Here is a 144179-nt window from a genome sequence, read left to right on the forward strand (position 1 = left end):
AGCCAAGAGAAGGAAAGACAATAAATAAAAATATTTTTGTATGATCTATTTATCTTTAAAAAAAGACAATAAAAAAAAGGCAACAAATAAACTAAAAAACAAACAATGGGCTTTTAAAAATAGATGCAGTAAAGGGGAGATTTGATAATAAACGAATCAAGTTTCTCCAGACAAACAGAACCAACATATGTACTTAAAGATTGTTATAAAGAATTAAATCATATGACCATGGAGGCTTGCAAATCCAAACTTTACTGGGCAGGCGGCAAACTGGAAATATGTAAAAGAATAATGTTGAAATCATTAATCTGAATTTCCCAGTGGAAGGTAGCTGGCTGTCTGGAAATTTTAGCAAGAGCCTGTCTTTAAGTTGAGGCAGAAATTCTTCTGACCTAGGAAGCCCTTAGGCCTTGCTTTTAAGAACTCCACTGATTGGATGAGATTATCCACATTGCTTGGGGCAATTTCCTCTGCTGACTGTAGATTAAATCAACTGATTGTCGATACAAATCTCATCTACGAAATACCTTCAATGTAATTAGTAGTCATTATTTGACCAAATGATTAGACACAATAACATAGATAAGTTGACACATGAAATTAACCATCACAGTTAACTTTTACACTAAAGAAATATATTTCAGAAAGAAAAAATGCAGTCATCTTAATAAACTGATCAATGGGCCCTTCTACAGTTTTCACCTCCCTTACCCAAATTCAAGTTCATTCTAGAGGAATGACATGAAATTCAGATGAGGCTTCACCTAATCCTGTATAGCAGATTATATCTGTGACATACTAGTTACCAAATAAGATCCTGATAAGCTTTTTTTTGTTCAAGAAGCCCAAGTATTCATCTTCCTACTGTTCTGAATTATCTGGAATAGTTAAATAATATGGAGCTTCCATATCAGTATTTATTTAAAAATCATATCTTGAGTTTTAAGTTTGAAAGCCTTGTTTCTGAAGGTACTGAGAAATAAGCATAGAGTTGCTTGAAAAATACAGAACATCTAGTTAGTTACATTTGAATTTCAGATAAACAACTAATGATTTTCAGTATAAATATGATCATGCAATATTTGGGCATACTTATCTTTAAAATTTAAGATATATTTAGCGGATTTGAATCTCTGGACTGACAATGTGATAGCCAGGTCCTGAGCCTCAACAGACTCCAGCACCTACAATATGATTTATTGGACTTATCACACTCAGCTAAGATGGAGTTGAAGAAGGACAACCACCACACCATGGAGCCTAGAGTGATTACAACTGAAAGTGGGAGGATTGCATCCAACATCCATGTGGAATCTGAGCCTCCTCTTGACATAGAGGTGCAATGGACACAACCAATCCAATGTCCACATAGAAGAGGTGGCATTGGATTGGGAAAAGTGGACATGGTGGCTGATGGGTATGGGGAAAGGCAGGAAGAGATGAGAGGTGGAGGCGTCTTTGGGACATGGAGCTGCCCTGGATGGTGCTTCAGAGACAATCACCGGACATTGTAAATCCTCACAGGGCCCACTGGATGGAATGGAGGAGAGTATGGGCCATGATGTGGACCATTGACTATGAGGTGCAGAGGTGACCAAAGATGTACTTACCAAATCCAATGGATGTGTCATGATGATGGGAACGAGTGTTGCTGGGGGGGGGGGGGAGAGGTGGGGTGGGGGGGTGGGGTTGAATGGGACCTCACATATATATTTTTAATGTAATATTATTACAAAATCAATAAAAAAAATGTAAAAAAAAAAAAAAGAAATAAGACAATGCAAAAAAAAAAAAAAAGTATTTGTTTATCTGAAATTAAAATTTAACTGGGCTGCCAGTATCTTTATTTACTAAAGCTTCAACCCTATTTTGGTATGAGCTGGGAGCTTTTAGAAAAGCAGAATTTCAGGTCCTATTCTAACTATGGTGATTAAGAACCTGAAATTCAGGAAGAAACCCAGGTGATTCATATGCACATTAAAGTTTGAGAAGCAATAAAACGTGCCTTCAGAACACTTAAATTAAATCTCATATTTCCATGTTTCATGTGAGAAGAGTTGAATGGTATTAATAACTAGGATTAGTTTATGTGAAATTATTGGTACTTTGCTAATATAACTGGCAATCAAATGGATAATTTGTTGAAAGCTTCCAAAAAATCTACATTCTTGTCCAACCTCTTATACTAATAAGCACTGTGACTACCTATACAAACCATGATGATCATTTTGATTCTTGATTGGCTACTTTATAGCTACCAATTGTATTCTACTAAACTGCTACCATTCTCTGTGGTAGTTAGAGTGATAATATAATAGCAATCAACCTTTACTAAACACTATTATGTATCATAAACTGTGCTTAATGTTTATATACATTGTCATTTTCAATTTTACTGTAACAATGCAAATGAAAATATAAATGCCTTTTTTTTTATGGTTAAGAAAACTTAGGCTCAGACAGAATAGATCCCATAGGTAGGAAACAAATGGCAAGATTAGAACAAAATCAATTTCTTGAGGGCTCCTTCCACAACAGCAAACTGCCTAGACTACACTCCAGTGATTCTGGTCCTTAATTACTCCTTCCTTTCCTGCTTGTTAATTTTATTGCTTTCTTTCAATTAAAGGAAAGTTGGATCAAACTGTTTCTCTTCTTTAACTGCAGTCTTTGCAAAGAGTCAGTGTTGAGTTTTTGAGGATTAAACTATTTTGTCAGACAGATGTGTTACAATTAAAATCAGCTTGCATATCTCCGTCAAAAGAAACAAAGTCACCAGCATAACCAAAGCTGGAGATTATCAAGGAGAAACTGCTCCATTTGGGAGATCTCAAACCAGGGGAGTCCAATTGAGAGCCTCAATAGCCATCTGGTCACAGCTGCTTATAAAGGCATTTAGGGAATTTACAAGTCTGGGCTGGGAGAAGGAAGAAACTACAATGACTAGCTGACTTTAAAGTTCTTTATTACATGGGAGGGGGGTCGTATACAAAACGGGGAGCAAAATGCTTGTCCATTCTGATAAGCTATCTCTACTAGACCAAACGGGCTTAACATCAAGTGTTCTTTAACTGCAATTGTATGAGGTATATTCCAGTTTCTTGGAAAGCTCTTGAGGTCAGTTGTTTTTACCTTCTGGAAAATCCTTTTTGGAAAACATAAGATTTTAATGACATCAATGAAAAAATAAATTTCATCTGATAGAAGTGACCCATTAGCACGAATGGCAATTTATTTTCATAGAAGAAATTTTCTAGTATAATTTCCTAATTTTAGTAATACCTTTTGCTTCCATTTGAGCAAAAACCTGTATATGTATTGATATTCCCCAATGCAGAGCTTGGAGAGAGTTTTGATATCCTTCCCTTGAATCACTGATTTGCTTTAACTCTATTTGCAATAACTCCATGTCAGAGCCTTAGCAGATACCTCCAATATATATCTAAGTTATGTTCATCACATGTGTGTTGGATGCTGTGGCAGTCTGAGATTATTTTGTGAATCTCAAAAAGAGAAAGCTTGTTTGTAAACTAATCTGTTACTCTGGGTGTGATACCCTTTGATTGTATTAAATTCAGCTGAGGGAACTTTAATTAGATTATTTGTTAAGATTAGAGCTTTCTGATTCAAGTATGTCAGTACTCACTCAAGAAGACACAAGGAAGAGAGAGACCTTTTTTACATCTTTGATCTTGCCATGTGACAGAAAGGAGAAAACTCAAACAGCTAAAGTCCCTGGGAGAGAGGGACCATTTTGCATGATAGTTTACAGTTGACCTTGGGAAGAGAGTTGAGATTGATATAGAAGCCCTAAGCACTGATATCAGGAAGGAGAGCCTCAAGAGGAAGAGGAAGCCCACAGGGGAAGCCAGAGACCAGCCAGAGATCAACGATCATCTTGCTCCTACTCAGGGCAACTAACATTGGTGAGAAAGCAACATTGAGTTGGACTTTTTACAACCTTGTGACTATAAGCTTTTACCCCAAATAAATACCCTTTATAAAAGCCAACAGATTTTCTGGCACTTTGCATCAGCAGCCCTTTGGCTGACTAATACAGATGCATTCAAGCAACTTTTCTTTCTGTCTTTTTCCAAGACATATAAACAGATACTCCTGCTTAGCCATCAGCTGCACCTGCCTTCTCCCCTTCCAACCTGTAAGTTCTACTCCATCCAGTTAAAACCAACATGTAACTGCGGAGGGGGAGGGACAAAATGAGATCATATGTAAATGTGGAGCTTTTGAGAAAATAAATAAATAAAAGTTATGGAAGTGAGACTTCAGATATACTGAACTATAGGATACATTTTAAGACAGAGATGATTCCCGTATTACCTCTTGCCCGCAATCCAATCTTTCTTCACATTGCATGATATCACTAATCTTAAAAATAACCAGATAGAGATTCACTTGAGTTAGCACAGCTCCATTTAAATACGGGGATCGTACTACCAGTCTGCTGAGACAGACCTGGTTTAGCCTGTCTTGGCATTGTTACTAACAGTGTTCCTTCTCTCCAAAAAAATTGTTCCATTTTGCACAGATTATTATACATTATCTCTCAGGAATGAAAGTACCATTATACATTTGTTCATTCCCACTGTCTTTCTATTAACTCTTAGTTGATATTAACTGCACCAAAAAATTGGAGTATTTGTGGGGTAGCTGTTGAACAAGCAATAGATTTTTGCTAACTAGACCTAGAGGAAATGCCATAATGAGAATTTGGAGAACTAGAGCAATTGAACATGTATTTAAAAGAGGAGTTAGGTTAAAAAGGATATTGGAGATAAAATGTGTTTTTAATATAGGATTGGTTTCATACAAAAGAACATGGAAGATGTTTTCTTTCCTTTCTCCCTTCCCTTCCGTTATGCTCTTCTCTTTTATCACCACTTTCTTTTTCTCACATTCTTTTTTTTCTCCTCCTATTCTTTTTCTCTTCTTTCCTTTTTTAACTCATGCTTCTATAGTCTGCAAACCTAGAATTCAGATCCATTCCATATTTAAGGACTTGTGACATTTTGAAGTTCTTTTATGAATGTCAAAAAGAGAAAGATTGTTTTTGAACTAATCCATTCCTGTGGGTGCAAAACTCTTCTGATTGGACTACATCAAGAGTGAGGCATGACTCAGACTGAGTCTCCACCCTCTTGCTGGGTTTGATATAAACAGAGACACACAGAGAAAAAGAAGCTGCCACTTTGATCCTGACTTATGAGAGAGTAGACTATAGGAAAACAGAGATGCCCTGAGGTCTGAGAGAGGTCCCAGAGTCTGGAATCAGCAACACACAGAGGCACAGAGAGAGGCTCCCTTGGGGCTGAGCGCACAGAGCAGCTCAAGAGATGAACCATCTGCGTGATAACTCACAGCTGAACTCGGGAAGAAAGCAAACCAGCCAAGACTGAGAGAGGAGGTGCAGTAAGAGATAAGCCCTATACGTGGTTGCTCAGAGCTGAGCCCTGGGAGATGGTAGAATCTGGAAGGGAAGAAAGAAGTCCTGGCAAAGATAAGTGTCCATCTTGCCTCACCACATGGCAGGACCTTGAGAAAGCAATCTCTGCTGATTCCTTGATTTGGGCATTTGGCCTCAGAACTGTAAGATTTTACCCTAAATTAAATCCCCATTGTAAAACCCAACCCCTTTCTGGTACTTTGCATAGGCAGTCCTTTGGCAAACTAAGACAGGGCTAATAGTTCAACCACTCAATGAAATTTTATGAGCTTTCCTGAGAAGAGAACCAAAATGAGTAACAATGCTTCCATGAGACAACTTTTCTAAGTTCTATAGACTAAACTTCAAATGAATCTTTTATATCATATTATCTTTAAGTGACCTACTGCCTATGCTAGCTTAATACTATTTGTACATGGGATTAGGAAGAAAGGAGAAGAATGCCAGCATCACTGAGGTGACCTGGGAATGTGGCTGCAAGGGTGCCTTTTTCACCATGATATTGGTATGCTAATAAAAACATCTAATATCCTGATCAGATACTTTCTTTTTCCTGGAGAGAGAGAATGCCCCCAAAATCTTTTCTCAATCTGTCTTTATGTTAATGTATTTCCAGATTCATTAGGCAAAGATGGTATTGACAATTTTTTTTTTTTTTTTTTTTTTGAGGTACCAGGGTTGAGGATTGAATCCAGGACCTCATATATGGGAAGCTGTTGCTCACCTACTGAGCCACATTGGCTCTCCTGAGTTGGTTTTTTTATTTGTTTGCTTGCATTTTTAGGAAGCACTGGGGACCAAACTTGGGACGTCCCATATGGGAAGCAGGCACTCAACAGCCTGAGCCACATCCACTCCCAGTATTGACAAATTTAACAACTGTCTGAGAGTTGAGGCATGTGTTTATAAAGAAGACAGATAAATGTACTTAATACCCCTTACTAGATGAAACTCTACAATGACAGACATTATGTAGGTTTTGCTTTTCTCTTTAGACAACACTTAGCATTGTGCATAGCACATAGTAGATGCTGAATAAATATTTGTCAAATGAATAAATGCTTATTTTCAAAGAATAATAGGGGAGGTAGAAATCTATTGCTAAAAATAATCCTAATCAAGCCATTTTAAAAAATCAGGATACTAAATAGGACAGACCGTGGCACTCTTTCTCTGCTCGTTTTCTCTCAAATCATATAAAATGTTAGTACTTACATCTAAATATTTTTGTTAGTGTAATTTTTTGTATTTGTTTTGCTTGATAGTTTTTCATCCATTTTACTCTGCATATTTCTTTTCTGTTTTCAAATTTTGAGTATATATTGACTTTAAAATAAAATATGAATTATATAATATTCGGTCTAGCATTTATTATTATAGGACAAGCATCTGTGTTATGCAAATGCAGTAATAATATTTAATATGAATATAGTACCTATGTTTATAGCTCTAAAAATTGAAAGCAAACAATCAGAATGGCTTAATTTAGGTCTATAATTTGTGTTTAAAATTTACTAGTTTGTTGCGGTTAGAATTACATTTAGTTGTGAACCAAGCAAAAAATACAAAAATAGTACCCTAAGCAAAGTAAAAGTTTACTCCTTCTCTATCACAGAAAAGAAGTAAAGAGATAAGCAATCAATGGCAATTTTTAGAGAAAAAGGCTTCTTATATCTGATTGCTCCATTTATAAGGTCTTTTAAGAGTCCTATGGGTCTGCTAAAGTTTCAGGCATAAAATTCTAAACAGCAAAATGGAAGAAAATTAAAAAGAAATTATCCCTTCTCTTTTAAGGAATCTTCCGGTACTATCTTACAACATTTTCACATGTCTTACTGGCTAGCATGTACTTCTATGGTCACAGCTATCTGAAAGCGATTCTCTGAAATATTTAGCTTAGATACAATTTACTCAGCTAGGAAATAGGGTTTTGATTTTCTGAGAAAGAGAATATTTAGCAGTTTCTTTCTTGTAGAGAGAAATCAAAGTAGTAAAAGCTGCAGTCTTTTCTCTTATAGAGAATCTCAGATTTATTGTTTTAAAAAGGAACTAATACAAAATTCAACCAGGAAACACAAGAACTAAACATTGTGAAAGAGAAGGTAAGGCACATCGGAATTCATGAAAGGAAAAGCAACCTGATGAGAAACAGAGTAAGCACAACACAGGCATAGAATAAACATTCAATGAGTGAGTGAATTAATAATTGAGTTAATAAATAAATGAACACTCCATTTTTTTTTTCAATTGAGAACAGCTCAAAATCACACAATTAGTAATTATCATTCCACTTCAGAACCTAGGGTTCGTGGCTTGTATATGGAAGAACTTTTGGGATTTGTGTAATAATATATGTATAGAATGATGGAATGAGCAATGACACAACTTGAATTAACTACATTCTTTTTGAAGCTTTTACTCCTATCTTTCTCAAGAAGGGACTAAGAAACTAAGATGGAATGTTCCCAATATCTTAGGGATGTTGTGATCCCTTCATTAAAAGAAATGTCCCAATTGCACAAAACCCTCCCTTTGCTAAATACAATATTTCCAAAGCATAGTAGGAGTTTTAATTTGCTAAAGGCTGCCAAGGCAATATACCAGGTCTTAGTCTGAGAAAAATACCCAAATTAAGGCATCAAGCAAACTTTCTCCCCAAAGATCAGCTATTGGCAATCCTGGGCTCCTGCCATATGACAGGGCACAGTGGAGGCATCTGCTGGTCTCTGCCTTCTCCTCCAGGCTTCATTGTTTTCAGCTTCTTGCTCTTGTGGCATTCTCTCTGCTCCTGTGGCTTTCTCTGTTCCAGGTTCCATTGATTTCAGCTTCTGGCTTCTGGAGCTTTCTCTCTAAGCTTTTGGGGGTTCCTCTGTGTGTCTGCAGCCTTTTTTCTTTGTATATTCAATCCCACTTATAAAGGAATCCAGTAAGAGGATTCAGACCCACCCTGGGCTATACCTTACTGATGCAATCTCATCAAATGGCCCTTAAATGAAATAATCTATTCAAAGAGTCCCCCCTAAATAGATGCACACATACAGGACTAGATTAATTTAAGAACACAATTTTCTGGAATCCACAAAAGACTGAAATTACCATAATAGGTATTGTACCTCTAGAGAAAAGACCAACCTCCTACCATGCAGGAAGATAATAATGAAAAAATAACATGAAACACAAGACTCATTAATCTTTGTGATGATTACCTAGGGTGGTAACTATAAGCATAGATTATAAAATACATGCCATGTGAAATATAATTATCCATATACATATATACACACCTACCTATCTACCTACATACATACCTCAGAAGTGGAATTAGGATTTACATACATACATACATACCTCAGAAGTAGAATTAGGACTTGAAAGCCTCTTTGTCTCTCACTATTCATTCTTTCAGGAAGGAAAGAAGACAGTAGGTATTTCAAAGGGTGGAAAGCAGATGCAGGGGTTCCAAAACTGAAGGCTGCATCTTGTGATTTTATTTTTTTAAATGTCTGCAATTGCTTATGAATTCCTTGAGGTAACCATCATGCTACTTTATGTTTATAACATTATTCTTTATGGATGACTGATGATTACCATTAATTGAAGTAATAAGCACTGATTTTTCCTAAGCTTTGAATGATTTAATGGAAACATTTTATTTCAAGTATTAAGAACAAAATTGCTTTTGCAGGAAGGTGAAAATTAGAGGTGCTAAAACAATCTACTTGGGATTGCTTGCTGGAAGGCAAGCTTTACAGGTAGAAATTTATTTGCTATAGTTAGGGTCCTATGTTAGTCCCACCAGTGTTTGAGAATGAATTTCTTATTTCATTCTCAATATATGGCACTGAACATATGAAGGAAAAATGCTAACATGATGGCAAACAAGTGAAGAATTGAATTCTTGATCACTTGAGCTTAAATTGCAGAGCCTCTTTCAGAAACTTGAATTTATAGAGATAAAGTGGCTCTTCCAAGACAAGGCTGGGTAAGAGCTGCACCATTTCTCATTCTCTGCCCCCTTTTAAGAATGTGAAGGGCCAAATCTATTTAACTTAAGAAGGCACTGAGAATGTAACCAAGGTCATCACTGGAAGCACTGGGTCTGCATTTCATAGAAGCAGGTATTTAATTGAACTGGAGACACATGACCCTCTCTTCCTTTGTGTTTTAATTCCTGAATCCTGTCTTTGTTTTATCTTCATTCTGCTTTAACATTTTTCCTTATGCCTTTAGTGGATTTCATATAATCTAGGAACCAGTATAGAGCAGGCTTAGGCCTAGAATGTCATCACACAAAATAAGAGATATATCATGAAAAATTAAAATTATGGGACCAATTGAGTATTCAATTTTTTTAAACCACCTCAGTATTTAAGACTTTCTTTTGACAACAGCCCTATTCTAATCTACCTCTTCTGCTGCACCATCCTCATCCCCACTGCCCTCTGCACCTCTATTCAAATTATTATATTCTCATTTATATTTTCACCTGTTATGAAAAATCATTAAAATGCTTCAAATCCTTTGTGAAACAAGTTATAAAATACATCTATTCTTATAATATTCCTTAAGGACAAGACCATTTTTTCTTCATATATTTTCTTTAATAAGCCATCTAAATAGACTCTGATCAATAGAAGTCTAGATATCCTTGTAATAGATTGAATTATGCATCCCAATTTAGATATGTTCTTGATCTTAATCTGCGTTTCTGTGGGTGCAAATTCATTGTAAATAGGTCCTCTTGAAAATGTTAATTTTATTTAAATTATGGTTTAACTGAATGAGGGTTGATCCTTAATCTGGATTACTGGAGACTTTATAAAGGGTCAGAAGTCAATGGAAACAGCAAGAGCAGAAGAAAGAAGAGGACATTTTAATGTGACAGGAAATCCAAGGAATCCTAAGGCTTGCCAACAGTCAGTACCAGAATATTATATCAGAAAGGCTATATAGAGTCTTTGAGGAGAAAGCAAGACTTTCCAATATCTTGATGCTATACTTCTGGCCTCTGAAACTGAGCCAATTAAATGTTTGTTGTTTAAACCAATTTATTATGTTAGAGTTGTGATAGCACCTGAGGCAAACTAAGACAGCTTGTATAATAAATCTCTTCAAACCCTTCATCTTTATATACCCAAATATAAACATAGATGCTATTATAAAATTATTATATATAAAAAAAGATACATATTTTTAATAATATAGCATAAATCCCTTAGATTGTCAGGCACACAGTTGCATTGGTCAAATAATTTAAACAGCTCTCAATAAATAATGACAGATTAAATGTCAATGTAGCAAATTGGTAAATTATTACCCTATTTCTTTGCTCATTTTGGAATAAATTTGCTCATTTTACACAACTGAAAGTATTCATTGGAGAAATGTAATGTAGTTTAAAATTTATTTAATGTGCCACTCGTATATTTTTAAAGTTTGTAATTTGAATCCTGCTTTCCTTTTTTTTTTTAATTTATCTGCCCCCCTCCCTTGCAGCTTGCTTGCTGTCTGCACTCTGTGTCCATTCACTGTGTGTTCTTCTGCTTGTCTGCTTGTCTCCCTTTGTTGAGTCATCTTGCTGCGCCAGCACTCCATGGCCATAGGCCATCAGCTCTCCATGTGTGTGGGCCGTCAGTTCTCCACAGGTGTGGGCCAGCTTGCTTCACAAGAAGGCCCTGGGATATGGACTCAGGGCCTCCCATATGGTAGACAGGAGCCCAATCAATTGAGTCACAGCCACTTACCCCTCTTCCCTTTTTTAAAAGAAAATGTGTATATCCATGGAAATAAATGCATGTACCCTAAATATACCTTTCCTTCTTCCCGACTGAGAATATTTTGTTAAAAAGAAAATAAAATGAAATAGGAAAACATTGGGAATACAAATTATGTCCACTTGCGGTATTAATAAAAACCTTATTTAGTTACCTGGATTTTTAAAAATAATAATGTTCTTCCATGTTTCCCCTATCTGGACAAAGTAATGAGATAAAAACATTAAAATGATTTATAATAGAAAACTAAATCTGGAGGGGAAATCAAAGTAATGAAAAATTTATAGAGAAAGCAAAAATGATGTAACCTATTATCAAATAATTATGAAAGATTGTGATCTCTAGGTATCTGAGTAGAAAACAAGGAATATTCAAGCTATATGTTCATGCTCTGTTTCATAATGATACACCTTATACTTAAAATCATTATGAAGTATGGTTTAACCATAGTTCAATAGCAGTAGTTATCACTTACATATGACTTATCTTAGATTGTCCATTTTTCTGGAAGGATGCATAGTGATTCCTACCTCTCCCTTTTGTAGGTAGTACACATATTTATTCCCAGAATAAAGCATTGACATAGGGTTCTATCTAATCTGAAGAAAATGATGTGAAAATATATGAATCATTCTTTTTGTGTAAATTATAAATAACAATGGAGGCTAAAATTAAGCACTTGCTAAGTGTCATTTACTATATAAAAACAGCATTTGTTAGATTCTCATAAAAATTTAAAATTTTTGTTAATTGGGTACTATTATTTTATTATTATACATATGATAAACTAGCCATTAGATAGGATAAATAACTCTTCCAAAGCAAACAGTTTTAACGGGGGAACCTAGTATGGTCTCCATATTTGTTGCTGGTTGTACGCCAACTAGGGCTCTGTGCAGAAGGGACTGGAGACTCAATCCCACCCACATTCCTATTGCTAAGCTGTGTAACGAAGGGGACACAACCACTCAGCTGATGATATATTTTCCTAACTTGCACAATGACATTAAATGTACCAACAGTAGTTCTGGAACCCAGGAATGGACACTGATCTGTGTAATCCCAGAATTGTTACTATATATGCATTGATGCCATAACAAATATAACATGATATTCCAACTATTTGTGAATATGTAAAAAGTCAGATTATTAAGTGATTTCTTTAGTAAACTAACTTGAATTACACCATATAAGAGGAAAAAAAAGTAGGAAAGTTAAAAGAGAATCATGTGGAATGTTCCTCATAAGACAGTAAACTTTGTCTATAATTTTTTAAAAAACTTGAAAAGAATTTAAGAGAAATTGTGGGTTTATAGAACAATCATGCATAAAATATAGGATTCCTATATGCTAGCTACTCTATTAACAACCTGCATTCGTGTGGTACATTTGATACAATTGATGAACACACATTTTTATAATTGTACTATTACTATTGTTTAACTTAGGTTTCACTATTTTTGTTGTACAGTTCTGTAGATTTTTTCTTATTCTATTCTATTCTATTTCTTATTCTTTTTCTAGTACCTTATATACAACCTAATATTTCCCCTTTTAACCACATTCAAATACATAATTCAGTATTATTAATTGCATTCATAATGTGCTATCATCACCACATTCATTACCAAAATTTTCTATTGCTCCAAACAGAAACTATGTATGTTTTAAGCCTTAGTTCCCTATTTCCTACATATGTCTGGTATATTGTTAGTCCATATTCTAGATTTTGATTTTATGAGTTTCCTTATTCTGATTATTTGATGTCAGTGAGATAATATATTTGTTCTTTTGTGTTTGGTTTATTTCATTCAACATGATGTCTTTAAGGATCATCCATATTGTTGCAAATTTCAGATATTTACTCCTTTTTTTATTTATCCATTCACTGGCTGATGGACACTTGGGTTGCTTCCATATTTTTGAAATTGTGAATGATGCCACTATGAACATCAGAGTGCAATTATCTGTTGGGTATATACCACAAAGTTGGATTACCAAGTCATATGGTAGTTCTGTACTTAGCTTTCTGAGGAATTGCCAAACTATCTTCCATAGCAGCTGCACCATTTTACACTCCAGTGAAAATTTCTAATTCTCCACATCCTCTTTGACACTTGAAAATTTTTGTATTGTTTAATAATCATTCTAGTGGGTATGAAATGGTATCTCATTGTGGTTTGGTTGGCATTTACCTAACAGCGAATGATGCTGAGCATCTTTTTATGTGCTCTTTTGCCATTTGGATATCTTCTTTGGAGAAATGTCTATTTCAGTCTTTTGTCCATTTTTTAATGTTTGTCTTTTTGTTGTTTATTTGAAGGATTTCCTTCTATATTTTTTATATCAATCCCTTATTGTATATGTGGTCTCAAAATATTTTATCCCATTGCATAGGTGTCATTTTACTTTCAAAATAAAGTCCTTTGAGGTACATAAGTTTTTGTTTTTTACGAGTTCTGTGCAGAATGCACATTTAGAAAGCAGGACAAAATGCTTTCATCCTCCTGAGCTAAACACATCTCCCTGAGTAATCATTGCTTATTATTGGAATTTACAATAATGACAGCAACTGAAGAGCTGAAATCCATTTAGGCAATTAGACATTATATTAAAGCAACATTCTGAAATACAGCTTCCATTCTGATGCCACTGCAAGTGCTCTTAAAAATAAGATTTTCATAGCAATGGCAATTATAAAAGACTGCATATTATACTCTCTTAAATAAGCAATAAAGAGTTTTGGTTTCATTAGCATTTCTGGGTGGTGACAGTTGACAATCAAAATAATATACATCCTATCACTATTATCATCTGTCCCCACAGATAGCTCTTTCTACAGAGTATATTAGTCTTGGAAGACTCATGAGTTGACTTTCTGAGGACAAAAGTTGGGAAGCATTTTCAGTAATACAAAATCACTATGTCTGCTTAAAAATTTCATAAAAATTGAAAACAATTTCATAAAAATTCAATTCCATAAAAATTTAAAAACAAGGGAAATCTTTCATTTATGATAAAGTTTTACATTAATTATTAATGATATTCTTCTATGTATCAACTAGCAAAATTTGTGGAAGTCATAACTTTAAACAATATCTGTAGCAGTTTGACAAAGCAATGACTTCCAAAAATAGATATTGGATTATGTTTGTAAACTGGTCTGAACCTGGGCATGATTTAGTTATGATTAGGGATTTGATTGGGCCACATCATTAGGGTATTGAATCCCCACCCACCAACGGGTAGGTAAAAGGCATGGCAAAGGACAGAGTTCAGGGTTTTGGATGTTGAAGTTTAATGTTGAAGCCTTAAGCTGGAGCCCCAGGAGAGAAAGTGAAGCAAGCCCAGGAAGAGAGGAACCCTGAGCCCAGGAAGAAGCAAGCCCTGGAAGAGAGGAACCCAGGAAGCCTGAATCCTCACAGATATCAGCAGCCATCTTGCTCCAATATGTGAAAATAGACTTTGGTGAGGGAAGTAACTTATGCTTTAGGCTGGGTATCTGTAAGCTCCTACCCCAAATAAATACCCTTTATAAAAATCAACCAATTTCTGGTATTTTGCATCAGTACTCCTTTGGTTGACTAATACAATACTCTATAACTTACATATTATTATTTAATCAAGTTGAATATTCAGAGGGTATAGGAACTTAAAATGGAGAGAATCTATTTTTGTAGGTGCTTATATCACCCTTGTAATAATAACAAATTTCCCTAATTCTTTGAGTTGGATATCTAAAACAATCTGATCATTAATAATGTAAGAAGACATCTACTCTTCTACCTGGGAATTATCATTAAAATATGTATTTTATTAATAATGGTGTGTCCTGGAGAACATTATTATGTATAATTAATTACTGCATTTGTAAAATTAGATAACAAAACTATTCAATGTTGTTTTATTCTTCAAAACTAGTACCTCTGAGTATCCAAAATGAATAATATTCAGTAACATATATACTAAAATGGGTTCTCTCTCTTCAGAACTTAATTTATTTTTTATTTTATATCAAAGTGATTTTTTAAGGAAGAAACATTTATTTAAATCATAAGATTCCCTTGGATGGTAAAGGAAAATTGTTTTAACTCTCATTCAGTACAGATTGCTATCAACTATTTATTTATTTAGAGTGCCTATTTATTTGTAACGAAATTCATTGAAAACCTGGTTCATTTTTAAAAGCTTTGTTCAAATAAAAGCTTTCACAATCAGGCTTAAAACTCCAAACTCATGTTCTCTGTGGACACTTATTAGGTATTTGTGAGAAGATTGTGAATCTGTCTTTGTTCTTTTTTTAAGGAAGCTTTATTTCAACTTCGAAAAATAAAAAAGCAGACAAAAGTCAGTTTAACAAATTATGGGAGGATCTCTCTAAAAAGTTCTGTCCAGGCATATTTTTTTCATTTAATCCTAACTCAATTGTTAATACAAACTCAATTGTTTCTCCTGTGTTTGGAAAGATACACATAAAGGAACACTGATTCATTAAATGGCATGACCAAGGTCTCCCTGCTAATGAAAAAAATGCTTAATCATATTCATATCTTATAAAACTAAACCCCATATTCTTTTTTTACCTTTAGCTAATATAGTACCTTCTTTGCCATTGCTACAGAAATATTACATTACTGTTAACTAGAGTCTATAAATTACATTAGCTATACTTTCCCATGTATCACCACCATGTATTTAACATCTTGTATTTGTATTATTAATCACAATCTTCATCTACCACCAAAATCATGATGTTATATAAAGATTATCCTCTAGATGTCTTTCAATTAACTTTAACCTCCCTAGACTATCCCTTTCAGCCACAATCATATTTATAAATCTGCAGTGTTTGTTATATTCATTATAATATGCTACCATCAATTCCATTGTGGCCACAAAAAAACCAACATTGTAGGATCTTAGGATACAGCACTAAATAATATAAATAAGGTCCTAGTACTTATATCCTAGAAAGGAGAAACAGAATAAAGTAATAAATCAGGCTATTCAGGTAATGACTAAATGCTAAGAAGAAACATGCTAGATACTGATAGAGGAGAGAACATTTAAATGATGACCTTGATAACAAGAAGGGGCTAGCTCTATAAAATCTCTGGAATGAATATTGCAGGAAGCAGGTACTCAAAGGGAAAAAAAAAAATGAGAGGAATTTTAAAGGGATAAAATTTAAAAACATTGGCTAAGGTCAGATCAAATCTTTATAGTTCAGATTACAAGGTATTTGAATATTACTCTAAGTGTTATTGAAAATCTGTCAACAGTTTTAAACAGGAAATCATATGATATATTTTGAAATTTTGAAAGATTATTTTAGCATCTAGGGGAAAATGGAAGGAAATGGATTGTAAATGAGAATAGTAAGAAGCAGGCTGAAGATGATGACTTTGGTTAGGTATTAATAGGAGTTCTGGTATATTTATGGAATAACAAAATAAGGGTAGGAATAATGGGAATACTATTGTATTAGGAAGAAGAAACAATAGGGTTGTTTGGAATAGGTATGGTATGTAAAGTAGGGAAATTAAGTTTCACTTGTAGATGTTTACCATTACAACTGTGTGAAGAATGCTGCCATTTTCCAAACAGGATGATGAAAGAGACACAGTATGGTGGAACAAATGAAACAAAATTTTTATTTTGCCTTTGATAAACATGAAAGAACCATAGATATTAAAATAGTAAATAGCCATTTAGTTATGAGAGTCTTCAGTCCAATAGAATGGTTAAGGCTAAAGTTCTAAATCTAGAGACATTAGCAAATAGATTTTGCTCAAAGACAAATGACTTTTTTTACTTCCAGTGATAGCATAAACAGTAAAAAAGAAGAGGACCACTTTACCCAACCTGAGAGAATACCTGCCCTATGTTAATATTAAAAGGGAAAAGGAGGTGTAGAAACAAATGGAGGAGAAAAGCAGGAGGCTAAAACAGACAACTGAAAGACTGATAAAGAGTGGTTGAGATGTGGCAGGGCAATGAGAGCATGATATCAAAAAAGCTAACTGAAGAAATTATTTTTCAAAGGGTGAAGGGGTTATCTAGGTTAAACTCTGCTGACAGAATTAGGGAGAGGTTGATAAAAGAGAGAAAATTAGATTTTTTAGATTAAAATTAATTCATAAAATTGACAAAGGTGATTTCAGTGATAAGTTAAGAGTGGAAGACCAATTCCAACAAATCAAAAGAGAGTAGAAGGGAAGAGGATGTGGCTCTTGCCTACACATGGGAGGTCATGGCTTTGGATCCCATTGCCTCCTAAAGAAGTACAATGGACAGGTGTGGCAAACAGACACAACAAGAGACACAACAAAAGTAGGGTGCAGAAGTCCTGATGCCTCCTAAAGGAGACAGTGAGCTGATGCAAAAAGATAATGCAACAAGAGACATGGGGAGGAAAAAAGAATGAGAGACACAACAAAGCAGGGAGCAGAGATGACTCACATGATTAGGATTCCCTCACACATCAGAGGTCCTGGATTCAGCCCCCAGTGCCTCCTAAAGAAACAAGGAAAATGAGCAGACACAGCAACACAATAAGTGGAATACAACAAGGGGAGGGGGAGATATAAATAAAATAAATCTTAAAAAAAAAGAGATTGGGAACAAGAGCCCATAATCAACTCTTGAAAAGGCCTTGTTACTGGGACTCCAGTTTCATCCAGAGTCTATCAGAACCTCAGAAATTCTTCACTGATTTTCAGTCTCACACTGATTGATGCTAGAGAAGAAAAAACTTTTCGTCAGGAAATATAGAAGGAATTTCAAATGGACCTTGCTAGTTATTTTTTTCTGAAATGAACAGTATAGCAGTTTGACATGGTTCATGAATTCCCCAAAAAAAATAGGTATTGGATTATGTTTATAAACTAGTCTGTACCTGGGTGTGATTAAATTATGATTAGGGCTTTGATTGGACCATGTCAGTAGGGTATTGAGTCCCTCCCCCTTAGTGGGTGGGGACTCATAGGTAAAAAACACAGCAAAGGACAGAACTGGAGTTTTGGTGTTCGAGTTTTGATATGGTAGTTTTGAGATGAAACCCCAGGAAGTAAGCACACAGAGGTGCATAGTTGTGAGCAAAGAGAAAAAACCCCAGGGTATTAGTCAGCCAAAGGAGTGTTGATGCAAAATACCAGAAATTGGTTGGTTTTTATAAGGGTGTTTATTTGGGGTAGTTGTTTACAGATACCAGGCCATAAAGCATAGGTTCCTTCCCTCACCAAAGTCTAATTTTCATGTGTTGGAGCAAGATGGCTGCCAACATCTGTGAGGGTTCAGGATTCTTGCATTACTGCCTTCCTCAGGCTTCTTCTCTTTTCTCTGTGAGCTTACTTCTCAGAGCTCCAGGTTAAAGCTTCAGCATCAAACTCCAACACTAAAACTCCAACATCAAAAAACCCTCAGCTCTGTCCTTTGCCATGCCTTTTATCTGTGAGTTCCCACCCATGAAAGGGTGGGGACTCAACACCCTGCTGGAACAAGAGGTTTACATAATTACTTAATCAAATAAACCTATGAATCCAATATACTCTTAAATGCCCAGAGGAAAAGGTCAGTTTACAAACATAATCCAATTTTTCCTTTTGGATTCATCAATAATATCAAATTGCTAAATCCAGGAAGAGAAACAAACCATTCACCTAATAATCTAAAGCTGGCCTTGTGGAGATAGCAGAGGAGATGAACCCAGAGGGAAGCAAGGCCCAGGAAGAGAGGAACCCAGGAAGCCTGAACTCTCACACATGCCTGTAGCCATCTTGCTCTAACATGTGACAATAGACTGGTGAGGGAAGTAACTTATGCTTTTGGCCTGGTAACTGTGGGTTTCTGCCCCAAATAAATACTCTTTTTAAAAACCAGGTGATTTTTGGTATTTTGCATCAGTACTCCTTTGGCTGACTAATATAGAATTTGATATCAAGGAGTGGGGAAGTACTTTTGCAATTACCAAAATGCAGGAATGGTTTTATAAATGAGTAAGAGGTGTTACTTTGAGAAATTGTGAGATGCTTGATTGAAAAGACCTAGATTGCTTTGAAGAGACTGTTGATAGCAATATGGATGCTAAAGAGACTATTTATGATGCCTTAGAAGTAAATGATGAAACTATTATTGGAAAGTAGAGGAAAGGTGATTCATGTTTTAAAGTTGCAGAGAAGTTAGCAAGATTAATTCCCTGTGTTTTATGGAAAACAGAATTTGAAAATAGCAAGCCTGGGCATTTAGCTGAAGAACTTTCCAAAGTAAACTTGGAGAATGTGGCTTGGCTTCTCCTTGCAGCTTATAGAAAAATGTTAAACAAGAGAGAGATGCGGAGGACTGAACTGTTGCACACAAAGAAAACAGAAACTGAAACTGATTCTGAAAATCCCAAGCTCCTGGACATCAAGCTCCTGGATGATAGTGCCCCACTTGAGACTTAACTAAACTTAGAACTTGTAAATCAGGATGAAGATACAGTTCTCTCAGAAAGACTTGTAGAAAGTCTTACCATCTGATGGTTTGGACCCCTGCTTCTTATATGCTAAACCAATAAGCTTTGTGAGAGAGCTGTATGAACAAAACCATTGTCAGTTTGGATTAGAAGGGACATGAAGATTGAAGAAGAAACAGCCTTAAGAGGAAAACCATGGAATCTGAGATATAGAATTAAGATATTACTTTGTGCCAAGAGAGGAACCCCACCCATGTGTACAGAGAGAGTGAGTTTGCCCCAGCAATTGAAGAAGGTAGATGTTCCCACCCAATATCTGGGGAAAGGTTTGCTGCCCCAGGGTACAGAGAGAGTAGAGAACATTCCTCAAAGATTAGGGAGGTTGAGGTCAATGCCCCATAGGTTTGAGAGGGTTGAGCCTGTATGCCAAAGTCTAGGGAGGATGTTGTCTTCACTTCACTGTACTAGGGGGGTTAAGATTTTAATGAAAAGATTGAGTAAATTGTGTCAATCACCCCAATGCTCTTATAGGCTTATGTCTAGACCTTGGTTGACACCCAGATGCTTGAAGAGGGTGGAACCAAGAAAATGGCCATTGGTCAAGCCTATGGAAAGGGTGGGTCCCCATGTGGCCCCAGGAAGAATAAACTCTTGTCATTAGAGAGACTCTCAGACTTTATAATGGAATGGAGGATGCCCTGCAGGGTTAATGAACTTTTCTGAACCTATAACTCTTGTTTCCCTCCCAATTTCTCCTTATTGTAATGAAAATGTTTACCGTTTGTCTATTCGTGTGTTGGAAGGAGATAAATTGTTTTGTAAGTTTCAGAGGTCAAAACAGATGGGATTTTGCCCCAAGACAAACTGAATTTCTTTAAACTAATTGTGATGTGATTTTATACTTAGTATTGTACTGATTTAAGTTTTAAAAAAAATATATTGTAATGTCTTTTTGGAATTCAGAAGGTGGAGTGTGGCTGCTTGATATGGCTCATGAATTCCAAAAATAGATATTTGACTGTGTTTGTAAACTGGTCTGAACCTGGGCCTAAGTACATTATGATTAGGGTTTTGACTGGGCCCTCTCAGCAGGATATTGAGTTCATGCTGACATGCAGGTGGGAACTCATAGGTAAAACATGGCAAAGGACAGAGTTGGAGTTTTGATGTTGTAGTTTTCATGCTGGAGTTTTGATCTGAAGTCCCAGGAAGTAAGCACACAGAGGAGCTTCGTCGTGAGGAAAGAGAAAAAACCCCAGGAAGAGAAACAAACCATTCACCTGACAGTCTACAGCTGGCCTTGTGGAGATAGCAAAGGAGCTGGGCTTGGAAAGAAGGAAGCCCTGGGAAGAGGGGAATTCAGAAAGCCTGATCCCTCACAGTTGTAAACAGCCATCTTGCTCCAATATGTGACAATAGACTTTGGTGAGGGAAGTAACTATGCTTTATGGCCTGGTAACTGTGTGCTTCTACCCCAAATAAATACTCTTTATAAAATCCAACCAATTTCTGATATTTTGTATCAGCACCCCTTTGGCTGACTAATACAGACTGAATGGGTTTTATGGCACCATGGTTTCACATGAATTTTTGACATTCAGTAAATTGTCCTGCATAATATCATTTTCTTTGCAAGGCTGTCAGGGTGCTCCTGGGATAGTAAATTGTTCAAAGTTCTAGCTCTTGATAGAGTTCCTGTGACCTGAACAGTCCCAGTATAAGGAAGGACTCCTCACTTTCAACTCTAGGACATGGAATAAATTTGAATCAGAAGAGTATGGGGATCAAGGTTGCTCAGTAATTACAGCCCAAAGTAGCAAATGGAAAAGGCAGCAGGAAAAGAAGCAAAATTCAAGTCTAAAGTAAAGGCTGTGGAACTGAAATTAATCAGATAGACAGAAGACAGAGTCTGGAGAGATTTCTGGGGGCACAGATATTCAGAGAATGAGAGGGAAACTTTTATGATTGTCTATGTATCTACCATAGATAAGAGAAGACAAATGTAAGGACTAAATTAGTTCAGACAAAAGAAGCAGAAACAGGGATGCTAGCTCATGTATAGTACATAGATACTAGATGAACTAAATAGTCTAACTGAAAAAATATTGGATAAATATCATTCTACTAAGTTGACAAATCAGACCAAAATCAGGAGCACACTTCACAACATGACAAATAAACACAAGAAAAGATGCCCAACATCATTAGTCATTAGGATAATACAAATGAAAATGACAATGAATGGCTAAAATTATAAAAATCTTAACAAATGTTGGTGATGATATGGAGCAAAGGGAACTCTCATAAACTGCTAGTAAAAATGTGAATTGATATAACCCACTCCTAGGTAGGTTTTCTTTATCATAAGATAAAGAAAAGCTTAAGTCTATACAAGCATTTGTACCCAAATGTTCTTATCAGCTGTACTTGTAATAGCCCAAAGCTAGAAATAATGCAAATATTCATCAACACGTAAATGGGTGACCAAATAGCAGGATAAGCATGTAATGGATTTAGATTCAGTAATAAAACAGAATGAACTATGCAACAACATGAAATGATTCTCCAAAGCATTATGCTGAGTAAAAACAGTCAGACAAAAAAGTGTTCATACTTACATGAAATTCTAGAATATGCAAACCAATCTATAGTGACAAAGAATAGGCTAGTGGTTGTCTGAGAATGGTACAGAGGGTGGAATGGATTGAAAAGATAAATAAGGAACCTTTGGGAGTGATGGAAATGTTCCTTTTTTTATTGTGGTGATGGTGTCAGGGGTATGTTCATGTGACAGAATACATCAAATTGTATACTTTAAAATTGTGCAGTTTATTGTACTTCAATTATACCTCAATAAAATTGAATAAAATGAATACACAAAAGGAAGGCACTGGGTGAGCACAAAGATGAATTTGAAAGCATACATAGAAATATGGTAGATCTTATGGAAATGCAAATCACAATAAATGAAATTTAAAATACATTGGAAGCATATGACAGTAGATTTGAAGAGGCAGAAGGAAGGATCAGTAAGCTTGAACAAAGGGCCTCTGAAAGATGAACATACAGAAGAGAAGATAAGGAAAAGAATGGAAAAAATTGAACAGGGTCTCAGGGAACTAAATCATGGCAAGAGATCTGCAAACATGTGTGCCATGGGTGTCCTGGAGGGGAAGAGAAAGGAAAAGAGGCAGAAGGAATATTTGAGGAAATAATGGTAGAAATTTCCCTACCCTACTGAAGGACAGAGATGTCCATGTCCGAGAAGTACGGTGTACTCCCATCCAAATAAGTCTGAATAGACCTACACTGAGACACATACTAATATAGCCTGTACGTGAATTCAAAATGATCTAATTCTGTATCCAAGTGTGCCTAGTTTCTAGAAAGCCAATTAAGTAATATAGGCCCTATAGGCTTTAAATATTCAGAAAGGATGTAGACTGAATGTGTATTCAAATTTACATCCAGATGGAATGTGGACTATATGTTAATTCAAGCTTACCTGAGGGTAAGTGATATGTTAATTTAAGCTTACCTGGAATATGGAGGATATGTTAATTCAAAATCTATCTGGTACTCAAGCAAACACTTAAACTCTAAGAAAGTAAAAAAGAAAAATCCTTTTTTCATAAAAGCACCATTTGACTCCCCGCTCCTATATCCTCTGTATAAAAGGGACCCAGAAATCCTATTCAGGGATCAACTTTTTTGGACAGGAGTCCCCAGACCCAACCAGTCATAATAAATTTTTCCTTCTCAAATATTCCTGAGTCCTGGCCTTCAATACACAATAAAGGAATCTCTCTGCTTCCACAATATTTCTAATCAGAATGTGAAATGCCAAAGATAAAGAGACACTCCTCAGAGCAGCAAGAGTAAAGAGATTCATCACCTACAAGGTATCAAATATCTAACTATAAAATCTAGAACCATAAAACTTCCAGGAGAAAATGTAGGGAAACATCTTCAAGACCAGGCAGTAAGTGGAAGTTTCTTAAACTTACACTAAAAACATGAGACATGAAAGAGTAAAAAGGATAAATGGTACCTCCTCAAACTTTTGTGCTCCAAACAACTTTGTCAATTTGAAAAGTCATGCCACTCACAGGGAGAAATTTTTTAGAAACCAGATACCCTATAAGGGTTTGAGTTCCATGCTTTATAAAGACAGCATATATCTGAACAATAAAAGAGCAAACAATCCAATTTAAAAATGTATAAAAGACTGAAATAGACATTTCTTCAAAGAAGAAATACAAATGGCCAAAAAACACATGAAAAAATGTTCACTATCATTAGCTATTAAGGAAATGCAAATCAAAACTAGAACGAGATATCATCTCACATGATACAGAATAGCCATTATTTAAAAAACAATAACAAAAAAGTGCTGGAGAGGATGTGGCAAAATAGGAACTCTCACTGTTGCTGGAATGTGGAATGGTGCAGCCTCTGTGAAGACAGGTTGATTGTTCCTCAGGAAGCTACACATAGCTGTATGATTCAGCAATCCCTTTACTAGGGCTATATCCAGAAGAACTGAAAACAATGGTGCAAATAGACATTTGCACACCAATGTCCATAATGGTGCTATTCATAATTGCCAAAAGATGGAAACAACCCAAGTGTACATAAACTGATGAATGGATAAATAAAATGTGGTATATACATATGATGGAATACTATGCTGCTCTAAGAAGAAATGAAATTGGGACACATTTGACAACATGGATGAATCTTGAAGGCATTATGGTAAGGAAAATAAGCCAGACACGAAAGGACCAATTTTGTATAGTCTCACTAATATGAACCAAATATGAACAATAAACAAATGGAGTTAAAACATAGACTCTAGGTTACTAGGAAATAGGATAAGTGCTGAGAAGGGTTACCAATGCTTAATTATGTAGAATATTTAATTAGCTTGACTGTAAAAGTATGGAAATAGAGCTGGTGGTAACACGTTATAGGGAGTATAACTGACATGGCTGGTTTACAAATGGTATTGTGACTGAAAGGGGGTAGTCTAGGAATGTAAATGTCAACTAAAAGACAGCTAGAGAATAACCTAGGGACTGGATAACATAGTGAACCCCTAGGTGTATGAGGATTGTGTCTAATAGTACAAATACAAGAATGTTCTTCTATGAATTAGAACAAATGCACTTCACTACTACAAGAGATAAGAATATGGTGATGTATGGTAAAAATACTATTAATGTAATTTACAGACTATAATTAACAGCAACGTTGTAATATCCTTGCATCAATGTAAAAAAAGTACTATATAAATGCTAAGGATCAATAATAAGATGGTCTGGGAATTTTTCTTTTGGACTAAGGAAAATGTTCAAAAATTTACTGAGGTGATGACTGTACACTTCTGTGCTAAAAGTGAGCTCCACTGAGTGTACACTTTGGATAGATCATGTAAGGCATGGGACTGTATAACACAGTGAACCTTGTGGTAGAAAAAGGAGTATGGTTTACAGCAGTGAGAGTATTCTCCGATAAACTCTAAAAGGTAGACAATACTAATACATGTTGTTAATAGTAGGGGACATACGAAAAGAAATACTAAATGTGTACTTTAGACCATAGTTAAAGGTAATAGTCTGTAACAGATGTTCCACAGCAATGTAAGGTGTTGGTGGAGGGATGTTATATAGGAATTCTGCACATTATGCATGATTGTTTTGCAAGCTTACAACTTCTTTAATTAAAAAAGTATATATTTGAAGAAGTCAAGCCACTTCATTTTCTCTTAACTATTTTTCTCAGTTAAGTTAAAATCCAATAGGCCAGAATTACTATCTCCATTCCACAGAAAGTCAGACTTTTCTGAACCATTAATAGCTGGGATGTCATGAAAAGAGGTGGCTAGTAGTTAAAATACTGGCTTGGGGTATACCCTGTATTAAACAGTTAAAGCCTAAGAATTCTCATTATCTTCAGCAAGCTTATGAGTTTGGTGGCTGTCTTATAGGGAGCTGACTTATAAAGGCCTTGTCACTTATTTAACAAAGCAATCAACCTTTTTGAAAACAGTATTTTATGTTTAAAAAAAGAAAACAAAATATGATATTAGAAACACCAACCTAGATGATCTCCGAGTTTTCATCCATTCTTTACATAAGCTGCTGGAAGTAATTAAAATGAAAAAAAAATCTGGATTTTGGGAGGGTAAAGGGAGCTGAAGCAGATGGCATGGTGGGAGGTAAATGGCATTGCACTTCTGTATCATCACTGACCACAATGGTCATAAGTTAGAGCCCAAAATGACAATGAAAGGAGCACATGAAGAAAACTTCTCAGGATAAGAAGTCCTCAGAAACCAATGGTCAAGTTAAAGTTCTTTCAAAGACTGATAAGGAGCTAGGATTAAATAAGTATACATCAAAACCTGAAATTAAAGCAAGGTTGTCCTTAGCCTGGAGACATTTTATGTTCTTCCTACAGGAGGAATCAGCAACTGGGTACCTGGAATGTCAGTGGCAAAGGTAAGAGGTTCCAGGTATTATTATATTATATTAATCCAGGTTTCTCAACTACCCTATTTACCTTACCCTTGTCAGTTTATAAACCCCAAAATAATGTATAAAGAAAGTTCTCTAAACAGAAAGGACACAAAAAAGGGAGGAAGATGGGCTCATCAGGAAGAACATAGTAAGAAAAATTATATGTATATACTTTTAGTCTTTGCTTCTCCTCTTTAGTTTTCTGGTTATGTTTGAAAGTGAAATCAAAATTTATGACGGTGTCTGATGTAGTTCAAGGTCAAGGTGTATGTAGAGGAAACATATAAGAGAATTATTTTATAAACAACATAAGGTAATGGGATATAAAAATTCTATACTTTATGTGAACTGGTAAAATGACAATACTAGTAGATAAATTAAGTATGTATATTGTAAAACTTTGAGCAATCAATAAAAATAGCTGTAAAATGCACACATTTTAAAACACCATGGGGAAGTGGATGGAACTCTAGAGGATGAGTGCCTGCTTCCCACATGGGAGGTCTTGGGTTTGATCTGTGGGGCATCCTGAAAACAAACAATGAGCAAACAAATGGGAGAAAAAACCATTTCAGTGGAGCAGATGTAGCTCTGTGGTTGAGTGCTGGTTTTTCACCTCTGAGGTCCTGTGTTCAATCCCCACCTATGGTACCTCAAAAACAACAACAACAACAAACAAACAAACAAAAACACTATGGTAAGAATGATCATATAAACACAAAATTTAAAATACAGTACTATTTATAGTCAATAAAAAAGAAATACTGAGATATAAATCTAATAATACACGTAACATGAACAGGATTTATATGGTAAAAACTACACATATCTGAATATAATCATGGATGATCTAAATAAATGAAGAGCTATACCATGTTAGGAGATTGGAGGATTCTACATAGTAAAGATGTCAACTTTCCCCAAATTGACATATAGGTTTAATGAAATTTCTATCAAAATCTCAACAGGATTTTTGTAAATTTGGACAAATTATTCTAAAATTTGTATGAAAAGGCAAAGAGGGAAGTGGCTGTGGCTCAAGCAGTTGGGCTCCTGTTTACTATGTGGGAGGCCCTGGATTTGCATCCCGGGGAATCCTTATGAAGGTAGGCTCGCCTGCATGCTGCAGACACTGGCCCCTAAGCTCTGCAGAGAGCTGACTCAGCAAAGTGTCGCAACAAAAAGGGAAACAAATAAAAAAAAAACACAGAAGAGTGCACAGAGTGCACAGTGAATGGATACAGAGAGCAGACAACAAGCAAGCCACGGGGGGTGGGGATAAATAAAAAAATAAATACAGACACACGGAAGAATGCACAGAGAATGGACACAGAGAGCAGACAGCAAGCAAACCACGGGGGGTGGGGTGGGGCGGATAAAAAAGAAAGACAAACTAAAATAGATGAAACAATTTTGAAAAAGAAGAATAAAGAGAAAGGAATCAGTCTACCCAATTTCACAACTTATGATATAGCTACAGTAATCAAGTCTATATGATTTTAGGAGAGGACAGACATGTAGATAATGGAACAGAACAGAGAACCCCAAAAATATGTCAACTTGTTTTTGAACAAAGATGCAAAAGCAATTCCAGGGTGAGGATTGGGGACGACATGATATGCTTTTTGAAATGGCACTGGAGCATTTGGACATCCATACACAAAAGAACACAAACAAACAAAAAAACAAAACCTGAACCATGAAAATAGTCTCACTTCTTATATAAAAATTAACCAAAATGGATCAGAGACTTAAATGTAAAATTATAAAACTTCTAGGAAAAATTCAGAGAAAATCTTTAGAATCTGTGAGTTGGCAAGGAGTTCTTGGATTTAAAATACAAAGTATGATCCATGAAAGGAGAAACAGTAATGAACTAGATTTCATCAAAAATAATTCTTTTGCTCTGTGAAAGACTCTGTCAAGAGGATGAAAAGACAAGAGTACAGAGCGGAAGCAAATATTTGCAGACCTCCCATTCAATAAAAGATTAGGGTGTAGAATATATAAACACTCTAAAAACTCAACAAAAACAAAACAAAAATCCAATTAAAATGATAAAATACACGAAGAGTCATTTTACTGCAGAGGATATACAGATGGCAAATAAACACATGTAAAGATGCCCATCATCTTTAGCTATTAGAAAAATGCAAATTAAAACCACAATAAGGTATCTCTACCAAATGTTTATCAGAATGTCCAAAATAAAAAGTAGTTACAACACCAAGTGCTTTCAAGGATGGAGAGAAACAATATCACTCACAGATCATAGATTGTGCTGGGAATGTAAAATGAAACCATCACTCTGGAAAAGTTTGGCAATTTACAAAACTAAACAGTACCTATCATTTGACCCAGCAATTGCACTCTTGTGCACTTATCCCTGAAAAATGAAGACTTATGCTCACATATAAACCTGTACACACATTTGTAACACCTTTATTGTACAGCCAAAATTCAGAATCAGTCCAGCTGTCCTTCAGCAGCTAAATAGTTGAACAAACTGCAGTATATCCACATTTTGAACTACTGTTCAGCAATTAAAATGAAAGAACTATTGATATACCCTTTAACTTGGATAAATCTCCAGGGAATTGTGCTGATTATTGTTGGTGAATATACAGTTGAAAGAAATAATGCATTGACCTTTTATCCAGTTTTCCCCAACAATAACATATTGCCAAACTGTATGGAAATGTATAAAGTCAATCACCACAACATGTTTCCCTTTTATAACTATATCTACTTACTTCCCATTCCCACTCTCTCCTCAACACTTGGTGACCATTAATCTGTTCTCCGTATCTATAAATTTTGTCATTTCAGGGATAAATGGACTCGCACACAATGTGACCTTCTGCAATTGGCTTTTTCCACTCAACATAATAAAGTCCTAAATATATAATATATGCTTTTGAAAATAAATTTTCAACTTAATATTATTTTCAGGAAACAGCAAAGTTTGATGACTTATAGATAAAAGGATGTTTATATCAGTATTTTGTAAAATACTAAAATATAATTAGAGGATCAATTAATTATATAGTATTAAATGGCTAATATTTACTGACTATATGTCTTATGTGGTATTCCTCATAATACTTCTGTCTTGTAAATGTTATTATTTTGCCTATTTTATGAGGAGGAACTAACGGTTAGAAAATGAGCAATTTGTCCAGGGTTTTATATAAATAGCTAAAATGCTTGGCTCAAAAATTAATTATCTCATACTTTTCCAAAACAGTGCAGAGCAAACATAATAGCAATATTAAATAAAAAGTATACCATCATGTGTTATATGTAATATGAAACTATTATAAATACAACATTCTTTTTGGCTACCCTCAAATATATCAATCTACCTCTCTACCTATGTTTCCATCCTTCTGTCTATCTGGCAATACTTCAAAATATTAAGCACCCCTCCCTTCTCCTGTGTGCTGAAGTGAGATTTATGATAATCATCATTTCCCTTTCAACATGTTTACTCATGGCCTGGTCCCTTATAATTTAAGTAAAACATAAAAATCTGTTCCCATTTGTAGAAAAGTGATGTAACAGTAGAATATATCACAGAGAATAAGCTGTACAGAGAATGAAAAATAAATTTACTATAATACTGTTTGCACGTAATCTTTAAATAGGAAATATATAGTTGTAGTAGTTTGGTAGTATTTATGTATTCCAAAAATACATATTGGATTATGTTTATAAACTGGTCTGTTCCTCTGGGTGTATTAGATTGTATTAACTTCAGAGGTTTCCCTTTTATTTGATTAAATTATGATTAGGGCTTTGATTAGGCCATGTCAGGGCCCAAGGGGGCACGGACTCACAGAGAAGGAGAACACAGAATTTGCAGATTTTTGATGCTGGAGCCCTGAGGAAGTAAACATGAAGGAGAAGAACGCAGAGGAATAGAGACAGCTCCATAGAGAGCAGAGGCACTGGGAACAGAGAGAGCCTGATAGTCTACAGTTGATCTTGTGAAAAGAACAGAGCAGCTGAGCAGGAAGAGAAATGAGCCCTGGGAGAGGGAAGAGACTTATCCCAGCCTAGAGCTGATATTGGAAGAAGCTGGGACTATGGAGCCTTAAGAGGAAGAGGAAGGCTGGACCCTTGCAAAACATCAGCAGCCATCTTGCTCCAACCATGGAAACAGACTTTGGTGAGGGAAGTAACTTACACTTTATGGCCTGGTAACTGTAAGCTTCTACCCAAATAAATACCTTTTATAAAAGCCAACATATTTCTTGGATTTTGCATCAGCACCCCTTTGGCTGACTAATACAACATTTATATGCACACATATCTACTTGTGCCATTTATGAAACCAAAATGACAAATTAGATATTATGTAATGTGGAGAGTCAATTTATGTGGCGATTTATACTTCATAAAACTGAAAACACCTCTATTTTTCCTTTTTACATATATCATTAACTTGAGAGAGTTTGTTATCACAAAAGAGTAATATTATATGGATGAAAGTGTTGTGCTTTCCTCCTTGCACAGTATTTTCTCAAAATATATTTGCTTTGGAGTTAAGAGAATTTTTTAGTTTAATAGTATCAGCACACATCTCTATGCAAAATGAGCCAACGCTGTTCTCTTAAACATCTAAACTTATTTTCTGTTTTCTCAAATTTCATAATCCCATGCCTACATTTACATTTTCATATCCAGAATTAATATAGAGAGATAATTATTCATTCAAGTTAGTGCATATCCAGGATCTAGGCTCTAGCCAGATTTAACATTGACAAACTGCTATTCAGGCTGGGGTGGGGAAAGAAGAAAGCCAAGTCTACAAAAAATAAGAGAAAAACTAAAAAAGACTATGCCATATGGAAGAAAACATAGATTATATGTTATTTATTCAGACCTCTATTCTCAATTGTCTTTTTATCAAATTAAATCACTAGAAAACTTTCTAACTGGACTGTTTAGCTGACTGACCCTTGACTCTTCAACTAGGTAAAATATCTATTTCTATCCCAGCTATTATAAACATTTGATTTAAGTAAACAACTATAAGAAAAATTTCTACATCTTTTATAAAATCATTATGGAGCATTTCTTCTACTTCATTCTTCTGTGATTCTTGTTTTGGGGGTCTTTGTGTGCCAGTCAACTGTTGTCACAAATATAGGACATAACAAACATCCTGAATCTCAGTGGCATTTATCAATAAATATTTATCATGTTCACAGATCTGAGGGCTCACTCAACTTTCTTTGTTCTATATTTCCCATTTTTGTGAGACTATTAGGTTTGTGAGCAAGTAGGGGCCAGGCAGAAACACATGATGCCTTTTATAGCTTAGACTCAGAAATTACTTACTTAAGCCTAAGTTAAACATGGCCAAGCCCAAAATCAATGAAGTTGGAAAATATACACTGCCTATACTGGCAAGAACTGCAAAGTCACCTGGAAAAAAGTAAAAAGTGAAGAACCGGGAAAAATAATGTACTATACCACACCATGTATGATGGACTATTTTTAAATTGTGTGTCCTGACTGTGATGGCTTCTCCTGAAAAAGAAGAATACAAGTCCATACATTGTCTCTGAATTGCAATTTCAAGCCATGTCTTTCTTGTTTTATTTAGTTTTATTAGATTATAAAAATTACATGATATATTGAATTTTCCTTTTTGCTGTCACTTCTGGAAAACTTAGAGGTTAATTTAATACTATCATCATTAGATAATACCACTTCTTTTCAATTTCCATTTTGATAATCATTAGTAGTTCAGAGAGCCAGATACTGGTAGTTTGCCATATCACTTAATGAAAATACTTTATTTTCCCTGATCTTTATTTGGGTCAGTAGAGAGCTTTATTTATACTGTCCTCACTCAGGAACCCAGAGTTTTTATCTTCTGGATATTCACCAATTGCACTGACAGAGGAACAAAATGGAACATACAACACATCAGCTCTTAAAGCCGTCAGAAACATGTTATCCTACCATGTACCTATAAGAAGGGGAAACCTAAATGTGGGTAAACAACTTTAATGACTAATAAAAAGTATAATTATTTTATTAATGAAAAGATCAAAGTAAAATGCTACCCAATAATAACATGAGTGTTATGGGGAAGATTTGGCTGTGTGGAGTTCCCATGCTCTCATGTTGTTCAGAGAAGTACAGAGATATTGAAAATATTATATTTAATTAACTCAAGTTGAAAATTATAATTTTTGAGTAGCCAAAATGAGTGATATTGTCTCAATTTTAAAGTCATAGAGGAGAATATTTGGAATTGAAAACCTAAGTCAATCCATTAGAAGGCAGAAAAAGACAAAATAGAAATAATAATATGGTAAAAAAGAAGCATAAAATAATGTGATAGAAATCTTTCCTTATGGATTTGTCAAAAAAGTAAATCTCACCAGATAAAATCTTTTTTTTAGTTTAATTGATTTGGAGAAGCAATGTCATTTTCAAGAATTCACTATTAAAGCATAACAACCAGAAAGATAGAATGTAAAGAGACAGAAAGAACATAACTTAAACATTTAACATCTATCAGTTATCTTTTATATTGCTTAGATTTGTAAGCAAAATCTTCTTGGAAAAAACTGATTTTCTTTGCCTTAGAATGTCAGATAATTAATATATTTAGTTTACCCAAGTCTTGCAACTTTCTTGAAAAGTACATATTTTAGAAAAGGAGAAATTTGACTTGAAGCTATCAAGAAACTTGCCCAAGATATATAAGTATGCGACAAAATTAGTTTTCAAATTTAGTTTTTACTTTTTTTTTTTTTTTAACTCCTGTGATTCCAAAGTCCAAGAATGTCCAATTGTGGCATGGGAAGAATATTAGTGAAATATCAATGACACAAATATGAAGCCAAATAGGAGTCTCTACTAACTTCTGGAGATGATCTGAGGATGAGAAAGAGGCATCAAGCCAATGTCTATTCCAGGCATATGGATAGAAGAGTTTAAATGGTTGCTGTGGCAAATAAGCAGTTGGGGGGGGGGGGTCTGGATAATTGTGTGTACATTAATAAAAAAACATGAAATAATACTTTTTAAAACACAATATTGCTCAAATTTTCCAATCTTGTGAGTGAGAATCTCGAGAACATTGGTAGATATATGATGATATATACTTTAGATGGATACATAGTTATACAGGTGATAGAGATTTGAACAGATGCTTCTCCAAAGAAGAAACACAAATGGCTAAAAAGCACATGAAAAGATGGTCAAAATCACTAGCTATTAGGGAAATGCAAATCAAAACTACAATGAGATACCATCTTACTCCCATAAGACCAGCGGCTATCAAAAATCAGAAGACTACAAGTGTTGGAGAGGATGTGGAGGAATGGAAACACTCATCAACTGCTGGTGGAAATGTAGAAGGATCCAGCCATTCCGAAGGACAGTTTGGCAGTTTCTCAAAAAACTAGCTATATATTTGCCATATGACCCAGCAATTCCACTGCTGAGTATATACCCAGAAAAACTGAAAACAAGGACAAAAACCAATATATGCACACCAATGTTCATAGCAGCACTATTCACTATTGCCAAAAGTTGGAATCAACCCAAATGTCCATCAACGGATGAATGGATAAGCAAAATGTGGTATATACATACCGTGGAATACTACTCTGCTATAAGAAGGAACACAAACACATGGGATAACATGGATTAATCTTGAGGACCTTATGTTGAGTGAAGCAAGCCAGGCACTGAAGAACAAATACTACATGACCTCAAACAAACCAAGCTGTCTCAGAGAATTGGAGATTGGATGATAGGCTTACAGGAAATTGGGGGGCAGGGGGGAGTGGAAGGTTGTGAGCAGACACCTAAATTGGTGAAATCTATGATAAAGTGGAAGTAAGAATTTGTACAGGGAAGGGATAAGATGGAGGCATAAGGATACCTTTGGGTGGGGCTTTGCAGGTTAGAGGAGGGATAGGGTTGGGAGGATGGGTCAGATGGCCCAAAGAATTGGGGGTAGGGCTGGGGGAAACAGTTGAACATGGGAGATTGTCAGGTATGATGTTGAAAGTATAATATTGAGAAAACTCTAGAAAATATTATAAGGAAAGATTACCTGTTTAAGGTGCTTAACGGGGGCATTTGGCACAGGGGCAGTCTTCTAGGTAGTGAGTGCTCATATTGTCATAGTGTGCTATATCATTGGGTGTAGACCCAGACAATGAGTGGGTAGGTGTACCAACATCAATGGGAGACCTGGTATTCTGAAATAGAGGGAATTGTTTCTCTCAAGAGAATTGGTGGCTCCCAATGGGGGAGGACAGCCTAATATGTCAAGCCCTTAGCATTGTTGCAAGTATCATGAATCTGTTCCTTCAAACAGTGAAGATTGATTGTCACTGTGGGCTCTGAGGGGAGGAGGGGAGAGGAATAGAATAGATGAAGCAGGATAGCTAGGGGGTAATGGAAATGTTCCACAAGATTGTGCAATGATGGATAAAGGACATGTTAAATTGCACCAAAAATGTGTAAAAGTCTATAGGCTAAAATATAAACCATAAGGTAAAACATAAGGTAACTAAAAATTTTAAAAATTGTACAGTCTAAAATATAAACCGTAATGTACCCCAAAATGGAACCATGTTTGATAGCTATGTGTCAATATCTGTACATCAGCTGCAGCAAATATACCATGAACATGTAAAAAGATCATTGCTGGGGAAGGGGGAAAAGGGTTTGATGTTGGATATATGGGCGTCCCTTATATTGTATATGTGACTTTACTGTGATCTAAATCTTTTTTGAAGACAAAATTAAAAATTAGAAAAGAAAAGAGAGAAAGGATATAGACAGGGAGGAAGAAATGAAAGAAATTGCCTTGCCACTGTACATACAGAGCAACGCCTATTACAGTGATGAAAGGCAAAATGTCAAAAGCAAAGTTTTATGGTATTTTTCATTTTTTAATACCCCAATTTATTTTTACTTTAGTTTTTCTAAATTACTATGTATTCTGTTTCTTATCTTTAAACCTACTACTAATATGTCATTTCCCTATAAATCGAATTTGGCAATATTTTAGGCTTCATTTGTGAAGAAGTTTTGGTCCACAGAGGGATTCAACAATGGCAGGGGAGGAATGCTGGTGTGGGGTGTTTTTGATGGGGAACACATGGTTGGGAGTGAGTTCTCCTGGGAATGTATATAGGGTACATAAAAATGTTTGCATATATGTTGGGTATTTTCATAGTAGTTACAGTTACAAATGACAACTGAGGGAGTGCTGAGATCCTAGCCAGGGGAGCTCAGTCATATTCACCAATGGAACAGCAGTAATCCCCCAAGTATAAGGGCAAAGACCAGTGAAGAAGGGTAGTCCAGTGATGAACCCTTGATACTGATGACTTTGCTTATGAGCCTGTGTGCCTGAAATATGAACTAGGCCTAGAGCTGCAGGGTGCCTAAGATTTATCTCCTGAGAGCCTCCAAGTTGCTCAAATGTGGCCACTCCCTAAGCCAAATTCAGCACATAAACACATTACCTTCCCCCCACCATGGGACTTGACTCCCAGGGATGAGCCTCCCTCATGTAGAGGGATTACTACCAATCACTAACTAGTGATGCAACTAGAAAAAGACCTTGAATAAAAGGGGGAAATGGTAAAGACATATAAGTATATATGGCTAAGAATATTCAAAAAAGAGTCAGCAGGCCATCAGAGGGGTCATGCTTACACATGCCTCAGCAGGATCCCAGAGACAGCCAAAGTAGATACAACCCCAGGTACTGGTGCTCCTGAGGACACACAGGTTCTATGATCATGGCAGTTGCCTCTGGAGTTCAGTGCCTTGTCAGTGGACCCTACTTTAGAATTTGTGTTCCTGAGTGTCATGGAGTTGGACTCAGATATGACCTTTCTACACATGCCTCTTCTGTCACTTTTACTGAATCTATGGTTGGTGCTGGGGTTGGTATATACCCAGGAGACTTCAATATCTGGACTAGCCATGTGACAGCTGAGTTCTGAGCCTCAGCAGAGAAGCAGTTCCTACTCTCTGGTTTGTTGGACTTGCACAGGTCAGTTAACAGGGAGGTGAGGATGGTCAACCACCACACCACACCTGGGAACTGCGAGTGCCTACATCTCCAAGCAGGAGAATTGTATCCATCAACAAAGTGGGATCTAAGTCCCCTCTTGATATAGAGGTGGAGTGAACATCACCAACCAAGGTTCCCTAGATGGAGGAATAAAATATGGATTAGAGTGAACTTACTGGTATTCCACTATAGAACTACTGTAACTAGTAATGGAAGAAATTGTAGCATTGATCTGGAGAAAGTGGCCACGGCAGTTGCCAAGGGCAGGGAGAGGGAAGAAGAGATGAGATGTGGGGGAATTTTTGGGACTTGGAGTTGTCCTAAATGACATTGCAGGGACAGATGATAGACATTATATAACCTGTCATAACCCACTAAAGGTACTGGGGAGAGTATAAACTACAATGTAAACTATGATTCATGTGGTGCAGCAGTGCTCCAAAGTGTATTCACCAAATGCAATGAATGTGCCACAATGATGAAAGAGGTTGTTGATGTGGGTGGAGTGGGGATATGGGGTGTGGGGTATGTGGAAACCTCTTATATTTTTTAATGTAACATTTTTTGTGATCTATGTAACTTAAAAAATAGACAATTTCATAAAAAATTTTTAAAAAAGAAAAAATAAGTAGGTTGATAAGTGGGTAGATAGGTGATCAATAGTGATAGATAAAATGTAGGTAGGTAAGTAGTGTTATAGACTAGCGATATCGACCAGACTCAGATTCTGAATAAAGTTCCAATTGAGAGCTTTATTAGCCACATGGCAACTGCCTCATCCTACGCAGAGGGGAGAGCAACCCCGAGTCACAGGGGGAGTTTGCTTATATAGGTTTTTAGGTTCAGGGCAGGGGGCAATAGCTCAGCAAGCAAGCATGTACAGAAGCAGATGTTTGTAGTTAATCAAGGGCTGGGAATTCTATCAGGGGAGATAAGCCGTTGGGGAGTTTTTGTTATTTATAAGGGTCTGAATCAGGTTGGTCTAGGGGCTGATGATACTTTCTACAGGAGGAGGCCTTGAGATAAAGTTTTACAGTCCGGCAAGCTTGTTACAGAAGCGAGATATATGCAGTTAGGGGGCTGTGGAATTTTCTTCTCGGGTGGGGGTGGTCGCAGGCTCCTACTTCTCCACATTCCCTACTTCTCTTTTGGGGAGATTCAAACCTTTGAATTTGAGTACTCTCCAGTGTCCTGCATAGGCAAGCTTTGGTATGGGGTGTTCAGGATTAAGAGCTTAATGGTTTGCACTCTTTCTTGGATAAATTGAACTAAATGATTGATTATGAGTGGGCCACAGGTTAACAGCAATAACAGGAGGAGTAAGGGTCCCGAAAGGGCAGTAATCAGGGTTGTAAGCCATGGGGACCAATTAAATAAACTTTCATACCAATTTTTTGGTGGCTGACTGAGCCTATTCTCATTTTTTTAATCATTTCCAGACGAAGTTTAAGCTTTCTTTAATGATGCCGGAGTGGTTAGCATAAAAGCAAAAAGTTTCTCCTAAAACTAAACAGAGGCCTTCTTGTTTGACGAATAGTAAGTCCAGTCCCCGCCAGTTCTGGAGGACTACCTTGGCTAAGGAATTGAGTGCCTTTTTTAAATGTGTAATTTAATATTCAAGGTTCTTGAGGTTCTGGGTAACTAGGGCTGACAATTGGCTGACATCAGAATGACATTTTACAAGAGCTGCTGATCTTACTGCGGTTGACCCAGCAATGTTCAGCTCACTTAGAAGGGGAACTAGGATTGGGGCCCTCTTGTACCAGTGGTGCTTAAGACTCAATGTTTCAAGATATTCTCTTTCAGTTTTTTCAGAGAGGTAATGCATGAGCCACTATGCCTCAGTTTTTAACATTTCCCCCTTTCTGTTTTAGTTGAGGTGACCGTGCCTGTCTTAGGTTGCCCTCCTTTGAGAGTCTTACCTGTCATTGGCTACTGGCCAAGCTCTTTGACTTGGGAAAGTTATTGAAGTGCTTTTGCCAGCACCAGATCACTTACATATCCCATGGCTGTTATTCTTTGCAATTTTCTCCGAAAACACTGACAGAACAAACACGATCAGCCCTATTTTCAAAGCTGACAGGAAACACCATGACCTCCACTAATCAACTGGGTTAAACCCTGCAATATGTGAAATCATATCTGAGAAAATATTTTTACCATTGGCTACATGAATTTGATTTTGAGACTTTTTTTATATTTTCCTTTGTAATTCCACCATTTCCAGAGAGATACTACTTTCATGGCCTAACAAATGATTCCCAACTCTTTCTATACTATATCTGATGAATTACATGCAGAGTTATACAGAAAATTTCATTCCAATTACACTTCAATCTTTTTAACAAGTTTAAACTATACAATTGATCTTCAATATGCAAAACAGCCAATTTTAATTTATTAACTCAATTATTTAACTATTTATCAATGTGATCTTGGCTATGCCATAAATTACTAGCATTTTATGCTAATCATGCCATGTATTGTTGAGTCTGTATTTTAACGGTAACATTACTATAGCAGTAGCAGCAGCTGTAATGATTCTAATCAGTCTCAAAATGCTTATAATAAGCAGTCCAATAAAGCATTTAATCTGTTTTAAGAATTTTTGTACCATATGTAGCAATAACCGACTTTCAGGAGATGACTGCCAAACCTGCATCATTTTCACAGGTATCCAGATGCCTTTTCTTCTTCTGGTTATCATTATTGTTTCTCCATCCTGCAACACACTTTCTGGTAGACATGTATACAAGGCACTATTTTCATAAAACAATGAGTTATTCTTAATAGTTACTTTATGAGTCATGAAAACACATGGATCTTTAACACAGGCTTTAAAATGATATGTTTAAGGGTTAAATACCATCCCGTTTTATTTATATTTCTTAGCCATTCATACGGATGGGCAATTCCAAGAAATATTTTCCACAAACTCTACTGCAGGTTATGATTATGAGTGCTGTTAGTTCAAGGGGCCAGTATTTACTTTTCTTTGCAATGTTAGCAGTTCCTGCTACAATAGCATAAGGAGAGAGTACACAGGCCTAAAGCCACAGGCAGACACAAGCTGCAAGCTCACAGTTCCAGAATCTGCAAAGCCAATGTGATGATGCATGGCAGCAAGTGCCACAGGTTATCTGAGGGCTCATTCTTCTCAAGAGCAGGAGGGACTCTACGTTAGTTATTGGCATTGGCGAGTAACAGGCAGCTAGAACTGCCAGGCTAGGAACCACAAGGTTCGGTACTCACGATGCCTGTTTTTTTCAGTGGAGCCTCCCTGCTTTTTTCCAGGTTTCAGCGGTAGGGCCCTGGATTTTTACAAAGGCATCTGCGTTAACAGTTTTAAAAGGGATGTTAGTGGGGTGGGTAGGGACATGACAGACAGTTACCTGTTATTACTAGCAGGCATCACGGATGTTCCTTCATAGATTTTAGGGTGATTTACAACAGTTTACTCTTCTGTTTTGCTTTCAGTACCTGCAATCCACCCCTGGATAGGGATGGCAGTTTTCAGAGTGACCAGACACTATTGGGTTAAATCTTTCATTTTTAGAAGGACCTCTTATGCTGCACATAATTGCTTTTTTTTATATTGTACCTTTGGCTTTTTTCTAGAATTGTGATTAAAACCCAAGGGGTACTTGTTTAGAATTTTGCCTTTGCCACAAACTCCACTCAAACCAAATATTGGTGCTTTCTACATTTAATTTATAGGCTGTTAATGTCCACAATTTACTTTATTTTTATCATTTAAAGCAGCTTGCTGGAGGCTTTCCCACTTTTATGAAGGATTTTTTCCAATTAATAAACACAACGGCTTCAATATTTGAGCTAAATGAGGGATGAAAGATTTTTAGTATTTTAATAATATTACAAATTTTATTAACATGAGAAAACATTGTACTTTATCAATTACAGCAGAAAGTACAGTTTTATTTTACTCAACTAAACAACACTTAAGAATTTGATAGAGCAGCAGGGACTTTGCAGCTTGTTCTAATTGTTTGCATAGTTCAGGCTCTTAAGATAAGATACTACTGTCTTTGATGTTTCCTTTAATTTTGAAAAAAGTATTACTGGTTAACATTATCAGTAGGGTTTTAGCCACAGATTTTTTCTACACAGCCAGATTATTACTACCATGCCAGGAGAGATGGTTGGGCTTTGCACATAGACCCGAAAAGCACTGCGAATATTCATTGTTGGGTTTTTCACAGATAGAAGAATGCAGGCTGGCTTGGCCTGTCCAAGAAGACATGAAAGAAAGTTTTAGCAAGCTTTAAAATAAAGTGATAGTGATACAGCTGGACATTAACATTTTTGCAACAAACTAGCAATATTTGGACTGCTGCATACTACAGTGTTGTTATTTTAATTTATGATAAGAGGTTGTTTCTGTGACACATACTGTTTTATAATAATTAAAACTATAATTAACCACATTGTACTTCTGTTTAATATTATGTTGAAATATTGGTAAATTTATATACTCTTAAGTATTCATTTGAACTTTTTACTCATACAACTTTAACAGAGGGTTAAGGAAAAAAAACCTGTTAATTTTATAACACTTTTAAACACTTTCCATTCAATTTATAACATATTAAATGAACTCAACTATTACTTTAATTTTTCTTTTAAGGTAAAAGAACAAATCTCTTGCAATTAGTTTGAAATAAAAAGCTACTTTTCAGGATTTGATTTTGAGAAAGTAGGTTTGAACATTATGTTCCTTTAAAAGAGATAAGACCTTTTCTTCTTCAAACACTGAGGAAATGATGAGGTTAAAGCACAAGAAGTTATTTTGATAAAACAGATTTTCTTTGTATACTGATTATTCAGAAAACTATTACCAAAACAGACTAATGACTTGAGAGATTTTGAGAAAGAACAAAATTTCCAACCTTGCATCAGTATACTACCTGATACCAAACCTTTCAAAACTTTACGGACAGACCCACCAAATCTCACTCAACCTTATTGACAAAAATTTCCCCTTCACAAACTTACACTTTCTGCATTAACCCAGGCTTCGTCCCACACTCTACTGTTCCTAATAATCAATCATTTTATCTCAGGACAAGATCTTCTCCTGTTTCCTTAACAATAAAAACACATTCCATACATCTCACATACATAAGTTACCAGGTAAACTTCTTATAACATATAATTACCATCAACATTAAACTTTTTTTCACTTTAAACTTAGTAATATGCAATACCAGAAACAGTCTCCCAGAAACAAGTTGGCAGGGGAGGCTGGCTGCTAACAAACCCTCCTGTTATAAAATTACCTTTTATTATTATTATCAATTCAGTTTTTGTTTAATAGTGACTTTCTGGATTTAGTGATTTAAACATTTTAATTTAAACAATGCTTCATTAAACTTCTTATAATTATTTATAACTATATAGACTATAATTATACTACATTTCTTGTAGAATTTGAGAGATGTTCAATTATTTGCATATAGAAAGGCCAGGACTCAGGAACGATTTTGAGAAGGAAAAATGGTTTTTTGACAGCTGGCCGGACTCGGGTGCTTTCTGTTTCAAACCCGAGCCCCCAACAAGATTTTTAAGTTCTTTTTATACAGTGTGGGGAGTCAAATGGTGCTTTTAATCAAAGAAAAATACTTTCTTTGTTAGTTACATCTTTGTCTGAGTACCAGGTAGGCTTTGAATTAACATATCACTCACACTTCAGGTGAGCTTGAATTAGCATCTTGCCCACATTCCATCTGGATGCAACTTTGAATACACATTCAGTCTTACATCTTTTCTGAACATTCAGAGCCCATATTACTAAACTGGATTTCTAGAGACTAGGCACACTTGGATATAGAATTAGATGATTTTGAATTTATGCACAGGCTTTATTATATTTTTTATTCGAGGCCAAGTCCAAGTTCCCTTAAGTTTTGGCATTACCACCATCAGAGTTTCCCTGGACTGACTGGTATGTATACAGTTTGCATTGCTAAATTGCCTCCTGGGACTTATGTTTTAATATAAGTGCTTATTTAATATTTGGCCATTTGAACAAACATTGACATTTGACATTGAACAAACAGATAAATACAAAACAATTACAACACATTAGCAGAAACATACAGTTTACAATTGACTCATAATTCTTCACAAATTACACAGAACAGAAATATAAAAAGACAAACAATTAAGACAGATGAAGAGACAAACCAGACAACCTGAACTGGAGTCAAGAACGACGTCTCGCTCTGACCAGTGGGTGGGATCTATTTGCTGCGTCGAGCAGATCCACTTCCCCACAATTCACAGACTCTGCAGAGGTTTCCCAGAAAACAGACTCACCTAGGGATGTCCCATTTGCTGATCCTGGGCCCAGGAACTCCTGACGCTCTCCAGATAGAATTTAGGTGGAATCAATTTCCAGGGCCTGGCGGCGTCCGGGACGGAGGAACGTCTCTCCGAGGCCTTCTCCTAGACTGTGGGTCTGTCCACATGAGTCTGAGGAGATCAACCCCGCTGGAGTGGGGGATCTTGTTGATCTATCTTGCTGGGGCCTCCCTGTTATAGACTAGCAATATCGACCAGACTCAGACTCTGAATAAAGCTCCAATTGAGAGCTTTATTAGCTGCGCAGAGACTGCCTCGTCCTACACAGAGGGGAAAGCAGCCCCGGGTCGAGGGGGGAGTTTGCTTATATAGGCCTTTAGGTTCAGGGTGGGGGCAATAGCTCAGCAAGCAAGCAGGTACAGAAGCAGATGTTTGCGGGTGGTTAATCAACCGCTGGGAATTCTATCAGGGGAGATAAGCCATTGGGGAGTTTTTGTTATTTATAAGGGTCTGAGTCAGGTTGGTCTAGGGGCTGATGACACTTTCTACAGGAGGAGGCCTTGAGATAAGGTTTTACAGTCCAGCAAGCTTGTTACAGAAGCGAGATATATGCGGTTAGGGGGCTGTGGAATTTTCTTCTTGGGTGGGGGTGGTCGCAGGCTCCTACTTCTCCACAGTAGATATATAGAGATAGGCAGAAATATGGACTAAAATATCTAAATGTATTAGATAGGTGGTCAAAGCAGACAACACAGGTAAAATAACAGTTAAATAACTGTTGAAAATGAGGGAGAAAGTCAGGAGAATATGCAGGAGATTCCTTCTGGAAGAAGGAATCAGTGAGAACAAAGGCCTCAAGACAGGGAGTGCTTAGGCATTTTTTTGGAAAAGTTAGAAGGCCAGATTGCTTGGAGCAAAGAGAATAAGGGAGAAAAGTATGAAATGGTCTGAAAGGAAGACAGGACCAAAATCAGAATGTAGATTTTATTCCAAGTGTAACAGAAATGTCAAAAGAAACAATTATTACATATAAGTTTCAGCATTAAAAAAGTTTATTGAGAGGGAAGCAACTGTGGCTCAACCAGGTGGGTGCCCACCTGCCACATAGGAGGTACAAGGTTGAGGTACGAGGGCCTCCTAAAGAAGACGAGCAAATGCAAGGAGCTAGCCGCTGTGCCTGCCAGAGTAAGCAGATACCTAAATGGGCAGATGCCACAAGCCAGCAGGAACTGCAGCCTGCAGGGAGTGGATGTAACTCAAGCCACTGGGTACTTGTATCCCATGTGGGAGGTCCCAGCTTGGGGTCCTGGACAAAGATGAGCAAACAATGAGGAGACAAGAGAACCTCCTGGGAGAGAGAGGTGGTACTGATAAATAAATTTTAAAAAAATCTTTAAACTAAACAAAAAGGTTTATTGAGAGAGAAAAATTGTTCACAAGCATAGAGATCTCAAACTGAAAATTAAGTGTCTCCCTAGCTATCTGGTCATAGCTCTTTATCAAGGCATTTAGGGAATTTCCAAGTGGGGGTTAAAATGACTACATAAAATGACTACATAAAAATGACTACTATAGAAAGTTTTTAGAAAGCAAAAAGCAGTTTTACATTGATTAGTATGGTATGCTTGTTCATTCTGATAAGGTATCTCTATTGACAGAAACTGGCTTACCACAAGGTTGCTTAACTGCAGTTCTGTAGGAAGCAGTCATTTTCTCAGAAAACCCCTGTGGCCAATTGTTTTTGTCTTATTGAAAATCCGTTTTAGAAAGGGGCTGCTCCTAGCAGTGCCCAATGTACACAGCCATTTTATTTTACTTAACAGATATATGTGAGGATTCTGAACAAAAGGGTGATGCTATCTGACTCAGATTTTTATAAAGATCCCTCCAGTTTCTTTGTGGACAATAAAATGAATGAGAGCAAGAAAGGAAACAGGGAGACAAGTTAGGAGTCTATTGGAGTTTCAAGGCAAAAGATATAATGATGGTATGGAAGTACAGTAGGACAATTGTGGGTGGTGAAAAATAGTCAGATTATCAATATATTTTGAAAATAGAGCTGATTACAAAATTTATTCCCATATTCATATCATGTGCATAGCCACATTGACCATCTCTGGGGAACTAATAGTTTACCATGGCCCTGACTTATCAGACTTATCTAATCTTGTGTTGATACTCCTCCATGCATTTTTTTTTTAAATGACACCAGGCAGTATATGCCAAATAATAACTTTAATGGAATGAAAGAGCTATCAGAAAGAAATAAGAATAAAACTTTCCTAAAATTCTGTCTTGACAAAGGAGAGCAGAATAAGAAGATTGAACCTGGAGCAAAATCACATAAAGGTGGTGACAGCTGCCTCCTGGGTCCTGTATTGGGGATTTTCCTGGCTCTCCTGGGTGAGCAGATGAGTTGTTGGTAGTAGAATTTGATGGGTCTGTGATCAATGCTTGTTCAAAGGGACTAGTGAGAAATACAAATCAACAGTCATCTCAATAGGGTTTTATTGGAGAGAGAATATGTTAAGTTGGGGTAGAAGCCCCTGGAGAAGCCACACTTGTCAGTATGGTAATAAATATTTTCACATGTATCGAAGGATATCTGTAAATTGGTGAAAGGCACTTCCAATTGGTATCATCCTAGAATCCTAAAAGTTAAGTGGTGAGTGTCATCTTAGAGGTCATTTTATCTCCTAAAAAAGAAAACAAAGACAGTGAAAGAAGAAAGTATTGCCATTCATCTCAGCTGATTGGGTGCCGAGCCCATAGAATTGGCATTTCCTTTGAATAGTCAATTTGGTTGCATAAAGATTTAACCAGGCAGTAGTTAAGGACAATAAAGTAGTTGAGGACAGTAAATCATTGGAACTAGTTCCATTTATAATATCATGGCAAATAACTGGTCTGGTATTCCTAGCTTTGACCAGAACAAAGTTGATCCCTCCATTTTCAAAAGTTTATGAAACTATGGACCAGATTTTTCTCATCTTATTTGTTCTCTAAACAACATTAGATTTGTTTTATCATGATTTTGAAAGGAATAGATCAAGAAATCCACAGCAAAAAATTTCCCAGCAAATTAATATTCAACATTGACTAATGACTGGGAATAGAAGGTAGATAACTGAGTAGCATATTATACCTAGTCAAATTTCTTATAAATCAATCATGATAGATGAAAGAAAGAAATTATATCTGAGTCAACTAACGAATCACTTCTCCATCAGGACCAAGATACTTATTACCACAGGAAATTGCAAAGGGGATATTTTTCAAGTATTTTTTGTGTAATTTCCTTTGTCATTTCCAGTTTACCTTGGTTAGTCAGAGTTGTATAGTTTTAAGATGTTTCACATCTCAGGAATCTCCACGTGGGCATTTAATATATATTTTTCCTTACCTCATATTTGTTGTATGATAATTGCTCTGGTTTAAATGCTCACAAATGTATTAATGTTGAACTTGTGCTCTGAGTAAATTTCTATATTTAGCAAATAAAAATTTAGGAGCATCAATTATATTTGAATTTTAGATAAACCACTGATAAGGTTTTAATATACATATGTCCCATGTATTGCATGAAAGATACTTATTCTAAAAGAAGAAATGTTGTTTACATGAAATTTAAATTTAATTAGGCTTTATGCATTTTATTTGATAGTCATAGCTCTGAGGCAAAGTAATTGTGAGGAATCTCTTCTTAAAAATAAGACAAACAATAGCCATGTGTAACTAAGGGGTAGTATGGTGACAGAAAAGAAGACCTTGGTGGCCATCAGTTACCTGGGTCATTTATGGAGGAAGAATGGATAAGGACAATGACTAGACTGTATTTTTCTTATGGGGATCTGCATGTTAACTTCTCTCTATATACATATATTTTTAATATATTTTTAATTTTTTAAAAAGATACTTAGATTACAAAAAATGTTACACACAAAAAATATATGGGATTCTCATTTGCCCCACTCACCACACCTCCCAACCTTCCCCACATTAACAACTTCTTTCATTAGTGTGGTATATTCATTGCAATTGATGAACACATTTGGAGCATTGCCTCTAAGCATAGATTATAGTTTACATTGTAGTTTACACTCTCTCCCACTCAATTCTGTAGGTTTTGGTGTGATAAGGTAGAAGTGAGTAGCTCCTATATTATTTTTTATTGTCTTATAAATCTTCACTTGTTTAAATTTGAAGTAACTCTTTGCTCCTGCGCAAAATAAAATTACTTCACAGTTAAATTAAATTTAAATAAGAAAGTAGTTTATAAGCAAATTATTTCATAACAGTCCAATGTAAATTAAGTCACTCAATATTTTTGTAATTTCAACAATGGAAATTACAAATTGATATTATCAACATTAATTCATAATAATAGCTATTAGTAATCATTTCACCATGTCAAGATCTATACTAGTTTATATGTATTGTATATATCATTTAGTACTCATTAAAAACACTTTACGGAATTAAATCTATTCTACACATTAAGGTAATGAGTTCTGGAGGAATTAAGTATTTTTTCCTAGATCTCAGAGTTAGCAAGTGTGGAGCTAGAATTCAATGTGAGTATTATCTTGTCCCTAACATCCAACTTGATTCCTCTAAGTTAAGTTCCACTGAAGTTGAATACAGAAGGGCAAATGCAAATGCTTAGAAGTGCCTTTGAAAGGTGTTCTTTTTTTAAAACTGAATGTCTATTAATTATTCAAAAATTTTAATTGGGCTGTTAACAAGAAAAAAATTACTTTCCTAAAAATTTCCTTTTAACTTGTTTTTATGAAGGAGACTGCATTTTCATTTTGTGTTTATATTAAACTCATTTGTCTCCTTTGGTCTGTGTTCACTCTCAGATCTTCCTCCTTAAATTTTCCTCCTGGGGAAAATAATCATTTGGATTCTTTTGCAACTTCTTATCATATCCAAGACATTGTCCTTACTATGAATGAGTCTTCAAATTAAGTAAGACTGACTCCAGTGTATGAAATAAGAAATGTGTTGATATTTCCCCAAAGGGCATAGTAATCAATTACCTGTCTGAGTGGCTGTTAAGAGGAAGGGGTGACTATTATCAGACTTATCCCTAATCTTCACAAGTTGTCCATTAGTTCTTAATATTTAACCCTCATAATTTCATTTGTTTTAAAACATCTAGGGAGAAAAAATAACTTTGGTAACCTATCATTTTGAGAGCATATGATTTTACACTTCTGAAGCATGCACAATTTGAAATATGGATTTCATTTGTGAGAGAAGTGGGAGTGCATTTGATATCAGCTAAGGAGAAAAGAGTAGAAAACAATTAAATGTAGGTTCTGAGAAGGCAAAACTAAGTCAAACAACTACACGATGATATTCTCAGCTAGTTCTGCTGGCCATTGTTCTGCAGAATTCATACAGGATCTGATAGATCACATGGTTCCTTCGATGCTGAGGGAAAGAGAAAGATAGCCTTTCCTATGATATTATCAGATCTCCTATTACAATGAAAATCGTGAAAGGTTTTATTTGTACAGAAATCTGGAAGCTCCAATCTTATTTTGCTTATCTTCATTCTGTTAAAACTGCACTAAAAGTCTTCAACTAAAACATTATTGCTGACTATAGTGAATGAGAAAGAACAATGGATATTTAAAACTAAAACGTTATGAGCTTATGTTCATGTTCTGTCACTTACTATTAATATGACATTGAGCAGACACAGCCTCTCTGAACATCTTTTTTTATATCTGTTAAAATGATGTAATTATACTGACAACAAAAATTTATTGATACAGTGAGAGTGTATTCATGCAGTCACGAAGTGTTGTCTTGGTGAGTGAAGTCCCACAGAATAACTGATGAAATATTGGATTCTCATCCTGGGATGTCTTGCTACATTCTCTCATAGATGGAAAGACTCTCTGGAGTACATGGGCAGTGCCTAGCAAAGGAGGGCGGGCCAAATGCCAGACCCTTGATAGTGATGCTTGTACTTACAAACCTTGTTCTTGTGAAATCAAAACATGGCTTGGTAATATATATTGCCTAATAGTTACCTACTGAAAGTCTCCTTGATGCTCAAATGTGGCCTCTCTAAGCCAAACTCAGCATATAAACTCACAACCTTCCTCCCAATGTGGAACATTATCCCCAGGAGGAGTCTCCCAGGCACCAAGACATTATGCTTAGCGCCAACTAATGACACGTTTGAAAAAAAACTTAGAAAAAAGGAGAAATATTAAATGCAAATTAGTTTTTATGGCTAAGGGATTTCCAAGTGAGTCAGGAGGTCATTGCAAAGGTTATGCTTATGCACATCTCAGGAGCATCTCACTGAAGGCCACAGTAAACAATGCCTCAGATAAGGGTGCTCCTGGAGCTGTAGAGGCATCTAGACACTATATGCAAGGCAGATAACCTTAGGAAATTGGCGCCCTCTCAGTGGGCCTTCCCTTGGAATATATGATAACCCAACTCCCAATATATCAGAGTTAGACTTACTTATAATTTTCCTGCACATGGTTCTTCTGGCCCTTTTATTTGAACCTATAATTAGCAATATAACCATTAAATGTATGTCCCAGAAACTTAAATCTTCCAGCTGTTCATATGCTGGGTGAGCCCTAAATTTTAGCAGTTGCAGCCAAGACCTACTCTCCAGTTCATTGGACTCATCCAGGACAAATAATGAAAGGATGGTGATGGACAACGCCCATACTAAGAAACAGAAAGTATCTACAACTGCAACCAAGACAATTCCTTCCATCTGCCCCTTGGGATCTAAAGCCCCTCTTAAGATCAGAAGCAGAGTGGGCATCATCACTCAAAAATCCTCAAGAGAGAGGAACAAACAAACATAAGGGAGGAATGCAATTATAGGCTTAAGTAGTCTTATTATTATTATAGTAATGGAAAAATTATAACATTGATATAAAGACAGTAGTTACCAGAGGTTCTGAGGGGAGAGAGAAGGAAGAAAAAAAATTATTGATGTAATGCATATAAATATTGGCATCATTATGTCCATTTTTTTCCTCCTTGTATTTCCAATTTCTTGTAAACATAATTTATATCAAACATTATAGATAACTTTAGGTTAAATCCTATGTCTTTTTAAACTTCTGAATACTTAGATCCTCATTGGTAATGGACCAAAAGAAGGGTCTCGTTTTGTTTAGTTTTTAACATTATCACTAATTGATCTTGTGGCTTAGGTTTTCTGTAGTATGAGTTTCCTGAAATCAAGAGTTTTATTATCAACAAATCGACACTGAAATTAGAGACTCATTTATTCTTGACTCAGTCTTATTGTATAGTAACAATTACATTCCTATTTTGAATAAAGAAGGTAAAAATTTGGAGAAATTAATGTTTTCTAAGTCATACAGCCAGTAAGTACTGATGGAAGAATGTGAAAAGGACATCTATTTACAATGCCCATGCTGTTAACTGATAAATTACAGTGCTGTTAGTCATGCTGCTTAATAAATGTATTAATATTAAAATGATGTTGCAGGGACAGATGCTGGACATTATATATCCTGCCATAACCCACTAAATGTACTGGGGGAGAATGTAAACTACAATGTAAACTATAATCCATGCAGTGTAGCAGTGCTCCACAATGCATTCACCAAATGCAATGAGTGTGCCACAATGATGAAAGAGGTTGTTGATGTGGGAGGACTGGGGGAGTTGGGGATGGGGTACATGGAAACCTCTTATATTTTTTAATGTAACATTTTTTTTTGATCTATGTACCTTAAAAAAAGACAAAATAATAATTTAAAAAGTAAAATAGTGGATTAAATCAACTAAGGTATATTACAGAATGGCATATTTCACAAGAATAAAAATAAATAACAACAATAAAAATATTTAATTGATCATTACTAAGTAATGTGATGACCTACTGAAAGTTTGTTAGACAAATATTCAGATTTGGCAAGAATGGAAGACACCAGAAATGTATGAAAGAAAAGTTTATTAGTTCTCACAGGTCCTAGAACAGAGAGCAGTGGCAAGATTTGCAGGGTCACACAGGGAAACCCATTAGGAGCATAGGCTCAAACAACCAGGTGGTGAGCAAGAAGTTCAGAGTGGACCCGGGCATGATGCCTTTATAGTGTTATAAGGGTTGCACAATAGCAGCTGGTCAAGCAAGATTAGGGATTGGAAGTTTGTATTTGACTGTCATGGGGATGCCAACCTAGGTAGGACATAGGGAGAAGAGAGAAAAGCTATTTGTCTTATATGAACAGGTGTCAGAGATTAGCGTTTAAGATTCTGTGGTATCATAGAGTGCAAAGCCCCTTATTTAATTACTGACCTTAGAGATTCTGAGGTATCAATGTGGTGTGAAAAAAAAAAACATATATTAATTTAATTCACTACAGATGACCTACCAGAATTTGAAAACTCCACTCTTAGATTACTGAAAGTTCAAGAATATACAAGCATATCACATCACCTTGTACTGCTTTTATTTCAAGCTTATTGAACACATGGATGATATATTTAGAGGAAGTTTCTTGAGGCCTCCTTCCCCTCTCTGCCTCCCCCACAGCATACCCCCAAAATATCCTTTCATTTTAAAAAATTGGAACATCAATTTTTGAAGTAGCAACATTTCACTTATGTAGTAGCTGCCTTCTCTCAATCTTAATCCTCCAGATCATGACTGAAAATAAGATACTATTGAATAATGATTATGATCCATCATATGAATTTTCATAGTTTTAGCTTTATTACTATTAATTTTTTTACTATATTTAAGTTTGATAAAAGCTGCTGGGAGCCACATACCAGAAATGAGTTGGTTTTTATCATGAGAATTTATTAGGTTAAAAGCTTACATTTCTGAGGCTGTGAAAATGTGCAAATCAAGGCATCATCAGATGCTGTCTCACCAAAGATTGGTGGTTGGCAATCCCAGACTCCTGTCAAATTGGGAGACACAATGGCAGTTCTGCCTGTCCCTGGTCTCTGCCTTCCCCTCCAGGCTTACTTTCTCCCGGAGCTCAATTGTGGGTGATGAGGTATATGGTGCATCTCTCCCCTCTCCTCCAGGTCTCTCTCTAAACCTCTCAGGGACCTTTTTCCATGCCTCTGTGCACCACAGGTTCCAGCCTCTGGGACTTCTCCGTCAGCCTCTTGGGGTTTCTCTGGACCTGCTGCTTTTTACTGTGTGCCTCTGCTTTCAGTCCTCTGTTTATAAAGGATTCCAGCAAGAGGACCGAGACTCACCCTGAGTCACACCTTACTGAAGTAACACATCAAGCTCCCCCAACTAAAGTCAATTTAATCAAAGGGACCCACACTCACAGAGTAGATAGGCTTTAAGGAGATGATCTTTTCTGAGATTCACAAAAATCTTCAACTGTCACAGACAGAGAGCCTGAAAGTCAGTATTATGCAGTTATTTGCTCTTTGGCTGAAGAACATACTTCAAAGCCAATATGTGAAGTGAAGGGCCATGATTTTTAAGTGAGCTCAAATACTGTACAAATCCATAGATCAGAATATTTCTTGCATTATTTTATATACAGAAATTATGCTATATAAATCCTTTTTTGGATTTAATGTGATTTGCAGAGAGGAAACATATATTAAGATTAGTAAAGTTATTAAGATGCAACCTTGAGAATATTAATGGCCAACTATAATGTATTTTCCATTGAAAAACTTTTAATAAAATAGTTGATATTTTTAAAGTTAATTTTCCATACATGAAATACTTTCTTATTTAGGGAATGACTTTTAGTAAATGGAGTCTATCTTTACATAGATGTTTATGCATAGCATTATTATAAGTACATTACCAGTTTTTTTTTTTTACATTTATCCATAAGTGTGTTTTAGGAAAGTCCCTCCATGAATCTAAAATTTGGAGGCAGAGGAAAACCCAGCCACTTGAAATAAGTATATTCACAATAAAAGCAAAATTAGAATAAAAAGATTCCTCCTTTCCTAGAAGTATTTTGAAGGATGTTTGTGGAAGCTACAAGAAATCTAGTGCACCAGATGTATTCATTTCCTATTGTTAAATGTATAACTTCCCTTGACAGCTGCTACAAATGATTCTAGGCAGCTAATAATGGAAATGACTTAACTCAGTATGCAAATCCTCATGACAGCCAGCCATTTTAACTGTTCATATCATATTCTAACAGCCCCTTGGGTTGAACATGACAGAAAAACCTACTGCAAGAAGATTCAATTTGAACTAAATACCATACAAACAGAATTTCCCACAAGAATATCAGTCTTCCAGCTTGGTGACAGTACTGAAACATATCTTTGAGAAGAAATTGATTGGCTTCCCCAAATACTGCAGCAGCCCTTGCTGATCTCTTCCTTTTCTGAACAATAACATTTTCTGATATCTTACAATGTATATTTGTCATTGTGGTTTTTGTTTTTTTAGCTGTTTCTTACTCAAGTGTCAGTGCTATGGTGTTAAATGAACTAAGAAATGTTACCGTGTGTGTCTGTGTGTGTGTGTGTGTGTGTATGAGTGTCTGTTAGATGGGGCTACCTTGGGGTTGTGAAGTTTCCCAGTTCTCACTGAAAATGTCTTTCTATAACTTCAGGCCTGTGATACAGGAAGAGACTTCAAGGCAAGGGAGTTAGAACACCTAGATTCTAAGTCATGCTAAAATTGGCCTTTGGGAGGTAACAGCCTCCTCCTCCTCTGCCCTGCCCCCTCCTTTATCCAGACCTCTCTTCACTAACTGGGTCTTTGGTTTTTAGATATAAAATTAATTTTTTGAACCAGATGCAATAAGGGCCCATCTTAGATCAGACATCATATGGGTTACACTAATAAACAGCTACCTTAGAGGGAAGGACAGCATCCTATGTTTCCTTGATGTTTTCTCCAGTACTAAATTATCTTCTAAACATATGCTTTGGGAGTATAATTCATACTGTTGATCTGTAGTTCTGGCAACATTGAGGATAAATAGACAAAGGGAGTAAAAGTCTATGTGTTTTTATTATATTGCATCTCCTACAAAGTAGGCTGTATGCTCTCAATTTTCCATGTTGTGACTTGAAACAGGAGCAAATAGTTAACAAGGAAAGTTGCTCATAGATACAAATATATTTTTCTCGATCTTAAGATAAGTTAATGAATTCTAGGTTCCAACAAAGCTGGGGGTTCACTTTTCTATGTCTCTGGAAGCTTATCCTGCTCTATTTGTCCTGGAAAGTACTTTGCACATAAAAAGTTATTCAATAAGTTTCTGATATTTCAGTTGCTTGCTTAACAATGTTAGTAATATTAACAAAGCAAGATAACAAAATCATACTTAAATTTGGGAAGGTTGTAATATCCTCCATTAAAGGATTATTTAAATGTGTTGTATATAGGCTTAATATAAGTATAAATGAAACAAAATTGATCTTATCACTTGTTAATTCAGTTGGTGTCCTCTATTCTTTCATCATACTATACAGCTAAACATGATACTTGTAAATATGAACTCAACTTAATAAAAAAGAAAGCAGGAGTTTTAAATCACAGCAAAGTTTATGTTAACTATAAAACAGAACTACCAACTTCCATGTATATTGTTGAAGAACCGACTTCATATCATTCCAACCTGTTAACAGAACAAAATATTTTGCACAATTGGAACAAGTACATTGGCCTACATGCTTAACATAATGTAGGATACAGGAATATATAAACAATTTTCTAAACCAAAATGTAAGTTTCTACACTCAATAAAAATTATATATAGAATGGTCTAGTCTAGAATAATTGCAATCATATTTAAAATAACTTAAATGCATAGAATAGCAATTATACAGAATCCAAAATTAGAAGTCTCATATGAACAGACTTTTTATCAAATAATAGGATTTATCTTTATAATTATTGCTCAGAGGGCTGCAAGATCTTGAAGGGCACTAAAAAATGAAAAGGGTAAAATAGATTTGGTTTCATTCCCACATTAAGTGAATTTCATTGAATGCTAAAGTTTGGGTAACTAGAAAACATGGTTTATATTTCATCAGTATACATTTAATAATTGCTTTCTATGCACAAAGCAAAGTACAAATTGTTCTAAGAGATACACATATAAATAATATAATTTCCTCTTTGAGTTGATTGTCACTATAATGACCAAGTGCACAAGTTTTTCTCAACCTTTCAAAAATAAAATTAGTGGGTTGAACAATGATAAATCTTTAAGTGATCTTCCTAAAACAAAGCTCTAAAAATGTCTCAAGTAGATAAAAATCTTAAAAGAAATAAGCATTCTCAATGGTACCTATTGCTTTCTGAATTAACTGCAGACTTCTGCATTTGATGTTAAAGGCACTTCATACCATAACCTCAACCTATTTACTTTCCTACCATTATGTGTCAAGACTTCTCTGTAGTAATGAATTTGGCCCTATCCAAATAAATATGACCCTTGTCCCTGGCTCCTGGGAGATAACCTCTAAACACTTGGAATTTCTGTAGTGATAGGGGTGTCTTTGTTACTCATGTTGAACCCTCTCAGAACACACATTCTTGTTCATGCTGTTTTAGTTTGCTAAAAGCTGACAAAGCAATATGCCAGAAATGGGTTGGCTTTTACAGTGTGAATTTATTAAATCATAAGCTTACAGTTCTGAGGCCATGAAAGTGTCTAAATTAGAGCATCATAAGGAGATGCTTTCTCCCCAAGCTGCATCTGTGGGAGATCAGGCACATGCAGTATCTACCAGTCTCTGCCTTCTCGTCTGGGCTCCATTGCTTTCAGGTTCTGTCTGCTGTTTCTGTGGTTTTCCCTCTCTTGGAGTTCCATTGATTTCACCTTCTTGCTCTTGTGGCTTTTTTTCTCAGTTTCTGTGGGTTTCTTTCTGAGATCCTGGTTCTTTTCTGAATTCATCTGGTTTATAAAGGACTACGGTAAGAGGATCAAGACCCATCCTAGGCTACACCTTACTGAAATAATCTAATCAAATGGTTCTAAATTGAATCTCATAGAAAAGTTCCCACCTACAATACGTTCATACCCAGAGGAATGGATTAATTTAAGAACATCATTTTCTAGGGTCCTCAAAAGCCTCAAACTACCATGCTACCAGATAGATATTGGTACTCTTGAGTACCTAAAGTTTAGGTAGCTTTCCAGTTTGGCAATATTCCACATATATTGTCACACGTGGATACTAGTTGGGGAAGAAGTGGTAATGCACCCTGAAGACATTGGAAGCTTCACATTTGGAACCCTTCTATATTGTGTCTTGTTCATGTCTTCCTTTGGTCAGTTCTAATTTTTATCCTTCCCCTGTAATAAACCATACCCATTATATACATGAGAACAATAGCTTTCATTTGGTTCTGTCAGTCTTTTTTAGCAAATTATTGAAACTGATGGTATGGGAAATCCACCAAATTGCTGTTAGTTTTAAAAGCAAAGGTTGTCTTCTGTGGATCCTTTACTTTAGCTTTATAGTTGGATTTTCACTTTTTATAGATGGGGCCTGATGTCTTGGACAGATTTGGAAGACTGAAGGACTGTGTCCTTATCATAGTTTTGATAACTCTGGCTAATATCCTTATTTTACCATTAAAAAGTTAGAGTTTTTAAAAATAGTTTTCTGAATATAATCTCTGCTTTAAAAACTAAGTGCCTTTGTTTATCTCTTTCCCTTTCTCTGGAATGGCCCTGCTCTTCAGTTATAATCCTATTCATTTTTCAAAGTTCATACCCATGCTCACCACACTCATGAAAATTTTTCTTATCTCCCTGCTAGTCTCTTCTCAGAATCATGATGGTGCTTTGATTCTCTCTCTTAAGATAAATATTTTTGATTTTTCAATGTAATAACAAGTAAAAAGTATGACATAAATATCAGTTTCTCTTTCTTTTCTATTTTCTTTTCTTAAGGCTTCATATGTTTGATAGTACCCTATTTCAAGGACTCAATCTAGTGAGAGAAACAGACCAGTAAAATCAATGTTTACAAGAGAGTGGAATAAGAACTATGACTGACAGAATAAAGGGAGTAAGAGCAGGAAGAAATAAGTCAAACCAAAGACCAAGAAATCCATCTTAGATGATTAAATTGGAATTTGAAGAAAGAATAGAAATTATTAAAGAAAGGTGTACTGGTGAAAGGGCATTCCAGATTATTGAACAATATGTGCAAAGGAACAGAGCCATGAAAAAATATAAAGCCTTCCTATACCAACAAGTATTGAGGTACAAGTGGAATTGTAATGGAATAGCATAATATGAGTCTAGAGGGAAAGGAGAGAAATCATTGTTTTAGATTTGAACATAATTCTAAAATCTTTGGCTAATTCAGATAAATGGCTCAGAAAAACCCATCCTGGCAGCTATAAGGGACATAAATTTAGAAGTACTAATTTGGAGGCAAGACAATTCATTGCCATTGAGGAAATCTAGACACAAAATACCAAGAACCTGTTTAGGCATGGAAGTAGAGTGAGTGGACAGGTGTAGGTCTTCTTAATGAGGTGAAGAATAGTGAAAAAAGTAGGATGAATCCCACATTTCTGGCTTTGAAATCCAAGTTGCACTTTTTGTGAGAAAGTGAAGAGATAAGGGTAAGATGATAAAAGATGATGTTTCCAGATTAAGGCAGCGTGAATATGGGGGAACGGCATCCTGTGGGACATTCAAGTTGGGATGTAAGTAGTTGGATACACAGATCTGAGACTGGATTGAGGCCTGCATGGTGGTTCCCAAGTAAGGTACCTGTGAGGCCTGAAATACAGCCTGTGCTCCTAGCATTGGGTCTGTTGTAGAATTTAAGAGAAGTTCAATTATTTGAGTATAGAGAGGCCAGGACTCAGGAATGATTTTGAGAAGGAAAAATGGTTTATTGACGGCCGGCCGGACTCTGGAACTTCTGTTTGAATCCTGAGCACCGAACAAGATTTTCAAACGTCTTTTATACAGAGAGGAAAGGCCAAATGGTCCCTTTGTTTCAGTTCTCAATAGGCTTCAATGAGCATATATCTCTTCCACATCTTAGGTAAGCTTTTAGCATGGACTCCAGATATTCTAGATAAGCTTTTAGCATATTTACTTTTACATTTCCCCTAAATACTTAAAGTTTATAGCCCTTGCATTGTTAAACTGTTTCCTGGGACTGGAGCCGCTGCCACCGTCCCTAAGGGCAGGACTGCAGCCTCTTACCGTTCCACACCCACAAGTCAAACAACTTAGTTATCTCTGAAGAGACAAAGAGCCTTCCACCCATAGCCCACATCATTCCCCCCCTTTTGCCAAAGTTTAACTTGCTAAGCTTTGGCATAATTATTGTTGGAGCTATGAGGTGGATGGCTGTTTGTTGTCTTGATTGATTATTTATCAGTCTTTAGTACAGCATCCAGGACTGTTTTTAGAAGTTTAGAACTTTTCATTCTGGACAGCAGAATCTTGGGCAGGGGTCTCCTGCAGTTATTCTGCTGCCACTGGCACTCACGTGGATTTCCAGTCAGGTTCCAGATCCATCTATTACTTTTATTTTACTCTTAAAGAGTTTACACCTTTAATTTAAAAGGGGTGCTGAAGGGAGACGATCTCTTTTCTGTAACTGCTTCCTGCTGGCCATGGGCTGTAGTCATTGCCTAATAAGGTGTAAAACGCTTTAATTTATTCTAACTGGAGAAAGATGGATCTGGCATTCTGTACGAAGTTGGATGAAGTTTTCATATGGTTAATAAGATGTTCACTCTGAAAGAAACAAACTTAATTAAAAATTTGGAATACCCATTTTTAAAAGAGGACACATTGGATTACAGAGGTAGACAAGGTTAGATGCCTATAAAGATGGCACTCCTTAAAAGCTGGTGGGAACAGCATATATATTCTTTTTTTAAGTTATCCATCTTTAGAGATAAATTGCAACAGACACTTAGCTTTGTCTGAAGACACATTCCAAGCTGTTCAATGATTGACACTCATTCGCTCTGTCAGATGCTCCTGGTGAACTGGCACTCCTTGGGCAACTGGCTTCACTCAGGATTAGAACACTAATTTGGAAATACTCTTAGTTTTTACCTGTGGGAGTGATCAGAACTACAGAATAAAGATTTTTACACCTTGGTTTTTATTGTACAATTTCTAGCAATTTTGACTTGTTCAATAGGTGACTCACCATCAGCAAGCAAGCCTCACTTTTGCTACACAGCAGAGTACAGCAGAATATAGACTGAGACTGGCTGAGACTGCCACCTTATTCTATAGACATATTATTAACTGTTTAGAAAATGATTTTACCAGGAATTTAACATGTCTAATATACTTCTGCACTTGATCCAAAATAGAAAAGATAACATTACAATTATTAGGCATATATTTAGTACAGGATAAAAGTACAGCACTTAATATTAACTAATGTATTACTTAATGCATAAGGATTCAGAGTTGCAATTATTAGTTTTGAGTTTCAGGTTTGTAATACCTTACATGTTATCTCTCCATGAGAGCAGGCCATAATGCCAATTGTGTTTAAGTTTTACTTACAGTATCCTGGTATCATGGCTCCACTTAGCATGTTCTTCAACGCAGTGAGCAAGTTGCAGCATCCTTCATCTTAGAAAGATTTTCCAGTATTCCACTAGCCTGGTGCATAGTGCTCTCTGGCACTATGGAACAGTGCCAGTCTGGAGGCGATATCCATTGTACACTTGGCTGTACCGAGTCATTATTGGCTGCAGGAGCTTGAAACTGCAATATAGTTTCCACCGACTTCAAGAGCAGAACCAGAGACTGATATAGCACATATTTTAATTGAGGGGTCAGTGACCAGCCTAGCCAATAACTCACATGGAGAGGCCACCTGTAATGTATTCAAGGCCTGGTTTGGATGCACAAGAGTTTGACAATGTTAAAATTCATTCCTTGTTTTTATATATATTTTAAACAACTTAATGCAACACATATATCAAATGACTGTTTACTTACACAATTTTACTATGAAGATAACAGTAGGTACTTTACTTTAGTAATAGAGGGAAAATATTATTTTTCATTGTTAGAATGAAAACAGAATATTTCCAATAGAATCAAGACAACTTTTTATTACCATTTCCTTAAATGTGTACTTTGCAGTGGCCTTCAGACAGGTTTATTATCATGAAGTTATTTCTGCTACCAATACCAATCTAAGTTTTTTTAGTTAACAATGACTTCTACAACTAGAACTATTTAAACATTTTCAGTTTGGAAGATGTTTTACAAACTCTTTATAATTGACTATAACCACATTGACTAGCCACCTTATGTTTAAATAAACTTGCTAAATTACAATTACCAATGAAAGAAATTCACTCTTTATTTAAGAGAGCATATCTACAATCTTTTTCCTTCAGCCTAATTTCACTAATGTGAACTTACAATTTTCATTACTCTAAAGATTTCATACATAATGTTAATTTAGTTTATAAATTAACTATGGGAGATTACACTCAAGTTAAATAAAATTGAAACCATAATAGTTTATGCAAGGAATGTTCTCTTTTTCCCTTACAGGAAGCTAAAAACTTATTTTCTTTAAGTTATGAAAATTATTAATTTAAAAGCATACTGACTACCAGGTTTTAAAACACATGCATACTGACTACCAGGTTTTAAAACACATGCATACTGACTACCAGGTTTTAAAACACATGCATACTGACTACCAGGTTTTAAAACACATTACACAATTACTTAGTTTTTTAAATCATAACCCAGGAAAGATCTTTCCATAGTTTTTATGGAGATTCCTTTACTTACTGAAATTTGTTAATAGAGCCACTAATTACCTTTATTTTGTTGGAAAGAAATCTTCTGGAAGAAAATAAGGCTCACCAGATTGTGGAGAAGAAAATAATTTATTCTCAATCTTGCAAGAAGGGGTGCAGAGCCAGGTATGGCTGGTGCCACGAACAAAGAAAAATGACACAATTTATACCCCTAAGCCTAGCATCAAGCTCTTCCTCTGTTTTTCCATTGATTGGATACTTAAGAAGTTACAGCTTATCTGAGATTTAACTTTCCCACGCAAAAGTTTGATTTAACTGCTTCTTCTATCACATTCCAACCATTTTAGTTTTTACCTGCTCCCCTTTGTCAAATAAAGAATAGAATTTAGTGCTGAAATGGCATTGACTTAGTCCTTCTTGGGCATCCTTCCACTGCCCACAGGACTGGCCTAAACTGTTTCCCTCCACTGCTGTCCAACCTGGGAGTGGGAGACTGAGGCAGCAGGCTACCAGGTTACATCAACATTTTTCTTATGAGAAAATTAACCTAATCTTTGTTTTATTTTTTTTTTTTCGCATTTTATGGCTGACAAAGGTTTAAACTGGGAAATTACCAGGCAAACTGATTCTTAATTCCCTAGCCTAGTAGATAGGTTTAATCTGCCACACCTAGTCTTGCCTTAAAAGCTCTTGCAAAGAGGAGGCCCTTTCCCAATTGTTTCCATAATCAGATTTCTATGACTTTTTCATCCTGCTTAGTTTAATTTGGGCTTTAAGAATATTTATAAATATAACTGCATATTTAATTTTTAACAATTTGAATAGACCTCTTTTAAGAATTTTTATTTGTTAATTTGATATTATCCTGATGTATGAAGACATACATTGAGCATTTTTTTAAAATGAGCAGATACAAAGAGTTAGACACAAACACAACTCATTGATATTACTTATAATTTGCATTATTTTATATACTGTTTAGCTTAATTAATTAGGGGTCCAGAAATACATATTACTTATATAACTGCATATTTAAACTCAACAATTTGAGCAAATAGGCAGATATAAATAGTTTGAGACAAAAACATAACTTTAATTACTTTAAACTTCTAATCTTTACAAAACAAGTGTGACTGCAAACATTTCAAAGACTCTTGAAACTCTTCTTAATTTGCACTATGACCATGCAGTTTACCACAAGAATTTTCCTTCTTACTTAATGGACTGTAATAACCAAAATGTTCTCAATGCCTTAGCACCATTTTGTTTTAGAACTTTATATTTTACCTTGAAATTAGCAGAATTTTGGATAAGCAACAAGATTAATTTTATATATATTTACTGAGGCTATTTGAAGCCTCAGGGAGACAGAATGCTTTCTCTCATGAATTGCCACTCTTAGGAACACTGACCGTCAAGGCAGGAGACTTCTCCCCCTCCACCCCCCTTTTTGATTTTGGAGATAATAAAACTCCAGTGGTCATTTAACCTTATTCCATCAGGCAGCCATTTATTTAGGTTACACTTGAATTCATGAGAGAAAGGCTTACTAATACCAGGAGAGGAGACAGTGATGTCCCAGCTCTTCTCAATTATGAAATAACCATAGGCAAAGGCAAAGGGTGAGGTTAGGCTTGAAGTAACCATAAACAAAAGAAAGGTTAGTTTAGAATTTACACTTAAATAATAGTTTCAGGCTAAATTCACCCAGCTATAATTTCAGTTATTGTCTTTCCACTGTTTTATAATATAAATGCATTTATAAATGATTTTAACTCTTAGTTACAGTTTTTATTAATTTTTTTAAAACCTATTAATTTTATAACACCTTTAAATACCTTTCATTCGACTTATAACATATTAAATTAACTTAACTATTACTTTAATTTTTCCTTTAAAGTAAAAGAATAAATCTCTTGCAGTTAGTTTGAAATAAAAAGCTACTTTTCAGGATTTGATTTCTAGAACATAAATGTTCTTTTAAAAGGGGTAAGACTCTTTTTTAAACACTGAGGAAATGATGAGGTTAAAGCACAAGAAGCTATTTTGTAAAGATTTTCTTTGTATATTGATCTTACTCAATTTTAATCATAAAATTTTCCTTCCACAAACCTTCTACACTTTCAGTATTCATTCAGGTACTGTCCCACACTCTACTCTTTCCAATAATCAATCATTTTATCTTAGGACAAAATCATCTTCTGTTTCTTTAACAATAAAAACACACTCCATATATCCCACATACTAAGTTACCAGGCAAACTTCTTACAACATATAATTACCATTAATACTAAACAAGCTTGTTAAAATAATGAACTTTTCTTCACTTTAAATACTTAGTAGCATGTAATACCAGAAACAGTTTTTTTGGAAGCAAGTTGGCAGGGGAGATTGGCTGCCGAATAAGATTGTTATAAAATTGCCTTTTATTATTATTATTATCAATTCAGTTTTGTTAAATAATGACTTCCTGCAATTAGACATTTAAATACCTTAATTTAAACAATGCTTTGTAAAACTTTTATAATTATTTATACCCTTAAGACAAATTTTACCTTCACAGAACACATTCTCTTACTTAAAGTTACTACAATACCTTCTAAGAACCTGGGCAGAAAGCAAAGGTATTTTGGCTTTGACACCCTAAGGAGGGAACATTACTGCATTTATTCTGATTCTGCTTTTCACCCCTTTCACTTCCCCCACTTCCAGGCAGTCGGGTGCACAACAAACAGGAATGCGGGTTATGAATAGAAGGGTGGACTCACTGGAAAGGGGCAAGCCACTCCCCCCTTTCCAGCTTTCAGCCAAAATGAGCAGACAGAACCTACTCAAATTTGGCAACTCTCCCAGGAACCCAGCCACCCTGACTGGGACATTCCCAACAAACTTGGGTGCTTGGTGCGGACACAGATGGCCTCCAAGCCCCGGCAAAGGGCCAGGCCAGAGACAAGACAGCAGAGCATGCACAAACATCTAGACTCTGCAAACATCCAGACTCCTCAGCTTTTGCCCCAGAATCATTTCACCCCCTTGCCAATGGCAAGGGAGGGCTCCAGCTCAGCTGTAATTCTACTTTACATAAAGACACAACTCCAACACTAGCATTGAGCTGACACAGACAGAAGCACAAAGGTCACTAATCGCACCCACAAGTTTATATATTTATTTTCACCATGGCTGCCCCCACAGCCATCACAAACCTCAGAACACTTAACATTTGGTATAAAGTGAATTCATTCATAATTTAGCACCATAACAAAAGATTTCAGCTAGACTTTTCCACTGTTTAAACTTTACACCCAGACCAAGCTCCACCAGAAAAGCCGATCCATTTTCCTGTAACCAAGTTTTGTTTTCCTTAATCTAGACCAATTTCCAGGACATTAGGACTTGAACCTATAAATAGCCCTTCCTATTAAAATCGAGACTCCACTCCTTTAGTGGATATAAGACCAGTACCAGATTCTAACATGCAGTTAGACAAACCCAAAACACCAGGGCTTTTCCCCGGTTTTTCTCCTTTTCCCAAGCCTAGAGAGAACGGCTTCCCCCCAGCCTTCTGGGGCTACTAGGGTTCTCTCGGGAGTTGATCAGCCTCCCCTTCCTAGCAATTAAAGCTAGGGCCTTCCAGACTGTGCTCACCCAGGGAGTCTTACCTTCTTCCAAGTTCGGAGTTCTTTTTCGTTCCCAGAATCTTTGTCTTCAGACCTTCCATTGCCCTCAATTTTTGTCAGGAAGATTCTGGTGGAGCCCACATCTTTTCTGGATTAAATTTAATCCAGGGGTGCCCAGATTTGGGGTTCACCTGAGTCCTCCCAGCTTCCTCGGGGATTTGGAAGGGGCAGCAAAATGCTAACGTCTCTGGCCTTCCTTTGTTGTCCCATCTGGGTCGCCAAAAATGTTGTAGAATTTGAGAGAAGTTCAATTATTTGAGTATAGAGAGGCCAGGACTCAGGAGTGATTTTGAGAAGGAAAAATGGTTTATTGACAGCCAGCCTCACTTGGGAACTTCTGTTTGAATCCTGATCCCCGAACAAGATTTTCAAATGTTTTTTATACAGAGAGGAAAGGCCAAATGGTCCCTTTGTTTCAGTTCTCAATAGGCTTCAATTAGCATATATATCTTCCACATCTTAGGTAAGCTTTTAGCATGGACTCCAGATATTTAGATAAGCTTTTAGCATATTTACTTTTTGCATTTCCCCTAAATACTTAAAGTTTATAGCCCTTGCATTGTTAAACTATTTTCTGGGACTGGAGCCTGTTGTCATTGTCCCTAAGGGCAGGACTGCAGCCTCTTACCGTTCTACACCCACAGCCTTCAGCTTAGGTTATCTCTGAAGAGACAAAGAGCCTTCCACCCATAGCCCACATCACTAACAATACATGTATATATTTTTTCAAGTATGGATAAATATTTTTTTTCAAAAATAAATGAATGGGTATAAGAAAATGTAGAGATCCTAGAATTGCATGAGTCAATTTCTGAGCAATTGATATAATCTAACATCTTTATTTTTATGTGTAAAAGTCATGTTCATGTATTTATATTTGTTCATAGATGGGAACATATCCTTCTTCCAATTTCCTCTTATAGTATTAAATTAATCAGATAATTCACTATTCATTTTTCTGTCATCAGGAAAATATAGTATAGTTTCAATTATTGGAAATCTTTAAAAAACTCATGAGTAAAGTTCACAAAAATATTCTACTTTTTTAATTTAAATTAAAAGAAAAAATAATTGACTATTTTCCTAGGGCACTTTTAATGAGTAACTATGTTCTCATTAAACATATAACTTACATTGCCTCAATATTTGCTATCAAGCTTAGGTAACAGATAGTGGTCCTAAATATACTGCATTATAAATAATTTGATTGATCTGGAAATGTATTTATCTATTCAAAACTTGACTTTAAATATTCTGGAGTGAAAATAGCAGTTTTTATTTGTTTTTCACAATAAAATTTTCAGAAATCGCTCTAATTGCTCCATCTTTTACAGATTAAATGTTATAGCTATTTATTTCTTTTTACTAGATTTGAAATTTCTAAATATTTTGGTATACAATAACACTTAAAAGGATAGAGTGGCTTAGTTGGTCAGACAGTAAGAAATCCAAAATAAATGATTCATTGTCTGTGGCATATTCAATATAAATGTAGCTCATTGTGCCTTGATGACTTGAGGCATACTTTGACAAGAACACACAAAAGATCAGAATAATAATTAAGTAGCTCAATGCTACTAGGACAACCCCATCTCCATACATATTCTGACTGGATCTTATCTATATACACACATAATCTGATTTATTGAATCAATTCATTTTAATTTTTTTTATTAAAGAAGTTGTAAGTTTACAGAAAAATCATGCAGAAATACAGAGTTCCTGTATACCCCCCTCATATATAGTTTACCCTGTTACTAACACTTAGCATTAGAGTGGTACCCTCATTGCAATTAATGAAACCAAATTATAATAATATACTATTAACTTTAGTCCATAGTTTACATTAGTTTCACTGTTAATGTTGTACATGCTGTGATTTTTTTGTTATTCTAGCAACACACATACATAACACAAAATTTTCCACTTTTAACCACATTTTAATATCTAATTCAGTGGTATTAATTAAATTCACAATGTTTTATACCACTAACTCCAACAATTACCAAAACTTTTCCATCACTGCAAACAAAAACTCTGTACTAATTGAGCATTAACTGCACATTCTCCACCTCCTGTCTAGTAACCTAATGCAAACATTTGGTTCTATGAATGTGTGTATCCTGAGGGAGGTGGTACAATATTTGTCCTTTTGTGTCTGGCTTATTTTACTCAGCATGATGTCTTCAAAGGTCATCTATGTTGTCACGTCTCTCAGAACTCTGTTCCTTTTTATAACTGAATAATATTCCCAGTGTGTTCATATACCACCTTTTGTTTAACCATTCATTGGTGTTGATGGACCCTTGGGTTGCTTCCATCTTTGAGCAATTGTGAATAATGCCACTATGAACATCAATGTGCAAGTATCTACTCAAGTCTCTACTTTCAATTCTTTGGGGTATTTACCTAGAAGTGGATTGCTGGGTCATATGTTAATATATACTTAACTTACTGAGGAACTGCCAAACTGCCTTCCACAGTGGTTGCACCATTTTATATTCACTAACAATGAATGGGTGTTGCTGTTTGTCTACATCCTCTCCACCACTTGTAATTTTCTGTTTTTTTAATAGTAGCCATACTAGTGTGAAATAGTACCTCACTGTGGTTTGATTTACATTTCCTTAATCACTAATGATGTTTCATGTGCTTTTTGACTTTTGCTTATCTTCTTTGGAGAAATGTCTGTTCAAGTCTTTTGACCATTTTAAAATAAGATTATCTGTCTTATTGCTGAGTTGTAGGTTTCCTTTACATATTCTGTATATTAAACCCTTACTGGTTATGTGGTGTCTTAGTTTGCCACAGGACTGATAATGCAAAGTACCAGAAATGGGTTGGCTTTTGAAGGGTGTGTATTTGTAGTAAAAGCTTAAAGTTCTGAGGCCATGAAATAGCCAAAATCAAAGCATCATCAGAGATGTTTTCTCACCAAAGTCAGCTACTGGTGATCCTGGTGTCCTGCCACATAGTGAAACAAAATGGCAGCCGATCTTTATGGAGGCCCCTACTTTCCCCTCCAGAATCTACTGTTTCACAGAGCTCAGCTGTTGACAACCAGGCATAAGGCTTGTCTCTTTCCTGGTTTCCACTCTCAGTCTTGTCTGCTTTGCTTTCTTCCCAATTTCAGGTGTAGGATATCTTGCATATAGCTCATCTCTTCAGCCTTGAGCTTTTCTGTAGGCCCAGCCTCTTGGGGTTTTCATGCTTCAGCTTCACCTACTAGTGATTCTTTAGTCCTTTCTCTCACATGGCTGGTCAAAATTGCAGCTTCCTTTCTCTATGTCTTTCTCTCTCTCCCTGTGACATATTTTTAAAAGTACCAATAAGAAGGCAGAGACCCAACCTGAGTTACACATGACTAATGTAGTCCAGTCAAAAGGGCCCCACACCCACAAGAATGAACCCACAAGTTCAAAAACATAATTTTTTGGGGGGATTGAAGAAATTCAAACTGTCTCATGTGGTTTCAAAATAACTTCTCCCATTATATATGTTGTCATTTTACTTTCATTATAAAGTCCTTTCATTATAAATTTTAATTTTTATGAGATCTCATTTATCTTTTTATTTTTGTAGCTTGTGCTCAGATATAAAGTCTAAGAAACTCTTTGTGACAGTATGAAGTTCTTCTATGAATCTCCCAAAGAACGAACCCATTCCTGTGGGTGTGAGACCCTTTTGAGTGGACTACATCATTTAGGCATGACTCAAGTTGAGTCTCCACTCTTTTGCTGGGTCTGATATGAATAGAGACAGAGAGAGAGAGAAAGAGAGGAAAAGGAAGCCACAAAATTGATCCTGCAATGTGAGAGAAAGGACTCCAGTTTCACCCACAGCTGAGCTGTATGTAGAAAAGCCCCTGGGAGGCTCAAAGACCTGAGGCCCAGTAAGAGATGAGCCATATACCTGATAGCTTGCAGCTGAACTCTGGGAAGAAAGCTTTGTAGTTGAAACTGATAGAGGAGGTCAGGAAAGAGACAAACCCTATTATTGGTTACCTGCAGCTGAGTTCTAGGAGATGGTAGATCCTGGAGGGGAAGGCAAGGGCCTCCACAAAGATTGGTGGACATCTTCTTTCACCATGTGGCAAGAAAGCAGGATCAATAGTATCTGACTTTGGTGAGAAAGCACCTCTGATCGTGTCTTGGTTTGTTGGCCATTTCACAGCCTAGAACTATAAGCTTTTACCCAAGTAAATCCCATTTATAAAATATAACCCATTTCTACTTTGCCTCAGCAGCCCTTTGGCAAACTAAAACACCATTGCCTAACACAAGATGCTTCCCTGTGTCTTCTTCTAGGACTATTATAGTTCTAATTATTATAATTAGGTCTTTGATATATTTTGAGTTGATTTTTTGTATTTAGTATGAGGTAGGGATCTACCTTCAATCTTTTGTTTATGGACCAACACTATTTGTTGAAGAGCACCAGTTTTCCTAGCATCATTTGTTGCAGAGATTATTCTTTCCCAATAGAGGGGATATGGCACCATTGTAAAAACTCAACTGGCAATTGATGTGAGGGTTGATTTCTAAACTATAAATTCAATTCCTTTGATCTATATACCCATCCTTGTGCCAATACCATGCTGTTTTGATATCTGTGGCTTTGTAAAAAGTTTTAAGATGAGAAAGTATGACTCTTCTAACTTTGTTCGTTTTCAAGATGGCCTTGGCTATTCAGGGCCCCTTACCTATCCATATAAATTTGATGATTGGCTTTTTCCATTTCTGCAAAAAGTCTGTTGGAATTTTGATGGGAATTGTGTTGAATCTGTAAATCACCTTGTGTGGAATTGACATCTTAACAATATTTAGTCTCTCATCCATAAAATATGTAATGTTCTTTCATTTATTTAAGTTTCTTATTTCTTTTAGGAATGTTTTGTAGTTTCTATTACAAGTCCTTTACAACCTTGGTTAATTTATTCCTAAATATTTGGTTCTTTTATTGCTATTATAAATATAATTTTTTCTTGATTTCTTCCTGACTGTCCATTACAAATATATAGATGCACTACTGATATTGGGGTTTTGATCCTGTGCACTGCCACATTACTGAATATATTTATTGGTTCTAGTAGCTTTGCTGTGGATTTTTCAGAATTTTCTATATATAGGATCTTCTCATCTGCAGGTATGGAAAATTTCACTTCTTTTCCAATTTGAATGATTTTGTATCTTTTCATTCCTTTATTGTTCTTACTAAAACTTCTAGGATGATGTTGAATAACAGTGGTGTCAATATGCCTCCTTGTCTTGTTCCTGATCTTAGAAGGAAAACTTTCCATCTTTCATCATTGAGCTTGATGTTAGATATGGGTTTTTCCTGTATACATTTTATCATGTAGAGAAAGTTTCTTTCTATTCCTAGTTTTCTAAGTTTTTTTTTTTTTTATCAATAAGGGGTGCAGGATTTTGTCTAATGCCTTTCTGTATCAACTAATAGAGTTAAGTGGTTTTTTTTTGTTTATTAATATGGTGTATTGTATCAATTGATTTTCTTATGTAGCATCATACTTGCATACCTGGGATAAATCCCACTTGATTATTATATATAATTGTTTTAATGTGCTTGTATTAGTCTACCAAAGGGGTGTCAATTCAAAGTACCAAAAATCTGTTGGCTTTATAAAGGGTATTTATTTAGGTTAAAGCTTACAATGTAAAGACTAAAGAGTTCAACTCAAACTTGCTTTCTCACCAAAGTCACTTGCCACATGTTGAAGAAGATAGCAGCTGATCTTTGCCTGGTATCTCCATCTTGCACTTCCTTCTCCTCTTGAGGTTCCTTGAGCCTAGCTTCATCCGAATCTGAGCTGTAGGCTGGCATAAGGCTTGCCTTTCATGGCTTCCTATATCAGGCTTGACTCTCTTCCCAAGGTCAGCTGCAAGCTATCAGGCAAATGGCTCATCTCTCTTCCTGTGTGTCTTCTTCAGTGAGTGTCCTTTTATATTGGCTCACTAGGGGGCAGAGACTCAAACTGAGACACACCTTACTGAGGTGGTCAAATCAAAGCCCTAATCTTAACAGGTAATTTAATCAAAGGCCACTCATCTGAATCCAATATAATCAAAAGGGTGTCACACCCTGAATAATAGTTCACAAACATAATCTTTCTCTTTTTAGAATTCATAAAATAATCTCAAACTGCCACAGTGCTGTTGGATTAAATATTTTAGTATTTTTTTTTTTTAGTATATTTGCATCTATACTCATAAGGGATATTGGTCTGTAATTTTTTCTTGTGTTTTCTTTATCTGGCTTTGGTAAAAAGGTGATGTTGGCCTTGTAAAATGAAATAGATAGTGCTCTCTCCTATTCAATTTATTGCAAGTGTTTGAGCAGGATTTGTGTTTATTCATCTTTTAAAGTTTAATAAAATTGCCATGAAGCCATCTGGTCCTGGACTTTTCTTTGTTAGGAGGTGTTTGATTACTTATTCATTGTCTTTACTAGTGTTGGTTTGCTAAGATCTTCTATTTCTCCTTACTTCAGTTTAGGTAGTTTGTATGTTTCTGAGAATTGGACCATTTCATCTAGATTATCCAATTCGTTGGCATACAGCTAATCACTGTATCCTCTTATATTCCTTTTTTGTTTCTTTTGGGTCAGCAATAATGTCCCCTTTTCATTTCTGATTTTATTTGTATCCTCTTTCCTTTTTCCTTTGTAGTCTAGCTAGATGTTTGTCAATTTTATAGATCTTTTCAAAGGAACAACTTTTTATTTTGTTGATTTTATTTTTATTACTCATTTCTTTTATCTCCAATCAATTCCTTTTTATTTTATTCCCTGTACTCATTTTGGGTTTTGTTTACTCCTCTTTTTCTAGATCCTCCAGTTTTGAAATTAGACCTCTATTTTAATACAATTCTTTTTTAATACAAATTTCTTTCCCAGCACTACCTTTTCTGTATTCCATAAATTTTGGTACATAGTGTTTTCATTTTCATTTGCTTCATGTTATTTTCTAATTTCCTTTGTGATTGCTTCTTTGGTTGATTAAGTGCTACTCTCCACATATTTGTGAAATTTCCATTTCTCCCTGTTATTGATTTCTAGGTTCATTTCATTTTGATTGGAGAAGGCATATTAATGATTCCAATATATTTTAATTTATTGAGAAATTTTTTGTGGCCTAACATATGATGTATTCTGGAGAGTGGCCCATGTACACTCAATAGAATGTGTGTTCTGCTGCTGTTGGGTGAAGGGTTCTATATATGTCTGTTAGGTCTACTTGGTTTATAGTATCAAGTCTTCTATTTCTTTATTGATCATCTGTGTGGATGTTCTATCCATTATTGAAAGTTGTATATTGATATCTCCAACTATTAATATATAAAATGTCTAAATTTCCCTTCAAATCTTTTAAAATCTGCTTGATATATTTTGAGGCATTAGGTGTATCATGCTTATAATTGTTATAGCTTCTTTTTGAATTGACCCCTTTAATATTATTTAGTGATGTTTTTGTTCCTCATAAAAGTTTTTGACTTAATGTCTATTTTATCTGATATTAGTAAAGCTACCCCAGCTCTCTTTTGATTATTAATTTCATGGTATATTTATTTGAATCCTTTCACTGTTAATTTACTTATGTCTATGAATTTAAAGTGAGTGTCAGGAAGCAGACTTGGTCCAGTGGTTAGGGCATCCATCTACCACATGGGAGGTCCACGGTTCAAACCCCCGGTCTCCTTGACCCATATGGAGCTGGCCCATGTGCAGTGCTGATGCATGCAAGGAGTGCTGTGCCATGCAGGGGTGTCCCCCACATAGGGGAGCCCCACACACAAGGAGGGCACCCCATAAGGAGAGCCACCCTGTACAACAGAAAGTGCAGGCTGCCTAAGAATGGTGCTACCCATGCAGAGAGCAGACACAACAAGATGATGCAACAAAAAGAAAAACACAGATTCCCATGCTGCTGATAACAACAGAAGTGGACAAAGAAAAAGATGCAGCAAATAGACACAGAGAACAGACAACCAAGGTGGGGGATTGGGGGGGAAGGGGAGGAAAATAAATAAATAAATCTTAAAAAAATAAAGTGAGTTTCTTTTAAACAGCATATAGTTAGGTCATTTTTAAAATCAATTCTGCCAGTCTCTGCCTACTGACTGGGAAATATAATCTATTTACATTTAAAGTACCTATTTATAATGCAGGAGTCTTTTCTGCAATTTTGCTATTTTGACTTTTAAAATCCTCAATTCTTCTGTTAATTCCTACTTTAATATTATTTGATTTTTTTTGTATTGCACCATTTTGAGACCTTTCTCATTTCTTTCTGTATATATACATTTTTTAATTTATTGAAGTATATCACTCATACACAAACAATAAGTGTATAGTAATAGTTGTGAACTTACAAAACATACATATATAACATCATACAGGAATCTCACACCTCATCCTACTACCAACACCCTGTATTGTTAAACATTTTAATCAATGGTTAAAGAGCATTGTCAAAATATTACTACTAATCAAAGTATTTCCCCCAACTTGCACTATTAGTAACTATCTTTATATCATTTATATATGACTAGACATAAACAATAAGTGTAAAGTAAAAGTTGTGAAGTTACAAAGCAAACATGGATAATATCATGGAGGGGTTCCATACATCAACCCTCCACCAACACATGGCATTGTCCTGAGATGTTTGTTACAAATTCTGACATAATGTTATCAAAATATTACTACTAATTATAGTCCTTATCTTATGTTTGGTGTATTTTTCCCCCAACCCATCCTAATATATTTTAAATATATTTTTGTGACAGAAGTAGTAAACTTATAAAACAATCATTCATATGTGCAGAATTAAACAAATCCCCTCTATCAACACACCACACTGTGGTGGAATATTTGTTACAGATAAGAAAATATCATCTGATTTTTACCACATAGATAGTGTACATGTGGCATGCATTTTCCATACTGCCCCATTATCAACACAGTTTGTCTGGCATAGATGCAAGAATATTATATTACTGCTAAGCACAGTCCATAGGTGACTCCAGTTGTATTTTCCCTATGTTTCTCCACATTCCCATGACCCTAAAATAGTGACATATATTTGCTCTAGCTAACAAAGGATAAACTTGCAATCTGTACCATCCATCGCAATTCTCATCCACCTCTTAGTTTACCATGCTATTCAGTTCCTAGATTATTCTCTAGCAGTCTGTCAATTGGCATTTATATCCCTAGACTGCCATTTTTGGTCACATACCCATTCATAAACTAGCTGTTACTATGTGTTAACATCAATTCTATACATTTTCACACTTTTACAGTAAAGCTAATTAAAACTGCTACATACATTAAACATCAGTAGTCCATCTCAGACCTTCTCTTATCTCCTTTAAGAATCCTCAACCTACCCCAGGTCTTGAAGATATTTTCTGACAATTTCTTCTAGAAGGTTTATGATTCTTGCTTTTATTTTTAAGTTTTTGATCTGGTTGAGTTAATTTTTGGATAAGGTGTGAGATAGGGGTCCTCTTTCCTTCTTTTGGGTGGATATTGAGTTCTTCCATCAGCATTTGTTGAATGGACTATTCTGCCCAAGCTGTATGTTTCTGACAAGCTAGTCAAAAATCACTTGATCATACTTGTTAGGGTCTGTTTTCTAAATCATCATTTTGGTTCTCTTGATCTATGTGTCTGTCTTTATGCCAGCACCATGCTGTTTTTACCACTATATCTAGGTAATATGATTTCAAGTCTGGAGATGAGAATTTACTTTTCCTTTTAAAATGTTTCTGGCCATTCAGGACCCCTTACCCTTCCAAGTAAATTTGATAATCATGTTTTCAATTTTTAACAATGTTGGTGGACTTTTTATTGGGATTGCATTGAGTCTGTATATCAATTTGAGTAGAATGACATCTTAATGATATTTAGTCTTCCAAACATAAGCATGGAATGTTCTTCCAGTTATTTAGGCCTTTTTTGAATTGTTTTAACATTGAGTTGCAGTTTTCTGAATACAAGTGCTTTAAATCATTGTTAGTTTATTCCTATTTGAATTTTATCTGTCATATTTTCACCACTCTTTTAACACTTTGTTACTTTTATTGATTCAATCTTCATTTCTAGACTCTCTTCAAGGCCTCTCTCTCCTGTATTTTTTTTTCAGTGTCTAGCACACCCTTTAGTATTTCCTGAAAATCTTGTCTCTTGCTTAGAAATTCTCTGTTTGTTCAATTGTGAATATTCTAAATTCACCCTCATTTTTGAAAGATAATCATAATGGATATAAATTTCTTGGTTGGAAGTTTTTCTCTTGTAGTGTCTTAAATATATATATTACTGTCTTCTTGCCTCCATGGTTTCTGGTGAGAAACCAGCACTAATCTTATTGGGTATCCATATTAGTCAGTCAAAGGGGTGCTGATGCAAAATACCAGAAATTGGTTGGTTTTTATGAAGGGTGTTTATTTGGCATAGAAGCTTACAGATACTAGGCCATAAAGCCTAAGTTATTTCCCCCACCAAAGTCTATTTTCACATGTTGGAGCAAGGCAGCTGCCAATTTCTATATCTGCAAGTGTTCAGGCTTCCTCTGTTCCTCCCTTCCTGGGGCTTGCTACTCTTTCCTCTGTGTGCTTACTTCCTGGGTCTCCAGCTTAAGGCTTCAGCATCAAACTCCAACATCAAAAACCCTTAACTCTGTCCTTTACCATGCTTTATATCTGCAAGTCTCAACCCACCAAGGGATGGGCACTCAACACCCTACTGACACAAGAGGTTTACATAATTACTTAATCAAGTAAAAACTATGGATCTAATATAATTTAATATGCCCAGAGGAAAAGATCACTTTACAAAATTAATCCAATATTTCTTTTGGGAATTCATTAATTATGTCAAACTATTACAGTATCCCTTATATGATATGCATTGCTTTTCTCTTGCTGTTCTCAGAATTCTCTCTTTGTCTTTGGCATTTGATAATTCTCATTAGTATGTGTCTCAGAGTTGGTGTATTTGGATTTTTTTGGATGTGATTACATTGTGCTTCTTGGATATGGATATCTATATCTTTCAGTAAAGTTGGGAAATTTTCTACATTATTTCTTCAAATATTCCTTCTGCCCCTTTTCCCTTCTTTTCTTCTTCTGGGACATCCATGACATGTATGTATGTTTGCACATCTTTTGCTGTCATTTAGTTCCCTAGACCTTGTTCAATTTTTTCCATTCTTTTCTTCATCTGTTCTTTTGTATGTTCACTTTGAGAAGCCATTTCTTCAAACTCACTAATCCTTTCTTCTGCTTTCTCAAATCTGCTATTATATGATTCCAATGATTTTTAAATTTCATTGATTGCACCTTTCATTCCCATAAGTCTATTATTTTTCTATGTATGCTTTCAAATTCTTCTTTGTGCTCATCTAATGTCTCCTTAATATTCTTATTCTCTTTAGCCATCTCATTGAGTTTATTAAGGATACTTGCTTGGACATCTACGATTAGTTGTCAACTCCTTTATGTCATCTGGAGGTTTTTCTTGTTCCTTTTACTGGGCCATATCTTTCTGTTTCTTGGTGTGAATTGTAATTTTTTTTTTGTTGGTGTCTTGGCTCTTGGCTTACTAGAGTATTTATTCTGAGTGCTGTTTTTCTCTTTAGTTTATGGCTTCCTGCCCTTTCTCCCTTGCTGGTTGTGCAGTAGGAACCAAGGATGTAGTTATTGCTATAACCTATGGAGGCTCAAGCTGCCCTCATTACCCAAGGAACCAATGAAGTTCCTCCCAACTTTCTCCTTTGCCAGGGGTATGGACAGAATCACAGCTGTGTGAAATAATCCAAGGTGTGCAGGCCTAGACTCTAGTTGCCCAGAGAGACTGATGAACTTCATGTCCCTTTCTCCCCTGCCTGAGGCAGGGATGGAGCTGCATATGTGGGTAGCAAACTATGCAGTGTGGGTCCAAGATGTCTGTGGTTGCCCCAATAGATTTCCAATTATTCACTCTTTGCAAGCCAAATGTATCTGCTGTTTCTTAGATAGGCTGGTGCAGGGCCTGCAAGCGTCCTCCCTGCCAGAATTGGGGCTGATGCTTAGGCTAGGCTCCAGGCTGATCTGGGTGAAAGAAACCAGTTCCTACTGTCACTGTGATTTTCCATCAGCCTGGCTTCCCCTTATGCTGGGGGCAGAGTCAAAATGTTGGCCACTGGCCTCTTTCTCATCTGGACAGGTTCAAACTTTAGCTGTTCTTAGGGTTATACTCTAGCCATCCAAATCCACCAATCAGTAGCTGAAATCAGAGTTCAACCGTCTCCTTCTCCCCGATTTTTGGGAAATGGAACTTCAAATTCCAGACACAAAACAGCTCCTGGGGCTGCTTGCGCTGCCAATGTAGGATAATCACTGACTTCCAAGGCTCGGCTGGTAATTAGTGACTGCCACAGCTTCCTCCAGCTTCCTCCTTGCCAGAATGGGGCTGAGGTTTAGGCTAGAGCTACAATCTGGCATGGATGGAAAGAAGATGCTCCCAACCAGCACTGTGATCTTCAGTCCACCCTGCTTTCCCTCATGCCAGGTGTGGAGTTAAGATGGTGGCCACCAGCCTCTTTCTGACTTGGACAGTCTCAAAGCTTTACTCTTCTTATGATTATACTTTAGCCCACTGAATTTACTCATCAGCTGCCGAAGTTGTGCCTAAACCATCTCTTTCTCCCCCATTCTTGGGAAGTGGAGCTTTCAATTCCAGCCACAGAACAGCTCTCAAGGTGACTTGTGCCTCCAGTGGATGATGGGCACCTGCATCTGTGGTGTGGAGCACTCTACTTATGAACCTTCTCTGCAGATGGGCAGTCTCCACCTTCCATTCCTCCAAGGATATTCCTGGATGCTCTTCTGGTCTCCTAGAGCCCCCAAACTGGTGCTTCAACCCTGGGTGTTTACTAAGTGCCCTGTAGCAGAAGCTCACTCTAGGAGATCCTTCCTCCACTGCCATCTTGCTGGTTCTCTGTATACATTTTTCATATATTGCCTTTGTGGTTACTATGGAGTTATTAGTTAACATCTTAAATATTGAAAATCAAACAGCTTTTTTAAAAACCTATGAAAGTCTTAATTTCTCCCTTACTTTTATGAAAGAAAGTCTTACAAGTTATAAAATCCTTGGTTTGCAATTATTTCCTTTCAATGCTTTAAATATTTTATATCACTGCCTTCTTAACTTGATGGTTTCTGATCAGCATTTGGTACTTCATGATATGGGATTCCCTTGTACATAACTCACTGTTTTGTTTTTGTGGGTTTTTTTTTTTCTCCTTTTGGAACTCTCTTCTTATCTTTGTCATTGGACAGTTTGATTACTATGTGTCTGGGTGTGTTTCTTTTTGAGTTTATCCAGTTTGGGATTCAGTGGCCTTCTTGAATATGTATATTCATTTCTTTCATTAAATTTAGGAAATTTTCTCCATTATTTCTTTGAAATTCCTTCTGGTTCTTTCTATTTTTTCCCTTTCTGAGTCTCCCATTATGCATACATTTGCATAATTGATTGTAGCCCACAGGTCACTCTTTTTTTTCCTCTCTGCTCCCCAGCCTGAATCATTTCAAGTCTTATCTTTGACAATACTGATTCTTTCTTTTGTCACCTTGAATCTGCTATTGAGACCCTCTAGGGAATTTTTCCTTTTTATTATTTTGTATTTCAACTTCAGTATTTCTGTTTTGTTTCTTTTGAGAATCTCAAAAACATTCCCTTATTGCTCATTCATTGTTACTTCACATCATTTAGTTCTTTCTCCATGTTTTTATTATCTCCTTGAGAATATTTACAATTTTTTTAGAAGCCTTTGTTCAATAAATCTAAAATATGGTCCTCTTTGTTGATAGTTTCTGGATTTTATCTTGTTCATTTAGATAGGCCATCATTTCCTGTTCCTGTTTGTCTTATAATCTTTTGTTGTACATTGTACATTTAATATTTTATATTGTTAATGCTGGGATTTAATTCTTTTTTATCATATGGATAATATATTTTAGTATTTTTTGGAACATGACAGGTCACTGAAATGCAAGCTTTGTTAAGCCAGTGACTGGCCTGTGAGAAAGTTGTTTTATTTTTTAAATCATAAACTTTATTTTAAGAAAATTTTAGATTACAGAAAAGTTGCATCAAAAATATAGAGGATTCCCATATAATCCACCCCTCCTCCTCTCACATTTTCCCCTATTAATAACATCTTACATTAGTGGTACATGTGTTACAATTGATGAACAAATATTGAAGCACTGCTACTTGCCAAAGTCTATAGTTTACATTATCATTTACAATTTGCACCATATAATTGTTTAGGTTGTGACAAAATGTATAATGGCCTGTAACCATCATTGCAATATCATGCAGAACAATTCCAATGCCTTAAACATACCCTATGTTCCACCTATTCTTCCTTCCCTGCCCCACACAATAACCACTGTTAATCACTCTTTAAATTGATGTTACAAGTTATTCTGTTCATACAATAATAATGTCTACTTTGGTCCATGTTTGCACTCCCTCCTTATGTTTGTTCATTCCTCAATCTTGATGTCTAATTTGCTTCAGTTTGAGAGGAGGCTTAGATTTATAGAGCAGATGGAAGGAACTGTTTTGCTTGCAGTTGTAGATACTCTTTGTTTTTGGGGATGAGGGTTGCCCTTCATCATGTTTTTTTTTTTTCTTGTCCATGGTGAGTCCCATGAACTTGAGAGTAAGTATTTGCTGCAACTCTCCTGAGATTCAAGGTTCAACTGGAATATGAACAGCTGAAAGATTTAAGTATTTCTCATACTCTTCAAGCTGTCTGCTAGCAACTCCTCTTCCCTCAGGAAAACTCTGTGAGGGTAAGCCCAAAACAGGTTCATTAATCAGTCCCTTAGACTTCCACCTGATGGGCTGTCACTGACACACTTGCACTGTGTGCACAGGAGCCAATCTGCTCCTTATAGAATAAGATCCACATTGGGAGCACAAGATGGCTCTACCCTACATTGTTGAAAATATGGAGGAGGGGACAAGTGTAATAGGAGATTTTTCTATAGCTTTTGGAGCTGTGTTTTGACTCAGCACTTGCCCAGCTAATGAAACCCTTTAAATGTGTTTTGTCATTTTGAAGAAGGCTACGATTTGTATGATTCCTCTGCCACCTTTGCTCAAGGTTCCATGTGCCAATAAATTAAGGTGATCTTTTGTAATTATCAAAAAAAATTTTTGTGCTACTTTGGCATCCATCTTACTTTGGCTAAGCCACTTGCCTCGATAGTGAATTCTGCCCTAGTAAATAAGCAATTTTCCAGACCTGGGATATAAAGTCCCTGAGAACCCAAACACACATCTGCAGCCCCACCCTCATAACTCACTCACCTCACAGAAAATCCATATTTGTTCCCAAATAATAAACTAATCATTCCTACCACCTTCAAACCTCTGGTCCCTTTCCCTTTTTGTGTGTTTGCTTTAAACAAGTGAATCCTTGACTTACATGAGAAATCTACTAACCTCTACCCCTGGACCACAATGAAGGCACAAATTGACTGGTCCTTCTTGTCCTGCTTGTGTGTTTTCTGACTTTTAGTTGAGCCACCTGGGCCAATCTTGCTTTCCAATGATGCTTCATGGCACACCTTTCTCTGTGGGACTTATGAAATACAAACTATCTTTTCTCATGCATTATGGCCTTGGTTTACCATTGTGTCACACCTGGCCTGTACCCAGACCCAAATTTAAAATGCAACTTAACTAATTCAGAACACAATCCTTTAATTAATCAACAGCTACAATATAAGGATAAATATGGTGACTCAAAGCTGGCTTGGAACTTCAAGTTTGATCAACATAGTCTTAGCAATTTACTATTCCTTCATAACTATTTCTATCTTCCCTTTACTTTCTGTACACATATACACAAATATATACAAATATATATTTATATATATAGACAAATATATATTTTTATATATATACATATATATAAATAAATATAAATATATATCTCAAAAAATGTAACAAAGTTTTCTTTTAAAATAATAATTAATTCAAGGAATGGCCTGAGGGTTTTGAGGAAGCAAACTGTTAAAATAAATATGAAATTTTTTATCACTTGAGAAAATATTATGATAAAATCCCTATATCAAATTGAGGGCAAGTACACTGATAACAAGAGTTAGGTTGTCAAGCTGCAGATAAGTGGGCATAGCAATTAATTTGGGTTGTTGTAACTGAGAAAATGTGAAAAGGATGCACATTATATTGGTAAATCATCTGTCTTTGTCTGCTAGGGCTGCCACAACAAAGTACCACAAACTGGGTGGCTTAAAACAACAGACATTTACTCATTCTCAGTTCTGGAAGCTGAAAGTCTAAAATTAAGATATCAGCAGAGTCATGATTCCTTTGATGTATATCAGAAGGAATCTGTTCTGTGACTCTCTCTTTATTTCTGGCAATGACTTGCCAACAATCCATGGCAGTCTCTGCTTTAGTCACCACATGGCATTATACCCTCTGTGAGTATTCAAATTTCCTCTTATAAGGATACCAGTCACATTGGATTAAGGCATACCTAACTTCAGTATGACCTCACTTCAACTTGCCTAACTTCAACTGTAATGACCCAATTTCCAAATAAACTTTCATTCTGAAGTATTGGTGATTACAACTTCAACATATATATTTTCGTGACACAATTCAACTCATAATGACATCTATTTAAAGAAAGAATATCATATAAATGAACAATTCATTATATTTAGCAAATGGGTTTGAACAATTATTTCTCTTATTTAAGCTCTTTATTATATAACCATAAGAGACAAGGTATTTACCATGGAAGCAAAGAACAGAAATGGGCTTCAACCAATCTCTTATTTAATCTTTTCCAAAAGAGAGAATCAAGATATACTGTAAGGAAATTTAAGGGTGGCATTTCCTTTTGCCAAATCCTAGGTATTGCTATAAAAATGCTTACTTTGGGGGAATTATTCCTAAGAACTTTAATTAATTTGATCAATTCAAAAAGACTGTAGATGTTCCCTATAGACTTAAGAGGTGGAGAAATCAGCAGTGTAAGTTCCTCACAGTAAAAAAAAAAGAATTCATGAGGTGGTAACCTAGTATAATGAAAATCCAACCAAACAAGGAATAAACAAACAAAACCAACACAACTTCGATAGTACAGGCCCACCTCAAATACTCCTGTGTAACCTTAAACTAGTTACCTATGCTCTTTGAGCCACACTTTCCTGTTCCAAAGGGAAGCATAAAAATATGTACCTCATGGGATTGTTGGAACACTAAATGAAGCAAGTATGAAGCACCTAGCTTATTGCTTATAGAAGTGGAAACTGAGACTTAGAGTTGTTTATTTGAAGCACATCCTGCTTCCCTATAATTCTCCTCATTTGTCTATTTTTGCCATTATTAAACATGTAAAAAAAGTCTTCTAGTATTTGAAGCACTTTTAACTGTTGCGGGAAACTGGCTTACCTGTTCCCCATTTGTTGACCTTGTCCTCAATTATTGTAAACATTGCCATGCTGTTGAGGAACAGCTACTTTGGAGTTCCTAATAAATATGATGTGGCAACTAGAGTTGAGACTCTTGGTTCCAGAAGCTGCAAGCCCCCTGGTTCCATCCTTGGTTCTTCTCTCATGTTTCTTTTTGTCTGTTATTTCTGTACGTTCTGTGTCACCTTCCATTCAAGCAAACCTATTGCTGAGCTGTTTCTCAGCAACTGGCACCCAAAGTGGGCCCCAAAGGAAGAAGTCTTGCTTGGAGCAAAACTAAAAGGTGGTGTAATGGTGTAAAGCCCCAAGTGATTCAGAAAACCTTCTGAGTCCTCTGTAAATAAGGACAATCTTGAGTATTTTTGCAGGATTATGATGGGAAACAGATAGCTCAACGAAATATCACCCCTATGTCTGTCTCTTGAAACAACTTCTCAAAGCAAGAGGAGCTACGGTCACTGAGCCTTGTATTTTGGAACTCTTACAGATTATAGAACAATATCGCTCATGGTTCCTAGCAATAAGAAGTTAAAAATTAGGAGACTGGGAAAAAGTGTGAAAAGAGTTAGAAAAATTACTTGTATGAGGTGTTCCACTCCCTATTACTATTTGGCCCACTTTGATTATAATTAAATCTATTTTAGAACCCTCACGAACAGAAGAGGATGAAGATAGAGAATGTGAGGAAATTCCTCCCATTTTTTGCCTTCAGCACCTTCATTAACTGACTTTAGAAAATCAGTTTCCCCTCCACAGGCTCCCTCTCCCCTTCCCCCTCCCTCTCTCATATCTGGAGATGCTCAGTCAAAGTTCTCCACTCTACAACAGGGTATCTTATAGGCTAGAAGGGAGGGTGATTTGGAGGCATTTCACATGGCTTTTCCAGTTAACACACAAGAAAGAATAATTCCTGGAGTATATCCTCAAAACCCAAATGTAGTTTATGAGTTCATCCATGAACCTTTCCCATTTAAAATATTGAAAGAGTTAAAAGCAGCAGTGCAACAGTATGGTCCAAATTCTACTTTTACTGATGGTGCAGTGCAGGGGCTTGCTGAAGTCTCTAGGTTGATTCTGGCTGACTGGTCCACGTTAGCACACATCACCCTAAGGTCTGGGGAGATTTTTCAATTAAAAACCTGGTGGATGGATCATACAGAGACTCAGTCTGCTCACAATAGAGCCCATAATATCCCCATTTCCTTGGACCAATTAGTGGGGGTGGAGAACTGGGCAGGAGTAGATCAGCAATTAGCGATGAATGATCAAACCATTGCACAGGTTTGGCACTGTTGCTTAAGAGTCTGGGAAAAGATTGAGGTTAAACACCAGTCTCCTGTCATTCCAAAAAATATATTACTGGGAAAAGATTGAGGTTAAAGGCCAGCCTCCTGTCATTCCAAAAAAATAAAAAAATAAAGAACCTACCCTGACTTTACTGGATAGTTACAATTACAAGAGACTATCTGAACACAGGTCAGTAACTTAGAGGCTGCAGAAAATATTTGCAGCTAATGGCTTATGAAAATACCAATCAGGATTTGGAGAAAGCTATAGGGATTATGAAAGGTAAAGTGGATTTGACTGGATATGTTAAATTGTGCCAGGATGTAGGAATGGAGGGTCAACATGCTACAATGATGGCTCAGGCTATGGCAGGGATGAAAATCAATGAGAGGTTTTCTGGAAAATTCTTTAATTGTGAAAAATCTGGTCATATGAAAAAAGATTGTTGGAAAAGGTCTGAGGGTAAAACGCCATTCAGACAGAATATTTCAGCTCAGAAATTACCTGAGCTGTGTCCCCACTGTGGTAAAGGATATCATTGGTCTAACCTATGTTAGTCTAAATACCATAAAAATGGTGCCCTCTTGTTGGGAAACTTCCAATGGGGCCTGCTCCCAGCCCCACTCCAAAAGGGGGTTTTCCTGGTTCAGTAGAGCAACCCTGGCATTCCCCAACACTCCACAGTGTCCTGGATTAGCCCCTGTCACAGCAGGAAGCTCAGCTATAGAAATCCTTATGACAGAACCTGTTATCTTGCTTCCGGGGATACCCTGATCTGTGTAAACATGGGAATAAAGGTACATTTACCAATTGGCATCGTCAGACTTCTCCTTGGGAGAGCCAGTCTTATCTCACAGGGAGTTAGAGTATAAACAGGAATAATCAATTGTGACTATCAAGGAGAGATTCAAGTTATCATGTCAACCTCAATTCCTTGGAAAGCTGATATTGGAGATCACATAGCACAATTGTTGCTCCCTTATGTTTCAAAAGGAGCTAGTAAGAAAGTTTGAGAGAAAGATGGTTTTGGAAGTACAGCAATGACAGGAGTATTCTTAATTGAAAAAAATTTAGAATCTCATCCTGTTTGTGAAGTAACCATTCAGAACAAATGGTTACTGACATTTGTTCTGAATATCTGACATTTAAATCATTAGTTCTAACCATCAGCCCCCTGTTGGCCATTATAAGATGCATCTATTTCTGCTGTGGGACTTAGCACTCCCAGAGGTTTAAAAAAAAGTGTGCACATTTTTCAGTGTCTGGGATCTAATGGGCAACCTGCCACCCTGCAGCTGTATGTTGCAGACTTACCTATCAATCTTTGCAGATGTGATCTATTACAACAGTGGCAGGCTGAAATTTATATTCCCCAGGAAGGCCAATTAATGAGGAAACAAGGACATGTTCCAGGATTAGAGTTGGGTAAGCACCACCAGGGAATTGTTAAACCAGTAGATCCCACAGCTCATGGTAATCATGAAGGATAAGGATATTCACCTTTTCCATAATGGCCACTGCTCAGTCTAGCCTCCTTGGATTGCCCAAACCCATCCCTCTCAAGTGGACTACAACTTCTCCAGTTTGGGTTGAACAGTGGCCATTAGCTCAAGACAAATTGGAGGTACTTCATAAATTAGTTAAGGAACAATTAGACAAGGGGCATACTGAAGACTCTTTTAGTCCTTGGAATTCTCTGGTGTTTCCTATTAAGAAAAAATCAGGTAAATGGAGGCTTTTAACAGATCTCCAAGCAGTAAATGCAGTCATTCAACTTATGGGTGCACTGAAGCCAGGTTTGCCCACACCAGCTATGATCCCTCAGAGCTGGCCACTTGTTATTGATTTAAAGGATTGTTTCTTTAAAATAGCTTTAGCTCCCCCAAACTGTGAGAAATTTGCTTTCTCAGTGCCTTCTTTCAATAACAAAGAACACTTGAAATGGTTTCAGTGGAAATAGCTTCCTCAAGGAATGCTTAGTAGGCCTGCTATATGTCAAAACTTTGTAGCCAAAGCTTTAAATCCAGTCAAAATGGCTTTTCCTTCCTGTTACATTATACATTATATGGATGATACATTACGTGCTGCTCCCTCTTCCCAGACTTTAGTTTTAGCATATCAGGCCTTAGAAAGCAGGGTTAAATCTTGCCCCTGAGAAAATTCAAAAGGTGACTCCCATTTATCATCTTGGGACTGTTGTTGATAAAATTACAATTAAGCCTCAGAAAGTTCAGATTCATAGAGACTCTATTAAGTCTTTGAATGATTTGCAAAAATTATTAGGAGACATAAACTGGCTGATGCCCAAAGTGGGCATGTCCACATATGAACTGTCTAATCTTTTTCCTTTATTATGAGGAGATCCTCAATCAAACAGCCCCTGAGTTCTGACAAAAGGAGGAGAACAAGAATTAAAACTTATAGAGGAAAAATTCAAAGTGCCCAAGTTGAACACATTAACCCAGAACTGCTGCTGCAATTACTTATTTTGCCTTCTTCACACTCTCCCACAGGAGTTCTTATGCAGCAAGATCATATCATAGAATGAATATTTTTGCCTAATAGTGTTGTTAAAACTTTATCTTCTTAAAATCTTAAGTGGATTTTATGGCACAGATTATACTTAAAGGGTGTGAAAGCACTTGTGCCTTCACAGACAGGACCCTTCTCATATCATTCTCCCAATTTTATGCAAAGAAGTTGAGGCTTGCTTACAAAATCACTTACAAAGGCAAATAGCCCTTGCTGATTATATTGGACAAATAGATAATCACTACCCTAAGAATCACATATTACAATTTATTAAGTGCACTCAATGGATTTTACCTAACATAACTAGGTTTCAACCAATATCTGATGCCCCCACAATCTTTACTAATGGGTCTGGAAATGGTGCAGCTGGGTATAGTGGGTATAAAACTAAGAAAATTCCTACTCTTGGTTCTTGGCTCAGCAGGCTGATTTAGTAGCAGGGCTTACTGCTTTGCAGGACATACCAGAGTCCATAAACATTCTTTTGGATTCTGCTTATGTCATTCAAGTAATCCAATTAATTCAAACAGCTTTTACCAAACCCAATATAAATCAATTTCTTTATAAACTTTTTCACAAACTTCAAAAGATAACTGGGAATAGAAAAAGTCTGTTTTTTTTATTTAAAAAATTTTTTTTAAATCTTACATTAAAAAATATGAGGTCCCCATATATTCCCCACCCCCCCTCACCCCACTCCTCCCACCATAACAACAACCTCATCCATCATCATGAGGCATTCATTGCATTTGGTGAATACATCTCTGAGCACTGCTGCACCTCATGGTCAGTGGTCCACATCATAGCCCATACTCTCCCACAGTCCACCCAGTAGGCCATGGGAGGACATACAATGTCTGGTAACTGTCCCTGCAGTACCACCCAGAACAACTCCAAGTCCCACTCCCTACCCCCAGCAGCCACCATGGCCACTTTCTCCACACCAATGCCACATTTTCTTTGATTACTAATCACAATAGTTCATGAATAGAATATCAGTAAGTCTACTCTAATCCATACTCTATTCCTCCATCCTGTGGACCTTAGAATGGTTGTGTCCACTCCACATCTATATCAAGAGGGGGCTTAGATTCCACATGGATGCTGGATGCAATTCTCCTGCTTTCAGTTGTAGGCACTCTTGGCTTCCTGGTATGGTGCAAAGAACAAATGAGTTTATATGGCTATGAGTCTCCAAAAAGAGCTGGGAGGTTGTCAGGGGGTTGCTCTTATGCACACCTGAGCAGAGTCGCAGAGACAGAAAAAGTCCATTTTTTATTACTCACATTCAAATTTACCCAGACCATTGATACAGGGCAATGATGAAGCTGATAAATTAGTTACTCCTGTTTTACAAGAAGCTATTCATTTTCATAATTTAACCCATCTGAATGCAGCTGACCTCAGAGTTAATTTCCCTTTAACATGGATGCAAGCTAAGGACATTATTCACACTTGTCCATCCTGCCAAATTCTCAATAATCCTAAACAATCAGAACTTGGAGTAAATCCCCATAGTTTAACTGTTAACTCTCTGTGGCAAATGGATGTAATTGATATCTCCTCCTCTGGAAAATTATGTTATGTTCATGTCTCTGTAGATATTTGTTCAGGATTCATTTGGGCTATAGCTTAGACTGAGAAACTGCTCAACAGGTAAGACAGCATTTGTTAGCTTGCTTTGCTGTAATGGGTCTTCCTCAGTCTCTAATAATAGACAATGCTCCTGCCTTTTCCAGTGTCTCCCTTAAAAGATTTCTAGATACTTGGAGTATTTCACACAATACAGACTTCCTTATAACCCCCAAGGGCAAGCTATTGTCCAGTGAGCAAATCAAACCCTTAAACTCATGTTACGAAAACAAAAAAGGGGAGAGAGGGGGACACTGCAGGTGCAGTTACACAAAGCATTATTCATTCTTAATTTTAACAGTGGAACAATCCTGGGAGGGACAGCAGCTGAAAGGCATTTCCAAACTAATTCTAAAACTCAAACCCAAATTTTGTCTGAAAAACCTTTAATTTGGTGGAATGATCCACTGACCAATGAATGGTAAACAGGGAAGCTGTTAACTTGGGGAAGAAGGTTTGCTTGCATTTCCCCAGGAGATGGAGAACATCCTGTATGGGTAGCAGCTCATCAGATAAAGCCATACCAGGAATGCCAAAAGACAAGGAGAGCTGCTATGGAACCCAGAACCTCTGGTCATTCAGATGATGGAGAGATGGATGCTGAAAACTACATGGTTGGGTCTCATTCCAAAGACTAGGTTCACTTTACATCAAAGTATCTAAACTATAGAACTTGTTCAAGCATGGCATCATAAAGCAAGTATGGCTTGGGAACAGAAAGAGATTAAAAAGGAAATTGAGAGGAGGAAAACTAGAAAAGAAATGTTGTTATAAGGTGTATTTTCTCCTAATATAAAATGGGATGTAAAAGTTAAGTGAATATTGAAAAAGGTAAAAGGTTTGTGGGAATGCTAACTGAAATTTAAGGTGTATTTTGTCTTAAAATAAAATGGCTAGTTTCATAAAATTAGAAAATGGAGATATGCAGAACAGACCTACTATGCATATAGAAAATTGTAAAAGTATTGTGATAGCATTCAGTAAGTTCATGTGTTTTGTAAAAGTAAAATGAACCTGAATTTAAAAAGTACAAAACTGTGAAAATGTCAGCAATAGACTTTTGCAGTTCTTCCTCAAGGCTTTCTGCCCTTGCCTGATGGCAATGAATCTGGCTGCATAGAAGAAACCTGTGGCAGTGACCCTACTAAGAAACAAGAGAGACTATGGTATTTTAAGGGCCTGGAAAATGGGACAAGTTGTAAGGTCCCTGCTACTCTATCAAACTTTTAAATGTTGTTTGGTTGAATAAGACAAAACTATACCATCTACTGTATTTGAAAAAGTACAATATTTTCTCATGTTAATAGAATTGGTGATATTGTTGGAATACTAAAAATCTTTTATCCCTCACTGAGATGTGTTAATTAGAAAAAGTCCTTCATAGGAGTAGGAGGACCTCCGGCGGGCTACCTTAAAAAATAAAAAAAGAGGGGGAAGGTGGATACTGACTTAGCCTGTGAATTGTCTGTGGCCAGCACCAATATTGGCTTTGGGTGGGGTTTGTGGCAAAGGCAAATTCTAATTGAGTTCCCCTTGGGTTTTAGTCACAAATGAGGGAAGAGGCCAAAAGTGCAATATAAAAAAGCAGTTTTGTGTAGCATAGTAAGTCGTGCTGAAAGTGAAAGATCTAACCCAATAGTGTCTGGTCACTCTGAAGACTGCCATCCCTATCCAGAGGTGGATTGCAAATACTAAAAGCAAAACAGAAACAATGGACTGTTGTGAATTACCCTCTATGGGGGAGAGATCTGTAGAAGAACATCTGGGACACCTGCCAGCAGTGACAGTTAAATGTCTGTCATGTCCCTGCCCATTCCTCTAACATCCCTCTTAGGGCTGTTGAAACAGATGCCTCATGAAGATCCAGAGCCATACAATTGACACCTGAGAATAAGCAGAGAGTCCCCAATAGAAAAGTGAACATCATGAATTCAAGACCTTGTGGTGCCTAGTGTAGCAGTTCCCACTGTCTGCTATTCACCAACAGCTTGTGTCCCTAATGCTCACTTCAGTGACTGTGACATCAGCATCTTCCTGCTCTTGGAAGGGGCAAGATATGCTTTCACTATTACAGACACTGCAAAGGACTCTTATAATAGGTCAGCTATTGTTTTCTGCCTGGAAAAAGAGTCCTCACAATAATGGACTAGGTTTAAATTCAACACTGAGTTGTGGCCCCATGTCCAGTGAAGATGCTAAGAGTGGGACCAAGGAAGGCATTGAAATTATGTCATAAACTTCTAGCTATCCCACAATCCAAAATGGGGAAGTAACAATAATTTGTATTGCCTATGCCTCAAACTATACAAATTGTGGAAAATGAGGTCATTTTTGATCGAGTACTGGCCTATAATCTTAAACACATGAGAAATAAGTCATTGCTAGTTGGAAGTTTGTATACTCTGCTGTAGTTATGGATTATGTATAAAATGCTCTTCTAAACTTGGAGGGAAGAAAAGTTACAAAATATAATAATGATGGCTGAAATTGCCAATGGACTACAGTCACTAAACCCTATTACTTGGGGGAAAAGTTGGGGAGGAGACATTCTGGGAGAAATGTTGCTTGTTTGTCTTTGTTTCTTTTGAATTTAGTCCTCAAAAGCACGCAATGAGCCCTTCGGGGTACGAAGCCCCAAGAAACCACCAAATCTGCCTTCGTTGTTTCACAAAAACAAAAAGGGAGAAATGTTGTGGGAAACTGGCTTACCTGTTCTCTATTTGTTTCACTTGTCCCCAGTTATTGAAAATGTTGCTTTGCTGATGAGCAACAGCTGCTTTGGAGTTCCTAATAAATATAATGTGGAAACTAGGGTTGAGGCTCTCAATTCCAGAAACCAAATGGTTTCATCCTTTCTTCCTCTCTCTCGTGTTTCTCTTTGTCTGTTATTTCTATAAATTCTCCATCACCTCCCTTCAGGCAAACCTATCACTGAGCTAATTCTCAGCATTTAACTATCCAAACATATTCCCAAGAATCTCTTCTCCAAGCAGACCCTTTTCAGTTTTTTAAGCAATCTTGTTATTTCATCTGGTCCAGACCATAAACTGCCTGGTTGTACTTCCTCAGTTTGTTTATTGTCTTCAAAATACTGGAGCCAGAAAAGAACCCTCCAGGCATACCTGAGCAATGCAGAATTGAGGAGTCTCTTCTTCCTGTTTTAGAAACATGTATCAGTTAGGGCTCTCCAGAGGAAAAAAACAATAGGGTATATGTTAAGAGACCTTTTTAAGAGATATATAAATGATCAGAGCTAGGGGATATATGTTCAATTTATTTTAAGGAACTGGCTTATGTGATTATGGGAAGTAAAATTTGAAACCCTTAGGTTGACCTTATAATCTTGAGTCTGTGGAGTAGGCCATCAGACTAGAAACTCAGGCAAAATTTTTATGCTGTTCTCTTGACGTAGAATTTCTTTTTCTCCAGGAAACCTCAGTTTTTGCTTTTAAGTTTTTCTACTGATTATATGAAGTCCACATGCACTTTTGAGAGTAATCTCCTTTACATAAAGTAAATGGATTGTAGATGATAAACACATCTACAAAATACTTTCATGACACCTATTGATTAAACAAGCAGGTATTATAGCCTCGCCAAATTGATACATAAGACTAATCAACATAGAATGTATACTTCCATTTGTGCTATCTTTGACTAAATTCTTGGTTTTGAGAGTTTCCTCACTCAGTAGAACTTCAATTTGCAGGAAACCAGAATCCTTAAGGCTTTTTGAAGACTAATGCTTTTTTTTTTTTTTTGTATTTTTTTGTGGTATTAGTGTGATATCACATATTTATACTTAATCTTGCTGGTCTTCAAATCCATTTCTACAGAGAAAATAATTTCACAAAAATTCTGATGAAAATGTTAAAATGTTAATAGCTGAAAACAAAAACAGGTGTAACTTCTTGTGATTCTATATAATGCCCATGTTAAAATGACAAATGATGAATATCATGAAACTTGATAGTGGTATAATCTTTTACCAAAAGCTGGAGTATTTCAGAAACATATTTACTTCTAAAGCACTACTCCATTCAGTAATTTAAAACACACACACACACACAGTCTTGGACTTCTATGGAGCTATCTTATGCAAAACACCTGTTTATATTATTAAAGTAGAAGAAGAGCTAAAATTAATAATGTAAGACTGACTTTCAGAGATACCTCGAGTGTTTTTTTCTTTTTATAAATTGGTTTAGAAATTATTTTCTCTTCCAATTTAGAGTCATTTCTTTTTCCCCAAAATTCAGATAAAAATGTCCCTCATTTGTTATAGCATTGGGTCCCTTCTGAGTGTTAGGTTTACAGACTTCTTTTCTTAATTGCTGTTTCCCTTATTTAATACTAATATATTAATTTTGAACTACTATTTCTATTAGAATACAACTTAACTGAGCTCTGTCAAAGGTAAGTGTAAAATGTCAAGGGATTGCTTTAACCAAATGGAAAAAAAAATCAAAGTCCCATAGCTGAGAAATCATACAATTAGTTTTAGTCTTTTTTTAGAGGAAATATTTTAATTTAAATGAGTATCCCTGACTCTCAGAGACACATGGCATGAAATCAGACTTATTTTACATGGGGGATGATCTTGGTAAATATAAAGCAGCATGTCAGTTTTTATTTACCTTATACTTGAGTTAGAGAGTTTAGATTTGAAACCTGGCCTCAGCTTTGCTCTCTGTTTGGTCTGAGGAAAGTGATTACATTTCCTTGTGCTTTAATGTCCTAATTAGTACAATGTGCATTATAGTAATTTCTACTGCATCATAGTTTGGAAGAGTAATAGCTGTATTTCACTCATAAAGTATTTAACATCAAATATTATGTTATTTCTACCATGTTAAAATAAAAACAATAAACTGCAGGCCATAGGAATATCATCCTTAACTTCACAGCTGCCCACTCTCTACCAGCAATTTGCAAAGATCATATGTCACTGATAGTCATTTTTGGGAACCTGGGAGCAAAATGAAAAGACACCGATGATAGAACAGGCTCATGATGATTCCTGCCCAATAATTTCCCTGGGAGTCTGGGAGCTCTGGCACTATCTATGCCAGAGGGTCCCAAACTAGCCAGAATCCCAGACCATCTGCAATCATTCAAACTCCATGACAATATTATTAATTTTAGAATGAGCCTCAAACTGGAAATGTTCCCTGAGTAGCTCATCACCCTAAGGGTTCATGCACTTATATCTCTTGCCTTTGTATGACAACTCACTGTTTATACATATTTTCAATATGCCATCTCCTAGGGTGTTGATAATAAATAATCCTATGAATTTGACAAGGGAAGAATTATTATCCCATCTTGTAGAAAAATGAAATGTTTCATCTAAGACTAGTCAGTGAATAAGTGGCAGAAGCACCTGTTGTCTTCTTCCTAAATCACTTCTCAAGTTAGTAGAATAATGCACTGATTTTTTACACACGAATAAGGAAGTACTTTCACTTCTTATATAATATAATTGTATTAAATGCCATTGGTGGAGCAGAACATGAAGAATATTGAGTCCTGACTAGGTGAAGGGTGAAATTTTGATTGGGTTGGAAAATGAGAAGAAAATTTTTCTGTGACAAATACCATCAAGGAACTCTGTTGGGGAACTCTTGTATTACTGGTGATAGTATATGGGAACTTGGGGGTCTCTAATGGGTTCTCCAAAGAAGTACTATAGCTGTGTGTTTATGATGGTGGTGTTTGTGTACACTTATTTTGAATTTAGGTTTTAGTTCTGTTTCTCTGTGTTATGCTACTATATTAAGCAAACAAACCATAAGGTTTATTCCTTTTTCATCTAGAAGAAATGTATTTTCTCTTTTCATTGGAATTAAAAGAATAAGGGAAAAAAATCCCATATCCTTGTTTATGCTAATATATAACTGAGTTACCTTGGTGGGCTCTCTTATTGTCACAATTGGCATTTAAGTGAATGCATTCTGCTGCAAGAAATAAAGGGCAATTTATTTCTGGAATTATCCCCTTATTATTCTATAATCAACTAGGAGATGTTATTGAAAGGTCGTACTTGGACAATCAACTATTTTCCAAATAAAATTTATTTGGAAAGAAATTATCTTTTCCTTACAGTTCGGCCCTGTTGGATCTTTTGAAATTTTCATGATTATATTGAAAGTGAAATTAATCATTTACATCTAGGCAGTCTTCCAAAAATTAACAATGCACTATTGAGGATCACCATCTTTAATCTGTTTAGATTTCCTAAACTGTGGACAAAAGTAAGAGTATGTTACTTTGTGATGTTAGCAAGATATAGGACAGTGACAAGAACCATAACAACAGATCCTAAAAAATAGTGTTACAGTCAAATAAATCTGGGTTAAATTGGGAGGTGATGATTGTAGGGATTGGAACTGGTACTTTTAAAAGAGCTGTTTTAGGTTAATGCCTACTTCATACTTCTCTGGTGGTTGGAGAAGACCATACAGGTTTTATATGTAGCATATTTTTAAATTTTCTTTTGAAGGCAGTTTGGAAATTTTCTTTGGGGACATAATGTAGTGTAGTGAGGGGAAACTGAACTTTGCCTGATAGCCTACAGGGCTGAGCTCTGAGAGAGAGCATCTTAAGATGACGCTACATGTGCTTGACACAGTTGAGCTTTGGGAGAAAGTGAGCCGAGAGGAGAGAGGAGACTGGCAGAGCTGCATGGCATCTTGCCACTTGACAGGAATCTAGGGTTTTGCCAGCAGCCTACATTTGGAGAAAGAGCTTTGTTTGCTGCCCTGATTTGGACATTCTTCCCAACCTCAGAACTGTAAGCTTTTAACCTAATAAATTCCCATTATAAAAGAAAAAAAAAGTATGCTTGTGAAGGTTATTTGAAATATACTAGAAAGATGCAGGTATTTTCATGGGGAATTCTCAGATCATTTTTAAATAAAAATTTCTGAACAAAAGAAACACTATTTTCTCTGTTCATAATTTTACTTTATAAATGCAATCTAAGCTGTCAGTAAAATTAAGTAACTGAAACCTTATATAAATAATAGCTAACTATTATACAAAACTTATTTTCCTTTTAAGGAGAATTTTTTGGAAAATTCTTAATAGTTTTGGGTTCTTCATAGGAAGAATATTATAGCACAAGTATGGTCGTAAGGAGGAAAACAACAAATAGTTGTGATTATGTCTTAACTACTCTGATAGTACATTTATAACTTGTGTATTTTGTTTTTGATGAATTTTTCATTGTTCAAGTGATTTTTTCCCCCAAGATAAGGCCATAGCTTTGTTTAGAGTTCATAAGGAGGAACAAGCTTTTCAAGAATTTCATAGAGTTTCATGCTACACTTTATAGAACCCAAAGCAAATTCCTTTGCTTCTTACCGATTTTAATCAATGCTGTAAAATATATTTAGGCAAAGGAATAGAAGACTAAATGGAAATGCAAGTTTATTTTTTCTTACCTGAACTTTTCCCTCAGACTGAACAGAGGCTTGCTTACTAATGTTTTCTTCTAGCATTAACAATTTCTAAACATTTTATTTTACTGCTAAGAAGGTGTGAATGCCCTTCCTTATGAAGGGAGACTGGGAGGTCAAACTCCATTGTAAATTGGAGTTCCCCTAAAGTAGATTGTGGGTTCATTGTTGTCATTGTTGTTGTTGTTGTAGAGTCTGTTATTTGGCTCAATCTTCTAGCAGGCATTGTAGATAAAAGTAATTATTTTAATAATGGAAAATTAATTATTTTGCATTAACCATTTGGTTGTTTGCATCAGGTTAAAAAAAACAGTAGATTCTCTACAATAAAAAATTGTAATCTCCAATCAGACATGGTAGAAAAATTACTGTTATCACACAATTAAAATAATATAACTTCACTTATTTGCATGTAAATAAAAAACAAAGTCGCAGAAAATAATAGGGTTCTTGCTAAAATTTTCATATCTGAATTCATTTTTATATTAAAATATAGTTGCCTATATTATTTTCAATCACTGTTCTGAATATAAGATGTCTAAAAAATGAGGCAAATATAAATGTGCAATTAAAATATATATTATTCAGATTCTAAATTTAACATAAATAACCCAAACTGAAAAATGACAATATTGCTTTTGAGTATAATTCCATATTATCATTTCCTTTTACAATTTTACAGGTTTTTTTTTTTTAAAGCACTGTACACTGCTTTGGAATTGTAATACTTTCTTTGATTAAATGGGTATTTTTATGACATGGTAGCAAGATAGTACCAGAGAAAATTTGATTAATTAAATCAAAACAATTAGATAATATATGACTTCCTAAATGCTCATCACAATGTTGATTTCAGAAAAAAATTCTAGGGCTTCCCATCCTTACTGTCTTCCTATGCACTCAGGGAATTTGGGAACAAAAATATTACAGTTAACCCACCATCACCACTATCATTCCCCTGAACTATGAACATCTAAAAAGATAAAGTCACCTAAATGCTGGTGCTCATGAAATGTCTGCTTTAGTGGCAATGATAACAACAATGAAAATCAAAATATGAGATATACTTTCTCTACTGAGCTCTATATTGGGAACTCCACATGTTTTAGACCAATAGTTCTCAAAAGTTAGTGTGCATCAGAATCACCTTGGACTTGTGTAATGAGGAATTTGACTCCATTTTTATATGTTTCAATTTCACCCTTATTGCATTCCCTTTTACCCCTTGTTTTAGTTTCCTTGGCTGTTCAAGCAAATACCATGCAAAGGGATGGCTTAAAGAATGGGAATTTAATGGCTTATGGTTTTGAGGCCTGGACAGAGTTCACATCAAGCCACCATCAAGGAGATGCTTTCTTCCTGTTGACTGTGGTGTTCTGGGGCTGACTGCCAGTGATCCTTGGTCCTTAGCACCTCTGTCACATGGCAGTACACATGGCAGCCTCTTCTGGCCTATCAGTTCCCTTCCAGTTTCTATTGAATTTCCTGTGGCCTTCTCTTCTTCTCTGTCTGTAATTCTGCTTATAAAGGACTCCAGTGATAGAAGTAAGACACATCCTTGACTGAGGTGGGCCAACCTTAACTGAAGTAATTTCATCTCATCAAAAGTTCCAACTTAAAATAGGTTCACACCCACAGGAATGGATTAAGTTTAAGAACATTTTTATCTGTGATACATACAACTGCAAACCACCACATCTCTCATCTGGCAAGATGATCAGAAAGCCTTGGTTCTCTATCCTTTGATGCCAGCAAGAGAGTCAAACTGATGTGGGCTATGGGTGGAAGGCTCATTGTCTCTTCAGAGATAACTAAGCTGTTTGACTTGTGAGTGTGGAATGGTAAGAGGCTGCAGTCCTGCCCTTAGGGAAAATGGCAACAGGCTCCAGTCCCAGGAAATGTTTAACAATGCAAGGGCTATAAACTTTAAGTATTTAGGGGAAATGCAAAAAGTAAATATGCTAAAAGCTTATCTAGAATATCTGGAGTCCATGCTAAAAGCTTACCTAAGATGTGGAAGATATATGCTAATTGAAGCCTATTGAGAACTGAAACAAAGGGACCATTTGGCCTTTCCTCTCTGTATAAAAGACATTTGAAAATCTTGTTTAGGGCTCAGGATTCAAACTGAAAGCTCCCGTGTCCGGCCGGCCATCAATAAACCATTTTTCCTTCTCAAAATCATTCTTGAGTCCTGGCCTCTCTATACTCAAATAATTGAACTTCTCTCAAATTCTACATTTTTGGTGACCCAGATGGGACAACAAACGAAGGCCAGAGATGGTAGCATTTTGCTGCCCCTTCCAAATCCCCGAGGAAGCTGGGAGGACTTGGGTGAACCCCAAATCTGGGTGCCCCTGGATTAAATTTAATCCAGAAAAGATGTGGGCTCCACCAGAATCTTCCCGACAAAAATCGAGGGCAATGGAAGGTCTGAAGAGAAAGATTCTGGGAACGAAAAAGAACTCCGAACTTGGAAGAAGGTAAGACTCCCGGGTGAGCACAGTCTGGAAGGCCCTAGCTTTAATTGCTAGGAAGGGGAGGCTGATCACCTCCCGAGAGAACCCTAGTAGCCCCAGAAGGTTTGGGGGAAGCCGTTCTCTCTAGGCTTGGGAAAAGGAGAAAAACTGGGGAAAAGCCCTGGTGTTTTGGGTTTGTCTAACTGCATGTTAGAATCTGGTACTGGTCTTATATCCACTAAAGGAGTGGAGTCTCGATTTTAATAGGAAGGGCTATTTATAGGTTCAAGTCCTAATGTCCTGGAAATTGGTCTAGATTAAGGAAAACAAAACTTGGTTACAGGAAAATGGATTGGCTTTTCTGGTGGAGCTTGGTCTGGGTGTAAAGTTTAAACAGTGGAAAAAGTCTAGCTGAAATCTTTTGTTATGGTGCTAATTTGTGAATGAATTCGCTTTATAACAAATGTTAAGTGTTCTGAGGTTTGTGATGGCTGTGAGGGCAGCCATGGTGAAAATAAATATATAAACTTGTGGGTGCGATTAGTGACCTTTGTGCCTCTGTCTGTGTCAGCTCAATGCTAGTGTTGGAGTTGTGTCCTTATGTAAAGTAGAATTACAGCTGAGCTGGAGCCCTCCCTTGCCATTGGCAAGGGGGTGAAATGATTCTGGGGCAAAAGCTGAGGAGTCTGGATGTTTGCAGAGTCTAGATGTTTGTGCATGCTCTGCTGTCTTGTCTCTGGCCTGGCCCTTTGCCGGGGCTTGGAGGCCATCTGTGTCCGCGCCAAGCACCCAAGTTTGTTGGGAATGTCCCAGTCTGGGTGGCTGGGTTCCTGGGAGAGTTGCCAAATTTGAGTAGGTTCTGTCTGCCCATTTTGGCTGAAAGCTGGAAAGGGGGGAGTGGCTTGCCCCTTTCCAGTGAGTCTACCCTTCTATTCATAAGCCGCATTCCTGTTTGTTGTGCACCCGACTGCCTGGAAGGGGGGGGAAGTGAAGGGGGTGGAAAGCAGAATCAGAATAAATGCAGTAAAGTTCGCTCCTTAGTGTGTCAAAGCCAAAATACCTTTGCTTTCTGCCCAGGTTCTTAGAAGGTATTGTAGTAACTTTAAGTAAGAGAATGTGTTCAGTGAAGGTAAAATTGTCTTAAGGGTATAAATAATTATAAAAGTTTTACAAAGCATTGTTTAAATTAAGGTATTTAAATGGCTAATTGCAGAAAGTCATTATTTAACAAAACTGAATTGATAATAATAATAATAAAAGGCAATTTTATAACAAACTTACTGGGCAGCCAATCTCCCCTGCCAACTCGCTTCCAAAAAAACTGTTTCTGGTATTACATGCTACTAAGTATTTAAAGTGAAGAAAAGTTCATTATTTTAACAAGCTTGTTTAGTGTTAATGGCAATTATATGTTGTAAGAAGTTTGCCTGGTAACTTAGTATGTGGGATATATGGAGTGTGTTTTTATTGTTAAGGAAACAGAAGATGATTTTGTCCTAAGATAAAATGATTGATTATTGGAAAGAGTAGAGTGTGGGACAGAACCTGAATGAATACTGAAAGTGTAGAAGGTTTGTGGAAGGAAAATTTTTATGATTAAAATTGAGTAAGATCAATATACAAAGAAAATCTTTACAAAATAGCTTCTTGTGCTTTAACCTCATCATTTCCCTCAGTGTTTGAAGAAGAGTCTTACTTCTTTTAAAAGAACATTTATGTTCTAGAAATCAAATCCTGAAAAGTAGCTTTTTATTTCAAACTAACTGCAAGAGATTTATTCTTTTACTTTAAAGGAAAAATTAAAGTAATGGTAAAGTTCATTTAATATGTTATAAGTCGAATGAAAGGTATTTAAAGGTGTTATAAAATTAATAGGTTTTTTTAAAAAAAATTAATAAAAACTGTAACTAAGTTAAAATTATTTATAAATGCATTTATGTTATAAAACAGTGGAAAGGTAATAACTGAAATTATAGCTGGGTGAATTTAGCTTGAAATTATTAAGTGTAAACTCTAAACTTTACCTTTCCTTAGTTTATGGTTACTTCAAGTCTAACCTCACCCCTTGCCTTTGCCTATGGTTATTTCATAATAGCTTCTGCCCCTATAGGCCAGAGAAGAGCTGGGACATCACTGTCTCCTCTCCTGGTATTAGTAACCCTTTCTCTCATGAATTCAAGTGTAAACTAAATAAATGGCTGCCTGATGGAATAAGGTTAAATGACCACTGGAGTTTTATTATCTCCAAAACCAAAAAGGGGGGTGGAGGAGGAGAAGTCTCCTGCCTTGATGGTCAGTGTTCCTAAGAGTGGCAATTCATGAGAGGAAGCAGTCTGTCTCCCTGAGGCTTCAAATAGCCTCAGTAAACATATATAAAATTAATCTTGTTGCTTATCCAAAATTCTGCTAATTTCAAAGTAAAATATAAAGTTCTAAAACAAAATGGTGCTAAGGCATTGAGAACATTTTGGTTATTACAATCCATTAAGTAAGAAAGAAAATTCTTGTGGTAAACTGCATGGTCATAGTGCAAATTAAGAAGAGTTTCAGAAGTCTTTGAAAAGTTTAACGTAACTAAAGTCATGTTGTTGTGTCAACTATTCATGTCTGCCTATTTGCTCAAATTGTTGAGGTTAAATATGCAGTTATATAAGTAATATGTATTTCTGGACCCCTAATTAATTAAGCTAAACAGTATATAAAATAATGCAAATTATAAGTAATATCAATGAGTTGTGTTTGTGTCTAACTCTTTGTGTCTGCCCATTTTTTAAAAAAATGCTCAATGTATGTCTTCATACATCAGGATAATATCAAATTAACAAATAAAAATTCTTAAAAGAGGTCTATTCAAATTGTTAAAAATTAAATATGCAGTTATATTTATAAATATTCTTAAAGCCCAAATTAAACTAAGCAGGATGAAAAAGTCATAGAAATCTGATTATAGAAACAATTGGAAAAGGGCCTCCTTTGCAAGAGTTTTAAAGGCAAGACTAGGTGTAGCAGATTAAACCTATCTACTAGGCTAGGGAATTAAGAATCAGTTTGCCTGGTAATTTCCCAGTTTAAACCTTTGTCAGCCATAAAATGCAAAACAAAACAAAAAAAAACAAAGATTAGGTTAATTTTCACATAAGAAAAATGATGATGTAACCTGGCGGCCTGCTGCCTCAGTCTCCCACTCCCGGGTTGGACAGCAGTGGAGGAGACCAGTTTAGGCCAGTCCTATGGGCAGTGGAAGGATGCCCAAGAAGGAGCTAACTAAGTCGGTGCCATTTCAGCACTAAATTCTATTCCTTATTTGACAAAGCGGGGAGCAGGTAAAAACTAAAATGGTTGGAATGTGATAGAGGAAGCAGTTAAATCAAACTTTTGCGTGGGAAAGTTAAATCTCAGATAAGCTGTAACTTCTGAAGTATCCAATATATGGAAAAATAGGAAGAGCTTGCATGCTAGGCTTAGGGGTATAAATTGTGTCATTTTTCTTTGTTCGTGGCACCAGCCATACCTGGCTCTGCACCCCTTCTTGCAAGATTGAGAATAAATTATTTTCTTCTCCACAATCTGGTGAGCCTTATTTTCTTCCAGAAGATTTCTTTCCAACAAAATAAAGGTAATTAGTGGCTCTATTAACAAATTTCAGTAAGTAAAGGAAAGTCCATAAAAACTATGAAGAGATCTTTCCTGGGTTATGATTTAAAAAAAAAATTAAGTGTTTTAAAACCTGGTAGTCAGTATGCATGTGTTTTAAAACCTGGTAGTCAGTATGCTTTTAAATTAATAATTTTCATAACTTAAAGAAAAGAAGTTTTTAGCTTCCTGTAAGGGAAAAAGAGAACATTCCTTGCATAAACTATTATGGTTTCAATTTTATTTAACTTGAGTATAATCTCCCATAGTTAACTTATAAACTAAATTAACATTATGTACGAAATCTTTAGAGTAATGAAAATTGTAAGTTCACATTAGTGAAATTAGGCTGAGGGAAAAAGATTGTAGATATGCTCTCTTAAATAAAGAGTAAATTTCTTTCATTGGTAATTATAATTTAAAAAGTTTATTTAAACATGAGGTGGCTAGTCAATGTGGTTATAGTCAATTATAAAGAGTTTGTAAAACATCCTCCAACTGAAAATGTTTAAATAGTTCTAGTTCTAGAAAAGTCATTGTTAACTAAAACTTAGATTGGTATTGGTAGCAGAAATAACTTAATGATAACAAAACCTGTCTGAAGGCCACCGCAAAGTACATATTTAAGTAAATGGTAATAAAAAGTTATCTTGATTATATTGGAAGTCTTCTGTTTTCATTTTAACAATGAAAAATAATATTTTTCCTCTATTACTAAAGTAAAGTACCTACTGTTATCTTCATAATAAAATTGTGTAAGTAGACAGTCATTTAATATATGATGTGTTGCATTACATTGTTTAAAATATATATATAAACAAGGAATAAACGTTAACATTATCAAACTCTTGTGCATTCGAACCAGGCCTTGTATACATTACAGGTGGCCTCTCCATGTGAGTTATTGGCTAGGCTGGTCACTGACTCCTCAATTAAAAATATGTGCTATATCAGTCTCTGGTTCTGCTCCTGAAGTCGATGGAAACTATATTGCAGTTTCAAGCTCCTGCAGCCAATAATGACTCGGTACAGCCAAGTGTACAATGGATATCGCCTCCAGACTGGCACTGTTCCATGGTGCCAGAGAGCACTATGCACCAGGCTAGTAGAATACTGGAAAATCTCTCTAAGATGAAGGATGCTGCAACTTGCTCACTGCGTAGAAGAACATGCTAAGTGGAGCCATGATACCAGGATACTGTAAGTAAAACTTAAACACAATTGGCATTATGGCCTGCTCTCATGGAGAGATAACATGTAAAGTACTACAAACCTGAAACTCAAAACTAATAATTGCAACTGTGAATCCTTATGCATTAAGTAATACATTAGTTAATATTAAGTGCTGTACTTTTATCCTGTACTAAATATATGCCTAATAATTGTAATGTTATCTTTTCTATTTTGGATCAAGTGCAGAAGTATATTAGACATGTTAAATTCCTGGTAAAATCATTTTCTAAACAGTTAATAACATGTCTATAGAATAAGGTGGCAGTCTCAGCCAGTCTCAGTCAACTTCTATATTCTGCTCTACTGTGCTGTGTAGCAAAAGTGAGGCTTGCTTGCTGATGGTGAGTCACCTATTGAACAAGTCAAAATTGCTAGAAATTGTACAATGAAAACCAAGGTGTAAAAATCTTTATTCTGTAGTTCTGATCACTCCCACAGGTGAAAACTAAGAGTATTTCCAAATTAGTGTTTTAATCCTGAGTGAAGCCAGTTGCCCAAGGAGTGCCAGTTCACCAGGAGCATCTGACAGAGCGAATGAGTGTCAATCATTGAACAGCTTGGAATGTGTCTTCAGACAAAGCTAAGTGTCTGTTGCAATTTCTCTCTAAAGATGGATAACTTAAAAAAGAATATATATGCTGTTCCCATCAGCTTTTAAGGAATGCCATCTTTATAGGCACCTAACCTTGTCTACCTCTGTAATCCAATGTGTCCTCTTTTAAAAACAGGTATTCCAAATTTTTAATTAAGTTTGTTTCTTTCAGAGTGAACATCTCATTAACCATATGAAAACTTCATCCAACTTTGTACAGAAGGCCAGATCATCTTCCTCCAGTTAGAATAAATTAAGAGTTTTACACCTTATTAGGCAATGACTACAGCCCATGGCCAGCAGGAAGCAGTTACAGAAAAGAGATCCATCTCCCTTCAGCACCCCTTTTAAATTAAAGGTGTAAAGTCTTCAAGGGTAAAATAAAATTAATAGATGGATCTGGAACCTGACTGGAAATCCACGTGAGTGCCAGTGGCAGCAGAATAACTGCAGGAGGCCCCTGCGCAAGATTCTGCTATCCAGAATGAAAGTTCTAACCTTCTAAAAACAGTCCTGGATGCTGTACTAAAGACTGATAAATAATCAATCGAGACAACAAACAGCCATCCACCTCATAGCTCCAACAATAATTATGCCAAAGCTTAGCAAGTTAAACTTTGGCAAAAGGGGGGGAATGATGTGGGCTATGGGTGGAAGGCTCTTTGTCTCTTCAGAGATAACTAAGCTCTTTGACTTGTGAGTGTGGAATGGTAAGAGGCTGCAGTCCTGCCCTTAGGGAAAATGGCAACAGGCTCCAGTCCCAGGAAATGTTTAACAATGCAAGGGCTATAAACTTTAAGTATTTAGGGGAAATGCAAAAAGTAAATATGCTAAAAGCTTATCTAGAATATCTGGAGTCCATGCTAAAAGCTTACCTAAGATGTGGAAGATATATGCTAATTGAAGCCTATTGAGAACTGAAACAAAGGGACCATTTGGCCTTTCCTCTCTGTATAAAAATCATTTGAAAATCTTGTTCAGGGCTCGGGATTCAAACTGAAAGCTCCCGAGTCAGGCCGGCCATCAATAAACCATTTTTCCTTCTCAAAATCATTCCTGAGTCCTGGCCTGTCTATACTCAAATAATTGAACTTCTCTCAAATTCTACAACAAAACCACATAAGATCTTGACTCTGTGCGAGCACTCTCACTCAACCCTACTCCTTAACCACAATAAAAATCCAAGCAAGTCCTCTTTCCTTGTTCCCCCAAGTCATTTTGGACCCATTTCAGAGGCCTTCTATGCTCTCCCCAGAGACTAATCATATGAGTAATAAACTTTCATATCTTCTTGGTGTGTGTGACATCCAAATCAAAGGTGACCTTAGCAGCTTGCTGGAACTCAAGTTTCAGTCCTACAGTCCCCACAGTTTCTTATTTAGCAGGTCTTGTGTATGCTTTGAGAATGTATACTTCTTATAAGTTTTCAGACAATACTAATTGTGATATACTGTGACTACACTTTGAAAACCACTGTTATAGACCTTTAATCCTCAGAATACTTTTATACAACAAGTACTGTTACTCTTATTTTACAGATGAGGAAACTAAGTCTCAGTATATAAACTAACAGGCTAAATTGACTAAGTCTATTACTCTTAAGTCCTGAAATCATAACAACTAAATTCAGAGTAAAGCCAATGATTTTAAAGTAGCTTAACATCATGGTAAAATACTTGTTCTCACAAACTTGCACGTTTGATGTATCTAGTTCCTTCTCTCATGAAATGGAATGGAAAGTTGACTAACATCCATTTCATCTGACCAATATAACTAATTCCTTGGTGCTTTGATTTGAAAGTGAATTAGCCAAGTAATTTCACTTTGAATTATATTATTGCAGGAAAGGATCGGATTAAGAATTAATTCTACACAAAAAGTACCCCTGGCTGTACATTGTACAGCTTAGCTGCTTGGATGCACTAAGGGATGAAAATTGACTCAACATATTAGTCAGAGGTTATGATTTCTAGCATACACCTGGCAAGAGCCAGGTTTTGATAAATAATCAACAAAGTACTGCACTATAACATCAGACAATAAATGGGGATATAAAAGCATAGATGGTAGAGTGTCTAAAATGTGTGAAACAAGGAAATAGGAATCTACAACAGGCAAAGAGGAATATATCAGATATAGAAATATGAAAGGTATGAAATAGTTACTTGTGATCACATACAGCCTAAAACTTATGAATCCAACTAGACAAGTGAAATGTTTTTAATTTAGCAACAGGAAGAAATGTGATCCTGAAAAAATTAAGACATTTTGACATGAGATTCCTGTTGTTTTAGGTTTAGCAGGCTGAAAAAAGAAAAATCAAAACTAGTTCTGACGATCAGTTTTCTTTTGGAGTGACCTGCCGTAAGTGAGAGAATCCATGTTTATTGTTAAAAATATATCCCCAGAAATTATCACATTCCTTGGCAGAAGGTAAGTACTCAGAATTTTTAAAAATAAATGGGTAGGACAAATAACAAAATGGTGGCAGAGTAAGGAGCTCATAGAGTCAGCTCCTGCTACAGAGCATTTAGTAAACACCCAAGCTATCTGGAGCTAGCAGAAGCATCCATTTGGGGCTCCAGGAGACCAGAAGAGCATCCTAAAACATCTTTGAAGGAATGGAAGTGGGAGACTTACCATCTGAAGAGAAGATTCATAAGTAGAGCACTCCATTCCATGGAGGCCAGTGCCCATCATCCACTGGAGGCACAAGTCATCTCAGGAGCTATTCTGTGATTGGAATTGAAAGCTCCACTTCCCAAAAATGGGGGTGGAAGAGATGGCTGGGCAGCAACTTCAGCTACTGATGAGTAAATTTAGTTAGCTAAGGTATAATCCTAAGAAAAGCTAAAGTTTGAAACTGTCCAAGTCAGAAAGAGGCTGGCAGCTGCCATCTTAACTCTGCACCTGGCATGAGGAGAAGCAGAGCTGACTGAAAATCATGGTGCTGGTAGGTACTGGCTTCTTTCTGTCCAGGTCAGATTGCAGCTCTAGCATAAGCCCCAGCCCCAATCCAGACAGGGAGGAAGCTGGGGGGACCTGTGTCAGCTTCTCCAGGAAAATACAGGCCATGCCAGGGAGGCTGGTGATCATCCTATATTTGCAGTGCAAGCCGCCCCCCCCTCACCCCCCCCCCAGGAGCTATTCTGTGGCTGGAATTTGAAACTCCATTTTCCAAAAACAGGAGAGGAAGAGATGGTTGGCCACTGATTTCAGTTACTGATTAGTAAATTTGGCTTGCTAAAGTATAACTGTAGGAAAAGCTAAACTTTTTGACTCTGCCTCCAGCATGAGAGGAAGCCAGGCTGATTGAAAATCACAGTGATGGTAAAACACAGTTTCTTTCACCCAGATCAGCCTGCAGCCCTTGCCTAGCCTTCAGCTACACCTCTGGAAGGGAGGAGGTTGGCAGGCCCTGCACCAGCCTATCCAGATAAATGCAGGTACATTTGGCTGGCACAGATTGAATAATCAGTGTCTATTGGGGCAACTGTGCTCCTCTTGGACCTGAACTGAATAGATTTCTGCTCACACCTGCAGATCCAACCTCACCTCAGGAGAAAGGGATGTGAAGCTTCATGAGTCTCTCTGGGCAACTACAGTCTAGGCCTGCATGACTTGGACCATTCCACATGGCTATGACTCTTTCCCTCAAATCTGGCAAAGGAGAAAGTTGGGAGAAGACTCACTGATCCCTGGGACAATGAGGGCAGCTTGAGCCTCCATGGCTTATAGTAACAACAACATCTCTGGCTCCTACTGCACAACCAGCAAGGAAGAAAGGGCAGGATGCCCTGAAGAGAAAAACTGCACCCAGAATAAATACTCTAGTAAATCAGGTGCCAAGGCACCAACAAAATTTATAATCCACACCAAGAAACAGGAAGCTATGGCCTAGTTAAAGGAACAAGATAAATTTCCAGATGACATAAAGGAGTTGAGACTGCCAATCATAGATGTTCAAACAAATCTTCTTAATAAATTCAATGAAATGATTGATGAGATTAAGGATATTAAGAAGACACTGGATAAGCACAAAGAAGAATTTGAGAACATACAAAAATAGCAGATCTTATGGGAATGAAAGGAACAATAAATGAAATTTAAAGAACATTGGAGTCATATAATAGCAGATTTGAGGAGGCAAAAGAAAGGATTGGTGAGCTTGAAGAAATAGCCTCTGAAAGTGAACATGCAAAATAAAAGATGAAGAAAAGAATGGAAAAAATTAAACAAGGTCTTAGGGAACTAAATGACAGCAAAAGATGTGCAAACATATATGTCATGGGTATCCCAGAAGGAGAAGAGAAGGGAAAAGGAGCAGAAGGAATATTTGAAGAAATAATGGTAGACAATTTCCCAACCCTATTGAAGGATATAGATATACATGTCCAAGAAGCACAACATACCCCCATCTGAAAAAATCCAAATAGACCAACTATGAGACACATACTAATGAGAATATCAAATGCCAAAGACAAAGTAAGAATTCTGAGAACAGCAAGAGGAAAGCAATGCATAGCATATAAGGGATACTCAATAAGATTAAGTGCTAATTTCTCACCAGAAACCCTATAGGCAAGAAGACAGTGGTCTGATATATTTAAGATACTACAAGAGAAAATCTTCTAGCTAAGAATCTTATATCCATCAAGATTGTCTTTCAAAAATGAGGGCAAGATTAGAATATTCACAGATAAACAGAAACTGAGAGAATTTCTAAGCAAGGGAATAGATTTTCAGGAAATACTAAAAGCTGTCCCAGAGCCTAAAAAGAAAAGACAGGAGAGAGAGGCCTGGAAGAGAGTCTAGAAATGAAGATTAGATCAATAAAAGCAACTAGAAGTGTCAAAAGAGTGGTAAAAATAAAATATGACAGATAGAACACAAGTAGTCAGGAATAAACTTAACCAATGATGTAAAGCACTTGTATTCAGAAAACTGCAATCCAATATTAAAATAAATCAAAAAGTCCTAAATAACTGGAAGAACATTCCATGCTCATGGATTGAAGACTAAATATCATTAAGTTGTCAATTCTACTCAAATTGATATACAGATTCAATGCAACCCTGATAAAAATTCCATCAGCATTTAAAAAAATTGAAAACACAATTAGCAAATTTATCTGGAAGGATAAGGGGTCCAGAATAGTCAGAAACATCACAAAAGGAAAAGCAAACCCTCATCTCTGGACTTTTAATCTTACTACCAAGCCATAGTGGTAAAAAAAAAAGCATGGTCCTGGCATAAAGACAGATAAATAGACCAATGGAATCAAATTGATGGCTCTGGAACAGACCCTCACAGGTATGGTCAAGTGATTTTTGACTAGCCTGTCAAACCCATACAGTTCAGGCAGAACAGTCCATTCAGCAAAATGGTGCTGAAAGAACTGGATATCTATAACCAACAGAATGAAAGAGGACCTCAATCTCACACCTTATCCAAAAATTAACTCAAAATGGTTCAAAAACCTAAAAATAAAAGCAAGAACCATAAAACTTCTAGGAGAAATTGTAGGGAAATATCTTCAAGCCCTGGTGGTAGGAGGGGGATTCTTAATATAAATAAGAGAACTGAGATGGACTACTGATGTTTAATGTAAGTAGAAGTTTTAATTAGCTTTACTGTAAAAGTGTGGAAATGTATAGCATGGATGGTAAAAATAGTAATAGTTTATGAAGAGGAATGTTACAGAAAAAGGCAGTCTAGGTATGTAAATGCCAATTGACAGAATGCTAGAGAACAATCTAGGAACAGAACAGCACAGTAAACCAAGAGGTGGATGAGAATTGTGGTTGATGGTAGAGATGCAAGAGTGTCCTGTGAGCTAGAGCAAATATATATCACTACTGCATGGTGGTGGGAATGTGGAGAAGCTTGGGAATAATACAACTGGAGTGACCTATGGACTGTGACTAGCAGTAATAATATAATATTCTTGCCAAAGATGTACTGTGTTGATCATGGGGTAGTATGGAAAATGTGTGCTGAATGTACACTATATTATATATTATCTGTAGCAAATGTTCCACCACAGTGTGGTGTGTTGATAGAGGGGTGTTGTTTGGGAATTCTGCAAGAGTGTCCTGTGAGCTAGAGCAAATGTATATCACTACTGCATGGTGGTGGGAATGTGGAGAAGCTTGGGAATAATACAACTGGAGTGACCTATGGACTGTGACTAGCAGTAATAATATAATATTCTTGCCAAAGATGTATTGTGTTGATCATGGGGTAGTATGGAAAATGTGTGCTGAATGTACACTATATTATATTATCTGTAGCAAATGTTCCACCACAGTGTGGTGTGTTGATAGAGGGGTGTTGTTTGGGAATTCTGCACATGTGCTTGACTGCTTTATAAGTTTTCAACTTCTGTCATAAAAATGTATTTAAAAAATAATAATAGGGTGGGTTGGTTGAAAACTGCACCAAATGTAAGATAAGGACTATAATTAGTAGTAAGATTTTGACAATATTCATTTGTAATTTGTAACAAACATCTTAAGACAATGCAAGGTGTTGGTGGAGGGTTGATGTATGGAACCCCTGTATGATATTATACATGTTTGCTTTGTAAGTTCACAACTTTTACTGTATACTTATTATTTATGTATGTCCATATATAATTCATATAAAATAATAGGGTCAGTAGGGGGGAAAATATTTGGTTAGTAGTAATAGTTTGATGATGTTCTTTAATCATTAGTTAAAAGTGATTGTTCAACAACAATGCAATGTATTGGTGGTAGGGTGAGGTACGAGAGTCCTGTATTATGTTATATATATTTGTTTTCTAGGTTCACAACTATTATTATATACTAATTATTTATGTATGTTTATGTATGAGTGATATACTTCAAAAAATTTTAAAAACACAAAAATAAATGTATGAATGCTGGCATTCATGCATGCACAGATAGATAAGTAAATGAAAACATATGAATACAACTTGTGAGTTATAATTTTCTAAACATAAGTGTTAAAGTTGATTTGGAAATGGTTTAGTTTAATTTTTTCAATATGTAAACTGAGTCTTAGGGAGATACGGATTTTAGATTCAGGTCAATCCCAAGAACTAGCAGTGTCACCAGTAGAGTAACTTTGTCCTTTGAATACCCACAACGTTGAGATAAAATTATCTTTGAACTAAGAGAAATCTATACTTAAGTTACATTTAAGTATCTTGCAGTTTAATTCCCATATAAAAATGGATTCCTACTGACAATCACACTAGATTCTGATTTAAAATGAAATTATTCCAACTAATTACATTTAAGATTGTATAATTTGAATCACCTGTGTGATTATGGTTGCACTGAATTTTGTAATTCAATTACTGGGTGTGATTGTTTAGTTCATGTATCAATTTGGCTAGGTTATAATGTCCAGTTGTTTAGACAAGCTCCAGCCTGATTGTTACTGTGATGGTCTTTTGTAAATTTAAATAATTAGCCAGTTGATTGCATCTATGGCTGATTACAATGAACAAGAAGATTGATTGCCTTCAGTAATGAGACAAGTCTCATGTGATCAGTTGAAGGCCATTAAGGGAGAGTGATGATTTTAGCAGTCAGAAAGACTTTCTATCTCTGCTTCAGCCAACCAGCTTCTTCTGGAGAATTAATGGACACCTTCATAGACATTCCCAACATGAGGCATGCCCCACAAAATACACACTTGCCAATCCCTATGATTGTGTAAGTCAATTCCTGTAATAAATATAAATGTGTGTGTTCCCTATTGGCCCTGTTTCTCTGGAGAACCCTATTAATACAGTTGGTAAAGAACTCTATTTTCTTCTCCATAATATGATATATAAAAGGCCACATTTTAAAGCTCGTAACAAAAGCCTTCATAAAATAAATTATTTAAGTAGAAATCACCTAATTGAAATTATAACCTTGCACTTGTTCTATGACACACACAAGCACAAAACTTTTTACAAAGGTAGTAAGGGACTTTAACAAATAAAAACTTATTGCCTTTGCTTCATATGCCAAGGAACATATATAAAGAACATCTCTATATAGAATTAAATATTCATTCCAAGGGAAACAGAAAATATGATATCTCCATGAAAAAATTAACCTTGATTTTTAAAAAGGTTATAAATTGAAAACCTATTCAGTTTATAGATTTTTATATATTGAAAATTGTTTATGTATCTAATGAGTCTACCTGATTAATCAGATAGTGCTGGGTTTCTGAACTAGTAATTCTCTAACAGTAGATCATGAAAATTTATCTATTATATATGCAAATTGTTTATTATTGCCACATTCAATAAAGTGGCTCAATGCCACCCACCATCTCTACCATCCCATATACTCAGGGTCTGACTCTTGGGGAGAGAGAGAATATCATATTTTATAAATATATTTGTGTTAGTAAAAGTTTATTTTTTTGCTGGAAAAATAAAGTATTGTATGATGGGTTAGCAAACACTTATTGAAAAAGTACTTAGGTGATATTCTCATGTCTTCATCTCACCTAACACTTTAGTGAATTTTAAAGAAAATGCTCATCAGGAAAACATAGATTAGCATTTGAATTCTAAACCCAATTACTCTTACTTTCTTATTGAATTGTTGAGTAAGTCAACACTAGCCAAGAAAAGAGGGGGGATATTACCTGTGTTTAAGTTTGACTTTAAAAGCAGTATGGCTCTGCTGATGATTCGTTCTTTCAGTTATTGTTTCTAAAAATCTTCATTTCACTCTCATTTTTGAAAGTTAATTTTAATGTGTATAATTCTCGGTTGATAATCTCTCTCTCTTTTTTTTAGTTTAGTACTTTAAACGTGGTGCTTCACTGTTGTCCTGCTTGTATTGCTTCCAGCAAGAAATCTGCTTTCATTCTTAACTTTGTTTTTCTGTACATAACTTGTCTTTTGTCTTTGGTTTCTTTTATGATTTTCTCTCTATAACTAGTTTGAGCAATTTGATTTTGATAGATCTTGGTGTAATTTTCTTCACATTTCTTGTGGCTGGATTTCAGTGAGTTTCTTCGATCAATTCTTGGATTTATAGTTCTCATCAAATGACATCCTGTCTCTCTTTTCTCTTTTAGGGGGTCCAATTAAATGCATAATACACTGCTTGAAGTTGTCTCAGCCCTCACTGATGCTTCTTGATTATTATTTATTCTTTCTGCTCTTTTTCACTTCAAGTAGTTTCTATTGCTATGTTTTCAAGTTAACTAAGCTTTTTTTAGCTGTAATTTCTAATCTACCATTAATGCCATCTGATGTACTTTTTGTCACTGGCATTCTAGTTCTCATATCTAGAAGTTTGATTTGTGTTTATGATTTTTTGTATTTTTGAATGTTTTTAACGTGAGGAATCAATTTTTCAATATAAATGTTTCAATGTCCTTGCTTGACATTTCTAACATCTGTTTGTCAGTTCTGGGCCTGTTTTGATTGGTAGATTTTTCTTCTCCTTTTGAGTCATACTTTTTTCTACTCCTTTGTAAAATGCTCTGCTAAAAAATTTTTGGGAATAACTAAACTAGATTTATGTCTTCATCCACTGCAGTATGATTTCAACATGTCTATCATTTCAAATATCATGTCAGTAGACCTTATGGAAGTCTGTGTTCTGATCAGCCATTTAATGGAATATCCAAAAATATATAGAATGGCAGTCTCAAGACTCTGTGGCTTCATTCTTAGCATGCATAGATAAAATAATGTCTGTGAACATGTAGGGAATGTCTACCAGATCCACAAAGGAGTATGAAAACTTGCATCTTTCCTCTGGGAATGTTAACAGAATATATTAGATGTCCCATTTCTGAACTGTGTCTTTCTTATCAGGAATAAGTTATGTAAATGAAACATAAGGAAGACACAGGTGGAGGTTCAACTTTTTTTTTCCTAAAACACTTGTTACTTCCCAAAATAAATTTTGCATGTCTGTGAACTAAAAGAGCATCTGTTCTTTAACAAAGATGTGATTATTTCAAAGAGAAGAAATAAGAGTCTATCTTCATTATAATTGGGGTAAAGGAGAGTTTATTTCCTGCAGTAGCAGTTCAGCTGCTTCATGATTGGTTTCAGTGATTTTCTCCCACATTGCCGAAGACAAACACATAAACCTATATTTTTCAGAGGGTTACATTCTAAAGTCATTTTTCTAATAGAAATTCAAGACTTCATTATTATAAAAACTCATTGTGCTTTTACCTTAGGTCACTTATCCTGATAACCACTTTTTATGAGAATTGAAAATATCTGCAAAAGTCAAAAAGTTTCTCCTGTTCCTTGGATTATCTTTTCACTTTCTAGTTCATGTTGTTTGAAGCCCAAAAGTTTTTAACTTAGATGAATTCAATCTATCAATTTTTTTACCATAATGCTAGTGCCTTTGGTGCCCTGTTTAAGGAATTGCCTACCCAAAGGTCATGAATACTTATTCCAATGTTTTCCTTTAAAAGTTTTCTTTATTATGTTTAGGTCTATGGCTCATTTTAAGTTAATTTTTGTGTGTTGTGTGTAGTAAGTTCTTTATGAAATTCAAGACTCTCTTAACATATCCAACCTTGCCACTTTTCATCCCAACATTATAACTTAGAGTCAGTCTCAGCAAAATCAAAATCAATACATCTATACAGCCTTCAAAGTATATTATCTTCAGCATACCTTTTGTTAAGTATACCAGCATTCTCAGCCTGCCTGATTATCTTAATCTAGTTTATTACCATAATTATATGGAATCTATTTGCAAAGTATCATGTGGAATCATCTTTCATCTGAATTCATGCTTCCAAATCAGAATTTCCAACAGTTCTTCCATGAAGCATTGCAGTATATCATTACAACAGAGTTCATTTATGTCAGTGTCAACTATGAAAATTAGTGGGCTTGGGAACAGATGTGACTCGAGTGGTTCAGCACCTGCCTCCCACATGGGAGGTCCTGAGTTTGGTTTCCATTGCCTCAGAAAAAAAAAAAAAATCAAATAACAAGCAAAACAAATGAAAAAACCAACTCAGAGAAACCAATGTGGCTCAGTGGTTGAGTGCTGGCTTCCCACATATGGGGTCCCTGGCTCAATCCCTGGCTGCCAGTACCTAAAAAATAAAATAAAATAAGGGCTTAAAAAGTTTTAATATCCACAGGATAAAAGCATTTGTTCTGGCATTTACTGCTCTTCTGCTCCTACTTTAGCTGAGTTTTCCATATTGATCTCTCCTATGCTCTAGCTAAGTTGAATATCACCCCATTTTTAGGACAGTTTTAATTGACCTTCGCCTAAAAGTTGGATTCTACATTTATATCAGATCCATCCTGTTATGATTCACTCCTTTTTGTTATCCTACTCTTTCCTGTAAACTCTAACTTACGTGACACTTCTTCTCTGAAAGGTTTCCACCATACTTGGGCTGAAAGTTTTCAATAATTTTTTTCCCCATCAGTTCATCTGCCCTTTATTCTCTAGACTTTTCTTGCGGTTCTCATCAGTTTATCCCTTGCCATTTAGAGTAACTGCTTAAATATGTTTTATACTACCTACTCTATCACAAAGTCATTCAGGGTAAAATCCATATACAAATTATCATTTTCCCCTCATTTCTGTAGATAGTATTTTAAAATAATGGAAATGCTACTGAATACTCAGTATGTATTAAGCAAAGAACTACTGAGTGCTCAAAAAATGAATGTAGTTTTCCTTGCAGAGGAGACAGAACCAAAGAAAAGCCTTCACGATTTCAATGGTATTAGAAAAGCAGAGCCTAGCAGAAGGACACCTTCCTATTTTTTATTGTTTATGTAGTAAATATATGGCATTCTTTAATCACTTTGTCTGTTCTCTTCATATATACCAAATGTTACATCTACATGTGGTATGGAGCCATCTTTAAGTTGATACTGAGTTTTCATAGAGATCTATGCACTGTCTCAGCTGGAGAGAGGAGACACATAGATGCTTCTATGTTAAAAACCAGTTATGGAAATGCTTTTATTGCTCCAACACTGGCCCAAAATAGCTTAGATAGAAATCCTAAGTTCTGTTTTAGTGTACAAGACTGCCCAGGATCTGGCCCTGTCTATTCTTCCAAACTCATTTTTCCTTGTCTGTATTTTACCCAGTCTCATCTTGTGCCAGTCATAGAGTACTCCACACTAATTCTCAAACAGGGCAAGAAAGCACCCCCCTCAGGGCCTTTGCACCCACCATTCATGTTAGCTGAAATGCTACTCTCCCTCCGGATATTCTCACAGTTTACATCTCCAATCCTTTCAGGTCTTTGCTAAAATATCCATGACTTTGCTGTCATAAGAGGACCTTCCATTCATTTTCTTTCCTTCATTACATTTTCTTTATAGTTCCTATCTTTAGCTTATATTATGTTGCATAATTATTTATTTTTAAACTGTCAGCTTCTCTTTCTAGAACATAGGTTCCGGGAGGGCAAGGAAGTTTCTTGTGCCTAGAATAGTACTGGTCACATAATCATATTCAGTCCATTTGCTTAATACATGAAAGGATGCCTGATGGCCTTGCTGTAAATGGTCCTGCCACCTTATGTTAGAATGATTTTAGTTCATGCCAACCCAGTAGAGCATCCCTTTAGGAAGTCATTGATTAATGAAAACAAAAAAATCCCTTAAGATATGTCCAGATAGCAAGTTATTATAAAGGAAAATAATTTTCACAGAGAAAACTCCCTGGAAAGAAGTGAAAGAATCTGACAGGTTAAATGAAACAATAAAAATAATTTTTCTTTAACCTTTTTGTAGTGGTTGTCATTAAGGGAGGATAAAAAAAATAGTGTAAAAGATTTCCTCTCACCAGAATCTTTGGAACACTTTCATTTCATGCTCAATTTCCTAAAATACCTTATGCCTGAATTTTGTATTTTGAACTAAGGCAATGACATTCAGAGGAAGAGGCAGCTTTGAGGCTTAGCAGATATGTCACACCCTGGCAGCCTTCCAAGTTCCTAAATCATTAGGTCAGGCCCTAGCTGTCCAAGTCTGAGGCTTAGGCTTTTTTGAGAGGGGTCTCCAATATAGTCTCTAACTGGGCAATTTGGGGATAAAGCAGGGCACTTTGAGCTGGTGATTTCAATCAGGGTGTTTGTTCATTGGGAACAAAACCAATGAATAAAATGAGCAATGGAATAGTGAGAAAGGAATAATTTGGATGGAACTGGCAGGTGGGAACACCTTATCCATCAGCCAACACTCTAGACAAGCTGCAGTGCAGATTGTGTGGCTAGGAGCCCAGAAATAATGGCTATTTCAGACCTCTTGTAATAAGCTCTAAACAACCACTTGGGATAGAACAAATTCTAAATTGCCTGTTAGTGTTGGTAACAGAGCACAAAGTAAGATAAAATATAGTTGGTAGAAATCCATGGAAGGACAGGAGTGGATGGGTGGTTATTTTTGCCATATTTCTTATATGTGCAGACTCAGTACCAAACAGTGCCACATTTCTGGTCATATTTTTGTGTACAAGAGTGTATAACAGTGGAAGATTATAAATTAATAGTACAAAGTATCTCTACAGTCTAAAGGATCTTGTTATATTAGACAAATTATTGTTTAAATAATATTTGGGGACCAGTAATTAGAGCTTGCTAATTTAGAGGAAAAAATTAGCTTGATCTTTCTACTTCAGCAGAAGAAACAAATGTCTTAAATAATGAAAAGACTTTTTCTAGCAAATTCCAAGGATTCTGTACTAAGTAGAATAACAAACAAAGTTGAATATTTTTTTTCTCTTTGACTTTCAGGTCTATCTCTCTCTTTTACTTTATGAAATTGACAATGCTCATTTTCTTATAATAACTTTTTCTCTGACTTAGTGGGAAAGGTTAAAAATAGAAATAAATGCACTTAATTCTTAGAATCAAAGTATAAATAATGATCAGATTTCAAAGTAAATTTAAAACGTTAGATGACCTGGCCAGCCTAATGCACATTATCAGTTCAAGATATCAGTTATAACAACTAGTATGAGGTATATCAGCCTGAAACAAAATTGCCATCTCAACAAATCAGTACTACATAGATTTGACTACTTTTTAAAGTAGGTCTTGGAAAAAAATACAACATATGCTAAAATCACAATGTGGCACTAAAATATACTATTTTCAACAGAAAAAGAGAGAGAATATAAAGGGAATAAAAGAAAGGCAAACCAGTTTAATCAACACACTACTTACCTGTTGTTCTGGTACTTGAGGGAAGACTCTCTAAGATAAAATGAAGATTTACCAATAAATCCAGTTCTTTAATTAAATTTTGATATAGAAGCAAATATTTCAAATGCATATCACCAGGAAGTGAAGAGTCTAGATGTGATATTACTCGTGTTATATATTTTAGTGATGTAATCAAATTAATTTTGTGATTTAATTTTCTTATTAAGGTAGCAGAGATAATGGTTAAGTTCAGTAATTTACTCTTCTATGCTTGGAGAATAGCTCTTCCTTCTCTCATAGCATATGCATATGGATGCATGTGTGTATATCACTATATAAATGCTCAGGCATAAGACCCAGTCAGAGGGGAGATACATTAATCTGGAGTTCCTGGATCATAAATCAATTGAGCAGATAAGATAGTATACCAATTTTTTGTGGCAAAGATGTTACTTTGACCACTTGTCATGGGAATCTTCTAAAACAATGCATATACATTTTTTGAGTAGAGTATGTTAATCATATCACTTATTTTTTATTATTCTCTAATGGTATATAGCCATATATATTTTTATAACATCAGTAATGATATTCGATACTATTGGAGAATAATCTAGTTGGTACTTGTGCTTGCTAAATTATTTCTTATATTTTTTGGATTTTTCTGTCAAATTTCTGTGATTTTCATCATTTGCTTCAGATACCATTACTTACATTCTGCCATTATAGTACTTTAGCAGTGGGTTAGAACAGGTCTCATTTACCAAATTCTGAAAAACTAGATAATGAAGTCTGGGGTAATTGTACGTAAACTAAGAATACTTAAGTACACAAATTGGAACTCAAAGTATATGCAGGAAAATAATTTCAATTACAATTAGGCAACAAGCCTTGTAGCATCTGTTTTGCTGGTCAAAATTTGTTTTATAATTTTAAAAAAATTCCCAATCTTTAGCATTGCTCCAATCATGTTAATTTGATAGGTAAAGAAGATGTCATTATACAACTACAGGTAGATATTTCAACTCTACTAAACTATATTCCAAAATAATTACTCAGCTATATAGACTAAATGATGTAAGCTTGCTGAGTTGCTTTTCTCTGGCTTTTTTCTGGTCATTTGAACACATTATTAGAGGTGCATTAAATTGATCTCCTAATGAGTTGAGTGTATTATCTGTATTTTTACTCTTAGGGAGTTTAAAAATTGCTAAGTCACTCAATTTTATTAAATGGGTAAACTACAGAACTGGGAGATAAAATAATTTTATTATAGAGGCCTAGCTTAGTAAAGCTATCATTCACTAATACAGTTTGCTGATATCAATAGTGTAATAAAAAGAGATTGAAATATTTTTCACCAAAAGTGGAAAATAGGAATAAATTAGCCTAGTGTAAACCAATATATCTTAGCAAATTTATCCACTATAAATAATAAGAAAGTTAAAATAGCAAGACATATACAGCACTCACACTGATTGTAGGTGACTGGAAAAAATGAGAACTTACAGTTTTTCAAAGATTCTAATGAAAATAGAATAATAATTTAGAGCTTTAAATACCTTTGAAGTATATTTTTTAGTTATAAGTCAGGTTGCAATAACTGGAAATTAGCGAAGATTACAGAAGTGAAAAGAATTTGACAACAAATAATACGACTTCATATTTTACCCATTTCCTATTTGTAACCAATCTATTCACTTACAGAATTTACATCTCTGAAAATCATACAGAGAATGAAATTGATATAGTACCTACAACTGAAAGAACACTGGGACCAAGCAAGGAAGTTTATTTCCCCATGTTATGATCACGTGGAAATAAATCAAATATGATTAATTTGGCCCTTAACCTATCATGATATATTACAGTTTCACTGTTAACACTTTGAGAACAAAGAAACAAAGGATGTTATAAATAAAAAAGATACTGCAAAAACTAATTCCAAAAGTCATAGTACTTAAATAGTCATGCTATTTAAAGAAGTATGCTTCCTATTTTGTCTTGTCTGGTTGATGGTTTGATAACTGATGGATGATATATTATTAAAGGGGGTATACAGTAATGTAAGCGAAGTTCCAGAAAGTAACAAAATACTGGAGATAAAAAGATTACTAGAAATTATGAATAAGAAGAAAAAATAGCACAAAAATTGAGTAGGATTCTAACTGTTTGACCTAACAAGTAGTTGGTCCCTATGAACACTCAACATAGGTACTAACTTAATTAATTGCAAAGGAAATTAAATATGTGCATTTAATCCAGAAAACTGTTAACCTTTTGGAGACTAAAGCTCATAAAGCAGCTTCTAATTGTCCTAATCTGGCTAAAGCTAGAGAAGAGAATTTTTAAAAAAATCTTTCTGGGAGAGACAGTCATAGATAAGCATCACTTCTGGAACTTGAGGGGAGTGGGCTGGAAAGCAACAAATGGTGGCTGGGTGATGAAGAGCAGGGGCAGCTGGGGAAGGGAAATATGCTGGAAATCTGAAAAGAAACAAATATAGGGAAATATATATTTGGAAACCACACTTTCATGTTTTTTTGTCATTTAAGTCATTAAAATGAAATGCTAGCCCAGGGATAAGGAAATACAAATAATGGAAGATTCAAGTCTTTAATTTAGAGTCAGCAAAGGAAGGAAAATTTCCATAGGATATAGAATAAAACATAATCAGAGGTTTAATAAGAAAAGCAGTGAAAATATTTTTATGTAAGTACAAGGTATACAGAATGTTAAGAATGTTTTCTATTATTAATAAAAATAAAACAAATAGGATGAAGATCAACCATGCCATTAGATAATTGTTTCTAATTCATGCTGCGATCAGGTGGCAATTTGTATGTCCTGTATGCAAATAATACATGTGATCTTAAAAATAATTAGCTTCAGTGGGTGTTTTACTGATTGTCTTTACTCGTTTTTCTCTTTGATGTAGAATTCTATGGAGCACACACAAATATAGACATTTATCAAATGAATTTGGGAACTATTGCATAGGACATCCTCACTGTAAAATATGGCAGCAAACACATATGTGACTATTTAAATTTGCATTGAAAATAATTAAAATGTAAATAAAATTAAAATTCAGTTCATTGATGTGATAGGCTAATGTGTCCAATCAGTCAGGTAATTGTGCCCAGTTGTTGGTCAAGCAAGCACTGGGCTAACTGTAATTCAAGGACATTTATGGGCTTTAGTCATCAGTAAGTTTACTGTATAAGTGATGGATTACATCTACGATCAACCAGGGAGATTGCCATTAGCAATGAGTGATGTTTTATCCAATTAGTCGAATGCCTTAAAAGGGGAAGTGATTTCAGCATTCAAAGGGAATTTCCCAGCTCATCTTTGGATCGCCAATGTCTACTGAAACTCATCAAGAACCTTCACTGGACATTCATTGGAGCCCTGGTTTGCAGCCTGCCTGTGCAATTTGGACACGTACCTCCCCAGGGTCACGTGAGAGAATCTTGTAAAATCTCATATTATTTACAGATATCTCCTATTGATTCTGTTTCCCTAGAGAACCCTGACTAATACAAATGATCTCACTAACCGCATTTGAGTTGCTCAGTAGCCACAAGTGGCTAGTGATTTCACTATTGGACAGTGCAGATATAGAACATTTCCAACATTACAGAAAGTTCTACTGTGCAACTCTTGGGATTCCCAAAGCATTTTGTCATATTAATGGTTCTGAGCAGTCTACAAGGCAAAACAAACAATGGAATACAATTTAGCTGTTAAAAAGCTAAATAATTAAGTTGCTTAGAAGAAACCACACAAAAAGAGTAAAGATTATATGATTTCATTTATATAAAATTCTAGAAAATACAAATCAATCTGTAGTTGACAAAAGCAGATCAGTTTCCTATGGAGGGGGATGTAGGAAGGGACAGAAGGGAGAGATTACAAAGTGTGAGAGGAAAGCATTGGGAGTGATGGATGTGTTCAATATTTTGATGTGATGGTTTCGGGGTGCATGCAAATGTTAAAACTTATCAAAGTATACACTTTAAATATGTGCAGTTTATTTTATGTCAGTTATATCTAAAAAATGGCTTTAAAAACCTGCAAGGAAATTTTGGAAATTAGTCACACAAATGGTATAAACAAAGCCAGGTACAAAAGAGTGCATCCACACTCACGTAAAGAGGGATGAGGGGTTTCTAAAACCTGGAAAGGGTTCCAGAAAATTATTTAGACCAATAGAAATGTTATATATCTTCATGTTTGTGCTGGATACACAGCACTATATATGTGTATATATAAAAAATCATTGGATTATACATCAAGATTTTATTTTATTCTAAGTTATATCACAATAATCAAAGCACGATGAGGAATAAAAGATCATGCCAAATGTTGTAAAAACTGTAGAGCAACATGACCTTTCAAGAAACTAATCATGGGTATCTAAATTGGTAGCATTTAAATTTTTTTCACTGTCTACAAATGGTATAATCCAATCATACCATTGAGAATGTATATACCTAAAGAAATATTTTCATGAGTACACCAAATGACATGCGGAAGAATATTCATAGCAATATATTTTTAATGAGCAAATATGAAAACAATCCAAATCTTTATAAAATGTAGAATAGATAAATATATTGTAATATGTTCAAACAATTGAATAGTATCTAGCAATGAAAATGAACTAACTGGAGCTTCATGCAAAATGAAAATGAAATTCACAAATGTAACATTGTCTGAAATTATCAAAACTTATCTGGATGTTAGAAAATATATTGGGATGTGTGCTAGGTGATAGGTGGAAATCAAATGTAGCTTTTGGAATTCTTGTTAATTCTGTTTCTTAATATGAGAGCTGATTATATGAATGTGTGCACTTTGCAAAAATTTTTTAAGCTAACTCATTGACAATTCATGTACTTTTTTAGACATAATTCCCTTAAAATTTACTTGAAATATTTAGAATTTATTATAATTCACTGATTTCCCATGCAATAAGAATTCAGTCAGACTTATAATGCAATAAGGAAGTGTAATTAAATTCTAATTAAATTACAAAGTATTATATACCTATAATAAATTTGTTCATATATAGCTCTGATCTCACAGAATTTTAGAGATGGAAGGAAATTTTAATACTATTTATGGAAATTAATCTGTATTCTTACATATGAGGTTGCTGCTATCAAGGTAGGCTAACTCAATGGGGTGATTAGCTACAATGCTGATACTAGATCCTACTTCCAGACTGCCAGCTCAGTGCTCTCTCCAAATGACCAGGTATCCTGATTCACTCTCAGAGGTAGATAAATTTATAGGAGTGTTGGGAAACAATTTTCATCTCTTCTGTTTTTTTTTTTTCTTCTTCTGTTTTTGTTTGTTTGTTTGTTTTTAATGGGTTTTTACAAAACCTAAGCAGTGAAAAAGCAATTTCAGTGTTTAACTTAGGATTTATATTTTACACATTTTAAACCTAAGTATGTTCAGAAGGAATTATGGCAATTTTATCTCCATCCATTAGACAATAAGTTTACTCTAGTTTTATTCAAATAATTTCTTCAAATACTATAAAAAAATGTTTTATACACAGGACTTGACAAATAATGTCTTCAAATTATTGGTATAGTCTTGGCTGGAAATTAGAATTGAAACTACATAAGTCAATTTATGTTTCAAAAAAAGCTGTAAGTGCTTACTATGTGGCAAGCACTATACCAGGTATTTGGGTCATAATAGTGAGCAAATCAGACACTGCACCTGCCCTCATCAAGTTTACAGAATATCGAGGAATTAAGGCATTCATTACCTAATCACAAGCACACACGCAGAGAAACACAAACAGTGAAAAATGCTGTAATGTTATTGAAGGCGTATAAGATGCATAACAAGGAAAACTAGAACTTAAAAAAAAATTATTTGAAAATAACTATTTGTGTCCTGGAAGGATTTATACCCCCTTAAGATAAATATGGATATTAACTTATTTATTCTGTCACATGATCATTATAAAACATACGTAAGATCATTTTCCTTCTTTAAACCAGCTCTTCAAAATCAATGAGGACATTACCAATGCCAGAGTTAAAGTACAAATGATTTTCAAAGCACTAAGTCCATCATTTATAAATTTCTCTTAAAAACCAATGCACCGGGCCTCCTTGACCCGTGTGGAGCTGGCCCACGTGCAGTGCTGATGCTCGCAAGGAGTGCCGTGCCATGCAGGGGTGTCCCCCGTGTAGAGGAGTCCCACGCGCAAGGAGTGTGCCCCATAAGGAGAGCCGTCCAGCGGGAAAGTGCAGCCTGCTAAGAATGATACACAGAGAGCTGACACACAAGATGACGCAACAAAAAGAAACAACAGATTCCTGTGCCACTGACAGCAACAGAAGCAGACAAAGAAGAAGACGCAGCAAATAGACACAGAGAACAGACAACCCAGGTGGGGGTGGGGGCAGGAGGGGGGGAAAGGGAGATAAATAAATAAATAAATCTTTAAAAAAAACAAAAAAAAACAATGCCATTTACAAGGACTGTTTCAGTTAATATCATTAATATTTTATCTTCCATGCCAGGACTAAACTGCCTAATAGTGTACACCATTTAATTTGCAATCTGCATAAATTGTGCCTTAGCTTTTAATTAATACACAAAATGTTTACTGCTTCATTAATCAAAACATGTCAAGCCACATGTTATTAACTACTAAAAAATCTTAATTGCCTTCAAAGAGGTGTCACAGAAAGTCAGATTTTCCTTAATATCAAGTTTTTATTTGTAAGTATAAATGCAGTATCTCTCATTGCAGTTTTATTCTTTTCAAATGCCCAAAATCAGTTTCTCATTGTGTTTGTAATACTCCCAAGAACAAAAATGACTCCAGATATGTATTCAAATTGAACACTTTGGGAATCTGCATAAAACTCTTCTTAGCATCCATTAATTTATTCATTCTTTGAATGAGTGTTGGGGAGGGGGCAGACATGAGCATCCATTATGTGATAAATCATTTTAGAGACTGGGGATACATTGCAAAATATAACTAATAACCTTCCCCATGACTTTTACATTCTAGAGGCTAAGAAAGGCTTTGCATAGCATAAAATAAATAGTGAATATAAATGTACAATATAATGCCAAAGTGTTATAAATGCTTTGGTAAAAGTTAAATAACAGGATGCGTTCTTCAAGAGTGACTGGATAGAAAGGAGACATTTTAGATAAGGCAAAGGACAGAGACTCAAAAGAGGAGCAGCCTATGAAAACTCTGGGACTGAGGTGCTCTAAGCAGAGGGTATAATAAATGCAAGAAATCTGAGAAAGCAGCAAACTTGGCATATTCAGGATAGGAAAAAATAAGTTTTGTTGGAGCAGAATGAGTAGGGAGAGTGATAGGCAGTAAGTTTGTAAAGGTCGACAATGACATATGTAGGGTGTCTTCAGTCACTCTTGGAACTTTGGATTTTATTATAGGTGATAGGAAGCCCTGGAGAGAGTTTTTTAAAAGGGGAGTGAAGTAATCTTTTAAAAAAAAATCTATAAAGGATCACTCTAAATGTATGGGACATAGGCTAAAGAAAAGCAATCATAGGATTAAACCAATTAGAAGTCATTGCATTAGCCTAAGTTTAATGTAATAGTGACTTGGACAAAAGTATTATTGAAATTAGTGAAAGTGTTGAAATTAGTGAAAACTGTTGAAAAATGGTCAGATTTGGGATACATTTTGAAGGTAACCACAACAGGTCTTGCTGATGGAGTAGATGCAGAATGTGGGGGAATGACAGAAATGAAACAGCCTTTCTAGGTTTGGGGTCTGAGGAACATGATGAATGGTGGTACATTTACTGAAATGAGGGAGTCTGGGAATAGAGGTCTGCAGAGAGGGAAGCATATCAGGATTTTTTGCTTTGGGCATGTGAGTTTTGATATGCCTATTAAACCTCAAAATGAAGAATTATGTTGGCAGTTGAATATTTAAATCTAAAATTCAGGGGTCAGAACTTGACTCACCAACAGTAGCCCAACATCCATCAACAGATATCTATCTCTATCCCCAAAAGCTCTCCCTTTCCATCCCCAGTTTGGTGATTGGCTGTATCATACTTCTCAATTGCCTGGGTGGTGATATCTATTATCATCCAACTCTCTCAGACTTTTACTTCTCCAGCTTTTCCCATTATTGAATAAAATGTAATTCCTACAACAAATCTCTTAGCCTAAAACTCATAATTATTCTGCTTCTCTGATTTAACTCTGAGTAATATACCTGTCAACATTTCTGTATTCAAGAAAAAATTAAAGATCTTACTCTCACCCTCAAATACTCTTCATTTAAAAATATACTTTTGGATAAATTCAAAATCCAATAAAATACATTTTTATAAATGTTTATTGGCTATAACTTGGGAGGCTGTATCTCATTTATTATATTCTACAAAAGTTTCTGCATTAGTGCTTTTTTCCTAAGAGTTTGTTAAGAAACAAGAAAAGAAAAACCATACATACCCATAGACATTGTTGTGGGCATGCTACAAGGGGGAGACATGCCTCTGCATTAGTGCTTTTAAGTTCTCATACTGTTCAGTGATTTGGAAAATAGTCATGGTGAATTAGAGAAATGACTCTTTCATATTGTCATTCAAAGGCCCCAATAATGTAGTTCCCAGGACGCTTCAAATGCAACAAGACAATATATTATAAGAGTAAGTTAAGAAACCACCTTCAACTTTTCTAAGAAGTCAAAATGTCAATGGAGACATGCACTTATTTTGATTTAGGTGAATATTTGTTTACTACAACTAGGATTTTGTTGAGAAGCACTATGCAATGCTATTTTTAGTAATATGGCAATTTATTTGATATGGCCCACATAAAAATAACAAAACCAAATGAATCATTGATTTAAAAGGTTTCAAATTGCATCCTACATATGCAAAGGAATATAAATTAGAATAACAGTACTAATTAATAATTTATTATAATAATTATAAGTACAAAGATACTAATGGTAAACATGTATATATGTATGGGTTTATATATGTGTGTGTATACATAAACATGTGTCTGTCTTATCTAGCATTCATCTTCCTGCCCATCTGTCTATCATCTATAGCTATTTTGTTGTTGGATTTTCTCTAGGTTCTTGGCTATGTTACATAAAGAATTTAAGAATGTGCCAGTTTAGTTAGGCCAGTAGTTTATTAAGAAAATGGGAGAAGAAAGAGAATATAACAGATGATGGGTCCCAACTGTACTTGCATGCTAATTCAGGCAGAGAGAAAAAAAGCTAAAATAAGGGCCAATTTAGTCTCTTAGTTGGCTTTTTAAAGTATTAATTATTCCTTCCACTTGCTAGTTTTGGGGTGGGGTCCTAGTTGTTTGCTGTTTTGATTGATTACCCTACCTGACAATCCCTGGGGTAGAGGGTGTGCAATAATAAGACCCCTTGAGAATATCCGGGGCTTTTCCTTGATCCGAGGAAATCCCATTCCAAATGGAGGATTCTCACGAGGTTCTTCCAGTGGCCTTTTGGTGCGGAAGGGTCTTTTCCTCAGGTGGTTTCCAGGCGGATTTCATTGTCACATGTTTCATTGCCATGGTTTTCTGCCAGGTCCCAGATTCGTCTTTTCATTCCCTAAACTAGCCTGCTTCAACTCGCCCCCTCAGAAGGTGTACCTTTATTCTTAAAGGGGTGCTGAAGGATGGTGGTCATTCTTCTGTAATTACTTTCTGCTGGTTATGGGCAGCAGGCCCTACCTAACAATGTGTAAAACCCTTTTGCTACTCTATTGTGTTTGAGGGAAGACAAATCTGGCAAAATTGTGGGTACAGCTGGATGAAATTCCCATATGGCTAACAAGGTGCTTATTCTGGAAGAAATACACTGAATTAGAATCTTGAAGATATATGGTCCCACCAAAGGATACTGGACCACAAGAGTTGGAAAGGCCAGGTGCCTGCAAATGCATCATCCTCCCAAAGTTTCGAAGGCTGTTTAGGACTATTCCGGAGTGATCTACATAGAGACAGCATTCCTCTTTAAGGAACAGATATGCTCCTCCCTGTGCTGCTGTTAGCATGTTAAGTGCCCTGTGATTTTGCAGCACCACAGCAGTGAGAAAGTCCATTTGCTGTCTTAGAGCTTTTAAAGCATGGCCAGTTTCTTCCATTCTATTAGTTAGCTCTAGGGAAAGATTGTAATAAACAGTGGGGTTTGGTATAAATTGCTAATTCCAGTTTTCCATGCTGGTGGTTATGCCTAAAACAGTTAAGAGGAGAAAGAAAAGAGGCATTCCCCTTTTAGTTATTGTATGGGAAGGAACTACAGGAAATGAAAACAGACAAGATCTCTTAAAGAGTGTTTGGCTTGCCCTCCCCCTAGCAATAGATCTTTGGGCTAGAGTTAGAGGGAATAGCTGACTTTGACACAGACACTTTGTCTCTTGAAGAGGTATTTCAGGCCATCCAATGACTGGCACTTGTACATGCCATCAGGTGCTTCTTCTAGTGAGTTGGCACTTTCTTGGGCAGCTGACTTCCCTCAAAATAAGTGCCCCCAGCTGGAAATTTCTTTAACACTAACAGCTGTGGGATTGATCAGACCCGAAGAGTAGGGTTCCTTCCATTTTGGCTTTAATTGGGAGTGAAGATTATTCTTCTGCTGGGTTTTGATCAGAACCTGGTTTCCAGGTCCTGGATGAGGAATGGTTAGCCACAGACAATCCTGAAGGGGCTAAGCTGAGTGGGGTCTAGCCACCTCATTTGCTGTTTCCCTCCTGGTGGGAAAATGCTTAGCCCTGGCAGGATGGCATGTGGGTTTGCCAGTTCTCCCCAGGGTATGAGTGTGACAGGTTCTGCGATAAGGGCTAGAAGGGAGACCTGGGTTAAGCACATTCATTAACTACTAAGAAAATGGAGTTACTGGGACTTTTAACATGTTCAGTATCCCCCTGCATATGATCTAGAATAGAGAAGGTATCATCATAATCATCAGGCATAGGGGTACAGTACTTAATACTAATTAATGCTCTAGGCAATGCATAAGTTTTTCTTTAAGCTGCATTTTAATAGATTTAAGCTCCAGGTTTGCAATATCTTACATATTATCTCTCCATAGGAGCAGGCCATAATGACAATTGTGTTCAAGTTCTACTTACATCACTCTGGTAATCACTGCTCCACTTGATATGAGTTTCACACAGCCAGCATACTGCAGCACCATTGACTTTACAGAGAAGCTGGGAAGGCAGGCTCCAGTATTCCTCCAGCTTGGTACATAGTGCCCTTTGCTGTGAAACAGAGTCAGTCTGGAGGCAATATCCTTGTACATCTGGCCACATCCAGCCATCACTTCCTGCTGCAGGAGTCCAAAACTGCAATATAGTCTCAATCTGCCTCAGAAGCACAACCAGAGATGTAGTAGATACCTTTATTGTTTTAGGGGTCAGTGACTAGCCTAGCCAATAACTCAGATGGAGCAGCAACCTGCAGTGTATTGAAGGCTTATTTTGAATACACAAGAGCACTTGACAGTACGATGTTTATCTCTTAATTTTCATACACTTTCTAAACACTTCCAATGCAGTGTGTAATGTATCAAATGATCTTAATTATTTTAAGACTTTGTTTTTTTACTTCACATTATAACCACATATTTGATTTACAATTTGAATAGAATCTTTTTAAGAATTTTCATTTGTTAATTTAATATTACCATCCTGATGTATGAAGATATATACTGAGCAAATAGGCAGACATGAATAGAGAGTTAGACAATGAAACGCACAACTCACTGTTACAATATTTATTTTCTTACAAAATAAATTTAACTGTAAACTAACATTTAAAAGATCTCTTTGAAGGCTATAATTACCTTAATTTGCACTGTGACCATGCAGTTTTGCAAAAGAATTCCATTCCTTAGTTATTTGCTTATAATCAAAATATTCTCAATGCTTTAAAATTCAACTTGCAACATTTTCCTTAACTTCAGAGCTTTGCTTATTTCCCATTTTGACTTTGGCAGACTTTGGATGAAAAATACTAGTACAAGTATATACTCATTGAGGTCATTAAAGCTTCAGGGAAACTGGTTTCTCTCATGAACTGCTGTTTTTAAGAATCCCAATACTAGAGGTAGGAGGCCTTGCCTCCCCCGCTTCCCAGGATCCCAGCAGCAACTGGACTGGAAGAGTGGACATTCAGCTCTGAGGTTCAAGAATTCCACAAGGCAGCTATTTAGTCCACACTTGGAGCCATGAAAGAAAGTAGGTTATTGGCCCCAGGGAAAGAAGAGAAGACAGGGATGTCTCAAGTTTGCTTTCCCCTGAGCCATAGAGGGCAGAAGGTGTCATGAAATAATCATAAGCAAAGGCAAGGGATAAGACTAGGTCTGAAGCAACCATAATAAAAGGTAAATTAATTAAAGATTGTGATTACAATAGTTGAAGTTTAGACTAAATCCACTCAGTTATAGAAATTTCAGATATTATCCTTCTGCTGTTTTATAATATAAAGACATCTGTATAATGATCTTAACTCTTAGTTACAGTTTCTAGTAAGTTTCCATGTTAAACCAAATTGGGTACTTTTATTAACAGAGCCACAGGAATTTTATTAGTAACAACTGTGCTAAGTTTTTCTGCTTTCCTAGCAGTTGAAGTAATTCCATTTGTGATTTATACACCAAATCCAATAGCAAGACAGTATTGCCATTTGGAGACTTATTTTTAGGTTACCTTTCACCGTTATCCAATTTGTAACAGGTGAACACCAAATCTAATTTCCTAGGCACAAGCAGACTGACAAAGTTAAACACAGATTTAAAAGTTAAACACAAAGTTAAGCACAGATTAAAACAGAAGAGAGAATTTTATACCCTAAGCATTTTCCAGGAACATTTTAATCTTAATTGATGGCATATGAAGAGGTCCTTTATTTTTCCTGGGGAGGTTTAGTAAACTACCTAGATCTTGATCCTTCTTCACTCCCATTATTAAGCACAATAGAGTTTAAAACTGAGAAGGTTGTTTCTAAAAGAGAGCTAGTAGAAGTTTGAGGTGCATTTCCAACTCTTTAGGGAGATGTTACCATGTGGTTTCTGGCCCTCAGTTCTATCTGTCCTCTCCTCTCTTACACAGGTTTAGGGTCCCATACAGAGGCTACTCTCAACTATACTGTGGCCACATAGACAAGGAGTAGGCAAATTTTCCTGATTCATGAGGATACCCATACGGGGAGTCTGCTGGTAGGCTAGAGACTGTTCCCAATTATTCTAGGAAGAAAAGAAGCACTGTTATTAACCAAACAACTAGAACAATTTTATTAGTCAGCTGATCTAGCATCCCAGAGTCCAAGTCTGACTAGATCTTTTTTCACCCTCCAAACAGAAGCTCCCAATCCACTTAAGTCTGGGGTGACATTTGGCTGCACTTGGAATCGCAGTGCTCAAGCCACTTAAGTCTTGGGGACATTCGGAGTTACTACTCTGGTCTGTGCCATCCCAGGAATCATGGAGCCCTTGCTGCCGGGTGTTTGCTGGGGTTACCTAGACTTGGGAGATGCCTGGACTAGATTCCAGACAAAAGCTACCAAGTTGTGCATATGATTTTTCTTGGAAAAGGGGCTTGAAATCTCCTCTTTTTCAACCTAATCTTACAGAGGTCCTAAGAAGCAGTCTCACTTTATGGCTCTACTGTCTGGGAGTTTCCCAGTTAAACCAGACTTCAAAGACCCCTTAAGAGATTAGAGGTCAATTGTTCCACTCCCCAGACTTGGGAGCCCTGCAGCAATAATTTCCTCATGCCATGAGTAGGACCAAAGGTTCACTAGCATATGCATCTTCATTCAAAGCATTTTACAAACCTGAAATGAGAAATTCAATAACAGGAAGTAGGAAGATTAAATGTGGAGTCAAGGTGAATAATGGACAGAGCCCCTGGTTCTAGACCCCCTAGGAAAGGGAATGAAGTCCCCCTGTGGCATCCACCTTGGCCCCACCCCATCCCAGACCAGGTAGCCGGGTGTGGTGGGTATGAAGGTAGGTTGGCAGGACTTGGCTGCATGGGGAGATGCAAGCCCCTAGCCTTCTACCATGGCTGCTTCCCCCCGAGGGATGAAGTTGAGAGAAGCACCTGGAGCAAAGCCTGCAACTGCTAACAAAACCAGGGCTTTAAAGTGGAGACACCCCATCAAGGCTGGAAAAGGTGACTCTGCTGTGCCCACAGCTCATCTCAGGACCCTCTCTCTTTGCAGACCACTGCATTGTTTCCCCACCCTGCACCCCTGTCCTCCTGGCCAGGGTCAAGTCCAATAAGCCTGGGCACATACAACACAGAGGAGTCCCATGCCCTGGTCCCCATCCTTAGCTCAGGATTATGCCCTGTGGGGACCCACAGGAGAACCTGTTTAAAATGGATAACCAAGAGAGGGCATTGAACAGGCTTTAATTTATAGTTTAGACTCACCAATTTCTCTTCTCCTGGCTAGCTCATCAAAGATTTAAGCCTTTCGATATATAGAAATCTTTATTTTCTTGTAGGAATTAATTATTCTTACTATTCTAGGTATTATTTTAAATATTTATCTCTGTGAAAAAATTGTTTTCCATTGGTGTTATTTTGATGTTATATTTTTATGTAATTTGATTAGAGGTAAAAAGTAGAGACTTGTGTCCAAATGAGTGAATAAAAATATATAAATTATATAGTTTAATTTGATCATTGTCAAAACAGAGCTCTCAAATTGTGTTCCATAAATATGGAAAATGTTCATAGATGGTGAAGCCAGAGACTTGTAGGTAAATACACTCTGGAAAATCTGGGTTAAGCAAAGGCAACGAGATGTCTCTACAAATGCAGGGATACTGTACATATGAATTTCCAAGGTGGCAGAAACAGGGTGAAGCATTTGCCAAGTTATTTGATCATAGCTTCCCCTTTGTAATCATATTTTACTAAATATGATGTGGTTCATCTTGGTATAAAAAGTAGAGGTAAATAATTTGTGCACTGCTATTACTTCTCTCCAATTCCAAAACAAAGAAAAATATTTTCACCCTTTGTTATAGTAAGTATAACTATAGAAAATAAATATGTCCTTATTTTTATGCATTGTAAAAATAACTTTCATTCTGTACTTCTGTTTTTTCCCCTAAAAACAATGGTATGCTACAAAAGAAAAAAGCTCTCTAGGTGTTTTACAAATGTTTAGGGAGTTAAAAATTAAAACCCCTAAACTGAGAGTGAAGAGATATCTCAAATCAGTAAAAATCTCAACCTCAAATTGTTTCCATAGAATGTAGAAGTAGGGGAGCTATTGCCATGGTCCCTTTAGCTCTACCACCCTATATATTTACATAGCACTCTTTGTCCATCTAAAGGCTACTCAATATCATCTAGGTTCATAGTTTGCATTTCTTCATTAAAATCAGCAGCAGACATTTTCCATACTGCCTCAGTATTAACACAGTACATCTTTTGCATAGATGCAAGAATATTATATTATTACTACTAACCACAATCCATAGTTCACTCCAGCTGTATTTTTCCCATGCTTCTCCACATTTCCAGCACACTGCAGGAATGACATACATTTGTTCTAGCTAACAAAGGGCACTCTTGCATCTATCATCAACCATCAAGTGTGCTATCCAGTTCCTAGATTATTCTCAAGCTTCTATCAATTGGCATTTACATAACTAGACTACCATTTTCAGTCACATCCCCATTTATAAACTAGCTGTTACTCACTGTTACCATCCACTCTATACATTTCCACAATTTTACAGTAAAGCTAATTAAAACTTCTGCATACATTAAACATCAGTAGTCCATTCAGTCCTTCGATTGGTTGGGGGATAAGTTCTTTGTTTGGTAGTGATGTTTTGGTGGTGCTCTTTGATCATTGGTTAAAAGGGTTTGAAAGCAATGCAGGTTGTTGTTGGTGGGGTGGGATGTTGTATGTGTTTGTTTAATGTTGTATGTGTTTGTTTTGTAAGTTCACAACTATTATACATTTATTGTTTATGTATGTTTATGTATGAGTGATTATTTCAATAATTTTTTTTTTTAAATCAGCAGAAATTAGGAATAGATTGTGAGATGGTGATTCCAGACTTCAGTGTTTCCCTTTCCAGGACTGAATCCTGAAGAAATTACTGACTAGAATTCTTCCCTTCTGAGAATGAAATTCATATTTATTAAAGCACATAGAACTCTTCTAATGACATCATATCATTGTTTCTAAAATAGTGCTTAACAGTAAAATAAATAAACTTTTCCAAGCTAAGAACATCTATGCTTGAATCTAGCAGAGAATTTTCCAGCTACAGGCTGGTTAGGCTTTCAACAGAAAAAATTGTTGGTAGAACACAATTTGCAGTGCTCTTTTCCATTTCTTTGAACTTTGATGTGCTTAATTTTTAAAATATAAGTTCCTCCTTATATGACATACATCATGACATGCCTGTATTATACAAAATAAATCTGTTTCCTTACCTTGCCTTATAAAGAAGAGAGCAAATGCATATTTGATAATATAATTCTATGATAATCATGCAAAGTATATTTTCCTGTGCTTCTTACAATGCATTTCAAGTTAATAAATGGATGTGGGTATAGTAACAAATAAAATGATCTGTATTACTTTCATATTGCTTTCCCTCCTCTATCTGATTTTATATTTAATTGCAACTCTATTGAGTCTTTCATTTTCTTTGAAAGGTAGTGAATTAGATTCCATAAATCTTACTCAAATTGAAATTACCCTAAAACATAATTAGGGCAATCTGAAAATGGCTAGCTCTAAGGACATCTTTGTAAAACAGAAACAGTAATAGTAAGTGGTAAATTCCCTGGACTAAAAAACTCCCCAAAAGATAAATCACCATATTTTGTGAAACCATCTTTTAATTACAAGGCCATCATTAATCACCTAGCAAACAATAGCTACTGGCAATTGAATAAAAGTGCTTAATAGCAATTATTAAATCACTTGCATGATCCTTTTTGTGAGAATTGCATTAGTTTCACAAGAGAGCTGAATGTTCATAAAAAGAAATTCTTAACATGACATTTTTGTAACTCTATTAATTATGAGGTTTTTATCAGTGACCCATTTATATACACATTATCAGGGTCACTGCCTCTTTTTTTCTGAATTTCACGACACCTGGGTATTTTTTGACATCCTCCACTAAAAAGTGTTTTTCTACTACTGTTGCATGTACATTTCTATTTGCTTCTGGAAATGTTCCCACCCATGTGCATACAGAAGTGTAGTAATAAAAATGTTACTATAGAATCTTTGTGCAGTAGAAATAATTTCTACTCTGCAAATATTTTAATTTCTGTCTTCCCAAGTAAAATCTGAGCTCACTGATTACACTTTCTTTACATTATTCATCTTTATTTTCCTTGGCCTAGCATAGTATTTACTGTATTTTAGATAATGGGGAATAAAAGTCAAGGCAGTACATTTCCCATTTTATTACACTCCTCTCTTTAAAAGAGTATCCATTAACAACTCTTGGCTCATCACCTGTCTCTTCTTTCTCCTGTCCTATGGCACATACTGATTAATAAGAAGTGCTTAAAGGACCAACATATGTAGATGTCACATTAGGGAATCATGTGAGAAATATCATTCTATTTTCTAAGGATTGAAGATGAAGAGAGGGATGAAAGAGGATGATTTTCTGTCTTTAGACAACCTATTTAAAAATAAATAAATAAATATAAACATATATATATATAATTCAAGGATTATGTAATACAGAAACTGAAACTGAGAATGAATGTTTTTTTCCACACAAGAAGTAAAATCAGGAAGAATTTGTTTGGAACTTACACTCATGAATCATCTCTTATAAGGTCCCACTCATCAATTCTCAATACTGGCAAAGAGTACTTACATTAAGTGAGAAGGAAACTGCTCAAGCAGACAAAATACTTAAAGCAGGGAAACCCCTTGATGAAACTAAGTTGTCCCACGGAGAGAAGACATAAATGTTTTGACTTCAAAATATTTCTTTTCTATTGCCTAATATATTGGGGAAGCATGAATTGGAAACATATCGGGCTCTGCTGGTCAGTGGGATTTAGACAAAGCATAAAATGATGTATCATTGTCTCTGATCTTTCTTTGTATTTCCATTTACATATTCCAGGTTTCAGAAAGATAAAAAATAGTTTGAATAATATTAATAAGAAGAGAGATAACAAAGATAAGATTATTTAATACTGGAAAATGGTGAAAACTCTCCTGGAAGAAAAATAAGTCTTTAACTCTAGAAATGATATACTATAAAATCATCTCCCTGATTTAATCTACCAGAGGGAATGTCTTTGCCAATGATTGACTGATCTTTCCTACATCATTTATATTTCTTATCTTGACGTCAATATCATCTCAGAATGTATAAAACACCCTAGATAATTTTAGAAGTTATAAAAAAATTCAAACATAATTGTTGGAGAAAATGCGGTGCTTTGTGGGACATAGAGACTGATTGACTGTAGACAAAGATGTATTGAGAAGCTCTCCCAAAAGAGGTGGTTTGAAGAACAGACTTCAGCCTCCCCACCAGCATGGTGGGGGTCTGAAGAGAGACTTCAGCCCACTCCTGGAAGGGGGGCATTTGGATTTATACAGAACTTTCCTAAGCGGGGAAATGATAGTTGGTGGGAGGGGGTTGAGGGTCCCAGTCAAGTGCAGGGGCCAGTGGGAAGCCCTTAGAGGTGGAACTTTTCCTGATAGTGACTAGAAGACAGTGAGTTAGGGAGTTATTATTTCTTGGACTGCTGCAGGAGCAGATGTTTCTTTGTTCTGTAGGAATTTTATCTCCCTCCTCTGATTAATAGGTAGGGAAGGTTTCCATTTCCCTTTACTCCCCTCTTTATGAGGTTTCTTTATTTAACCTGTGGGGAAGTGCCTTGCCCTTGGATACGTAGGCTTATGGGGGATGGGGTTAGCCTTTCCCCCGTGCATATCAGGGGAAACTGAGCTACAGCTTGTTAATTATTGCAAACCTCTAACAATAATGTTTCCTCATATGGCCTAATTATCTGATTTGTTGACAAACCATGATTTTATAGGTAGTTGTTATTCTCCCACTGAATAAAGTGGAGGGCCAGCTCTTGGATGTGGTAGTTGCATTCTATTCTGAATGCTTGTTCTCCAGCTTTACTGAATTTTAACTAGACCTGTGCTCAGAGTATGTAAGCCCCTATTCTTTCCTTCTTTCCCTCCAGCAAATATAAAATAAACCTGAAAAGAAATTAGCTCATTATGCTTTTCCATCTACAGCAATATTGCTGAAACAGAAACTGATTTTTCAGCTTAAGGCATTTCTCTTAATGTTTCCCTATATTTCCACTGGAGTCCTGGTACATGAACTTATCCAATTTCTTCAGTCTTAACTCAGTACCTGGTTAAACTTTTAAGAAGCTATGATTTAACTTATGTAAATTTCCCACAGAAACATAGATTGTATGTTTGGCAATGGCATCCTAATTAAACTCAACTTTCATTTTTGCTGCACACCAGCTTTACTAATAAGGGCTCCCCAAAAGGCTATCTTTTCTGTGGCAAAATGAACCAAAATTGCATCCTTGAGAAATGGTTCTTTCCTGCTTTTCTATGTAAGTAGGAGATCAAAGATATATTTCAAACTTAAATAATATTCTTCTAAATTAGCACTGGACCATGTTCTCATTGTGTCTAAGCAATTGCCACAGATAAATAAAGGAATTTTTGTAGAGTAGATTAACTCTTTTTTTGAAAATTACAGCTATAGCTATGGGTTTTCTAAGTAACAAAGTATGAGGATTAGTGTAAAGTGGCAGGAATTTTTAAATGACAATAGGACAAAACTTGATGCTGGGATTTAAAAAACTCGAATTATTTAAAGGCCTAAAATGCTAGAGGTATAGATCTACCAAATGATATTAAAAACCATAGTGTAATAGTTTGAGTCAAGAAACAAAAATCAACATTCAACAACTGATATTATTCTAGCATAAGGAAATTAATATTAATGAATATATATTTAGTAAATATCTACTGTTACATGTGATGTGAAATATACAAATTATATGAGATACTGTATCTGTTCTTGAAGAAAACATAACCTTACAGAGGTTAGAACTACACCTAAAAACAAGTGGTAAATAATAATCATGACAAGGAAGATGGCAACTAATGTTAATAGAACTCACTATGTGTCAAGCACTGTTTTTAAGAGCTTCACTTACATTATTTCCTTTGATGTTCACAACACATCTAGGTCTTATTATTACCCACAGTATAGTGACAAATCACATGAGTAGAGATGAATTTGTTCAGTATTGTTAAGTGACAGGCTAAGATTTTGAACCCTGACAGTCTGGCTCTGGACCCTGTTCATTGCCTGAAAATTACACAACAATAAAATCATTGACAGTGGAGAGATTGAACAAAATGTAAGAGCATACTTTTAGAACCAATAAAACTAAGTCTGAGTCTTGGCTCCACTTTTTTGTAATTTTGTGCCTTAACCTCAATGCTTTTCAGTTCCTCCATTCATAAAATTTTAACTGCTAACCTTTCCTGAACACTTAAAGGCACTGTTCTAAAAAATTTATATGCATTATCTCATCTTATACTTTTAATAAGACCGTGAGATTAAAAATAATATTTTTTCCCCATTTTACTGATGAGAAATTGATGCCCTGAAAGTTTAAGTAATTTATCTGAGGTCATAGAGCTAGTTTTTTTTCCAGGCAGAGTCTCTATAACACTCTCTTAATCACTGTACTATAAAGCCCTAGAACAATGTAGATGCTCAAAAAAATATTAGCTATTATCCTTACTGTTACTTTATATTATATGACATATAGGTGTGTTTGTGTGCAGAAATGTGGGATATCAACTTAGGCAGAGAAACTTCCATGGGAGAAATGACACATGAGTACTCCTACATCAAGCCACAATTCAATTCACTACAAAGTGAATTGACAAGGGTTTTGATTAAATTCAGAGACTCGGTGTCCCAAACCCAGCCCAGCTCCACACTGTGGTCACCATAGCTGTATTCCCTGCACTCAACTGACCAAGTCTGAGAGAAGAAAATGACTTATTTGGGTTTTTCTCATAAGGGATTGTGACAGTATATGATTTAATTGGAGAATATTGGTAGACTCATTATGGTCTATATTTTGCTACCAAAGAGTAAGATGATAAAGGGAGTCCAGTTAATTGCTGGAATTGGGGGACCTTGGAGACAGTTGGCAAATAAGAAAGACAATGTTCTTCAAAAAACTTCTCTCCTATGCTTGCTGCTTAGAAAGGAACACATGGTTTACAGAGTTGTCTATTTTAAATGATTAAGTATGCTTTTGGTATGGATGTGTATGGTAATGACCCGGATGTGTACCTGAGTTGTAATAGAAAAATCATTTACCTTATTTGCTGTGACACTTACTCTCATTTCTGGAGACCTGAGTTGCCATTTAAGAACTCTGACTGAGAACACCATTCTACGAGAAAGCCCAGGTCACATGAAAGACCACATATAAATGCTCTGGTTGACAATGACAATTAGCATTAACTACCAGAAATGTGAGTGAGGAAATAACAAGCTTGGCGGGTTGCACATGCATAATCCTCATATAAAGATCTCAAAGAACATTGGTTGCTTGCTGATGGTAAATGTGGAGAACTCGCACTGAGTAAAACAAAAAGAGCACATTATATGCCAATCTATAGTCCTTCTTTTCCAATTTTAAACTATTATATTATACACACAAACTTCTTGGGATGATTAAGCAAATAATGCAGTCTTTCAGTTCTAGAAATAAGACCTCCCTCTTTCCATGCACACTTCGTTAGAATTACCAGATACTCAATGCCTTTCATAAATGGAATTCAGCATCTGTTTAGAAAATTCAGTTACTCTCTTGAGCTAAGATGTTTCTACTTTCATTCACAGCTAAACAGTTTTATTAGTACCATAATCTTTTATTAAGTATTTATCTAAGTTTTACCTTGTTTGGCCATAATATTAATAAAATGATGTGTTTCCACTACTATCTTTAAACAATTTTCATACTTTTCTATTTGAATTCTTAATAGTTTTATTTATTTAAAAAATTCAGAGACCAAAAATTATACTTTATCTCTAAAGAATTATTGATCATTTGAGAATTCAGGACTTGTTGACATGTTTCTCTCAAAGTCAATATAGTCAAATATTGGTCTTATATGTAGATGGGCAAATTTAAGAGCTGTTTGCATCTACTGAGAGAATAATACTTACAGAAGGTAAAGGTTTATTGAGTCTTCTTTGTTACAAATATCATTGTTCAATTAGAATTGTTCTTACAAGAACAACTGAACTAAGAAACCACTTTTAATTGTGAAAGAAGGTAAGTTATTTTATTTTTCCATTGTTTCTTTCAGATGTTTGAGCTTTAATATAAAACCTCTAAATTTGAAGTTGGTTGGCCTGAGTACAATCTCGACACTATTGATGACCTCAGTAAAAGTACATAACCTCTTTAAGTCTCAGTTGTCTTATCTATACACAGGTATAAAGAAAACTATGCCAGTAGTTATCATGTAGGATAAATAAGTGTTTGACATTACATTGTATCTGACCCATATGAAGAACTGAAAGAAAAATTTTGCTATTAATTTCTTGATATGAATATGACTCTAACCATAGATGAAAACTCTGTGAAAGTATGATCTGGGCTACAAAATGCGCTTTAGGCAGATTGTTCATTGCAAAAGGGAGCTCACATTAGGATGGATATGGGGCATGAAAAGCAGCTCACGTGCTACTCACCAAGCAACATCCCCTGATTCAGGCTGCTTTTGCCTAGAGGCCATCACATCTTGTACTAATTCCTAGAAAGACGTTATAATGCTATCAGTGGCCCTGTGTTTCACAAACTAATGTCCTCTTCATGGATTAAGATTATTTTACCATCAAAAATTTATTCAGGTTAAAATAAGTTCATATCCAAGACAATTTAGCATAGACTTCCAAAGTAAGTGATAGTGATGCAAAACATTTGCCGTGAACACTGAATGACTATCATGTGACACCCTAGATTAACAGGTTAGATTTGCAATATATTTAATAATTTGAACACAAAACGAAGTTCATAAATTAAAATTGCTAGTTCCTAAGTTTTTGTTTGCTTCTTACTCTCTTCTCATTTTCTGTGTATATTTTACTGTATAGTTTGGGCTAAATTCTTTTATTGAGCTAGTAATATATGAGCTGATATTATTTAGAAAGGATATTGAATTGAAAAATATCTAAGAGAAAATGTAATTTTTCCCTCTGATTAGGGCATATATTTTTTCCAATACTTGCAGAGGGAGAGCATAAACTGATCCTCAGATGCATATAAATCATCTACTTTTACCAGTCTGGAAGCAAGTCAGGCAGGAAGAAGGCTGGCCATGGGTATGGGAAGACTTGGTGTAAGGTCATGGAGCCAGAGTTCAAATACAGCAGACAAAGCAGTGCTGGTGGCATTAGATCCTTCTTTGCATTGATAGGACAGAATACCCAGGAATGTGGCAGCTAGAGTGGCAATTGCATTTCTTGGCTAGAAAATGGAAATATCTTGCCATTTCTGATCTGTACAAGTCAATACTGGGCAAGTGGCCATATGAGAGAAGCAGCTTTCCAGGCAATTTAAATGATGAAAGGACAGTGAGACACAGGCTCTAAACACAAGGGAATTACTGAAGTCTATACAAATAAAGGCTTGACAGGCACTTCAGAGACAATCTGCTGGGAGATATGGAACAAAGGGAATTTGTCATCGATAGCTTTGCTGGCAGAGGTTTTAGATGGATCCCTTTATGCATAATACTGTGACTAGTTCACAGATAAAGAGTAATTGCAGATGACTGCAGTTATCTGGATGTGATGACTGTTTGAAGGGACCAAGCTGGAATGAAATGGTAAGTGATCCTTTTGCTTTACAGTAAAGTACAGGCATATCTCAGAGATTTTGTGGATTCAGTTCCAGACCACGTCAGTAAAGTGAATATCACAATAAAGGATATATGATTTTTTTGGTTTTCCAGTGCATGTGAAAGTTATGTTTATTTTGTACAGTAGTCTATAAAGTGTGAGGTAGCATTATGTCTAAAAAACAATGTACATACATTTATTAAAATACTTTGTTACTAAACAAAGTCTAAACATCATCTGAGTCTTCAGCAAATTGTAATCTTTTTGCAGTTGGAGAGGCTTGCCTCGATTGTGATGGCTGCTGACTGATCAGGGTGGTGGTGGTTGCTCATGGTTGCCAGGACTGTGACCATTTCTTAAAATAAGACATCAGTGAAGTTTGCCTCCTTGATTGACTCTTCCTTTCACTAAAACACTTAGAGGCCATTGTAGGGCCTTTAAGTGGCTAAATTTTAGTACTGTTGTATCTCAGGGAATAGGGAAGCCAGGAGCAGTCAGAACATACACACAATGTTTATCAGTTAAGTTCGCCATCTTATAGCAGCATGGTTTGTGGCACCCCAAAACATTTACTACAATAGTAATACCAAAGATCACTGATCTCAAGTCACTATAATAGATATAATAATAATGAAAAAAATGAAATAGTGTGAAAATTATCAAAATGTGATACAGAGACGTGAAGTCAGCACATGCTGTTGAAAAAATGGTGCCAAGAGACTTGTGTGACACAGGGTTGCCATAAACCATCAATTTGTATAAACCACAATAACTATAAAACACAATAACGCAAAAGGCAAAAAGCAAGGTATGCCTGAAATCTTTGATAAAGTCTGCTTGATGGCTTGTACCAATTTTGCCTGCTTTGTTCCTAGTTGTAAAGTACTGTTAATCCCTTAATATCCTGAAGTAGAACAGCTGCCAAGGAGATGCTCTGCTAAGTTGCAGCATCATCTTTCTACTGACAAGAGATAAAATTAATAGAAAAGAATTCCGTGGTTCAATCGAATAACTTTTGACTGCAGCATAAATTAAACAGAACTGGCAAAGAATGGAAGAGATCCTTTACTATCAGTGAGCCTCTGGCATGAAGGGTTTGTGCATTTGGATTAAGATGATAGTAGAAGTGCTCTCCATAATTATTAAATGTGCCAGGGTGAGTCAACTTAAGGCAGTTTCAGCTTTGGAAACTGCATACTTTATAACAGAGATATTAAATATAGAAGAATTTATTAAATTAATTTTGTTAAATGAATTTATCAAAAACTATGCTACCTAATTTGTTAAATCAGTGTTAATGTTTACAGAACTGCCTACTGCTTTGGTCCAAATACATAGCAAGGAGGGAAAATACATAAACAGGGAAAATGATAAAGGCAGAAAGGTAGACATAAACACAAAAAGAATAAGTATCTCTAAAGATGAGAACTGGCCACAGTCTTTCGGACATTGTGTCTAACCATGAGCATAGGCAGGGTCCTATGTAAAGCAAGTATTCCATCTGAAGCAAAGAACAAAGTTCTGTTTTTGAATTAAGGTTCAGAGTCATGTCCTAAATGGTTAGAGAACACTGCTTTGATTTACATAAAGCCTCATACCTGAGGATGCATTAGAAAGCCAGTATAGATCAGCAACCTGAATTTAGGTCAAATGATTGTTGTCGTAAATTCTGGGTTTGACTTTGACCTAGTATTACCTTGTGACAGACTTTCTAAACCATCAACCTGAGACAGCCACTGGAGATAGAGTGGAAGACACTGTAAAACAATTGCTTGATAGGGAAGGTTAACCATAAACATCAAGGAGGAGGAAAAAAATCTAAAAGGCATGAGGAAATGAAGCCATATAACCAATAAAATAATATTCTGGAAGATACTTCACTCTGGAAAATATGAAAATAATAGTGAAACTTGAAAATGAATTTAAAATTTGTATGTATAAACTCCAAAGGAAAGAAAGCCACATAAGATATAACAATAAAATATCTAAAAGAAAGAGTGGGATAAAAAAAGGGAGAAAGGCGATGTTGGAGAAAAATGGTGTTCACTGGGACATGGAGACTGATATGACCACAGGAGAGAATTTATTGAGAAGCTCTCCCAACAGAGGGGGTGTGAAGAAAAGACTTCAGTCCCTGCACCAGCATGGTGGGGGTCTGAAAAGAGACTTCAGCTCCCTCATGGAAGGTGCAGATGTGAATTTATACAGTACATCAATAGGTGAGGAAATGTAAGTTCATGGGGAGGGGGTAAGTGTCTAGAGTACCGCCTTGGGTCAATAAAGAGCTGTAAAAGTAAACTCTTCTTGTGTATGGCTTGGGGATGGTGGGCAAGGAGGTAGAGTTTTCTTAGAATGCAGGAGGGTCTGATGGCCCAAAAGGGATGAGGGTCTCTTATCTGCTCCATTCCCATAGTGATATGACTCATTCTTGGGGGAAGATATGCTGTCTTTCACATGTAGGCCGCTTGCTCAATCAATCAGAATGGAGCCACAGCCTTACAACCTGGTAATCATTTCAAACCTCTAACAGGCAAGAATGAAAAAAGTTTAAATAGATATAAGCAACTAACTGCAAATCTCTAAATAAAAATATAACCATTGAAATTTTTTTAAAAAAGAAAAATAACTATCAACCTATTCCAAGTTAGTAAAAATAAAGCATAATAAATCCCACCTATAGTCACAATGAAGTAAAACTGTAAAACATCATAATATATATCTTTAGAATGAAGAAGATAGTAAAACAAAAATTTGAGTAACAGCAAACTTCTCATTAGCAATAATATGTTCCAGAAAGGAAATTTTAATCCAAAAGTTAAGTATATGGTAGAAATCTGTTCTGCTATCAGGCTAGATTTAAAACAAACAAAAAAGGGCATTTTAAGGCATATATATAAGAAGTGAACTCAAGATATATAGAACTTCACTGAAGGGACTATTAAATTATTAACTTAAATAATCAGAAATGAACCCATAAAGAAGCAATGGAATGTTTGTGTCTATTTTAATAATAGGTTAAGCAAAATTATTAAAAGGCAGAGGCATCTGTATTAGATTTTAAGATCATCTGTAGACTACTTACAAAAGCATATCATAAAGAAAACATTAGATAAAGTTCAACGAATTGAAAAATAATGTAATTATTCTCGGATATTTATTTTTCCATATGACTTTTAATAACATTTTTTCCAATTTTTTTTTAAAGCTGGTAATTTAACCAGAAATATAGGATATTTTTATAATTTGTAAAGGAAAATTTATAGTTCTTGGCCATTTCTTTCTAACATATGGTAGGCCTTTTAGTTGTTTAAATCTTGTTTTAGGTCCATCAATATAATTTTGCCATATTTTTGATATAAGTCCTGTACCTTTCTTACTAAATTACAAAGTACTTTAAAGTTTTAAAAATCAGTATGGATAGCTTGTTATGTTCATTTCCAATTCTTTATGTGTTTATCAGAGAATCTTTTTTAAAAGCTATTACCTTGGGATTTTTAAACTTTTATCCAATCTCTTTACCTACTTTATTAATTAGAGGTATGTTTTTTTTGAGCCTATTGAGTCTCAAGGCTAAAAAATATAAAATGTAAGTTTAGAGATAGTTTTCTCTCTCTTCTGCCCCCCAATTTTTATGCTGATTTTGTAATTTTCTTGACTTTTTGCATTTTCTAGACTATCCAAGAAAATACTGA

Source organism: Dasypus novemcinctus, chromosome 6, assembly GCF_030445035.2.
Source record: "Dasypus novemcinctus isolate mDasNov1 chromosome 6, mDasNov1.1.hap2, whole genome shotgun sequence".
Lineage (NCBI taxonomy): Eukaryota > Metazoa > Chordata > Mammalia > Cingulata > Dasypodidae > Dasypus > Dasypus novemcinctus.